This window comes from Malus domestica, chromosome 08 (genome assembly GCF_042453785.1).
Source record: "Malus domestica chromosome 08, GDT2T_hap1".
Lineage (NCBI taxonomy): Eukaryota > Viridiplantae > Streptophyta > Magnoliopsida > Rosales > Rosaceae > Malus > Malus domestica.
The window spans coordinates 23,791,693-23,935,871 of NC_091668.1; the positions used below are offsets into that span (position 1 = coordinate 23,791,693).

A 144,179-nucleotide genomic window follows, 5' to 3' on the forward strand; every position below is an offset into this window, starting at 1 on the left:
ACCTGAACCATCATGTCATCATGACCTTATGGCTGAACATAGCCATTCTACCTCAATCCGCGAGCCACTTGTCATCGTGCAGACGCCGAAATGTCTTTCGCCATTAATCTCGCCGTCACACGCAATCGTGTGCCCCCAAAACCTGAGACCCTCGGTCTTCTCAACTGCATTTCCTGAATGTTCATCATGATCAACGATTTCTTCGGTCGATTTTACCCTTTATTTTGAATTTCGAACGATTGCACTTCCTTCCACAACTCTATAAATACCGAAATTCTCTCATTTGCACTTTACGCTCTCAAAATTTTCTGAGATTTCTTGCTATTGCTCTCTAGCGCATTTCTTTTTTCCAGGTCTTCGTCTTCAAATCTCCCAACCCAGAAAAAAAACCTTTTCACATCGTACTTTCTAACCCTCATACAATGGCCTCCTTCATCTTTAAGCTTTCCAGGGAATGTGATCAGTGTCAGAAAATTCTTGATCGAAGCTCAATCAAAACCATACGGTTTGAAAGTGACATGAGCACTTGTCACCAAATCTTGGGTCCTCTTTTTAAAGCGGCAGTACCATCAACCATTACTGGACTTCTCCAGGAGCATTGCCTATCACCCTTGCTCCAAGGGTTTGAATGGTCGAGATGGGATGAGGCAATGCCTCAAGGCTCTTGGCCTTCGACCACTACAACCTGGGCAGCCTGGGTTGTACGAATGGAAAAGCTCTTCGGCGAGCAATGGAAAGCCCTCTGCATCTACGACGCCATTCTCCTATCGTCTATGGATGTCGTTCTCGACAATGAGCTCCTTCTAGCAGCCCTATACTTCTGGTGTTTGGCCACCAACACCATGGTCCTCCCTCTTGGTCCCATTGGCCCCACCATTCTTGATATCACCGCCATTTTGGGAACTTCAGCATCTGGAATCCCCATCGATGCTGCCCTCTCTGGGTACCCGTCGAACCTTGACCTGAAGACGCTTTTCGACAGACGGGCCTTTGAGACGTTGAGCAGTGAGGGTCAAACACCCTCGAAAGAAGACGTTCAAAAACTTCACAAGAACTTCTTCAACTACAACACCCTCTATCTCCATTTTGCCGGCCGAGGAGAAGAGGCTCTGCGAGAAGGGGAACATGAGGCTTTCCTCTTCTATTGGTACAACAAGTACATTTGTTGTACTAAATCTAACAAATGCTTGGTCGAGAACATGCCGGTGGCCGAAGCCCTGGCTAGTGGTCACGCCCTGTCACTTAGCTCAAACATTCTTGCCCATCTCTTCCGCTGTCTGGCCAAGACGACCCTTTACAAGATCGACCCATACCAGAATGGTCCCCTCTGGGTCTTTCAATTCTGGCTGCAAGTTTACTTCGCCTCCCTTCGGTCGGCAATCGTCGATTTCTCGCCAACGGAAGCACTTGGACCTCAGCTGGTCTCCCGACCAACACCCCCTCACCAAGCCGAAGAGGTATTTAGATACTTTTTCACCCTTGATGACCTTTCCAACGACGAGTTCTTGATATGTCGTCGTCGAGAATATCCTTCCTCAATCAAGCTACCTACATCAATGTGGGGTGCGGACGAAGATGCTGACCTTCGTCAGTCTTGGGGGTCATTCGTGCTCACTCGCGACCTTCCTCTCGGCTGTGATGGGAAACGAGCGGGCTGGGAAGTGTACCATCCTAACTTCCTTGCTCGACAGCTTGGCTACCTCCAAGGCTACCCGGTCCTCCTTCTCTCCTCACGAATCGTCCTAAGCCGTGGACGCGAACCTGGTTCCTCGGAGAAGGAATGCAATATCGCCAAGAGGGAGTTTCAAGAGCAATGCCAAAGTTTCCGCCTTTGACCGGCCACCCCAGAAACACTTAGCACCGATACTTTCGGTGAGTGGTGGGAAGCATACACCCATGGCTTTTTCAGCACACCGGTCGAAGACGTTCTGAACAAGGTCTTCGGCGCTCGACCTACAAAGGCATCTGTCCCGCACTCTCAAGGTAATGGTTTATTTCCATCTTTTTCCCTCATCTTTTGAACGCTACTGATTTGCTTTCACTTTCTCAGGTAGCCGGTTGCCGAAAAAAGACGAAGCGGTCGTTGTGGCTGCAGCTGAGAAAAAATCGACCCTCAAGAGGGCTAAGGCCACCGCACGGGCCTTACTAAGCAAACGGCCTCGCCAAGAACCCGAACCGACCATCGACCCCCTTCATCTGGCCAAACGGGTTAAGAAACTGGAGAAAAAGGGAGAGCGGCCTTGCCAAGAAGCCGAGACGACTATCGACCCTCCTCTTCGACCTGCCAAACGGGTCAAGACACTGGCGAAGAAGTGAGAACGGGAAATTCATGTCATCTCCAGCCAGACCACGGGGACGACTCCTAGTGTCTCCCTTTCTCCCCCCATTGGCCAAGCCTTGGTCGAGAAATAGCCAACTCCGGCCGTAGAAACAGTCTAGGCACGACCTGTTTCTGAGGTCGGTACACCAGTTGTAGTTCCCTCAGTCGAGGCTGCACCTATCCTGAAAAAGGCAGTCCCTGCGACCAAAATAACTCCAACTGTACATCCAAAACCCTCGGTCCTTGTTCTGGAAGAGAGCAAGGGGAGCGACGAGGTTCCACTGGCGAGTCGCCCTCATTCCCGCCGTCAACCTCCTCCTGTGTCTGAGGTGGCTGTTCCAGTCGGCCCTTCAACGGTTGACCGCGGTAAACAACCCGCTGACGAGCCAGAGGCGACGGTGGAAACGCATGTTCATCCTCAGGACCAAGACCTCAATATTCCTTCGCAGGAAGCCACTTCGGCCTTCGTAAGTACCTTATACCGCTTTTCCTTTATTGTTTTTGTCATAGAACTCTAAACCAGGGAAATACTGTCAGGTGCCTGTACACTATTTTCATCGAAAATTCCATGCGCTGAAGGGTGTTATCTATGTCTCTTGGCCTCCTCAGTGGCCATCGAACGTAGATAACCTCCATCGGCCGCGTGAGCTAAGAAGCAATCTACGATACTGGGCTCGGCCATTAAGTTCTCTAGGTTCGAGCAACAATCCTGAAGACATGGCCGAAGTCTTCTTTCGGTAGGTTTAAAAACAAAACCTTCTTGCTCTCTTTTTCGTGATTTCCTTGAGCTTAACCTGATTTTTTGCGTGCAGGCTTCATTGGAAGTCGAGTTCAGAGCTCTCTTGTCCAGCACTACTGGAAGGGCTGGTCATTTAGCCGCCGCGACTGAAGCTGCTGATTCAACTACTCTAACTCGGTTGCAAGAGGTCTTGTCGCTTTCGGCGTCGTAAGTACTTGAGCGCAACGGTCTTGATTTACTCGGTGCATGTTTAAACGACCTCAGAGCCGATGGTCAACTGAGCGGCGAGGCTATCGTTCAGGCGTCGTCTGCCTTGGAGCGGGTTTGGGAGACCTTTAGTATCTTCCAGAACGCTCTGAAGGCCGAACAAGACCTGCAAGCTGCCACGGCTGTCCAAGATACTCTCCGTCCAAATATCGATGCCTTAAAGGTAAAAGGAGAGGCCTTGGCCGACCTCGACCGTCAAATGGCCGAATTGGCGAAACGCAGGTTGGCTATTGCCTCCGAGCTTGCTAAGGACTTCGAGTCGGGCGGCAAAGCTTGCTTAACCGAGTATGCGGCGAACACAAAACGGGTCGAGCAGTTGAAGCTGGAGAAGAAGAACCGGCAGGCCGAGGTCATCATGGGTGAGGTGCGGTGGTTAGAGCTGAAGGCCCTGCTCGGCACTCTTCTACCTTCTTCACCTTGAATTTATTTTGTCTTTTATGTAAACTGGTCGACCAGCTCACTTTGTATACTTTATCGATTTTAATGAAATGGATTTTTACTCCCGCATTTCCCAAGTGACCGGATAGTACTTCTTCAGAAACTGCCCATTGATTGGTAATTTATGAACTAAACCGGTCCAATCTCTAAAATGATATGCTCCTTTTCCGTATACTCTATGTACAACAAACGGCCCTTCCCAATTTGGCGACCACTTGCCGAACCTAGGGTCCTTTAGTCCTACGGGCAACACCGTTTGCCAAACCAATTCACCCTCGCCGAATGTTTTCTGTCGTACTTTTTGATTATAGGCTCGCTCGGCAATCCGTTTTTGTGCCACCAACAAGTTATAAGCATCAAGTCGCGCTTCTTCCAAATCTTCTAACTCTTGTCTCATGGACTGATTATATTCGGCGCTAAACAAACTACTTTGTTCAATTAACTGCAACGAATTTATGCTTAACTCGACTGGTAACATTGCATCGTGTCCGTAGGTTAGTGCATACGGGGTTGTCGCAGTCGCCGATCGGGGCGATGTTCGATATGCCCATAATGCCTCATTCAACTTCAAATGCCACATGCCAGGCCTTTCTTTTATTATTTTTTCGAGAATGTCGATCAACACTTTATTACTTGCCTTGGCCTGCCCATTTGCTTGTGGATAATACGGTGTAGACTGTTCGAGCTGAATTTTCAAATTTATCGTATACTTTTTAAACCTCTCGGCTGTAAAGATTGTGCCATTGTCAATTATGATCGTTTCTGGTACGCCAAATCTGGTCATAATGTGTTCCTCCACAAAGTTGCAAACTTCTTTAGATGTTAGCTAGGCATACGATTTCGCTTCGACCCACCTAGTAAAGTAATCGGTTGCTACTATTATCCATGCGTGCTTGGCAGCCCCGGAGGATGGCGTGATTTTGCCGATTACGTCCATGGCCCATCCTCTAAATGGCCATGGTTTAATGACCGAATGCAACGATTCGGCCGGGACCCTTTGTATAGGCCCGTGAATTTGGCACTGTATGCATCCTTGTGCAAACTCGATACAATCCTTTAGTATTCTTGGCCAAAAATAGCCGTGTCGTCGAAGTAGCCATCGCATTTTCCATCCGGATTGATGAGCTCCGCAAACCTCTTCATGGACTTCTGTGATCGCCTGAGCACCCTTTCGTGGGCCGAGGCATAGCAGTAGCAGTCCATCCTCGCCTTTTCGGTATAACTCATTTTGATACATGACATAGTTCGTGGCGTGAACTCGTATCTTGCGACTATGTTTGCCATTGGGATTGTCGAGGTACTGCATAATGGGCTTTCTCCAATCATCTGGTATTGCCTCGGTGGCACAAACCTCTATAAAGTCTTGTCGATCCAGCAACGAAGGTAAGGACATGACTTTGGTGCGTATCATGTTGTCGCGTCGGAGGATTTGCTGGTTAACCAAGGCCGGGTATAGCTGTCGTAACACCGGTATTTCTTGGCCTAGCTTGCCCCCCATGAGTTGTGCACCGAAGGCGATTTAAGCCAACTTGTCCGCATCGGTATTATGGATCCGAGAAATATGCTCGAATGTAATATCGTCGAAGGATTCGGCCAAATAGCTGGCAACCATGTGGTAGGGTGCCAGGGTACAACTCATGCAGCGGAAAGACCCATTAAGTTGGTTAATCACAAGTTCAGAGTCGCTGATGACGAGGGCACGGGTGGCCCGCAAGTCATGAAGGAGGCCAAGGCCGATGATAAGGGCTTCGTATTCGGCCTGATTATTGGTGCAGTCGAAATCCAACTTGAGCGAAAAATACCAACGATCGTGGTTAAGAGATTGAATGACAATGCCAACGCTGACCGAGATGAAGTACTTGAACCGTTAAAATACATCGTCCAGTAGTTGTCGCGTGTTTCAACCATGCCGATTTCGACATCGGCGTCCCTAAAACCGTAGGGGGAAGGGTGTTGAGCAAGGAAGTCGGCCAATGCTTGGCCTTTGATAGCTTTCTGGGGCATGTACTGCAAGCTAAACTCGGACAATGCCATCATCCACTTCCCAATTCTGCCTTTTACGATTGGCCGGGTAAGCATGTACCAGATAACGTCGGTCTGGGTAATGACTTGTGTGACCGACGGAAGCATGTAATGCCGAAGCTTGGAGGCAGCGAAGAACACGGCGAGACAGAGCTTTTCAACGGCGGAATAATTGATTTCTGGTTGATTAAGATTTCGACTGAGGTAAAAAATAGCATGCTCTCGCCCGGCATCGTTATCTTGGGCGAGGAGGCAGCCGATGAACTCTTCAGCCGCCGAGATATATAGTTTGAGAGGTTTACTGCGCCGGGGTGGAACCAGGACATGTGGTGTCGTGAGGGAGACTTTGATTTATGTAAACGCTGCCTGATGCTCGTCGGTCCACTCAAACGTATCTGAGTCCTTAAGTTTCAAAAGCGTCGAGAACGCTTTCATTTTACCTGCCGAGTTAGCTATAAATCGGCGGAGAAAATTTATCTTGCTGAGTAAGGACTGCAGTTGTTTCTTCGTCGTCGGGGGTGGAGCACTGATGATTGCACGTGCTTTATTTTCGTCCACTTCAATTCCACGGTGATGCACTAGGAAACCGAGAAAATTAACGGCCGACACACCGAATGCACATTTGGCAGGATTCATTTTGAGACTGTGTTGACGCATACGAAGGAAAGCCTGTCGGAGATCATCCAAATGAGTCCGCTGTTGTTTGGACTTAATTACAACATCGTCAATATAGACTTCGACGATGGTTCCAATTAAATCATGAAATATGGTGTTCATTGCCCGTTGGTATGTGGCGCCGGCGTTTTTGAGGCCGAATGGCATGACAACCCATTCGTAAGTGCCGAGTGCCCCCGGGCAGCGAAAAGCAGTTTTGTGCACATCAGCTTCGACAATGAAAATTTGGTTGTACCCGGCGTGTCCATCCATAAAGGATAAGATCGCATGATTCGCCGCGGCATCGATTAACATATCTGAAATCGGCATTGTATACTCTTCTTTGGGAGTTGCCAGATTCAGATTTCTGAAATCGATGCAAATGCGCAATGCACCATTTTTCTTTAAAACCGGAACGATATTGGCCAACCATTCAACATATTGAGCTGTCCGAATGAACCCGGCTTTCAAAAGCTGAACTAGTTCATCCTTGATACCGAGTTGCACTTCGGTCGAGAAGCGTCGAAGTGGTTAACGGAAAGGTTTACATCCAGGTTTAATACGCAACTCATGCTCGACGAGAGTACGATCTAAACCAGGCATTTCATGATAGCTCCAAGCAAAATAATCTTTAAACTCCTCAAGCAGGGCACGAAGTTCGGCCTTCAGAGGTTGGGGAAGTAAAGCACTAATAAATAAAGGCCGTGGGTCATCGGCCGTCCCAACATTAACTTCTTCCAAGGGATCTTTGACTTGGGGCCGATTATCTTCAAGCTCGGCCGGGGCGGCTTGAATTTTGTCAAGAGACAAGACAGGACCATTATTTCCTTCGGCAAGGAACTCGACGAGGTTAACGCCCGAATTTGGTTGTTTAGATATAGTATACCAATAGGCCAGCAGTCGTTCCATAGTAGATGAAACCGCAACCCTACGTTTTTCCAGATCGATGTCAAACATCGGGTTCGGGGATGAAATTAGCTAAACCGAGTCTCGTCGAATCCTGATAGACAGTTTCAGCGCCAACCTTGATAGCTTTTTGAACAGAAATCTGAGTCGGCCGTCCTTCGTCATTGAAACCCTGTAGGGTGATATAGCCGACGTGGTCATCGTAATACCGTGCTTGGATCATGTTAGTTTCGAAGGGCTGACTATCGGCCAGGTGAACGATAACTGATTTGCCGTCCCAGAAAACTAACACTTGATATAATGATGAAGGAATACAGCTGGTTTGATGAATCCAGTCTCGATCGAGTAGTGCATTATACTCGGTCTTGGAGTCGACGATAAAAAAGACGGTCATGTGGTTACGGTCGGCAATATTTACCGCTAAAGGAAACACCCCTTTGGTTTGGGATTTGTCGCCGACGAAACTGCTCATTGTGATCCCGGAGGGAATGTGTTCGCCATTAGAGCGACGTAACGCCTTCATGATGTTTACAGGCATGATATTAACCGTCGCTCCGCAGTCGACAAAAACTTTAGAGACTGGATACCCTTCGATATGGGCCGTGACATACAATGGCTTTAAATGGTGAAGTTTGGCCGATGATGAGCGAGGAAACAATTCGGCCAAAGCTGCTTTGATGTTGTCATCTTTTGTTGTCGAGTCGTCATCAGCAACAGTTACAAAATCAACGTGACCGTCCTCCTCGGCAATTACGTCACCAGCAAGGAAATTTGGTTGGGATGTGCTCGACTGAAAATCAGCGGGTAAAACATGGACTACACTGATTTCCATGTTATCCAGGACCGACGGGCCCATCGGGTTACCATCATCCTCTTCCGCCTCTTCTCGTTCCTGGCCACCGACTGCAGCATCTACTTGCAGTGGAGTAGTACTAAGAGATTCTTTTGCCCCTTCTTCAACGGTTTGTTCTTTCAATGTCTCTTCGGAAGATTGTTTGTTCTGTGCAAATACCTCTGGTGCGTTTGAAATCAGAATTACGTCTGGGATCGATGCCAGGATACGAGCTTGCTCTTGGTATATTATACGGGCATCCTTGGTGTCGGGGTAGGCATCCAACCGTGCGACTCGTGTTATTTCATCGGCCGTAAGGCCGAAGAGAGAAACGGCCGAAAAAACTTCGAAATGGTATCGTAAATATTGAAGGTCCTCCATGGAGAAAGGAAGGTCGGCTGCATCGATGTCAGTATATGGGTCGACTTCAAAACCAAGGACACGAGCTTCCCGTATGTGCTGGAACCTAGCCTTCAATCCTGGGTCCGAAGTCCGCTGAATGATTCGCTCGGCATCTGGGCAGGTTAAGACAAGATTTATTGTGTCTTGACAAGCTTTCGGCAAACCATACAAATCATTGGCCGAATGCTTCTTATGAAACTCTCGCATATATTCCAAGGCCTCCCCGAGGAATGGTGGATGTAAATTCCGTCGAATTTTGATCAAAGGCTCTCGTGTGTCTGGCGGGGTCAGTTTGCTTTCAGCTTCTTGCCTGAAATGCTCGAGACGTGCCTTCATCTCCCCAGGTCGAAGAAGAAGTTTGATCCGTTTATCAGCCTCTTCGAACGTGGTTTCGATATCTTGATTGACCAGCCGTTTCCATTGAACCAACTCTGTCATAATCGTTGGAGGTGGTCGTTCATCGTCGGTGGCAATTGTGTCTTTCAGCAGCCATTTAGGGGTCGAAGTTTCTTGGGCTGCCCGTCGGCGGGCCATGCAGTTTATTCTTTGGTGCCGATGTTTCTGGGATTTGGACAGTGCGGTGTAGAAGCCTTTCGAGGAGTGATATGTATACCAACGTTGATCTCTAGGTTCGGGAGGTTTGAAAGTTTTTTGGCTTCGCGATGATTCCGAGCTGCTAGAGTTACGTATATAGTAGTCATCGTCATAAAATGAAGCATCAAAATCAAGGCGCCGCCTGACTGAAGGTGTCTCTTCCATCCTCACTTTAGGACCGAGCCTATAAAAAACCCCTTGATGTTGGCCTACGTTGGCTACCTTTTGTTGGGTTGCGGCCGTAGGTTGTTCTGTTATAAGCAGAGAGGGCTTCTCCTCTAGCTCACTGTCGACCTTTGCTCTACATTTACTGCATAAAACCGCCGTCCCACTATCTTCATCAGTGCTGTAATCCATCATAGGTTTGACAATAGCGGGTCTCGTTAAAGCTGTAGGTGGTTCGTTTGAACGAAAATCGGCCATGAAACGTGGCCGATAGTTCTGATTCTGAAAGCATTGCGTCGCAACAGCTTCGGCCTTCCCTTTCCCTTTGTCCTTAGGTAGGCACGCATCGACCATACTTACTGTTGCCGTGGGGAATGGGTCAGTATCAACGCTCATCTTCTTCTCTGGAAATCTCAGTTTGCCATTATCAATCCAGCTTTGGACGTTGTCTCGAAACACGACACAATTGTTTGTCGTATGTTTGCTTGAATTATGGTATTTACAATATATCTTTCCTTTAAGCTCTTCGGCCTTGGGAATGTTGTGCCCAGGCAGAAGTTTGATGATCCTCGCTGATAACAGTTGATAAAAAATTGCATCGGCTTTGGTAATATCAAAAGTATAAACTTTTGACGGTTTCAGTGTTCCTTCAATGGTCGAGCGGGTTTTGACTTCCTTAGAGTCAACTTAAGTCAGTGCCTTGCAAACGTATGGCTTATCTATCACTATCTCAGCAGCATCCACCCTCGGTTGATGCATAATTGACAGCGGGATTCTTGTAAATCGTCCCTCGAGATGGCGCTTTCGAAATCTTTTCCTCGCGGAGCAAATAATCATACTGCTCGACATGTTAAGCTAATTCATACATATCCCGAAAGTTTTCCCCCAAGAATTTCTTTTTGTATTCGACGTGAAGACCGTTCAAAGCAAGTCTGAAGAATTCGACTTCGGGGAGAGGTACTCGGCACCAATTCCTGGCTGATTTAAATCTGGTAAGATAATCCATTGGTGACTCGTCGGATGCTTGAGTTATCCTTGCTAGCGAGGATACTGACATTTCCATCCCCGGCCGATAAAACTGCTCATGAAATTTCTCGACCAACTCCTCCCAGCTCTGATGGAATTCGGTGGGAGGTTGATATACCAAGCGAACGCTGAACCGGTCAGCGAGAAATTGAAAAGTCGCAACTTGTGAAAGTCACTATTGACATCTCCGCATTGCGCGATGAAACGAGCTACATGTTCTAACGAGGATAAGGATGATTCTCCGGCAAAAAGGCTAAAATTTGGGATTTTGAAACCTCTAGGTTATTCGAACTGTTCCACATAAGCTGGATACGGGTGTATAAATTTAGGGAACTTCGGCCCTTTCTTCATGGCCGAATCGATCATCCGTTGGACCTCGGTCATATCGACGGGTGTTGCTTCCACTCTCTGGTCGGATCCGTCTGACCTACTATTCGATCCTCCTCCTCTCTCCAAGTTAATTGGTTTGAGCCGAGCAGGGATTGGCTCGGCCGGTGCACTTGGTAATAGATTACTCCTCGGTGGCAGATGCTGGGCAAGATCGAAAGTTCTACCGTCGCTGACCTTACTAACCAGTATTTCAAGTAATCTGGTTTGTGCGTCACTGGTATTGCGTATCACGTCATGAGGTTTATCGATTCCTCGACTAAACGTCTGTTCAACCGTCCGAGATTGCTCGTCAAGCCGTTTTCGAAGAAACGACCTTGTTGGTGGATCAGATCCTTCGCCACCATCTTCGTCACAATCCTCTGTTATCCCTTCATTGAGGACGCAAGTGTTCTTGTCGGGGATTTCGAGGCTGCGAAACTGACCGTCGAGATTTACTTCCCTTTCTCGGTGAGTTGCGCTTGTGGACTCAGGTGTTACGGCGCTGATGGGATTCTGCGCCTGTGGCACACTGTGTCCTATGTTCTGAGTTGGTAAATCGATCGTTGATTTTCCCATAGCTGTTTTCTTTTTTACTGATCGTGCTTCAATTGGCATGAACTTCGTAGTTTAGCATTCGGTCCCACCGGGCGTGCCAAAATGTTGGCCCTAAAAACTACCAAGCCTACGTGGCGGGCAGGCCGAGTAATCTATAAGCTAACTGCGTCATTCGATGAATGCGGGGCGTGCCAACTTGTCGGCTGAGCTCGGCCGAGGAGTAAATTTGTTGATGTTGCGTTGGGTGCGCGGCTGACTTCTGCGTCTTGCGATTGCAGCCGAGAAAGGAACACGTCTCGGCCTCTTAGGCTCTCGAACTTGAAGACAAGGTTGCTATTCTTACGAAGTTCACGAGTCACCGTCGTCGAATTCGGTCGCCGTGATGTTATTCGTCAGAATAAACTCTCGCTGAATCGATACCAAAGTGTAAGGGCACAAATACTCAAAGCGAATATAAGTCTTATTAGTGAACGTGGTTCGGCCGTCTGAATGCCGAACTCTAAATCCCACTTGGGAGTATCCAATCATAAAATAACTCGACGTGCAATGCGCCGAGCTCAATAAACCGTAACACCTCACTTCGCCGAGAAGGCTAATGAGATGACCTCAATCAATAAGGATTTGAAAATCCTTCTCGACCGAGACTTGGATAGATAACCAACCGTCTTCGCCGCAGTGCTGTTGATGCCAACGGAAGATACTGCGAGACCGGCTGATTCTACGATGACAAAGCTATCTATGCCGACTTAAGATATCACCGGTTGCTTTCACAGTACTGTTGATGCCAACGGAAGATGTGTCAGCGAAAAGAGAAAATAAAAATCTCAAAGTTGTTGAGAGAATTTGCGCAGGGCAGTTGTATGTTGAATTGGAGGTCCCTGAATGATGCACAACCTCCTCTATTTATAGCACTGGATATCTTTAAAGTCGAGTCGAAACCCTGCCCTGACTAGGTCTTCTTCTCCTGATCAAACACTAACTCGACCAGTCCTATTTTCACTAGGATTGTGAACCTAGTCATTTCCGGGTTATTAATCTTGCCGAGACTCCTTATTGCGCTAGGACTCGACTTGCGAATGTAGCATGACCTAGCCGGCCTAGGTTTAGAAGCCCACGTACTAAACGATCCAAGGCTCCCTTGTCGCCAGGCCTTCCGGGCCGAGAATGATTTTATACTCGACCCAAACTGATATTTTGGGCCCAAACAGTACCCAAAGTCGTACTGGAGAACGAGCTGGGTGCAGAGCTTGGTTTTGGAGACTTCTATGGGTTTGGTTACTTCGAAGAAGAAAGTTGGTGCGGCGTCGTTTTGAGGGGTGGGCTGGGAGAGACCCAAGTTTCATTAAGATTTGAATGAATTTGCAAAAAAAATAAAATAGTGGTTAATCTTTTCAAATGCGGGACTGAGCTCCGATCTGGGTATTTGGCTTGGCGTCGCTGAGCTTCTCAGGAGTTGCACACTTGCACGGTCGACTGGAATTTTTTGGTGCGTGAAGACGGGAAGAAGATGACCATCATCTTTTTTATTCTTTTCCTTTTTTTTTTAATTCTTAATTATAAAAAATAAAAATTGTTATTTTATTATTTAAATATTTTTTAAGGAAGAAAGAGTTCAGTTTCCGGTTGCTTTACTTGTGACGATCAGGACGGGTCAAATTCTTTCCTTTGTCTACACTAGAGGTATCCATTTTTTTTTTATTTGAAATCTGATTGTTATAGTTTTAAGGATGAGCACCAAGTGCATGACTAAAGACCCCAACTAACTTTGAAGTACAGTCTGTTTGTGTGGTATTTTGTACAAGCAAAACGTAATGATCTTTATAATGAAGAGAAGGATAAGGTGACTGCGAAGGAAGTCAATGAACACTGTGGGAGTTGAACACCAACAAATTGTGTTGGGGTAGGGGAGGTTTGACAAAAAATATTTGGATTTTTCTTTTTGTCTAATAAAAGATTTGTTGGCGTTTTAACTCTGTTTCGAGGTTACTTAAAATGTTCTTTTTTGGTTTTCGACTATGGGAAAGAATTGAAGCAAATATTTCTGTATGGTTTGATTCTAATGATTTTAATTTTCTTTCTATAACTTTGGTGTGTTCAAAGTAGTTATAAAGGTTATTTAAGATTGCGTTTTTAACTTGCATGCCTTTTATTTACTTATTATGAGATTTTGGAGCATGTTGAAAAGAATGTTTAATTGAGAAAGTAGATGGAAAGTAGTCTAATACCTGCAATTGAGAATTATGAAAAATGTATGAGTGAAATTGTTGGGGATTATGGGCACAATGACGGAATGACCCAACGTTCCTGGAAAGCTTTATACGTGGGCTGTGAGAATGAGTTATTATATGTGTGATGTGTATATTGGCCAGGTATGCTACAATTCTTTCCAATCTGATAATTCCTTTGTTTGGAATAAAAGAAATGCTTTTGAATATTTCTATTTTTCTTTGAATGATGACAGTTCAGCTGTTCTTAGAACAAAAGAAAATGCTTTTGAACTGTTGTGTTGGTACTGTGTTGTTTATCAAAAAATAATGCTCTGGAACTTTGGTTTTCTTGGAGTGTGTTTATTTCAAAGCATTTTTAAGGCATTTTCCGTTGTTGGATTACATAGTAGTGGATTTGAATGATTCTGAATTACTCTTATTGTTTTTGGCATGTACTAAGAATTTAAATGACTACAGACTTACTGAAAAACCCTTCCGGACATTTTATGCTCACCTGTTTTTTCAAAAAAATATATTTTCAAGCGGGTTGACTAGCTGAGTTTTGAGTTGTAGCTCTGTAGTGGACTAGTAGAAAGAAGTTCAGACGTGCATATCTTTTGGGTGAGCAGTCAGAGTGTTTTGTATGGTTGGTCTTAGTCGGTTGAAGATCATTTTGATGCGTTATAAATTAAGAAGTTCTTTGACGTAGTAGACATAGAGTTAATATCTCTACTTACCTGGGGAATGAGAACCATATAAAATTTGATCACTTGTTTTTTGAATTGTATAAATTCCATTCATGAGTATTATTCTCCAAATGGCCTGAACATGAAGCTTGAAGTTTCTTTTGTGAACTCGTTATATTTTTGGCCCTGATTTATCTTATGAGAACCATTATGAAACTTGGTTATATTCAAATTTGTGGTTGTTTATCTACTATTCCGTTAGCATTTTTCATTTCAGATTTTGATACTTTAGGATGAAATCGATTTCATTTCTAGAGTCTTTGAAAGTGATTTGGGGCTGCTGAAGTTTTTACAAAAAAAAAAAAATAGCAGCATGCCTGTCTTAGACTTCAATTTTACTGTACTTTCCGAACTTGCCAATTGACATTTTAACACAAGTTAGTTTTATATGTCTACTTTGAATCCGGAAAATTTCACACTTTTTGATCAAACGAGCTATTTTTGGTGAATTTTACCGTACATGTCGTTTCTGCATTTTGTATTACAGCAAGAAGTCCTTTATTTTATTTGTTAAAGTTACACTTGTAGTTTTGGTTACTATATTTGTTGAGTTTAAATTTTACACTGTCAAACTCTTTAGCTAATATTTGACTTACACTCTTAAACAACCGCCTTGTTCTATTTGTTCCTCTTAACCTCACACCTTGAGTTTTGGGGCGTGACAGCTTGACAACCCACTAGTGACTCTTGTCCTCTAGAAAACAATTGTTACATCAGAAACTGGTCAATTTAACATACTGAAGCTAACGTCAATCTTTTAAGAGCTCGATTAGTCATTAATAATTCATTTTTTGAAGCCAATGCCAATCTTTTTTAGAGTCCAGTTAGTCATTACCCATGAGTTGGAGCTCGCATAACTTTTTGAAAACCCAACTTAATGAGCCCATGACGTGGTTAAAGAATAACATGCTATAATATATAGCATAATAAACTTTTAGACTCAGTGCCAATACCAATATTGTCCTCATGGAACCATCAATTATTAGGATGAGATTTTATTACAAGGTGATATCAGGGTGTGGAATATATATAAAGTGTATATTATTTTGTTATATTTCTGATGTGAAACATTTCTCTAAGGGTAGCTTCGAGGCCAAAAAAGATTAAATTTCGATATGAAGGAGGTATACCTGTGAAAACTTACATACGAGACATTGTTGCTTTAGTTAATGTCGATACCCGCGTTAGAACTTAAGGCTTCGTTTAGCAGCTCGGACTGTACTGATTATTTCTGTCGGATAGGATAAGTAGCCATCGGATAGTACTGACTAAATTAGTCGGGCGTTTGGTGCAGTATCGGACTAATAACCGTATTATTTATACTGTGTTTGGTACCGAGCCGGATAGGACAAGGAAAAAAAAAATGACAAATCTTTGTTTGTTTAATGAACTTTTCTCATATTTATACGTATTGAAAACCACACAAATTTTCAAATAACAATGATAAATAGTAAATTCCATACATCAAATTCAAAATATTTTCCAATAACATAAAAGAAGGTTCACAAAAAACAACTACAAGTCATTACGTTATATAGATTAATCCAACCACATATCCAAGTTCATAAAATATACAAATGCAAGTTGGTTTCACTAAGAAACAGTTTGTCCAGATAGCCAAAATATATGCATGCTGCTGCTTTGCAAACTCTTCCCTCTGCTTTGCTTTCTCCTTAAACACCAACAAACACAGGGAGCATCAACAAAACAAATATTTCCTGCAATCATAAAGGCCAGATGCATTAATGTCGCAAACATAAGTCCAAACAACCAATAAGAGAAATTTAACAAACAAAACCTAGACAACCCCACTTAAAATCTAATAAATGCAATGAATAAAATAACTAAAAAAACTTAAAAGGAACAAGATTTGAAAGCCTAACAAGACAAACAACAAAACGAAGACAAAGCTTCTATTACAAACCACTGAAGTAAGTGCCATGGAAGGATCAACACACCACTGAAGTGAAACTAGCCAGCGTTTCATTTACTTAGTCCCACCACTTAAAGCTTCAGTTACAAACAGAAAAATGAACCAAGACAATATGTTATTCTCAGTTAACATATAAAACTTATGAGAAAATACTACCACACAAAACACAACAATTTTGTACAAGCATCAAATACACGATATTCCATATAACATACGAAGTCCCCAACATATGCAGTCTAACGACTCTAACATGTAAACAGATACCATATAACACACTTTAATCACTTCCTTTCGGCCCACATTATCTCTTCTTCTATTTAACTGCCCTTGACAATCTTGTAGCTTGCCCATCAAGTACAGAGTAACCTTCAGTTCTTGCCCATCAAGTACAGAGTAACCTTTAGAGTTAATCATCTGCACAAATTTTATATAATATCCCATTTGCCCATTACTAATCTTGTTCATCTGAGCATTTCAGTTCAAATTTTTTTACCATTAACGTTTGACCACTCCTTTAATTACTCAATTATTTTAACATCATCATATCAACAATAAACACATAACAGCTAAATCAAAGCAAACTTTCACCATGCATCAGTCACTCAACAAAAAATTGAAAGACAAAATCTTGAAAATTCAACGAAATCCCACTAACCAAATCTCAAATCAAAGAAAACCCACATAAGAATTTGCAGAACAATGATATGGAAGCAGCTCATTTTTTAGCACAATTCTCGTGCCAAAATTCAACCCCAACAAACCCTAATTCAACCCCATCAACAAACCCTAAAATTCGAAAATTCTAATTAAAACACAAAATTACATAATCAATTGCATAATTACAGAGAAAACAATAACTAGATTCAAACAATTGAAAGAAAATTGCAAGAAAAAGAGAAGGAGGGGGAAGAACAGAGGGAGGGGCGGAACCTGGGAAGAAGAAGAAGAATGATAATACAAACCTGGGAGCGGTGCGTCTGGACAGGAAGGAGAGACCGAGAGATTTTCTTGTACCGTCTGGAGAGGAAGGAGAGAGCGAGAGTGCGTTCTCAGGAGAAGGAGAGAGCGAGAGTGCGTTCCGACTAAATTGTCCCGTGCTTTTAGAGGGGATAAGGAAACGGGTGTTTATCGTATAAAGGAGGTGAGCCCGGATTATTTAATCCGGTGGTTATTTAATACAAACGGACGCCAAACACCATACTCCGTATTATTAGTCCTATCCGATGTGTTATCCGACGTACCAAACATGGCCTAAGGGTTTTAAGAAGGATCCAACACGTTCGTTTGACTCATCTTTCTATACGTGTTTTAAACCTGTTGGTGATTCATCATTATATATGTTTGGATGATCTCATATTTCTAGATTCAACATACAAGTCTTGGAATTTTAATCCATTAGAGATTGTTAAACTGATGATATGTTAAATCATAATCCAATGGGTCAAAAGTAAAATCGCGTGAGTTGGAAACCAAATAACTTGGTTGAAATATACAATGTTTGAGAGAGAGAACAGAGGGAGGGCCGGCTAGAGAAAGAGAGAAGGAGAGATGGGCTTGAGGAATTGATCCTTGTGTAATTCATGCTGCTTAGTGCTTTTATTTATACTAGTTATGATGAGTTTTACTTGCCCAAGAAAATACTTTTTAACCAAAATGGTTTTTAGGATTTGCATAATTCCTTACTTTGGTCTCTGAGATCTGAAATCAATACAAGTGATCATTGAGATTGTTCACCACCAATCATTTTGATCCTTCCGAGAATAGTTATGTTAAATAAAGATTAAAATGATGAAACTACCCTCAATCTAATAAACAATAGGCCAAAATGATTTGACAAAAAATGAGGGTATTTTTATCATTTTATCTTATTTAATGAAGATTTTTCATGGAATGACCAAAATGATTGATGGTGGACAAACTCAAGGATCAATTCTATCGATTTCAAATCTCAGGGACCAAAATGAGGAGTTATGCAAATCTCAGGGACCATTTTAGATAAAAGCCACAAGAAAATGATCTTCTAAATCCTATAAGATTCCTATTTCTAGTTTACACAATCACATTAATTAAAAAAAAAAAATTCTATTTACAACAAAAATCTTAACATAAGTTTTACAAAGTTGTGGAAATGCTCTCCATTTTTCTCATAGTGAATTAAACATGAGGAAATATCTAATTGTGGACTTCGGACAAGTCAATTACCTACTCTAGCATAATATACTTTGCCATTGCAAACTGGAACGTTTCAAAATAATTAATGACGAAATATCCAAAAGAGAATGCCACTAGACCAACAAACAGGAGAAGACTTAGATGTCACGTTTTAATACCTAATAGTATTAGGGAGAATACTTTTGGCACAACATTTTAATACCACTTGAAGTCAAGTAATACATATAATTAATCTCCGATAAGATAAATCATTTCATACATAAAAAATATATCATGTTAAATTCACATGTAACACAAAAATACGCAAAACCATTGTTTTATATCACTTCTTCATAAATCTCTCTCCTCATGTGACTAATATGTATGTGGTGAGTAAGAGAAGTGATACAAAACCGATTCGGAATGGCAGTCGACACTCTACACATACAACAAATAGGCAAAATCATTTAGAACAGTTCTGTAAATAGTTTTAACTTTGGAAAATACAGATATTATCTGTAATTCTTCTATATTTACTCCAAAAAATTAAGAGGAGGTTTTTCATATATTTTTATTAGTAAAGCGATGTTCGCGCTCCAACTCGCACATAAACGTAAGAACACACTATAAAGCGTCAAAAGCTCTCTCCTCACACAGTAAGATCCATGCATAGTTTGCACACACACGGACACCATGAAATAGTAAAACCGCGTCCAACTGTCATTTTATATCTTTCTCTGCCCTCCCACCTCCATGTTACTCAACCCTTCCCATTCTTTCTTCATTCGCAATGGCCCGAATCAAATTCATCGGCATCCTGAAAGACAAAGCCTCAATCCTCAAAGCGACTCTATGCATCAACGGCCGAGTCTCCGTACACCTCGCCGTCCTCCGAGCCACCACCCATGACCCGTCAAGGCCGCCTTCGGAGACACGAATCGCCTCCGTGCTCGCCCTAGGGCTTTCCTCCCGCCTCACTGCATGCGCATGCATCGAGGCCCTCATGGACCGACTCCACGTCACTCGGAGCGCCTTTGTTGCCCTAAAATGCCTCCTCACAATTCATAACATTATATCAAAAGGGTCTTTTATTCTCAAAGACCAGCTTGCTTATTACCCTTGTTTTGGGGGATACAATTTTTTGAATCTCTCCATGTTTTGTGACAATTCCGATTTGTGCATGCTGGAATATTCATCTTGGGTCAGATGGTACGCCGGTGTGATCGAGCAGAATCTCATGGTGTCTAGAGCAATTGGGTATTATCTCAATTCGACAAAAACAGATGGTAATAAAAGAGACAAGGAAGAGAGGGCACTTGCTCTTTTGGACTCGGATTTGGCAATGGAGATTGAAGTGCTTGTGGAATTTGTGGTACGAATTTGCGACGCGCCCGATTCATTAGAACTTCAGAAGAACAATTTAGTATACGAAGTGGTGAGAGCCGCGGGCGAAGATTACAGGTCGATTCAGCGTGAAATTGTTGTCCGAGTCAAGGAAGTTGGAGATAGAATCGACTCAGTCGAGGGTTTGAGTTCGGATGAGTTGACTCGGTTGATTGACGCGTTGGAGAGGCTGGAGAGTTGCAAGGGGAAGTTGATGCTATTGTTTGTGAACAGGAAGAGGAATGATGGGTTGTGGGAGTTGGTGAAGGAGACGAAGGCTAGGCTTGTGGAGATGAAGGAGAAGCGAGAGGAGAAGAGGGTGGTGGTTTTTATGGGTAGGAACGAGTCAGCCGAGTCGACTCAATGTTGGAACCCATTTCTTGAACCAGGACAGTTGTTGCTGTTACCATCTGGTGGTGCGTGGGTGGGTTTGGGACCGACACCAATAGCCGTTTGAACAGCAGATTATCGTGTCTTGTCGAGTTTTTGTACAGTGGTTTGCATCTAATTGTATGTGTGAATTATATTAGCATTATACATAAACGATTACCAACTGTTAATACATTATGGTATATACATGTGAAGCAATGACTCATAATCACGCATTGCCCTTGTAGGAGAGTACGAGCACTACTCCGTATATATGTTTCTAGATTAAATTAACAAAATAATTATCTTTTTGTAATCAACAAAAACGAAAAAAGTGACTTTTGATCTTCAAACAATGTTCTTTGGCGTGAATAGCTAAAATGGGTACTTTGACAACCCAATATTTGGTGTGACAATTCATCCAACAACGTGGCTGTAACAGTGTGAATGTATTTTGACATGCCAAAAAGAATGGTTCAAAGAATTTTTTATTTTTGGGACAACAACGGCAACGGTGTGGCATTGTTGTTGTTGGACAAAAAATTGAATGGGATTTGTTTTTCTTTGGAGAGAAATGGACAAAAGAGAAAATGAAATTCTAGCTAGGTTTGCATTATTAACCCAAAAATTGAAGTTTGATTTTTCTCATGGTGGCTTTTGATGGGGTTTTCTATGACGTGTTTGACGAAATGACAATAAGATAAATCTGATGTTGTTTGTGTTCTTATCTTAATTTCTTTCTGTGGGTTGGTAACTACGTTAGGAACAATAAAATGCTGACTTTGGTTATATTGTTGCGTTTTCAAGGCACTGTAAGCTGTATATGTACCCAAAACAAAGAAAAGAAATAATTGGAGTAATTAATCTTCATCACTTCATCCTGCCTAGTCAACTATAGTAGGCCTTTCATAATTGTTCTCCTAAAAGAAGTGGACGGAAATAATTGATAAGAAACGCCATTAAGAGAGAGTATTGAAGGAGTGTTGTGAAATAGACAGATTATGAGAGTGGAGTATACTTCAACTTGAGAATGGGTGAATCACAACATCCCTTTTGTGGGTTTCACAAAATAATGCATACACAACACTTAAAAAAACCCCTGTAGAGCATTAAATATGCTTCAGAGAAAAAGTCTCACTTGACTTCCCTTATGTTCAATTATCTTAGAAGCGAGTTCAATACCAAATTATAACTAATACAATGCTAAATATATATGGCTTCACTCCAATTAAAAGATTGTATAGAAACACAAGGGTCGTTATTTCACCACACTATTATTTCTCCATACTGCTATTTCACCCACATGCAAGTATCCATATATTTACAACGAGTTCTCTTTACCTATTTTTTGGGAAAACGTTTAAGAACTACTCTGTGGTTAAGCTTTTGACTTCAAAGGGATGGCCTAAAAACCAAAAGGCTTTTTAGCCAAAATGGTTCATGAGATTTGCATAACACATCACTTTGGTCTCTGAGATTGAAAATCAATAGAAATGGTCCCTGAGATTGTTCACCATCCATTGTTTTGGTCATTCCGTTAAAATCTTCGTTAAGTGTCTCGGCGCTCTAGGCCGAAAGTTTGGGCAATTTTCAAAGTTTCGTAACTCAATCGTTTCTTAACCAAATTCAACCCATAATTTATCAAAATGAAGATAGGAAAGTGTAAAACAAGATTATACCTATTTGGATGCCCAATGGTTGCTGGAGATGGCCGGAAAAAAGCCTGAAAGGTGACTGGTCCGCGAGAAAGGTACCATTCTCTTTTTCTCACTGAGAAGTATGATTTTTGTTTTTGAATCACTCGATTTCGTTGAGTATTGAAGATGTTATGAACGTTTAAAGTTTACCCAGCTTCCAGCAAGTTTTCTAGTTTTCCCGCTGACCAGTCACCTTTCAGGCTATTTTCCGGCCATCTCCAGCAACCATTGGGGATCCATATAAGTATAATCTTGTTCTATACTTTCCTATCTTCATTTTGATATATTAAGGGTCGAATTTGGTTAAAAAACGATTGAGTTACGAAACTTTGAAAATTGCCCAAACTTTCAGCCTAGAGCGCCGAGACACTTAACGAAGTTTTTAACGGAATGACCAAAATAATGGATGGTGGACAATCTCAAGGACCATTTCTATTGATTTTCAATCTCAGGGACCAAAGTGATGTGTTATGCAAATCTCAAGGACCATTTTGGCTAAAAAGCCAAACCAAAATGCTACATCAAAGAAAGTTGGTTTAAAGTAGCTCGAAATATTTATGCTCAAATAATTCTGTTTCCTTTTTTTTTTCATGTATATTCATGAAACTAGAGTAGCCTCACAAACTGCAGGTAGCATTTCATGTATATTGTTGCTCCTCTGTCTGATCATCTGGATTAGGAGTTGACCACTTATTTACACGCTGGCTGGCCTTCTGAGCCTGCAAAATTTGTCAACCAATATTATGCTCGTTTCACCTTGGACTTCTTTTATTTTTTATTTTTTTGCTGAAAAGAAACAAGTGTACACGTAGCTTTTATTTTTGGTGAAATTAAAGAAATAAGCGGACTTTTTATGATCGAATTATTACCTCCTTTTCCCAATCACGTCGCGATGTCACGATGCCCAAAATCACTGTTTGGACAGCAGTTCCGCCAAGGATCATCCCACCCCATATGCCCTATTTTTATATGAAATTTTAACAACCATATGTAATGAGATCATTAGTAAACTGATGCTTGAAGAGTTTATTAGAAGTACACATAATTATGAAGTCAAAACACACAATAACTAGGTTGTCCATTGAGATAGATGAAAGAGCAAAACGTACCGTAACACCCAAGTCAGCGACCCATCCCATTACAAATCCTAGAGGGAGCCCAATAATGTAGTAGCAGAAAAGATTTATGTATGCCACCCATGCCTGCCATCCTGAGCCTACAGCTACTCCTGTAATACAAGTAACGACCATCTTCTTTACAAATGAACAAAACACTAACATTTTAGGCATAAAAAAAGTGCCATTGTTACTTTTAGAGAAGTGCTATCGTATGAAGGCAGTTGTTGGACACCTACATGCATCTATGACCAGAATTAGCGCAGGCATGCACAACTAAAAATAACAAAATGATTACTTTTACCTTCGCGACACTAATATTAAATCTGGAAGTGTTGTTTAAGCTCTTGATATAACTCAAATGATGATGTGTAAAGTTAGAATTTGGATAGTTCAATGATTTGATTCCCACTTATGTAATCCAAAGACAAAACACGACCATCGTAATCACTCCAGAGGAATTGAACATCTAAGAGATGTAGCTAACAATTCATGAAGGGGAAAAATTTAACCTGACAAGACGGGTTGAACACCGTTAAGTAGAATTGTGATACCCAGGATGTAAGACATTTGATTAACTCGTTGGATGACATCACTGCTTGTTGTGAATATGTATCCAAAATTATCACGGAATGCAATAATAAGTATGCAGAAGAATAGGGCAATCAAGCTGGATTCTGCCACAGATACTTTTGCTGCAAATTTTGCTGCCTGACCATTTCCAGCACCCAGCTCATTCGATACTCTTACTCTGTGAAACCCATGACAAATTCTTTTTAAAGTTTTTACTTCAATCATAATGCAGACTCACAAAAGTAGTAACAGATAAGATAAAAAAATCATTTACCCAGTTCCAGCGAAGAAGGCTAAATGAATCATGAGCTCCCAAGCATTCATAGTCATGCTGCAAAAAGGAAAAAGGTCAAAACTCACAGTTGATATGGTCATTTGCATTTTTATCTTTTCACTAAATTACCAATTGCAACCCAAATTCGAATATATGCTAAGCAATGTTGATAAAGGTCTAGTACCAAACTGATAAGGCGTCCACAGAAAGAGTCGCGTTCTGTAAGTGTCCAGTCATCAATATCAAGATTCTGTAGTACCAAAATTCCAAGCTGCATAAGTCATTAACAACAACACTTGAGATCAAGGATGATTAATTTTAAAACACGTGATATTAAACGGTCCAATCAAACCCTTATTATATTTCTTTTTGACAAAATGATATTCTGATATACTCTACCTTAGATAAGACCTTATATTTGCACTTAAAGATCAATCGCGTAGAAACCAAAAATCATCTAATCATCGAATCATAATAACACCAACAAAAAGGACGTTTAAGGTAAAATGATCACTGTAATAAAATGCTTACAAGAAAATATTGACTTGATCCTTTTTAGACGTAAAATAACTCTCTCACAAGAAACTTTAAAATTCTAGTAACCGCCGGCATACTGTGCATTTGTTGAGCAGGCCGGTATGTTGCTTAAGTTGACATAAATATTTTTCTATAATTAAAACTTCTCACTTAATGTCGTATGGAAAAAACAATTAGTAAACTAGGGACATGGTTAACATTTAAAAAAAAAAGATATACCAACACTTCAAATTTTTATGATAGAAAAAAAAAACACATGAAGAAGAAAGGAGAGATCTATACCAAAGCATGACCCCAGAAGCAGTAGATAGTTTGACAAATTCCCAAAGGCCAGAAAAGGCTTCCATAGAGAAACCAGTCCAACTGAGTGGACACCAACCACATGTTACATATCCAAGTAGCACGAAAAAGGAAACCCACCAAGAGATATCCAAAGCAATAGCAGCACCCACAACCCCAAAGTCTAAAACATACACAAAAAGCCAACTTATCAAGGCATGAAACACCAAAACCACCAAGGCAACCCACAAAGTCACAAAGTTCTTCAGCTGGCTCTGCAAGAACCTCTGCAATGGGAAAAGAAACGCATAGCTGAAGTGCATGGGTAAAAGCCACAAAGACACCACTCCCGACATCTCTGCAACGTCATCGGACTGTCCTAATAGTTTCAGAATCGGAGAGGCGAAAATGTATATAGGCAAGAGCAGAATGCAACATAGGAACAACACAATCCATGACCTTTGGAGGTATATCCCCAACATATGGTGCCTCTTGGCCCCAAAAGCCTGCCCACATAGTGTCTCTAGTGCGCTTGCCATGCCTAACTGGTTGATTGTGACAAAAAAACAAAAGAAAAATACAAATATGTCAAGACGTAAACATATAAAAGTGCCCAAAGCTATTTCAATTGGCTACGGGTCTGTCCCCATATGTTTCCATGTCTTCCTTCATATATACTATGTCATTGGTTGATACGTGTTTAGTCACTTAACTCCAAAAGTAATGTTAGGGCGATCAAATTTTCCAATCAAATTTGCAAATCAAATGATGCATCAACAAAAGAAAATAAGCATGTTAAACACTTAAGTAATAATCCAATTATTATCATCCACATCATTTGATTTACAAAATTTAGTTTAAAAATTGATCTCATTTCCCTAACTCTATAACAATGTTAACTTTGAATAATTAAAAATTGATTATACTAAAGAATTGGAAAAACCAAAGTAAACCTAGCAGCCACACCGTGAAACCCAAGTCCCCCATCCCTGCCCACCCCACAGGCGGTTCGGCGAGTCTGCGACAGCCTGCCCTCCCCTCCCCACCCCACCCCTCCCCGGTTCAAGATCTGGTGTGGATTAAAAGTTCTGCAACGAATAAAATGCAAGTCCACATTAATCGTTAAAATCAATCCCCCTTCACCGAAATCACATTTTAAACAAACAGCACTCTCGGTGAAATCAAACTCAAAAACAACAAAAACTTGATCATAGACCCATTAACCCATAACTTCGAAAATCGAAAAATTGAAAGAAAAAAAAAAGATTGTTAGAGGAAAAAATTGTATACTGTAGACATGGGGGCGGGGAAGAGAGAGATAAAAGGTTGCAGCCGGCAGGGTGCGGTGGTCAGTGTGGGTGGAGGATTGGGTCATGGGATAGGATAGCTGCTAGGTTAGAGGTTAACAATGTACCGTTATAGTTGAGTGATTGGACACGTGTCGATTAACGACAAAAGAGACAGAGAGAGACACCAGACCTCTGTACAATTTGAAAGTCGGAATAGCACGTCACACAAAAAAAATTATTATACAATCAGACTAAAATTTATCGTATTTTGATCATTACCAGGAGACCAAAAGTGAAGCCGACAATGACATTGTTGGCAATGGAAATGGAAGCGAGTTCAACCACACCAAGGTGTCCGGCAAAGGCTTGTGTTATGACGATCATGGAGAAGGCAGACAAACGGCCGATGATGGCCGGACCGACCACGCGCCATAGTTTCTTGGATTCTATCCAAACTCTTGACCAAAGGTGTGTATTTTGTTGATCATCATCAGTGGTAGTAGTGTTTTTGCTTGATGATTCTGCTAATAGAGATTGGTGAAGATGAACTTCTTCTCTGTCAACGATTCCCATCATACAAATAACTTCCTGCTCAGTGGGTTGTTTAGTTGGAAGAGTAAAACTAAAAAAGAGTCGTGACTTGAATAACAGATAATAGCTAGCTAGTTGACAATTAGAAGTCGTTGCAGAAACGTTGTTTAAAAAGGTAGATACTAGCAATCCACCCAGGTTCCCACCCCCCAATTATTTTTAGGGAACTTTAACGAAAAGCACCCGGTACTGTTCACTTTAACGAAAAACTACATTTTTACACTAAAAAGTCAATCCTGGTACTATTCACTTTACCCTTTATTTTGTCCTTATCATTAAAACTCAAAGTTTTTAAGCCCTTTTCATTAGTTTTCCTTTATTTTTATGGAACGTCGTGTCTGACGTCCAGAAACCCAAAAACAGAAAAAACAAATAAAGGCAAGTGATTAAGTACAATAAGCATTGGACATCTTTGCCCGAAGTAGGCCTTCTGTAATACTTTGACATCTTTGCCCGGTCTATGTTATATTCTGTTCTCAAAAAATAAACATTGGGCATCATGTAATATTCAATCTCCTTTGATATGATTTTAAGGATAAATGTTGAGAATATTGCCTCCGTTAGAGAGAAAGAGGAAATAGTAAGTTGGTTCTTTAATGCAAGGGAAGGCTATGTTGGAATTACATCTAATAATCATTAGGGTAAATTACACAGTAACCCCTCAGGTTTTGAGATCTATTACAACTCCATACAACAACTTTAAAACATTTCACTTTCATACCTCAAGTACTATTTTATTTCAATATAATATATCCGTTATATTTTTCATCAATTAATCTATTAAATGCTGACGTGGCTGCTACATTTGTGCCACATGGTTGTCAAATGTTTGCCACTTGGCAAAAAAAATAATTTTTTTTTCTTTTCTTCCTCCCTCTTCTTTTTCTTCTTCTTTGTCGCTGGGGTTGGGGGGGGGTAGGGACGTTTTTTTTTCTTTTCTTCCTCCCTCTTCTTCTTCTTCTTCTTCTTCTTCCTCTTCTTTTCTTCTTCCTTTTCTTCTTCTTCTTTGTCGCTGGGGTTGGGGGGGGGGGGTTAGGGACAAATTTTTTTTTCTTTTCTTCCTCCCTCTTCTTCTTCTTCTTCTTCTTCTTCTTCCTCTTCTTCTTCTTCTTCTTCTTCTTCTTCTTCCTCTTCTTCTTCTTCTTTGTCGCTAGGGTTGGGGGGGGGGGTTGGGACAATTTTTTTTTTCTTTTCTTCCTGCCTCTTCTTCTTCTTCTTCTTCTTCTTTGTCGCTGGGGTTGGGGGGGGGGGGTTAGGGACAAATATATATATATTTTTTCTTCCTCCCTCTTCTTCTTCTTCTTCCTCTTCTTCTTCTTTTCTTTTGTGTCGCTGGGGTTGGGGAGGGAGGGGGGTTAGGGACAAATTTTTTTTTTCTTTTCTTCCTCCCTCTTCTTCTTCTTCTTCCTCTTCCTCTTCTTCTTCTTTTCTTTTGTGTCGCTGGGGTTGGGGAGGAGGGGGGTTAGGGACAATTTTTTTTTTCTTTTCTTCCTCCCTTTTCTTCTTCCTCTTCTTCTTCCTCTTCTTCTTCCTCTTCTTCTTCTTCTTCCTCTTCTTCTTCTTTTCTTTTGTGTCGCTGGGGTTGGGGAGGAGGGGGGTTAGGGACAATTTTTTTTTTCTTTTCTTCCTCCCTCTTCTTCTTCTTCTGGGTTGCTGGGTAGGGGGGGATATAAGTCAACAATCTGTGATAATTGATATATGCTAATAAATAATAAATGCAATAGGAAATAACATAATATAAACTAGAATACGATTTATAAAAAAAACAGACAACTTGAAGATCGAGGCTTGCGTACCGCAATGTCCTTGAAACAGAAATTTCGCCCTACTCAGTGCTTGTAGTTCTACGGACGTCTGTTTCAACAGGATTCAACGATCTAAGTCAGAAATTCCAGCACCGGAAAATTGACTTCTGGCGAATATTAATGTGGTTCTCTCAGAAAGGATGTTTATGATTGCAGGAGAAGATTTATGATTTTTCTGTATATTAAATGCTATGTAGATGGATGTATATATAATGTGATTATACCTGTTTGCAACAGGTATGAGGAAGGGATGCATCTGTTGGGAGACATCTGCTGAAAATGGTGTTTTTGTTTCTGCGTTTTCACACTTTAGACTTCATCTGAAAAGATGAGTTTGTTGGTAAAAATAATTAATTAATTAATTTAAATTCGAAATTAAAAAATAATTAATTAATTCTGAAAATAAATAAATAATTTAATTATTAGATATATTAATTATATATTAAATATAATTAATTATATATTAATTACCAAGGCCCATCTTTTGACAATTAAATATATATTAATTATATATTAAATATAATTAATTATATATTAATTACCAATTAGCTAGTACACCCCAAAGCCCAACCCCAAGGGTGAACCCAATTTTAGTCTCCAGGCCTATTACTCCAATCACTTTCTATAAAGGACAAAGCCTTATAAAGTGATAAAATCTTTTTGGAATGGCCAATGTGGGACAAAGAAATTTCTACTCAATCTACTCAAATTTCCAACAGGGGGAGGGACAAATTTTTTTTTTTTCTTCCTCCCTCTTCTTCTTCTTCTTCTTCTTCTTCTAGGTCGCTGGGGAGGGGGTGGACAATTTTTTTTCCTTTTTCTTTCTTCCTCCCTATTCTTCTTCTTCTTGCAGATCTGGTTTTTTTTTTTTTTGTTGAGAAAATTCAGGTTTTTAAAAAAAAATTAAAAAAATATTTTATTTACCACGTGGCAGACATTTGGCAATCACGTGGCACAAATGTGACAGCCACGTCAGCATTTAACGGATTAATGGATGGAAAATCTAACGGATGTATTATGTTGAAATAAAATAGTACTTGAGGTATGAAAGTGAAATGTTTTAAAGTTGTTGTATGAGGTTGAAATGGACCCCAAACCTGAGGTATGAAACTGTAATTTACCCTAATCATTATTATATTTTAATAATTTTAAAATGTGAAGAAAAATGTTTTTATATCCGTTTACATCAAATAATTTATATTTAAATTCAGTAGGTGTCATTCTTTTTGAAGTGGAACTAAGGTTTGTATATGAATCTTTGCCAGCCGAAAAAAAATAAGAGAAATTTAACGAAAAACTTTCGGTACTGTTTACTTTAATGAAAAATCATATTTTTACGCTAAAAATAAACGACTGATGGATATGCCCTTAACCAAATGACCGCTGCTTATAGATGTAAAATTACATCTCTTTAACAAGCGGTATTTGGATTTTATATAAACCTATGAACTCTACTTGTGTAATATAGAGAATTAGTGAGTCAAATCTTATTCTTGAGAAATAAAATTTCTTCATTTTGTTTCTCTCATTATTTGTTGTTCAATTCCGAGTCATGTCTTGAGAGTACGAAATATATTGGGTTTTCTTTCGAATTATAGATTGTTGAAACCTAGGAGACGGTCTCCTACCGAACTACAAACACAAGAGTAAGGAAGAAATTATGTCTTGATGACATTACATTTATGCAAGTCTCAATTTTCAAGTTTGTCAGTATTTCTAACTTTTTCTCTAATTGTTTAATATTTTTCTATTTGATCATTTCGTCACACAGTGGGCAATCTGATCATATTTTCTAAGAGTACCTATGTATAATATGAAAAGAAAAAAAATACTTGAATTTTCAATTCTATTATTAGGTACCAATGCATCATTCTCAGCCGGAGAAGAAAAAGTCAACTTTGAATTTTTAAATACTGATGATTGCAGTGTACGTAGAGAAAAGCCTATAAAAACAAGACCTAGCAGGTAAAAACTACCATTGTTTAAGATGTAGCAGTTCAAGGCATCATTGTTTAAGATCTAGCAGGGAAAAACCATCATTGCTTTAGGTCACGTACGAATTTTACAGAAATTGTAAATCCGATTATCCAAATATAACACAAAGTGGATTTATTCCATTTTATTTATGTTCCTCTAATTTATTGTCTCGGTTAGGAGTCGTCCAGTTGTTCACACGCTGCATAGCCTTCTGTGCCTGCATATAATTGATCAAAACCATTGTTGGACTTGGATTACAACAGTGTAACTTTGACTTGTATACTTAAAGAAGAAGGATAAATAACTGGAAATTCTTATGTTTATTAAATCATACCTCCATTTCCCAATCATGTCTTATTGTCACGATGGCCAAAATCGCTGTTTGCACAGCAGTTCCACCAAAGATCATCCCACCCCATATACCCTGTTTTCCATTTAAAATTTAATCAATTAGTTGATCCTTTGAGATTTTATTGTAAGTAGTAACACATGAATTGGAATTCAAACCGAGGCTATTCAGAAGGCATATCCTAGCCAGAGACTAAGAAAACCAAATGTGTAATTTTGTCTGTCTAAACAGTAGTAACACATTTTTTACATTTTGCCGTATATTAAAATGATGAATGATGGGGGTAACAATGCACATTCTATAGGAAAAATCAAATCACTTTGTCTAATGACTTCTTTTCAATGTTGCAAAAAAATTTCGAATTCGAATATTTTCCCCTGCTTGATGATGTAAAAAGAAATCATTCGAGGAGAGAACATTCTGTGTAACTTGGAGAATGAAACATACCGAAACACCGAAGTGGAGAGCCGATCCCATTACAAATGCAAGTGGGAGCCCAAAAATGTAGTAGGAGAAAAGACTTATATATGCCACCCATGCTTGCCATCCTGACCCCACCACCACTCCTGTGAATATACAAAGACCTTTACAATTGATTTGAAAGAAAAACAGAAGCACTACTGTATATAGAGAGTATAGAATAGACCATGTAGTACCAGTACTAAGATTAATTATTCTACCACCAATTTACTGTTAAAAACTTGATGAAGGATCAAAGTTAACCTGCCAAGACGGATTGAACACTGTTAAGTAGAACTGTTACGGCCAAGAGATACGACATTTGATCAACTGCTTCGATGACATCAGGACTCGATGTGAATACGTGGGCGAACTTGTGATGGAACATGATAACAAGTACACATAAGCATAGACCGATTGAAGCAGATTGTGCCATTGAAACCTGTTGTGCAAATTTAGCTGCCTTCCCATTTCCGGATCCGAGCTCATTTGCCACCCTAACTCTGTGAGTTTCATGACAAGAATTTCAGAAGACTCTTGAAGAATTACATGCTACAAATGCATTACAGTGCGTAAGTAAATAATGTCACAACCAACAATTACATGACTGAAAGAGATGATAAATATGGTAAGTACGCCGTGCCAACCAAGAAAGCCAAATGAATCATGAGGTCCCATACATTTATAGTCGTGCTGCAAGGTGTAATCAAACCAATAATCAGAATGGCAAACGACCAATTTGAGTCTGCTTTGTTAACGATTTAATTTTTAATTTTTGAATTTTACATTTTGTGTTAGCGACAAAGGAAAAGTATATGGAAGAAATGAGGATGAAGAAAAGTGGATGGGACCTCATGAAAATATGTGAAGATATATTTTTGATTTTTGATTTTAGGTTTTCATTATGTCTTTCCTTGTATATCTTCACATTTTTCCCAGTAGTTAGGTTTCACTTTTGAAAAGGTTTCATAATGCCTCACACACGCATCTTCTTGTTGACAACATTTGAAAAATTAGAGAATTGAAGAGAAAATCAGAAGAAAGATGAACACAGAGAGTTTGGAGAAGAAATATGAGATTTGTGTTAACTAAAATAGAAAGATTACACAATTATGTTTTTATAAGAGAAAACCTAACTACTCTAACCAAATACTAACAAAATTACTATATTGTTGACTTGTAAAATCATTTAACTAATCATCTAACTAATGATGTGGAACCTTAATGCACTTACCATATTGACAAGGCATCCACAGCAAGAGTTGCTTCCTCTAAGAACCCAGTCATCAGTATTAGGATTCTATAGCTCCAGAATTCCAAGCTTCAAAGAAAAATAAGAACAAACAAAAATTGGCTAAAAAGTGTCTGACTGTTAAGTATGGTCAAATGTATATGTGCAAGAAAAAAAAGAAGAGCAAATTAAGGAAGAAATTTAGTACCACAGCAGGACCCCAGAAGCAGCAGAATATTTGGCAAATTCCCAAATCCCAGAAAATGCTTGTATTGAGAAACCAACCCAACTCAATGGACAACCACCAGACACAACATACCAAAACAGCCCCAAACCGCAAGCCCAGCATGAGATATCAAGAGCAATGGCAGCACCCACAACCCCAAAATCCAACACACTCACCAAAATCCAAGTTGTCACTGAATGAAGCACCAAAACTGCCAACGAAACCCACAAGGTCACAAAGTTTTTGAGCTGGCACTGCAAGAACCTCTGCAATGGGAACTGAAATGCATAGCTGAAGTGCAAGGGTATGAGCCACAAAGCCAGCGCCCCAGACTGCTCCGCCACCTCATCAGACTGTCCGATTAGTTTCAGAATCGGAGACGCGTATAGGTACACAGGCAACAGAAGAATGCAGCACGAAAACAGCACAATCCAAGACCTTTGCATGTATATGCCCAGCATGTGGTACCTTTTGGCACCAAAAGTCTGCCCACATAGAGTGGCTAGCGCGCTTGCCATCCCCAACTAATAGATTGCCAAAACAAAAAATATATAGTGTTTACAATTACGATTTTGTTCATGGGTTAGATCCTCATGAGTGAGGAGCTAATCCTTCATTTATGCAATTCACAAGATGACACGTCAACAAAAGGATAGTGATTTTACACTCTTATTTTCTCGTTCTGCACTAATCTCCTTATTTTTAGTCCCTTCTCCTGTGATTTATTGTATTCAAGGGATAGAAGGGGGGAAAAAAAACCGGGAGAAGTGCACGGGAAGAGAAGGGGAGTGTGGAAATCACATATCTACACAATACTGACTCATTACACATGCAATAACTTTTGTTGTTTTCTTTTGCTTATGTGTCATGTGGAGGAAAAATTTCTTATAAGAAGCCAAATATTTTCCCTTTTGTTATCAATTTCGGCAAATTACCAAGTATTATGATTAAGGTTCCAAGAAACATTATTGAAATCAGACTAAAACAAATAGAAGAATGTAATTAACCCATATCATAATATATTTTATACATATATACATATAAATGTCAAGAGTAAAAAAAGCCAACCGTATATATTTACAATGTCTATCTGTGAAATAACCAACAAAATATATAAGAGAGTAAGTGTTTGATATGTATACCAAGAGACCATAACCAAAGCCAACAATGATATTGTTGGCCATGGAAATGGAAGCAAGTTCAACATCGCCAAGGTGGCCAGCAAAGGCTTGGGTGATGACAGTCATGGAGTAGCCAGCCAAGCGGTTAATGATATCAGGACCTACAATGTGCCATAGTTTCTTGGACTCTATCCACACTCTTGATAAAAAGTCGGTCGCTATTTTCTTCATCTCAGAAGTACTTGATGATTCTATCGCCAATAGGGAATATTTTTGGCGATCCATTACTTTTTCCTCGACACTTCCCTTCATCAAAACAGTTTCTTGTTAACTAATGGACTAGATGACAGGGTAGGTTGGTCTCTGATTAAGACTACGGTTAAATGAAGACAGCTTCAATTCTTGACTAAGTGTGGATGTTCGCATTGAGGATTGTGAGTTTGGAGAAATGTTTTACGTTGATGCCCACACCTGTTATAATATAGATGGATGACATGGTTGATATTTGATAAATTATTTTTGTAATATATGCCTCAGTGCCTTTTTTCCCTTATCAAGCACAAATTTCAGATTAGAGAGGATTAATTCAGTAAAGAACTATAAGATCGGTTATTTTTTTCATCCATTTATAGAGACTCTATTCAAAAGTAAAGGAGATCATAACCTAAAAAGAGTTTAAGAGAATTACTGTTGAATGAACATCTAATTAATGAGTTAAACGGTACAATAAGTTAATTATGTTTCGGATTCTTAAAGTCGAATGAATGGACGAGTAAGGATAAAAAATTTATATCCTGTTCGGACAAAGATTTCTCTGGAGAGGGCTTCTCGGCTCTCAGCACAGCTCCCCAAGGGAATGGCAATTTGGATGTGTAGTCGGGCTCTTGCCTACTGATGTGCTGCAAAAAGAAGACAAAGTTAGTTTTGAAAGGTGCCTTTGTCGGGCCTTAGGTGTAGGCCTTGAGACTTGCAATCAAAACTAACCAAGTGCTAGGCGTGCCACTGCTATCTTAGTATAACAGATGTAGAACAAGATTGTGTTTAGTCGATTACTTGCGCCCCAAGTTACTCGGACTTCTTGTTATCAAAGGATTGTCGTGGATGGGTTAAGTTCATATTAAGTTCTTTTTCTTGCCTTGTGACCAAGGACTTTCAGTTCATAGTCTTGTATATTCGAATGAAGGGAGTCCAGATCCCTTAAGTCATTTGTTTGGTTCTTGATTGGTTTTAAATGAAAGCATATCCATTAAGCTGACCAGATCCAGATGCAAATAAAACTCTTAAAGTAGGAAAACAGATGGATATGACTTGAATACATATTGGAGAATACATTAAGCAGTAGATCTATTATCTTAGAAGACACACAAAGAACTTTTAAGCAAGATTTCACCTTGTCGGGTAAGGTTGAACTTCCTGCAATCATTTCTTTTTGAGTTTACAGAGGTTTCTATGCTAAAAAGAGATGGATGGTAAACCAGTTTACATAAGGGAATCGATACTACGCCACTAGGGGTGATAGCATAGCTCCTAAACAAGATAAAAGACAGCTTTTGTGAGGGAGATATCCCTAAAGGGACTAAGATCTGGGCTGATTACAGCTTTTAGATGCAAATTTGGCTTGAAAGCAGAGTTTGTATGTTTGTTTGTTTGATTGGTTGAGTGTCTTTGTCTCTGGGGCCTCTTCCTCATTTTATAGGTAGATTAGCCCGACTGCAGTGACTTTTCTCTTGCCCGAAAGCACTTGAAGGGTAGTGAGTCATCAGCTTTTTACTTGTATTGCCACTGAAAAGTGCTTTTTGGCTGATTGTGAGTTAGTCCCCATCACTTGACATTTAAATCATAGGCACATGGCCTATGTATTAATGGAAAGACGCCATTTTGTCTCTGGGCTTGATACTGGGTTTCGGGCAAGTCTTCTCTTAATTGGCACCTTTGGGCTTTCTCATATTTTCAGCCCAATATTCAAATATTAACCCAAACAGTGCTCCCTTTAATCATTGTTGAGGCTACAATCCCAGGCGCCAATAATGATTAAATAGACGTCGCATGCCTTCTCTCGGAACTTGCACCATTTAAAGCAATTGTTTAACTAAGACCTTTGCACTAACCCACGAACTCCACCATTAAAACACCACTTATTATATAATCCTCTTCCGCAAAGCACATTTAACCATCTCGAGCCTTTGAATTCTCAGAAATTCTAGTACGCTCTTGCATTCTCAGCTCTTCAACTCTTGTCCCCTTAATTCCAACTTTTCCTCCTATCTTCCTTTCAAAGTCCTCAATGGCACCCAAAGCTGCTTGAATCTAATCTCCTTGTGAAACTGGCGAGGGAATTTCCACCATACCCCGTCTTTTCAATGCCCTTCATCGCCATCGGGCAAGCCTGCACACTGTGCTCTTCTTTAAGGAGGGAGAAGCGCACTCATTGGGGCCTGCATGGACTTCTCAAGTCCTAATTGCTATTGAAAACAACATGCCCAAGGAGGAATGGTTCACCCTAATGCCATTTCAGGCTAAGTTGGGCATTTCGTCTTCCAAGTGGTCGAACCATCGTCGTGGCTTCCTTATGATAAAAGATGAATGATGGACGCAATGGATTAATGAGCTCGAGATAACCTTCCAGAAAAAATGGATGAACAATGGAATTTATAAGCTGATAATGTTGTCCAAATCGACTGTGATTGCTAAACCCGAGCTGCTGACAACTGCATTCCTCTTCTGGAACTCGGGCTCCAACACTTTCAACTATAGGATGGGCCCCATGTCCCCGACCATCCTAGACATGGCTCAAGTCTTCGAGCTAAAGCCTTTGGGCAGAATTGTGGATGTTACTCACGATTAGGCTCATTCTTCTCGCCCGACTGCTGAAAGCTCAAGTAGCCCTCCTCATTTCTTCATTTAGAGTATAACTCTGCAATCTTCAAGAGTTAAGGAACTTCATTCATGGGTTTTATCCCGTTTGTTAAGAAGAAATTTGGCCCTTCTTCGTCCAATGCTAGCAAAGATAAGGAACACATGCATTTTCTCCTTTACTGGCTCAACAAACATGTCTTCCCCAATAAATCTAAAGAAAGAGTGAAAGTGGAATGGATTCCTCTAGTAGAAGCTCTTCACAACTTTGACTATGTAGCCACATGACCTTTTTTCCTTGCTCATCTCTATCATGTCTTGTACAAAATTACAAAGGGTTAACCATTAACCTTAATGGTCCAACTTGGATGATCTAGCTTTGGCTTCAATGGTACTTTCCTGAGCTTCGGACCCCCAACCTAGAATTCCAGGAATGAGTAGCCCCTGCCCGAATTTTAGCTGAAGCTTTTCCAACCAATCACTCTACCTTTGCTTGTCTTTATTTCTTTAGAGTCTGCAAGACTTAGGCAGATCTGGAATGAGGTGCTTCAATCCTAAGGAGATATCCTTTGTTCTTTGACCAAGCCTTCCAAGATGCTTTTGGAAAAAATGCTAGTCCATTCTGTAGAAAGAGATTCATCAGTTGTATTCAACCAAAAGACCTAGCCTGGGAGTAAGGAGTGACTGCTATGGGCGTGTGCAGGAGGTTTACCACCCCAACTTCTGTGCTAGATAGTTTGGCTTCAGACAAGCCCTTCCAATCCCCTTCTTTGACTCTGTTCAATATGGCACCTCTTACCGTCTTTGCTCTCCACCTGAAGTCAATTTTCAAGTTGCCTGACACAATCTTGAGGTTATGAGGAAGGTCGCTCGAAAGCCCATGGCTCTGAACTTCGAATGCACTTCAAGCTTCTTATCTTGGTGGGAAGCAAAATGTACTAAGAAATATGGAGGAGACCTGTACCGAGCTCATGACCCTTTTTTTAAGCAACTATCCATCAAGTCCTTTCCAAAACCAACTGAGCTTGAAGATTGGAAGGAAATGATTCGTCAAAATAATCAACTCCTTTTGATAAGTATTCCTTACTCCTTTAACTTGAAATTTTCATGAATACCCCTTCTAATCCTTTCCTTGGTTTCTTTGTATTTGTAGCCCAAGGCAATCTCGTAAAGGTGGTCATCTGGCAAGATGAAGATGCTGCAGACGCCTTCATCCTCCAAAAAGCTGTAGCTAAAGCAAAAAGGCAAAGTGCTGGAGAGGGTAGAGATGTTTCCAAGTTACTTGGAGATTCTGAGGGCGAGGCAGAACCTGTAGTTGAGTCTCGGGTTACATGTCGGACTCGGGCAATGGTGGTAGAGACCTCAGAGTGTGAGCCCAAAGCGCGGTTGGTACGAACAAAGAAAAGGACGAGGGCACAGACCTCCAAAGCCTCTAAGTCTTCTACTTTAGTAGCTGAGGTGGGTATGGGTAGGAAGAAACAAAAAGCCTCCAGTAAGTAAACCTTGCTTCATTCCTTTATTCTTATCCACAATTTCGTGATGAGAGTTGACAACTCCATTTTCTTTGACTTTAGTGCCCCAAGTGACCAAAAAGCCTACTATCGTTTCAATGGAGGACCTACTGCGGGCTGAGATGTATCAACATGCCAAGAATTTGCAAGATTCCACCCTTGATGCACTGGAGGTATAACTTACATTTTAAGTTTTACTCTTTTGAGTTCTTCACTTTCTTTTTTCTACTCTTTTTTTGACTCCTTGCCTGATTTCTGAAACAGGCCCTAAGGAAAGAAAGGATCTCTCCAACTGAGGCCTCTTCGCTTCTAGCCCGAATGGTATAAACTTCCCCTCCGCAGGCTGAGTCTTTAAAGGTATATCCCTTTTTCATTATTTTAACTTGTATTTCTACCAATCTCAGAGTTTTAACACTTGTTATTTATTTATTTAGTTTTAACACTTGTTATGTATTTCTACCATTTTCATTTGCTTCAAAGGCAACACATTGACTGTGACTCCTTCATCAATCAAAACCCTCTTGAAGAGTACACCCTTCAGATGAACAGTTACATAAATGGGCTTGAGATGGTTAGCTAGGGTCAAACTCAGGTGACTAAAGACCATTCTGTTAGTGTACATTTTCTTGGGCTCCTTCCTTGTAGGCTCGGGGCAAACTTGCTCTGCCTGACTCCTATTTTCCCGCTTCTTCAATACTAATATGTGCCATCATAGATTTTGTTGCTAAGTAGTCACCCTCCATTGTGGCAGGTTGATCAAGCTTAGCACAAAACATGGCAGATAAAACATATGTCATGTTTACGTGGAAGTTGCTAGGTCTAGATAATTCCTCATTCTTGCTCCCAATGTGGCCTATGAACTCATCTAAACAGGCCTGTGCTTTTATGGCAACATTAATTCTGGCAGCGCTTCCTCTTGGGTTATGGCAAAGTTCAACATTTTTTGTGGGACTTCACAAAGAGTATTAACCAACAATGGTGTGGGTAACCCCTTTTTAGGCGAGATAGTTCCAAAGCATATTGGTTCTGGGCTCCATCTTGGGGTTGGCATCATCACCATATCCTTTTGAGCTCTCCTTAAGATTATGTATTTCCCAGGATGGGGGTTCTGCGGCACATGGTATCCTTCCCCTTCGGTCTTGGTATTAGCTTTTTCCACCTTCTTTTTTGTTCTCTAATGGAGTTGATCTCTTCCCCCATCAGGTACCTTCTCAAACTTTACATTCTCAGAGTTTTCTGAGGCAGTTGAGATTTTCAATGAGTTCATGTGGGCTTTGTGTTACCTCTGGACTCTCTTGATCATGGAGGCTCCCATTTATTTGACGGGCCTTCCATCATTTCCAACCACATACCATTTCCGACCAAGTTGAGCATGATTCTTCTTTGTGATTGGATTCACTGTCCTCCCCTTTACTCTGACATTTTCACTGGCATAGCTTGGCTGGGGTGGCCTCACATCCACCCATCTTGGCACTTTAGCTTCTCTATCCTCCATCTCTTCAGAAGTTTCCTAATTTCTGAACACTTCTGACAAGTCATTTGGTTGAGAGTCCCTTCCCAACCTTTGGAAAACATTCCTAGAGGTCTCTTTCTCAACTACCCGCATGACATTTTTGCGGGCTTCTTGCTCTTCTTTCTCTCTTCTTCTGATCAGCTCCTAATCGATAATGGCTTCTGACCCTGGGACTTCCAACTTACACTCACATTAGCATTTACTACAAAATAGGACTCATTTGATTATGGTTGCTTTAGGCTTTTCGGGCAACTTGATAGCTCAATCAGTCGGCCTATCAACCTGCATTCGTTCTACTTTCACCTCCCAGGTAGCTTTTCTTTTCCCCTTCTCAGTCCATTTTAAGTTGATCATGTTTACTGGGGCTTCTGTGAAATGGTCAGTGTCAATCATCATATTGGCATGTGGTTTCTCCAGCAATAACTTTCCTTTCATTATAAGGTCTTGTATCCAATCCCTGAACTGGACATAGTTGTTTATGGAGTGATTGAAAGTGTTTGCAATACTTCTTCTCTCCTAGTTCTTCGGGCTTGGGCAGCTTTTTGGTGTCGTCGGGCATAATCACTCTTGCCCGAACCAACTCTTTATAGATCTCCGCAGCCTTGGTTAAGTCAAAGGAATAACTTTGGTATTTGGGGGGCTTCATAGGGATAAATCCACCATCATTCATGACCACTTTCTGGTCCTTGATTGGTTGGACTAACCCCTTTACTATTAAAGTCTTAAAAGGGGTAGTCATCTCCGCTGCGCACATGTCCATTCTCTTTTTCCTTCATGGCCATTATTCTTTTCTGGCTCTCTTTCAAACTCCACTTGATGGATTGTAGCTTTGCTTTTGTAGAAAAGAGGCACCTTAGATGAATGCTTTACTTATTTTTCCTATAGTAATAGCTTCTCATACTTGGTGGTAGCAATCACCAACTTCTGTAGTTCATTTAACTGTGCATCATAGAACTTCTTTCTCAAAGGCAATATCAACGTCTTTTGAGCGATAGATATGAGCTGTACATGATTTATAGGGAAATGGCACCTCATCCTTGTCCTCCTGAACCTCATCATGAAGTCTTCAGTGGACTCATGCTCATACTGCTTGACTTCAACTAGATCGTTGATAGTCATCTCAAGCTCGACCTTATAAAACTACTTATGGAAGACCATCTCCATTTGCCCCTAGTTGGCAATAGAATTAGGGGGTAACATAGAGTACCATTGAGATGCTAAGCCCACCAAGGAGTTTCCAAACAATCTCAATTTGTAGTTGGGATTGTCTTCAAATGCCACACAGTGATTAAAGAACTTGAAAATGTGATATCCGGAAGAAACATTGCCGTCTTCTCCACTGAATGTTGGGAACGTGGGCATCTTGAAGTTGACTGGAAATGGGTTCTGCTCGTCAATGTACTCAAGATAGGGTTTTTGATAGGTGATCCTAAACAGCGGGCAAGCTTGTGGCTAAGCATTTCGGGCCACCATCTTTCTCAACTCGCTAATTTATCCTTGAGCTGTATTATCAAGAAGAGTATAAGGAGATTCTCATTTCAGGCTATGATAATTGCCCGAGAAAGTCTCTTTTATTGGTTCGGGCTTCCTCCACTTGGCATCCCTTCCTTTATTGGCCAATGGTGATGGCCTATAATGAAGAGGTTGTCTGCCTTGGTAGGCTCCCCTTTTCCACTAGATTCCTCGATCAACTAGGGTATCCCATACTTCGCTCTTTCTTGCCCGCTCTGCCCTTTACTATTAAGTGAAAATAGTTAGGGTTCGGGCAACTCTGCTTCTAGGATTTCCTCTAACACTGGCTGATGAATTCCAGATGCCTTATTGTTTTTATCTTTACCATTCTTTTCCTCGAGCAAAGGAAATAATGGAATAACTGGTTCTTTCTCAGGGTTTGCCCCCTCACATAATCATTATTTGAAGCAGAGTACTCTAGATCTAGTCTTCTTTGCAAACTCCCTGTTAAAGAACAGAGTCTGCTTACTTCTCTCATGGTTTCCAGGGAAATCTTCTCTATACTTCTTAACACTTGAACCATGGTGGCTTGCAAGTCTTCATTGGTTACCATTCCTACCGACATCTCAGATGAGGTCGAGCTTCTTAGAACAGCTGGTCCTTGTTATGAGGGAACATTCTTTGGGCGATCTGTCATGTTTGATCTTGGTAGACACTGGGTAGCTTGTACTCTGTGTTCCACTTAAAGGTTTTCTCATTCCTTCTTCTTCTTGGCATACAAGACTAATGTGATCCCATCAGGCGTGCCAAAACTATGTTTGGGTGAAGATTTCTCCGGAGAGGGCTCATCGGCTCTCAGCACAGCTCCCCAAGGGATTGGCACTTTGGATGTGTAGTCGGGCTCTTGCCTACTGATGTGCTGCAAGAAGATGACATAGTTAGTTTTGAAATGTGCTTTTGTTAGGCTTTAGGTGTAGGCCTTAAGGCTCGCAATCAAAACTAACCAAGTGCTAGGCGTGCCATTGCTATCTCAGTATAATAGATGTAGAACAAGTTTGTGTTTAGTCGATTACTTACGCCCAAGTTACTCGGACTTCTTGTTATCAAGAGATTGTCGTGGATAGGTTAAGTCCACATTAAGTTCTTTTTCTTTCCTTGTGACCAAGGACTTTGAGTTCATAGTCTTGTATATTCGAATGAGGGGAGTCCAGATCCCTTAAGTCATTTGTTTGGTTCTTGATTGGTTTTAAATGAAAGCATATCCATTAAGATGACCAAATCCAGATGCAAATAAAACTCTTAAAGTAGGAAAATAGATGGATATGACTTGAATACAGTCTGGAGAATACATTAAGCAGTAGATATATTATCTTAGAAGACATATAAAGAACTTTTAAGCAAGATTTCACCTTGTTGGGTAAGGTTGAACTTCGTGCAGTCACTTCTCTTTGAGTTTACAGAGATTTCTATGCTAAAAAGGGATGGATGGTAAACCAGTTTACACAAGGGAATCAATACTACGCCACTAGGGGTGATATCATACTTCTAAACAAGACAAAAGATAGCTTTTATGAGGGAGATATCCTGAACATGACTGAGATCTGGGCTGATTACAGCTTTTAGATGCAAATCTGGTTGAGAGCAGAGTTTGTATGTTTGTTTGTTTGATTAGTTGAGTGTCCTTGTCTCTTGGGCCTCTTCCTCTTTTTATAGGCAGATTAGCCCGATTGTAGTAACTTTGCTCTTGCTCGATAGCACTTGGAGGGTATTGAGTCATCAACTTTTTACTTGTATTGCCACTGAAACGTGTTTTTTGGCTGATTGTGAGTTAGTCCTCATCACTTGACATTTAAATCATAGGCACATGGCCTATGCATTAATGGAAAGACGCCACTTTGTCTCTGGGCTTGATACTGGGCTTCGGGTAAGTATTTTCTTAATCGGCACCTCTGGGCTTTCTCATACTTTTAGCCCAATGTTCAAATATTAACCTAAACATATCCTTTCTTCCTTAGTTGCAAGCTACCACGTACGTCAGTAAAAACGTTGTTGACAGTTTTACCTCGACAAATAAAATTGTCATAAAGGTTACTGATGAACAAATTATGTTTCTTGCTAGTGCACGAATCGATATGATAGTATAGCAAGCAAATACGAGTGTCGTACTCACAGGGATTTGCAAAGTCACCTAACTAAATCCAATTTTGTAGTACCCACTAGAATTAAAATAACGAAAACAACTAAACTACGAAATTCAAATAATTAACCAAAGAGAAGTTGATCAAGTAATCTTAAGTGCAGTAAATTAAAGAGAATTTATGTAAATAATTTCTGAAAACAATGGTTGAAACACTAGGTATCTGACTTCACCATATTAATCTAATTCTATGTCATTAGATAACTTAGTAAGAGCAATTCAATTCAGGTTCTAGGGTTCGTTCTCTCTTTATTATGATTATCCATTAGGCGTCCGAGTGTAACCAAGTATTCTTAATCATCAACTTAACCATGGCGTCTAGTCTAAGTCAATAATAAAAAATCCATTAAGTACAAGAAGAACAAAGAAAACCAAAAAGTGTCTTAGCATGGTGTCTACATCAACAACAATTCATTCATCCAAGAGACCTATCTCAAGGCTAAGCATATGGCGTCTACTATAACCTTGTCTCATACATCTAAAAATTCATATCAAAGGTAGCTAATCAATAACATGAACATAAAGAATGATATAAGCACAATGAAAGAAACTAGAAACCGTGAATTGATAAAAGAATGAAGTTAACTAAGACATAGAATTATCATGAAGGCTACATCGGATCCCTAACAAAGAATTAGTTCATCACGACCATCAAATTATAATAAGACATAATTACCACAATCATGATCACCAAGTCAGAAAATATGTAAAAGAAAACAATGGAAAACCCCATTGGCGTTGGCGTCTTCCTTAGGTCAATCCTCTGTGATGAAGTGCGACTCCCTTTTTTCCTCCCTGCTCTTTTTCATGTTCCTCCTCTTAAATAAACATCTAAGGAATATATAGGTAGATTTTATTAGGCTTGCTTTGCCGAAATTGTTGAATCCCAACCCAAACAGGAATCCCAACATCATCAGACTTTGGTTTCCTGATCCATACTGGATTCCACTTCCGCGTAGAATTTCTGAATTGACCTTCTCGTACTAAAATAGGTATAACTTCTTCTAGAAGCATCTAAATCATGATCTGTAAAATTATGTCGAAACTAAACATCCAGAGCTTTACATGCATATATGACACCCTGATGAATTTTTGACGTCCCAATGAAAATGAAAGTTCTGCGCAGCACATTCCAGCTATAGTTATAATTTTCACACGGCAGCCATTAAGTTGTGGATTGAACAATTTAACATTTGATGATTGTTGGAATGCGTCTTGACTTCAATTCTTCTCAGTTTTGATCCATTTTAGTCTTGAAATCACCAAAAGACTCCAAAGTCTTCTCTACGGCCCATTATCTACAAAATATGCACTAAACACATCAAACAACCAATTTCACAAGAAAACATAGCGTAAAACTTAGGAAATATGGGCAATATAAATGTATAAATATTGTGTTATCAGTTACACAAACTGAGGGATCAATAATGTAACACTTGTAACTTAGAGGATCGTTTAAATCAACTTTTATAAAGTAGATGCCATTTAGTACTACGGTATAGTGACGTTCTTTTTCATTTGTAAGTGAGAGGTTTTAGGTTCTATTCTCGCCAAATGCTAAATTGAACCACATTATTGCTAGCTCATTGTAAGATTAAGCTCGCCTCCCCCTTAGTGTAAATACTATTGTTTGTTCAAAAAAAAAAAAAAAGAGAGAGGAGAAACTATTACGAACCGCAAACTAAAGGGGTGCGGAGTATGTAAAGGACCATGTAGACATCGAAATTTTGGTAAATAAATGTTGATCGATAAATCAAAATTTCAACGTTCACATGTCACATAAATTTTACATGTAGCGTGTGACTTAACGAAAAATCGAAAAGAGTCAGAAAAGTCATCAAACAGGACATGTGTCAACATCTGGCAGAAACGATTTATTTCATCTGCATATTATATTCAAAATTAGGCCTTGGAAAAATCTATAAATAGGAAGCCAATGCATTCATTTGGGAGGGGGGAATTCAGAACCAATTCATATTACACCAAAACCTTGAAACTTTGAAGCTCTGAAACTCCGAAGCTCTTAAGCATCCATGTTCCCGAAGAATCAAGAAAGCCCTCTTCGTTATTTGTTCATCATTCTTCCAAGATCAAGCCCCGACGGCCCATTGGATCAACAATCATCCACCTTCAAGATCAAGCCCCGACGACCCTTTGAAGAACTTCCACCAATTCAAGATCAAGCCCTAAAGGCCCTTGAAGAACTTCCACCAATTCAAGATCAAGCCCCGACGACCCTTGAAGAAAGTGTTCACCGTTCATCACCGTTATTCAAGATCAAGCCCAAAAGCCCTTGAAGATCCGTCAATCATTGTTCTTCAAGAACAAGCCCAAAAGCCCTTGAAGATCCGTTCATCACCGTTATTCAAGATCAAGCTTCAACGACCTTTGAAGAAACGCTCATCCTCAAGATCAAGCCCTAACGGCTCATTGAAGATCCGCTCAAATCCACATTCAAGATCAAGCCCACGGCCCTTGAAGAACGTTCATCCTTAGATTAAGCTAAACGACCCTTTGGATCAATCGCACATCCATAAATCAACACCTTACGGAGATCGAATCAGAGGATCAAATTTGAGAGAGATTGTAACCCAAAATCATCAAATACAAATATTATTTTGTACATGTGTTCTTGTCTCGTTTGTTTCAGGAAAATTCCGTGTTTACAAATTTGGCACGCCTGGTGGGATCATCTCTACCTCTCATCTCTTTGTCCATTCAAGGAATCTAAACACACCTCAAAGTCAATGACATCAAGCAAGGGACAAGCTGTTCTCGCAACCACTAAGGGAAGGATCCTGAGCACTTCTGCTGCGAACAGACAATCCATTGGCACCACAACCGCTCCTCAACATGCCACTTCAAAGTTAGTGCTACTAAAGGAGCAAGGGGAGCATCAAAAGTGCTAGTCCGTCATCAACCTGACCTCGCTGGGGGCACCGAAGCATGCTGCAGAAGCACACAAGATGACATCCGAAAGCAGCCAACGACGTTCTTTGTCAGCATCCTGGATGTCTAAAGGAAAGTCACATTTATTGGTTGCACAAGTCATGACCATTGGCGTTACCTCCATCGAAGAACAACTGGCTCAAATGAATGAAGTGATCGCAAGGCTAACACGGATTGTGGAAGAAAAAGACTTGCAAATCACTGCACTCGCCAGCCGACTGGAGCCACAGGACGGCGGGAACCCTGACCCAGAGGATGATCCACTAAAGAGAGGAGCTGGCGAAGAAGAGGAGCCTCAGGTGGATAAAATCGATGTGAAGCAGGAGCCAGACCAAGCAGCGGCACTCATGGGATCTCTTTCTATCCAGCAGCTGTAGGAGATGATCACTAACACCATCAAGGCACAGTACGAAGGGAGCTCACATACCTCTTGTTCTACTCGAAACCCTACTCCAAGAAGAGTGATGCCCTGAAGATACCAAGGGGTTATCAACCACCAAAGTTCATGCAGTTTGATGGAAAAGGAAACCCAAAGCAGCACGTTGCACATTTCGTCGAAACTTGCAACAACGCGGGGACGGAGGGAGACTACCTCGCCAAGCAATTTGTGCGATCGCTGAAAGGAAACGTCTTTGAGTGGTATACGGACTTAGAGCCTGAGTCCATCAACAACTGGGAGGAAATAGAAAGAGAATTCCTTAATCGCTTTTATAGCACCCGCCGTACTGTAAGCATGCTGGAGCTGACAAGTACGAAGCAATGGAAAGATGAGCCAGTCGTGGACTACATCAATTGATGGCGCACTCTAAGCCTCAACTGTAAGGATAGGCTCTCGGAGATCTCCTCAATTGAGATGTACGTCCAAGGCATGCAATGGGGGTTGCACTATATCGTTCAAGGCATCAAACCACGGACCTTCGAGGAGTTAGCCACCCGCGCCCATGACATGGAGTTGAGTATCACCCATCATGGAAAGAAAGAACCGATTGCCGACTACAAGAATGACAAAGTTCTTGGGAAAAAGGTAGAGAAGGCTGCATGGAAACCCACCAAGAAACCAATGACGGTCAACATAGCTCCCGTAAAAATCTCTACACGAGGCAAGACGATTCAAGTCGAAGCTTTTCGTGATCAAGAGGTGCGTAGACGCACTTTGAAGGAGCTTAAGGAGAAGACTTATCCATTCCATGACTCTTATGTGGTTGCCATGTTGAAAGACTTGCTTGACAAAAAGGTGACTGACCTACCTGAGTGCAGACGGCCGGAAGAGATAAATCGTACTGACAGTCCAAGGTACTGTAAATTCCACTGTTTCATCAGTCATCCAACGGAAAAGTGCTTCGTATTGAAAGAGCTCATCCTGAAGTTAGCACAACAAGGGAAAATTGAGCTTGACCTCGAAGACACGGTTGCGGCACACACTACTACTATCGTGTTTGGATCACTCGATCCTGTGCCTCTCCGAAGCATGCGTGACCATTCCCGTCAATGTTCAAGTCACACGGCACCTCCTACACAACCATCACCGGGGGCAAGCAACCAAGATGCATCTACCGGTAATAAAGAAGGGTGGACATCGGCGACCTACAAAAAAACGAGGAAGCCAAGACCATAAGCCATAAGGCCAAAAGAGGAGCCTAAACCCGCCCTTCGAACTTCAGTCTTCGACTGGCTGAATCATTCAAAACCTAGAATTTCGGCACTTGATCGCATCAGTGGTCGAGACTGAACTTCCGTCTTCAAAAAGCTTAAGACGCCAACACCGCAAAGATCTGTCTTTGAAAGGTTATCAAAACCCAAGAAACAAAGCGGCACAGCTAGATCTCCTCCACAACTGTCAACTTCGGACAGACTTGAAGAAACTAAGAAGCATTCTAGAAACAGGAAGACAACGCCTAAGGAAGAAAAGCTTGACAGTCTAGCAGGAAAAGACGATGTTCAAAGCTTGATTCCTTCAAGGATGAAGCGCCAAGCAACTTTGGAGGTTGACAGAAAAGGACCACTGAAGGTAAGGAGGCGTACCATCATCTACATCGGCCAATCTTCACGCCAACAAACCCAAGAGGATCGCACTGAAGAAGAGGCCTAAGAAGACAAAGAAGACGAAATCCCGGAAGAAGACGTCACTTCTGGCTCTGTTAACTCAAAATCTTCACCTCAATCGCTGGGGGCATGCTCTAAAACCATGCCAGTCAAGCGAAGTGAAGTTGAAGGATGGACTCATGTCACTCCGAAGAAACTGCACAAGAAGCATATGTCTTCTCCACAAGTGCACCAATCGGAAAGGGGGCAAAGCAGCTTTCGCCAACCTCCAAAGCGATGTGAAAGTGTTGAAGATGAGGAAATTTCGACACAAAGATCGACCATGTGCGATCTCTTCTTCCTCAGAAAATTATTCAGCTACTCGATCGAGGCTCCTTGCTATAAAGATTGCGAGGAACGCCTTTCCAGGCAGCAACCATCTATTCCACAAGTTCACCAATGGGAAAGGGGGCAAATCAGCTCCTGTCAACCCCCAGAACAATGTGAAAGTGTTGAAGATAATGAAACTTTGACACGAAGATCATCCATCCCCATCATGATGTGTGACATCTTCCCAGAAGACTTCTTCAACTACTCAGTCAAGGCTCCTTGCTATAAAGATTGCAAGGAACGACTCTCCCTGATCGCTTGACGAACCAACAACACTCCTTGCCTGCATGAGTTAAAACTGCAAACGACACAAAAAGAAAATACCAAAATTATGTATGTATTCGAACTACGTTTTGACTTGATCTCTTTCTTTGGAAGGGTACATAGGCAGCTTGATCATTCAACTTCGAGTTCAGTCATATCAAAATAAAAAAATAAGTGTTTTATTAAATAGAGTCAATTTTATTACAAAAAAATGAATACATATGTTATTATGTATTTACAGAAAAAAAGAAAAAAAAAGAAAAGGAATATACAAGTATTATATATATATATGTGTGTATATATATGCGTATACATAACTCAAAAGCCGGGCCCTCGTCAGCGACCCATCCTCATTAGCGTCTCGGCCTAGCAACAAAAGGGCTCAAGCCACAACGGGCCCAAACTCCAGCTTATCTTTTTCCCCATTTCTTCTCGGCCTACAGTGCGGCCCAGCAGCTCACACTCTCCCATTTCCTCACGAGCCACGCCTCGAAGTCAAGTCCTCAGAAGCTGTACCAGGCTCGGCTTCTTCTTCCTCTTCCTCTTCGAGTACCATGGCGCCAAGCTTCTAATCATAGAGCAGTTCCCAGAGACTGCTGCCTCAATTGTCTCCTTCAAAGTCGACTCCGACGTCGTCTTGCTCGATGGTCGTGATTTTCTCGAAACCGACGCCAAAATCGACGACAACGAAAAGCTCCATGTCAAGGTCTGGAAGTCCAATGCATCAAGGCGGTCGCTCTCCGTAATGACGCCTCGGCTGTCGAACCTCACCGGCCTTGAAATTTACAGCCTGAGCTCCTCCCGAAACCCGACGCCGAGAGGCTCCAATTTCAACCCCTCTAATTTTTACTCCATGATAAGAGTCCAAGGGTTCAACGCTCGGCACTCCAATTTCGAACCCACCGACTTGTATTCGGTTCAGTCCTTCCGCGGTCCGACTCCCCAACCTCATCCCCAACCAAACACAGCACCCTCTTCAAAGATGCAACAGAGAAGAATGCCAAATTTGGCACTATCCTGGTCTTTCTGGTTATTCGAATGCCATTTCAAGGTGAGGTGGATGTAGTTTGTCGCCATCTGCACGAGCGCACCTCCGCTGCAACTCCTTCACTTCCAGCTCGACACCTGAGCTCTGCTGCTCTCTTGGTTTAACACACAAAATGCCAAGTCTTGTTGAATCAATGGTCAGCAGCAAGAAACACGGAGGACCCATCTTCCTCTACGGCTGCGTCAAGCTCCAAGCTCTCCACTTCTCTTCCTTAGCTGCCCAAGTGATGAGAAATCATTCGCATGTGATGTTGAAGTTGAAGTGGAAGTAACACATATGTGACAGATTGCACAGAGAGTATACGGATCAGCCTCATAGAGTGAAGATGCTTGGTTGGTGGCCATGAACTTTGTATTTTTTTACGAAGGCCATTTTAATGGGAGCGGTCTCAGTGGTTTGGGTCGAAACTCTCTGCTTGAAAACTCGCAGACGGAGGAGACGTGAAGTCAAGTCAACGACGCTCATCCGCCCTTCGGTTGTACAATAAATCAAAGTTTTTCCAAGTCTTCTCTATCAGGGTGTTTGAGATCATATTATCTCAACTTCTCCGTACCTCCTCCCGTTGATTGGCCGAGCCCTCTTCATGCTCTCCTCGTCAAAGCTCACTTATGCAGCTTCTGACCACCATCTCTGTTCGCTATGGGTTTCCGGTGCAGGGGGAGTTGGGTGTCTTGAGCAATTCTCATCGATTTCATCCTTGCCGTCTCTGCTGCAATGGATGCGCTTGAAATGTAGGAGATGGATGCATACTGCGGTGATGGCTGCCATTGGGGTGAAGGAGCAGAGAACGTAGGGAGGCTTCAGTGGTGGAAGAGCAAATGGAGACCAAGCTCCTACAGCAGCTTGTGCGCTGCCCTTCAACGCCTCCACCTCTACAGCACCGAGACTCCTCCTCTGGTCAACGAACAACAGCTCCAGCTCTACCATGCCATCGCCAAAACTCATCTCTCCGACGACGCTGGAGAACACCATCTAAGCATACCTGCTACTGCTCCACCGTAGCTCCTATCCAGTTTCTACGCTATCGCTTTTCCCGTCGTAAAGCTCAGTGCCTGGTGTCCCTCGAGCTCGTCACTATGATCACCATGATAGCAAAGAACTTCAACGACCGCCGTCAAATGACTAGCCGGTCGTGAAGCTCAAAGCATCATCACTCTCCTCCTCCATGCTCCTCCTTCTTCCTCCTCCAAGATCCTCTCCCGCACCCTATATATATATGTATATGTATGTATGTGTGCATGAAAAAAAAAATTATAATATAAAAAAAAAGGAAAAAAGGAGACATGGTGCACCTGGCACCGATAGCGAAAAAAATAAAAAAATATATAAAATAAAAAAATGATGGTGTCAGCCACTACCCTAAAAAAAAAAAAATATATATATATATATATATATAATGGATGGTACATCTGGCACCATGTGCAATAAAAGAAAAAAATATATATATATAGAATGAAAAAAAAAAGCCTCATTTATTGATTTCTCTGAAAATGTATATAAATGTACATTTTACATCAGTCAAAAAAAAAAAAAAAAAAAGAGCAAACATGAGGGAGCCTTCACGAAGGTTGCTCGTGTGAAGCCTCACCACTCGGCGAAGCTCCAGGAAAAAGAGGCGCCAGAGGTTGATTATTCAGAGCCTCAGTACTAGGCAGAACCCTAGGAGGATGAGGCACCGAAGGTAGATCATTTGGAGCTTCATTACGCGGTACAACCCCAGAAGACGAAGGCAAATGCTGTTGGAATAAACCCACAAACCTCTGATGATCAAGTAAAATCTGACCGTCAGATTCCTGCATCTGGTCAATTTTCCTCTTCATGTTTGTAACATAGTTATGTGCGAGCCTGTGCAACTGTTTATTCTCATGCTTGAGCCCTCTAATCTGTTGTTTGAGACTCATCACTTCAGCCGCCAATGATTCAACTTGACGAGTTCGAACAAATAGACGTTGGGCCATATTAGACACAGAACCTGCACACTGCACACTAAGAGCCAGAGAATCCTTAACAGCCAACTCATCAGACCGTTTGGAAAATAGTCTGTTATCTTTGGGAGTGACTTCCTGGCTACCACCACAGCGGTCATATCATTCTTCATCACCGAATCCCCAACGGTAAGAGAACTAGTAGGGGATATGAAGGATGGGCGCCATATGTTGTCTTGAGAAGGCGAGACTGCCTCTTCACCAAGGTTCAAGTCAAAACGACAGTCGGAGGGTCCAGACATTTTCAAATGTGTTGAAGAAATAAGAGGTCGGACAAATCAAGATCTTAGAAGTGCAAGAATGGAGTTTCTACAAGCGAAAATTCAAGTGTGCTTTGAAACGAATTGCGTGCCTCTATAAAAATCAGCACTCGAAGGGATTTCAGAGATCGAAGAGGTGAGCCCAGAATTCGAAGAGGCCAATTCAAAAAATCGAAGAGGTGCTAGCTTTCTCAAAAGCTGGGCTTGCTCATAAACCATGGGCCAATCTTCCTTTCCAGACTTGTCCGCACTTGTCACATGCAACCTCTGCACTCGACGGAGCTCAGAAATCGAAGAGGCCAATTTAAAAATTGAAGAGGCAAGCTCAGAAATCGGATAGGCATTTTGCTTTTCCAGACGCGTCAGCACCCGTCACATGCAAACTCAGCTTTGTGGAAATCACGGTTAATTTGTCGAAGCGCCGATCCCAGATATCGAAGAGGCGCCAATCTTTTTCAGCCTCGTCAACACCTATCACGTGCACACTTAGCTTGGTGGAAATTACGGACAATTTGTTGAAGATTTCTGATGAAGAAGAAAGCACGTGAAGCCATACTGATAAATCACTCAATGGTTGCCGACACGAGTGAAAGAATAGTACCTCTACAGGTATTAAATAACTTCCTATAACTGTCCACCTTCACCCTCCATAGCAAGGTAGACATACAAAACCTTTCTTCATCTCCGAGAATGCCTTCCTAACAAAGCCTTTCGAGTCACTCAGTGTTCCTTATTCCTTGGGGTACTTCTGCAAACAAATGACACCAAAGCAAAAGTATCTCATATCACCAGGGTAGAAAGCAAGAGTATCTCATATCATGCTTTCTCCCTGTCCTTTCTTTTATCCTTGTTCTTACCTGCAAAGACAAGGATAAAGAAAACAATATGCCGGAACCTCCACTCAAACTTGGGTAAGGAATTGACTACCTGAAACCTTTGCTTGGTTGCTTATCTGGCATTGCTCTCGAGTACTCGTCTTCAGCTGTTGATGTACTTCCGAAGAAGATGTCACATTTGCCTGGAGAACAGATAAGGCAAGTGAAAATGATACCTTGCAGCATGTGGAGACAACGTGTAGAAGAAACAAGCAGAGAAGAATGTAGCCTGCACAGTCAACTCAGCAGAAGGAGTCTAAGTTGAGGAACTCAAGAAGCTGCCACATCTGCCTGGAGAACAAATAAGGAAATGACATGCACAATCAACTCAGTAGAAGGAGTCCGAGTTGAAAAATTAGAGAGAAGAAGGGGTCTGAGTTGAATCCAAGAGCTCGAGAAGCTTCAACAACATATTGATGGCACCATTGCGAAAGAGCAAAGCCTCGCTGTCAAATCGCCACCATTTCTTCGAAAGCAAGAGTATTTCATATCATGCTTTCTCCCTGTCCTTTTCTTTGTCCTTGTTCTTACCTGCGGGACAAGGAGAAAGAAAGCAATCAACCAGCACTTGGTATCAATCTTTCGATTTGGAACCGACTGCTTAGAACCCTTCCCTGATTGCTTACCTAGCACTTCTCTCGAAGTACCCATTATCTCAACATCTTATGCTTCCAGAGAAGATACCACATCTGCCAGAAGAACAGATAAGGCAAGGGAAAATGATACATTGAAACATGTGGAGACAAGCACAACAAAGCACGTGTCGATTCATCTGCTACTTCTTCAAAATCAAAAGTATCTCATATCATCAGGGTTGCAATCACTCTGGGTGGAGGACTCCGTTTGACCCTCAAATTTTTGGGTCGACTCGCTAGGTGTTGTGGGCTGCACGTGCCGATTCACCACCCTTGAATCAAATCCTTAAAGATCAAGTCATCAACTGGAAGAAGAGCCCATCAATCTTGAAGATCATACCGTTGACCAAACTGCTCAGGTGTGAATTAGAAAGATTGAACAAAGCAAAAAGTCGTCACCTTCACCTCGTGCCTGCTTGCCATGTGTTCGAGTCAACCTTCAAGAATCAAGCCTCAGCGGCCCTTGAAAAAACTTCTAGCCAAATTCAAGATCAAGCCTCAACGGCCCTTGAGGAAATCACAAGTCCGATTCAAGATCAAGCGACCACCACCCTTGAATCAAATCCAGTTCAAGAATAAGCTGAGGAAAGTCAACAATTGGAGGAATCCAGAAAATCCTCCAACCCAGTTCAAGATCAAAGCTGTGGAAAGTCAACAAGCGCAAAAAAAAAAAAAAAAAAACAAATACGTGCCAATTCATCCACAATCAAAGCCCAAGATCATCTACCACATGAAGCTCCTTGTGGTCCAATTTAAACATTCAAGATCAAGCCCCAACGGCCCTTGAACAAACTTTCAGCCTAATTCAAGATCAAGCCTCAACGACCCTTGAAGAAATCTCCAGCCCAATTCAAAATCAAGCCTCGATGACCCTTAGATCGACATCTACAAACACATGTATACGACGCGCCTTGAAGTGGGGGCATTTGTAGACATCGAAATTTTGGTAAATAAATGTTGACCGATAAATCAAAATTTCAACGTTCACGTGTCACATAAATTTTACATGTAGCGTGTGACTCAACGAAAAATCGAAAAGAGTCGGAAAAGTCATCAAACATGACACGTGTCAACACCTGGCAGAAACGATTTATTTCATCTGCATATTATATTCAAAATTAGGCCTTGAAAAATTCTATAAATAGGAAGCCAATGCATTCATTTGGGGGGGGGGGAATTCATAACCAATTCATAAACAATTCCTAACCAATTCATATTACACCAAAACCTTGAAGCTCTGAAGCTCTGAAGCTCTGAAACTCCGAAGCTCTCAAGCATCCAGGTTCCCGAAGAATCAAGAAAGCCCTCTTCGTTCTTCGTTCATCGTTCTTCCAAGATCAAGCCCCGACGGCCCCTTGGATCAACAATCATCCATCTTCAAGATCAAGCCCCGACGACCCTTTGAAGAACTTCCACCAATTCAAGATCAAGCCCCAAAGGTCCCTTTGAAGAAACTTCCAACCATTCATCCGAGATCAAGCCCCAACAGCCCTTTGGATCAACAACATCAACAAATCCACACATCCAACTGGTTCTTCAAGATCAAGCCCAAAAGCCCTTGAAGATCTGTTCATCACCGTTATTCAAGATCAAGCCTCAACGGCCTTTGAGGAAATGCTCATCCTCAAGATCAAGCCCCAACGGCTCCTTGAAGATTTGCTCAAATCTACCTTCAAGATCAAGGCCACGACCCTTGAAAAACGTTCATCCTTAGATCAAGCCCAACGACCCTTTGGATCAATCGCACATCCACAAATCAACACCTTATGAAGATCAAATCAGAGGATCAAATTTAAGAGAGATTGTAACCCAAAATCATCAAATACAAATATTATTTTGTACACGTGTTCTTGTCTCGTTTGTTTCAGGAAAATTCCGTGTTTACAGACCAATATACTAATAACGGACTAAATGAATTGCAGTACCTATATAATCAATTACAACCATTAAATCGTGATTTTTCATTAATAATCTTCGAAAAGTTTTGTCCCTTTACTTGATCTCAAAATGTTTGTTTTTTGCAATTTTTGGCGTATGAGATATTGAAGTATATACAAACATGTTTGACGGTTGGATCGTTGAAACTAGTTTCGTAGAATGCGTATCCCATCAAAACAATGGATTCACTAACACTTAAGAATTTATTCATACTTTCATTAAGTATAACATAAGATTTTGTGGTATCCACTAGTGTAAATATTTTAAATTGAGATCGAGTTCATTCATTGTATTCATATAGGGTCAAGGAGTGTAGTTGTAAAAAATCATCAAAATTGAAGTTAAAATAACCGTTAAATCGTGATATTTCGTTGATAATCGTCGAAAAGTTTTGTCCCATTACTTGATCTCTGAATGTTTGTTTTTTGCGATTTTTGGCGTATGCGATCTCGAAGTATAAACAAACATGTTTGACGGTTAGATTATTGAAACTAGTTTCGTAAAATGCATATCCCATCAAAACAACTGATTCACTAACACTTGAGAGTTTATTAATACTTTCATTAAGTATAACATAAGATTTTGTGGTATCCACTAGTGTAAATATTTTAAATTGAAGAATGAGTTTATCCATTGTATTCCTATAGGGTCAAGGAGTGTAGTTGTAAAAAATCATCAAAATCGGAGTGAAAATAACCATTAAATCGTGATTTTTCGTTGACAACCGCCGAAAAGTTTTATCCCGTTACTTGATCTCTGAATGTTTGTTTTTTCTGAATTTTGGCGTATGCGATCTTGAAGCACATACAAACATGTTTGACGGTTGGATTGTTGAAACTAGTTTCGTAGAATGTGTATCCCATCAAAACAATAGATTCACTAACACTTAAGAATTTATTCATACTTTCATTAAGTATAACACTAGTGTAAATATTTTAAATTGAAGATCGAGTCCATTCATTGTATTCATATAGGGTCAAGGAGTGTAGTTGTAAAAAATCATCAAAATCGGAGTTAAAATAACCGTTAAATCGTGATTTTTCGTTGACAACCATTGAAAAGTTTTGTCCCGTTACTTGATCTCTGAATGTTTGTTTTTTGCGATTTTTAGCATATGCGATCTTGAAGTATATACAAACAAGTTTGACAGTTGGATCGTTGAAATTAGTTTTGTAGAATGCGTATCTCATCAAAACGATAGATTTACTGACACTGAAGTTTATTTATAATTTCATTACGTATAACACACTAGTGTAAATATTTTAAATTGAAGATCGAGTTCATCCATTGTATTCATATAGGATCAAGGAGTGTAGTTGTATAAAATCATCAAAATCGAAGTCAAAATAACCGTTCAATCGTGATTTTTCATTGATAACTGTCGAAAAGTTTTGTCTCGTTACTTGATCTCTGAATGTTTGTTTTTTGCGATTTTTTGCAAATGTGATCTTGAAGCATATACAAACAAGATTGACGGTTGGATCGTTGAAATTAGTTTCATAGAATTCGTATCCCATCAAGTTCAATGGTGTGTGTATATATATATTTATTTATTTATTAAGTAAATTTAAATTTATTTATTTTGTACGTATAACACTTAAGAAATTGAATGGTTTGTATATTGAAGCCGATCCAATGGTCACCAATTTTTAATATTTAATTTAATATATATAATTATTATAGTTTTTAGGGGTATAAAATTGTTAAATTAATATATAATTATTATAGTATTTTTTTAGGGTTATAAATTATAAAATTAATATTTTGCTTATCGTGTATCATGTTACCCATGTGTATATCCGAACCAACCCGTTATCTTAACAGGTGCTTATCGAGTTATCCGATCACGACCCGATTCGTTATTGTATCGACCTGAACACCTGTTAATTTCGTGTCGTGTCGTGTCAGGAATTGCCAGGCCTACCTCTAATACCATCTTAAGAAACCAAAGTAGGGCTAAAGTTTGAATAGAGAAATGGCTAGAGTTTGAATGAATAATAGAGAGTTGAATGATGATTTTCTGATTGTTCTCATCGTCAAGTATAATACACACACACACACACACACAAGGCTAAGAATCTGTGATTCACTTTTGGTGGGATTTGATCTTATACTAAATGAGGAAAGTATATATTAGAATAATAATACAATAAATGTATTTGTCTATGCGGAATATACACCAACACACACACATATCATTCGGAAATGAATTTGAGGGCATGTGTATAGTAGAGTACACCAATATCACTTGTGACCAAATCTAAACATCTTTTTTGGTCAAGGAAAGTTATTTAATTACATACGAACAGTAACGTTTACATGTCATGCTAAAATATTAGAGAATCAGATTAGCTCAAAATCATCCCACCTACGATATCCGCCATTACTCAAAGATACATATATACATTATTACATTATTGTCATCTGTTATTTACTTAACTTCTAAGATAAAATATATTTTCGAAGGAAAAAAAATGACTTTTGAAAGCGGTTCAGAGAGAGGAAGGGTTGGTTACTAGCCGAGAGAGAGAGAGAGAGAGAGAGAGAGAGAGAGAGAGAGGAGTTGAGGGTTTTTTTCTAACAGGTTCGCAAATATAAAATGGCTGATCTGATGGTTTCCTCCCTGGCCTCTTCTTGAGATGTTAATATACATGCACCTATAAGATGGTGCTCAGGAGAGTTGGCAAAACATCGCGTCTAAGCTTGAGTTGATCCTCACTATTCAGGAATTTAGGGAGCCACTTGGCAGAAACTTTAGGAATGCGCTTGAGATTGTCTTTGTGATCGACATAGTAAAGACCGAATTTCTGGGTAAAGCCGTAGGACCATTCAAAGTTATCGAATGGTGTCCAGATGAAATATCCTTTCACGTTCACGCCCTTGTCTATTGCCTTCTTTAGCCAAAACAAGTGCCTGAGAATACTTTGAATCCTATGTGGATCCTTTAGTGCTCCGTCAAGCCCGTTGCTCTCCTCCTCCACCTCACTGATTCCGTTTTCAGAAATGTAGATTTTAGGGCTTTGATAATTTTGTTTTATGAACACCAAAAGTTTCTCCAAACCTTGTGGATAAGTATAGATGACTGAACCTATGTGAGCATGAGGACCAATTTCATCTCCATCCGCATTTTCAACCAATGACGAAGCCGAAGCATCGTTGTGGTAGCACATTGGTTCATTTGAACTGATTGTTGGGTTGCTTTTACCATACCTTGAAGTATAGTAATTGATCCCAATAAAATCAAAAGATCCCTTGACCAATTTATTCTCTTCTTTGGTGAACTTGGGCAGTCTTTTCTTCACCAAAGTTCTCATACTTTTCGGATAAACGCCATACACTAATGGTTCCATGTACCATCCAAGTTTAAAGTCCAATATTCGTCTCGCTGCTGCTTTGTCTTCTGGTGATTCTGAATGAGGCTCGACATAGTCCCCTACAAGACTAATTCCAATTTGTCCGCCTTGTTCTTGTTGAAACTTTTCTCGATAGAGTTTAACAGCTGTGGCATGGGCGAGAAGAATGTTGTGGCTCACAATATAAGGCTCAGTAGCTGAATTTCCACTTGTACATGGAACAATTGATGGCACCGAACACCTTCCTGGTGGAGCAATCCCACGATCATACCCCATTTCGGCAATTATATGCGGTTCATTGATTGTAATCCAGTTTTTGACCCTATCTCCAAAGTGTTTGAAACAAATTTCACAATAATCTGTGAAATCTTTCACGAAAGAACGATTTAAAAGGCCTCCATACTTGTCCTCTAAGGCTTGCGGTGAGTCAAAGTGGAATATGGTCACATAGGGTGTGATGCCATTCTTGATAACTTCATCAATCAGGTTATTGTAGTAATCGATACCTGCTTGGTTTATTCCTCCACTCAAGGTTCCATTAGGAAGAATCCTAGTCCATGAGATGGAGAGCCTGTAGAAATCGACTCCGAGGTCTTTTATAGCCTTCACATCTTCCTTGTAACGATTATATGAATCGATGGCGATCAACAAGTTAGAGTGGTCAGAAATCATTTCTGGATTTTGCTCAATGAAGTTGTCCCAAACACTGGGTCCTCTTCCTGCTTCATATGCTGAGCCCTCTATTTGTCCGGCAGAAGTAGAGACCCCGAACACAAAATCTGTAGGGAAGTCAGATCTCTTGACTTCCAACTCTTCAGGGTGCAATGCATTGTGCAAATAATCCTCCATATGAGCATTATTCACAGGAAACTGTGACAAAAATGAAACCAAAGAAATGGCATACATCCCTTGGAAAATCCATAACAACGATGGTGATGATGATGCCATGAACAAAAATGGTGGATTAGTAAATCCTTTGATTAGTGAATATTTGTCTGGTTAATTGAAAGTTAATTAAACAAGGGAAAGCTTCAAGCTTCATGAACCCTAAAAAGGATTGTTCCTATTTAACAAGAATGATTAAGTAACTGACGAATATGGTCGGTGGTAACTAGGCAAACCACCATTTTTTTCTGCAAGTTAGAGCATGTTTTTTTATGGATCACCACCATAGTAGGAGTTCCAAATACAGGCGGTAACTAATAAATCAATATAGGATGGCTATATAAGCAGTTCCAAATTAATCAACTCATTAATTGAGTGGTGTTCAAGACTAAGGGGGCATCATTTGCGGTAAAAAAAAAAAAAAAAAAATTATTTTTTCATCCTTCACATAACTCAGGGTTCTTTCCCATTTTAGTATCTTCATAATCTGTGCTTCAAACTACACTTCCGTTTAAAACTTTTTCTTCCTAAATTGCATTGTGAGTAGACTCAACATTTCTCAATAATGTTGATATTTGAGAAGCAGTGTCATATATTCACTTAGTTATATTCAATGTTCTAAAAGATGTTAGGCGCTATTCAGGCGGCGAGCTGAGGCCTAGTGCCTGCCTAGGCGGACAATCCGGATTTAAGTAAATATAATACAAATGAATTGAATGTTACATATAATATGTAATGTAATGCTTAAATAATACATATGCAATGTTTGAGTTTAAATACATAATAATATAAATGGTCTTAAAAGACAAAAAGAATAAAAAAAATAATACAAAAAATAGATAAAAAAAAAGAATAAAAAGTGCCGATTGATTTAAGAGAGAAAAGAAATAAAAGATTGTAAAAGTTAGTAAAAAGAGTTAGTGGAAAAGAATATAAATTAGTGAATTGGGTTATTGGAAACACTAATGGCAAGAAACGTGCAACCAAAATAGAGATTGTGGGACCATGAAGAAATAATACGAGTGTATTTTTGCTAACTACCGTGAAGTGCACCACCTTTTTTTAACCGTTAGATGAGTTTGAATTTTTAGATTTGCGTCTATTCACTATACGAATTTTGAAATTCAAACTCATCTAATGGTGATAAACAAGGTGGTGAGCAAAAATGCTCCCAAATAATGCCGTCATTTAAATTGAAAAAGAAGATGTGGTCCCCACATGTCCATCTTCTTCCTCCCAACTCTGCAACTCTTTTATTCCAAATTCTTAATATTTTCTAGATTTCGGTGACTTAACATATAGCCACCTAAACCTACCTAAGCTTGTCTAGCCTCCGCCCAGCCTCGTCTAGACCTGCAAATTGCCGCCTAGCCTTGCCTAATCCTGCTCAAGTGGCTGCCTAATATGTTTACTGATTTTACGATCGATTAGGAGTTACCACAGCAGTCGGTCATCGTCTAGCACCTAGGCACAGCCTAGGCTGATTTTTAGAACATTGGTTATATTACAATTAAAACAATAACTTTTTTTTTTGCAATTGACATGCACATGCATATCCTTAGGTGAAATGATAAAAACATTATGAGCCTGTTTTGGCCTGGAATAAAGGTTTGGGTCAAAAATGGATAACAGAACGTTGATTCGACTGAGTCTCTATAGAAGTAGGACTATTACATTATGTTTGGATGAAGGAAATAAACTTGGAATTTGGATTAAAATCGGAATTTATAAATTGACATGTACCAATTCCCTTGTTTGGATTCATAAATATAGAAATTTAGAATTTCCGCGTGGAAAAAAATTTGGAACTTGGGACCACCAATTCCCAAGTTTAAATTCTATGTAAATAGGTATCATTTTCCAATTTCTATGATTGAGAGTTTAAAAATAACAAATTCTGTATTCAATTCTATTGGTCTTTTAAATTAACCAAACAAGAAAATTCACAAATTCTAGGAAATAAAATCTCGACATTTCAATTTCTGTCATTTTAAAATTCCTTAGTAAACTTTAATTTCTTTATTCAAACATAGTGTTATAGGATCCAACTTAACCGTGGATCACTCGTGTCCTAAGCGAATTAAAATTACCAAGGATCATGATGGGTTTGGATATGATTCAAACTATTCTAGGGATCAAAATTTATGTTTGACCAGATAAGGATGATTCAAGTGCACAAAGGGACTAGGTTTAGAATTCTGGTACAAGTCAAAGAGGCTGAGACTGCATAGAGAATGAGTTTCGCCTAAGGAAGTGAATATTGGGATAAAGAGGAAATATTCAGGTAAATGCCAAGTAGGCATAGTCCTATCAGGACTCTAGCTTGGCAGACTTGTTTATCACGAAGTCCACCTTATAAATAGAAGAGGTTCTACAACATGGAAATGCCTTCAAATCAACAAACAACTCAAAATGCTTTACGCGAAAACTCTTGCTCTAGTCGAAATCCTTCTCACAACCCTGAGAAAAATACTATCCTAATTTTCTCGTGAACATATCTTCAATTTGGATAAGTAAACAACACTGGATAGTAAAATTAGGCGATTTTAAAGAATCTTCAGTTTGGACAAGTAAACAATACTAGTTGGTTGGTTATCTATCCAAGTCTCGACAAGCAAAGAGTTTTCAATTCTTTCGCCTAAAGGGGTCACTTCATTAGCTTTTCAATGAAGTGAGGTGTTACTAGGTCACTTCGTGTTTGACACGTTAAAACCCGAGACACTTATCGAACTTCGTAGCGAAAAGCAACCTTGTCTTCAAGTTAGTAGAACCCCAAGCTAATAGGTGTTCCTGATAGGAGCATATTTATGCGACTTAGTTGGCTTGTTCTTGTGCATTTATGTCGTGTTTCCTTAGTTATTTTAATGTTTAAAGTCATTTTCATGTGTTTTCAGATTTTATGGACAAAGTAGGCAAGAAGATGCATTTTGGAGCATTTTGGAGCAAAATGGAGCTTGGAATGCATGTCACATATTTGGGCCAAAGTGGATGGACGAATTTGAGAACTAAAGAGGCCAAGAATGTGAAGAATTATGGTCCAAAAGATGAAGAACTCAGCCCAAAAATTTGTCACCCCAACTTGCCTTCATTGCCATGCAAAACAACATAGAATTCCCTTTGGATTCCCATGCCATGCTTGATCACTCTTGTCCCCTACATAATTTCTGATTTCATGCTTCAATTCATTTAATTATTACACTTAATTGCTTGATACCTCTTGTTCCCTTCACCCACAAAAATTTATACAACTTTCACAACCATAACATGCACCAATTGATGCTCCATCATTCACATTTGGAATCCCATGCCTTGTGTACCACATGTTGCTGCACCTTTGACCCATTTATTGACACATTTTCACCTCCCTTTCCATCTCTATGCAATGTACACAATCATTCATGCTCCCTAGCTACAAGACCACTCCATTTTACCCTTCACACTTTGCATCATCACTTCATTTTCACCCTTGGACCATTGCACACCACATACACTCTTTGCCTTGCATTCTCCCTAGCCTAACCTGATTCTCTAAGGTTTTTGGGGCCTATATATACATGTTTACACCCCTTGGCAAAGGGTTCACACTCTCATATTCACCATTCATCACAGAAATTCGTCCATACTCACCCTAGGTAGCAAAACACCCCAAAAACACCATTCTAGTGCCTAGAAAACATAACAGCCACTCCACCTTCTTCCACCCTCTTTGCCTAGCTCTCCACCACCCTCAAACACTCCTCCACACTTACCCTAAACCTTTCCATACCATTCCCCATCCATTCTACATCATAAAACTACCCAAAAATCCGTCCACAAAGCAATCTGCCGCAAACAAGCAAAGGAGAATTCTTGGATGCACTTGCTACCCAAGTTGGAGCATTTTAGGTGTTTTCTTTCCTTTAATTTTAATGTCTAATTTTATGTATCTTTGCTTTGTGAGTATGAGGAACTAAATCCCTCTTAGTTAGGGGGTGATTCGAAACCATGTTCATACTTGCAATATGATTTGATTACATCCAGTTGTGATTCATAAGTTGTGAATTCAATTTACTTATCCGATCGTATAAAAAATGATTTGTGTATGTTGGTTGAGAGTGCACACTTAATTTTCATGCATGAATTTAACGCTAGAATATAAAGGAGTTTCACCTAATCGTTATGAACTTATATTCACAAGTAGTGAAGGTTGCTAGTCACAATCACGTTAAGTAAATTCTTGGCATAAGTTTCATGCAAATCATAGTAACGAGTGCCTCGTCAATGCTTATGTTTTTCATAGAACTTAATGATTCTTGCTTGTATCTCTATTATGCAATTCATGTAGGGAACTTGTAGGGAATGTTTTGGGTTGTCGTATGCAATCATCCAACCCAATAACTTGTGGAAACACTGAGGGTTAATTAGTGCAATTCACGGTTAATTTGGGGCGTTGAGTATTCATAGCTTATCGAAAAGCAACTGGAAATCGTTTTGTATGCAAGTGTGACATGTGTGGAGAAGAACCTCCTAGCTAGCCTTTCATCCGTAAGTTTCATTCAAATTCATTTTACAATCTGTTTTGATTCACTTAAATTTGTCTAAGAATTTGTTTACTTTGTTCTTGTCTTAATTTAATTATTTTCGTCCAAAATCAACCCCATCTTATTTCTTTGAGTAATATTAATTAGAACTTGTCTTAGATTATGTTTTTAAGTGTTTTAGTTCATTAGAAAACCAAAATTCGTCCAACTTTGTGTTAGAGTCCCAAAACTGCCCAGATTGTGTGTTTAAGGTAGTTTTGAGTGTTTAGGGGCTGTTTTGAGTCTTTTGGTTGTTAGTGTTTTAAAGTATAGTTTTGCATTCTTTGAGTCTAGTTAGTGTTTTAAACTTTGTTTTTACGTTTTCAAGTCAGTTTCCAAGTGATTTAGCAATCCCTCCTAATCCTCGGCCTAGAACGATCCCTACTTACATACTTTACTACAATTGATAAAAAGAGGGTTTAATTTGTGTGCTTATATATTTCGCATCAGTTCCTTCCTTGGTCATAGTTGCTCAGGTGCAAATTTCAATTGTGCATTCAACACATCACCACATCTATTTTACTTGCTTGACTGAGCTCAATTACGAATTTGCACGCCCGCATTCAGCAAAAAAAGGTAACTAACTAAATAATTACTCAACATACACACCATGGCTTATTAATTTTAGGGTAACAAAGCCACATCTTTCACCTATGGATGTTGTGCGTTATGCGAACGTGCAAAGTACGTAGCGAATAATGTACCAACATAGTATAAATTTCATAATCGAAACCGTTTTATTCTTTAATATTTATTTGAAGATCGTCCCTAAAAAAAAAAAAAAAAAAACACACACACACACACATTCGGAACGGAAATCGTTTGGTCACCAAAATAGATCAAATAAATTGACATTTATCATGAAAACGATGTAATTGTTCAATGGCTAATCCCATCTAGTGGACTATTTGTTGGATATATAGGTTATGGCTATGTCGGGAAAGATAGGATGAAGGTTCCTTCAAGGCATGTAGGAATTAAGGTATCTTTCAGACTTAATTCGTGCCCACAATTTGTGTGCAAATTAAGAGGTGCTGCGAAATGACGCTGTGAATACAATAGAGCTCGTAATAGCGTTTAGTGTGTGTCAATGTTTTACACTATCCTTTTTTACAAGCCCCAAGGCCCCAAATACACCAAGGATAACAAGAAGGCTCAATTATTACCAAGAGCAGAATTTCGGTGCTTTGGTTTTGAATATAGAAGGATTTGGAGAGCTTTTCTTTCAACGTTTGTAGGAAGTTTTAATCCTAAGTCTCTAAAACTCCAAAATTCATCCTCTATTTATAAAGGAATTCATGTACTTTTCTGATATGGTTTAGCAACCATTCAAATCCAAGTATCACTCTAATTGTACCTCTTTAATGAGGTACCACTTCATGAGTAACATGTCTTTTCTTTTTTATTTCAATTCAAACGTTTAGAAATATTTATGAAATTCTTTTAAACTTAAATATGAAGTGGCAAAGCTTAAAACCCAAAGAACAAAACTTCATTTGAATACCAGAGTGTGCGATAAACAAGACTACAAAATAATAAAAATATTATTAAATAAATAAGAATGCTGAAACGCCTACAAAACCTCATAAGGCTACATCCTGACTAACTTGTTCACTACTGAATAACAAAACTCTCTAATTATAACCCTAATCCCTAATAAGGAAACGAGAACCTAATTCTAATGAGCTGCACCTAGAACCCAAACAATAAAAATAAACAACTAATTTTCCAACAACTTCACCTCCGAAGAGGTGGAATTTTGAATTCTGCAGAACTAGGCCGACTGGTCACCTCTTTACATAAAGAATTCTTTCGTGCTTTTGCTGTCCAGGCAGACTGGTAGCCATATTAGGCCTACAGTTGGCTAATGTCAGGTTATTGAGATATTGGGCAACGACCCTTGTAATTATCGTTTTGATGTTTCTTATTCTTGATACAAGCAAGATGTATACATTAAACATAAACAAATTCAATGGAACCAAAGTATAGCTTAACTTTATACAATGGATACATTGAATAGCTTAATTCTAGGATCTATGCAATCGATCCAAAGTGCATATGTACCTGTATACTTCTTCCAGTAAAAATAACGAAGTCTTATTCACGGGTTCGAAAGAACACCGTCTCCTCCCTCGAAAAAAACCCTCGCTACACTCCTGAATTAGTGCTACAAGGGCTTGAACGAAACTACTTATCTCACCCATTAAATCATATCTCCACCACCACAAAATCTTCCATCACCGATACACATATCTTCAGCCACTGTAGCCCGAAACCGGTCACATAAAAGTCGATGCTTTGACCTCGTGGGGTTTCCAGGATGGTGGGACAAATGTCTCAGCATTGGTAGCCGCTGCAAGCAATGGTAGTAAGGTTTTAAATATGTCTGCATCTGCTTTTAATGCTGCATGGATAATTGATTTCGGTGCAACGGATAATATGACATTTGATTCTATACAGGTCTCACCCCTTAAACCATCCTCACAGTAGTTTGTTTCCACCACCAATGGTACTCATGTCCCGGTTATTGAGGAAGGATCCTTGTCAATCACTGATACTTGGAATTTGGATCCTGCTATAGTTATTCCCTCTTTGGATTATAACCTTCTATCAGTTGAACAAATAATCACAGCCTTATTTTGTTTTGACCTAAACTTTATGTGTTTAAGGGCATCCAAACAAGGCAAATGATTGGTTGTGGTGTTAAGCAAGGGAAACTCTATTACTTGAATTTGGTGCTCAATAGTTTGCTCAAATAAAGCACTGTATCGTGCTTTTTGAGATAATGGTAGCCAGATAAACCTGACCGTTCGCGAGTTTCTGATTTTTGAGATATTGGATTCATTGTAGGATCTAACAAGGGATCCATTGAATACTTAAAAAAAGAAGGAACCATGATGGAGGTTCTTCGATTCAGATCTGAAATCTTAAGCTATTAAGAGCGTCTCGTGCTAAGAAATGGCCAACCCATTGACAAACTGTACTCCTGAAAAACCTTCGTAAAATCTTATTCGTAACCTCAATCAGACAACCTGTAAATTTTAAATGCATAGAAGATAACTTGCGAACGCATATAACTTGTGACTTATAATTTAATATCCTTATAAATCTTATATAAAAAGGATTCTTCCAAACAAATACAAAAAATGAAAAGTTTCAAAATGATAGAGGTTTTTTTTCTCTACTAATTATTATTTTGTCTTCTTATCAGTAGCGTAGCCAGGATTTTCAAATAATGGGATCATAATATCAACCAAGAAGTTTCATTGGGCGATTTCACCGAACACCTAATAGACACTTGTCAATTCCTACCAACATATGCTGAAAATTTATGCCAACATATGTCGACAACTAATATTATTTGTATACGCTTGTCGATGGTGGATGTAGGATACTGTGGACTAATGTTGAAGAATGCCAAGGCTTTTCAACTGAAGTATTTCATACAAAAAGAGAGAAAAGAAAGACAAATATGATAGAAGGAAATAGAAGAAGTAGGAGGGGGAGATTGTAATTTAGTTTATCTTAGCTATATATAGGGGGTCAAATACAATATACAGACAAATATACATGGGATTTTTAGAGTTATTAGGGTCACTAACTGCAACTCCACCCCTAAAAAAATGCACTGGCACCTAGTCCATTTAATCCACTTAGTGAACAGTAATTGGCCAAATGCATCTTCACCTCCAAAAAATGCGCTGGCACAAAGTCTAAAAAATGTTCAGGCACAAATGATCTTTACCCCTACAAAATAAGCTGGCACCTAGCCTATTTAAAATAGTATTAATTTTTTTTATAAAATAATAAATAAAAAAAATTAGTTTTAATTTCTTATAGGATTTTTAACCAATCTTGTCACGCCACGTGTCATTATCCGAAAGTACTAATTTGTGGATAGATTTCCGATAAGATTTATAATCAATCCCAACACGCTACGTGTCAATATCTGTTTACAATAATTTAGCCAAGATTTTGATCAGATTTTCAACCAATCTTGTCATGCCACATGTCATTATCCGAACGTACTATTTTGTGGATAGATTTTCGATTAGATTTTCAACCAATCCCGACGCACCACGTGTCACTATCTGTTTACAATAATTTAGCCAAGATTTCAATAAGATTTTCAACCAATCACATAGTACCACGTGGCATTATCCAGAACCTCAGCCGTCCTTTTTTTTTGTCTATATAAACCCTACATCCCTACATCCATCTTCATTCACACACCAAATTGAATCCTTTTTAGCTTAGAATCATTCTTCATCGTTTTTAAATCTTAAGTTCTTACAATGTCGTTGTCAAGGAGATTGTATGAGCAACAAAAAAGAATTGTTGGCACAACAGGAAGAATTGTTTAATCTCGAGGAAGGTGGAGATGAGGCTTTCACAATGGAAGAGGATGAGGATGCTGAACATAGAAGGCAGAGGGCTTCACATTCCCGTCATGTCATGGAAGCTATGGGTCAGATACTAATTAGGGCTTATTTTGGGGTTTAAGTTTCTAATATTATTCTTCTCACCAAGGAGGGAAATATATATTGTACACGATTGATTTACAAGGAAAGAAATACCAAATAATATCTATCCTAATTACAAGGACCCAAATAGGTAACTGAGCTAATTACAAAGGTCAACTCTCCAACACTCCCCCTCAAGTTAGTGCATAAATGTTGTTCATGTCCAACTTGACAAGAGAGTTGTAGAATGTTTGACTGTCAACAGCTTTAGTTAAGATGTTTTCTAATTGATCCTCTAACTTTACAAATGAGAATTGAATAATATTCCTATCCAACTTCTCCTTAATGAAGTGTCTATCAACTTCCACATGTTTCGTGCGATCATGTTGGATTGGGTTGTGTGAGATATCAATTGCTGCTTTATTATCACAAAACAAATTTGAAGCCGACATTGAAGGCCATCCAAGTTCTTCGAGTAACCTCCGGAGCCATAATAATTCACATACTCCTTTTGCCATACCTCTGTATTCCGCCTTTGCACTTGATAAAACAACCATTTTCTGTTTCTTACTCCGCCAAGTCACTAAATTTCCCCCCACAAATGTAAAGTAACCCGATGTGGACTGTCGATAAGTAATATTCCCTGCCCAAACTGAATCGGTATAGCCTTCTATCCGGCAATGACCATTCTTAGAAAACATGATGCCTTTACCCGAGGTGAACTTTAGGTATCGTAGAATGCGTTCAACCGCACCCATATGCGTACCACTCGGGGAATGCATAAATTGATTAACAACACTTACTGCATATGCAATATCAGGCCTGGTATGAGATAAATAAATTAACCTCCCAACTAACCTTTGATAACGATCTCAGTTAGTGGGAACTTGATCAGGGTGCATGGTAAGATTGTGATTTTGGACAATAGGGTGTTAACCGATTTACAATCAAGCATTCCGGTTTCGGCTAACAAGTCAAGAACGTATTTTCTTTGAGATAGAAATATACCCTGTTTAGATCGAGCTACTTCTATACCCAAGAAATATTTCAATCCACCAAGATCTTTCATCGTGAACTCAGTTGCTAAGTAATCTTTCAGGCTTGAGATTTCCTCTTTATCATCACCCATAACAATCATATCATCCACATAAATAATAAGTGCCGTCAACAATCCATAAAATGCCTTATTCAACTTACACACCATTCTGGGTCGTGAAACCGATGCATAACCAGGTGGAATATCCATACACACTTCTTCTTTAAGATTACCATGTAAGAAAGCATTTTTCACATCAAATTCCATGTTTTATTTTTCTGAAGTGTATCCATTTCTTCCTCTATTGCCTTGGTCCACGATCATCAGATAGTGCCTCCTTCAATGAACTTGGTGTGCTATCATTGGATATTTGTTGTACAAAAGCTTTGCCAGGTTCTGATAATTTATGTGATGACACATAGTTGGCAATGGGATATTTAGTGCCTTTCGTTGTTTCTGGTGAATATTGATTTGGTGGCTTTCCCCGGTTGTGCCTGAAAGGTAACTGATAATTCGGAACATCAAATACATCAATAGGGATAATAGATCTTACCTCAGGAATATTCTCTGGAGTATGGTCATTTGGCGGTACTATATTTTGAGATAAGGGGGAGTAGTATCAGTAGAAGTCTCAAGATCGACAAGTGGCAGCACTGTTGCCGTAGGTGAGGACGGCACTGCTGTGCCTGCAGATGGTTATGTGGGCAGCGATGCTACTTTTGTTGGTTGGGTTGGCACCGCAGCCACTGTGGGCTCGGCTACTGGCTTAGCTAATAGTGGCAGCAGAAGATCAGTGGTAATAGCAATGGTCCAAACCTGCTCGTCATGCAGTGTCTCCCCTTGAAAATGAGGGTTGGAAGAAGCCGGAGAGTAATACATCTCAGACTCAGAAAAAGTAACATCCATGGTGGTATATATCTAACATGAAGGAGGGTGGTAGCAACGATACCCTTTCAGATGTAGTCCATACCCCATGAAAACGCAACGGAGATCACATAGGTCAAGTTTTGTCCGTTGATTTTTATGTAGATGAACAAAGGCAACACATCCAAAAACTCACGGTGGGAGCACCAAAATGGACGGTAAAGGCATAAATGTAGCAACAACTTGCAAAGGTGTAAGAAAATTCAATACTTTGGATGGCATGCGGTTGATAAGGTAAGTGGCAGTCTGAAGAGCAACATCCCAAGAGGAGCGGGGAACATCCGCCCCAATCAATAGCGATCAAGCCGTTTCTAATAGATGGTGATTTTTGCGCTTAGCCACCCCATTCTATTGAAGAGTCTGAGGACAAGTAGTCTCGTGGAGTATTCCGTGATTAGTTAAATAATGTGTAAAATCATTATTAACATATTCACCATCATTATCAGAACGCAAAATCTGGATTTTAGTAGAAAACTGTGTCTAAACCATGGTGTGGAATGTCTTAAATGCCAGAAACACATCACTTTTATGCTTAAGAAGGTATAACCATGTCATCCGTGTGCAATCATCTATGAACGTTACAAACCACCTAATACCAAATGAAGTAGTAATCGAAAATGGTCCCCAAACATCCGAATGAACAAGATCAAAAGGAATAGCACTTTTATTAGAATTCAACGGATAAGAAACACGGTGACTCTTGGAAAGTATGCAAGTGTCACATTTAAAGTCTGAAATCGAACAACCAACAAATAAATCTGAAAACATATGCTGTAAATAATTGAAAGACAGATGACCCAAACGACGATGCCATAACCATATCTGACGCCGTTTATGATCAACGACTCCTTAGGCGAGATTGACCCGTCCTGTACTAACACCGTCCACAAAATAGAGATCCCATCTCTTAGTACCACAACCAATTATCTCATTCGTGAGAATATCATGAATAAGACAAAACTTCGGATACAATAGTATACAACAGTTCAATTGCTCAGTAGCTTGGCCAAGAGACAGGAATTTATGCTTAGTGAAGGTATAAATAGTGTATGCGGCAAAGAGAGGGTAGGTGTGAGGTGTACAGTGCCAGCGCCTGTTACTAGTGAGGTGACACCATTAGCATTAGTAATATTTCGTCGAAGTGGAACAATATCACAAGCAAATCAGTGGGGTCATAGGTCATATGGTCTGTGGCACCGGAGTCAATGATCCAACCGGACTGAGTATCACAATTATTCATATTAAAAGCATAACCACAATTACCTGAAGACTCTGGAGGCATGTCAGAAGAACTCAAAACAGCAGAAATCCTAGGATCTCTACTCTGATACCATGCTAATTATGGCTTATTTTGGGGTTTAATTTTCTGATATTATTCTTCTCACCGAGGAGGGAAATATATATTGTACAAGATTGATTTACAAGGAAAGAAATACCAAATAATATCTATCTTAATTACATCCTGATTACAAGGACCCAAATAGGTAACTAAGCTAATTACAAAGGTTAACTCTCCAACATCAGATATCCAAACCCAGATGTGCTGCAAAATTGGATAGAAATAGGGAAATACGAGGTAAAGATCTCTTGGAAGATATTTTACCCCTCAATTTATTCCTTGATCATATTTTTAGACGTCGTTTTAGAATGCAATGAAGTTTGTTCGACAAAATCATGAGTGTTATTTCCAACCATGATCCATACTTTTTGAAGAAAAAATATATGATAATTTTCATGTTCTAGGTCTTCTTCCTGAGCAAAAAATTATTACTGCCTTGCGGATGCTTGCATATGGAGTATCTGTAGATCAAGTGGATGAGATAACGAGGATGGGAAAATCAAGTGTTCTAGAGTCCCTAATGCGGTTTTGCTCCATAATCGAAACCTTCTACACCAATGAGTATCTCCAGAAACCCATGCCAAGGGACATGCAAAGGCTTCTGAAGAAGGGTGAGATGTGAGGCTTCCCTTGCATGATTAGAAGCATCGACTGCATGCACTAGACTTGGAAAAACTGACAAAGTGCGTGGCAAGGAGCTTATAGCGATAGAAAATGAGCCAAAAATATCATTTTGGAAGCAGTGGCTTCATTTGATACATGGATTTGGCATGATTTTTTTTGTGTTCCAGGAGCTCAAAATGACCTCAATGTGCTTGCCTAATCTCCAGTGTTCCACGAAGTGTTGCAAGTAAAAGCACTGATTGTCACATATTGGGTCAATGGACATAAATACGAAGGAGCATACTACCTAGCAGATGACATTTACCAAAGGTGGACAACGTTTGTCAAAACAGTGCCACATCCACAAAGTGAAAAAGAAAAACACTTCGCAAAATGTCAAGAGGGTGCAAGAATGATGTGGAACATTGTTTTGGTATCCTGCAAGCTCGTTGGGCGATTGTCAGGGTTGCTGTCAGAATGTTTGATGTTGAGGCTCTTCGATCCATCATGATGACGTGTATTATTCTCCACAACATGATTATGAAAGATGAGTATGATTATGATGCCGTTGATGAATACGAGCTGGACACAATGAAAAACTTAAGAACACGTATCTATTATGCTCATGACTGCACCGAAGATCCTGTGCAACGCAAGCCATTGGAACGGGATGAACATTACAATCAATTGATCGTTGAGCGGTACACTTCAATGCAAGAGCCATATTGGCACTTAAGCCGCCAAACTGACTTGATTAAGCACCAATGGGGACTGCAACAAGGTGAAGATAATTAAAATGAGCTTGTGGTGAAAAAATAAAGTTCTTAGTTTATTTAGTGTGGTTTTTTTTTTTAGTTTATTTAGTGAGTTTTTGTAATTTTATTTGGTGTGTTTTTTTAAGTTTATTTGGTGAGTTTATGTAATCTTATTTGGTGTAATAAATAAGAAATTATATAAAGTACTAAAAATAAATAAGAAATTACATAAAGTACTAAAAATAAATAAGAAATTACCTAAAGTACTACAAATAAATAAGAAATTAAATAAAGTAGTACAAAAAAAAAAAAAAATTATACAAAGTCTGAGGAGCTAGGATATGTGGTGCTAGGATATGTGTAGCTAGAACCCCCTCGACTTGATTCCTCGTCTCTTGCACGCCTCCTTCACTATGGCGAGCAAGTTCATCCATATATTTTGTGTAGTCATTTTTGGAAGAACTCCCTTTTTTCTTTGCCACCTTTTGCCTTGAGGCCTTACGGATCGACGAGTCGGCTGGTTCTCCGACACTTCTTCAAGCGCCTCTTCCTGCTCTTCAAATGTGTCTTCTTCCTATTCGGCCGTCACTACAAAAAAAAAGGGTCATTCGCGAGGGTCAAATGTCTTCGGAAAAAGGTATTTTGCCGTCGCAAATACTTATTTAAGACGGGAAAAAGCCCTCGCTGGGCGTTGCAAATTGATCCGTTGGAAATACTTTTTTTGCTTCATTTACAACGCTTGTGGCTTGTTGTTACTAGTTATCTTTTCGTCATAATTGATTTTTCAAAATGCAAAATTATTTTATTTTTGACATGTCTGTGTGGTTGCAAATACTTGTATGGTCGTCGAATATACTTTCCAAACGACATCTTTTTTTTGCGATGATTTTCTTACGACCAAAACATTATGTCAAAAAATAATTTTCCAACAATAAAATGTTGTTTACAAAAGTACACAATTGTCGCAATTACGATTACCGACAATTAAGAATTGTCGAAAATACGCACAAAAACATATTTGTGAGGGTCAAGAGTCGTTGGAATTATACATTTCCGTTGATCTTACTTCGTTTGCAAAAATAAAAGGATACAAATACAATTTTTTTTAATTTAATAATATTTTCAATGCCAATTTTTATTGAAAAAATTGTTTTATATTAATAATCATATATTCAACTACATATACAAAAAAAATCAATGTAAAAATTTTACAAGTACTTGTTACAATCCTATGATATGTCTTAAATGCTAGTTTTTCATGTCCACTTTAACCAACTGTCAAGGAGTTTGAATGTAGTGCTACGACCATTGATTCACAATTATTATCTTTATTCTGCAAAAAAAAAAAATAAATAAAAAAAAATAAAAGATAACTTATATCAAGCACAATATAATTGTCAGTTGGTAAGAAACCCAAACAATGAAAATCAAAAAGTAAACATAAACCCAAACAATATAATTGTCAATTATCATGGTGTGAGCATAGTAACCACCAATCTATACCATAAATAATGCAAATGAGTAGTTGAAGTGAAAAGCAAAACTATATGCACAGTTTAACAATTCTGATGTTTCACAGTTTCGGGATTATAAGGACAACTATATCATATAAACTGAACCATAATCACAAGTTCATAGAGAAGTTAAAGTATATACCAAATCACAAGTTCACAGAGAAGTTAAATTGAACCACACACATGCTGAGATCCAAAACCAGCCACAAAGCTAGCACAATACATACTTTAAATATTCTAATACTATAACCCACACACTGCATTACATATTCCAACATTCACACAATCCAATTCAAACCCAATTCATAAATCCACCAAAAATCAAACCAAGAAATTGAATCGAGAAATCTGTTTATTACCTTCTGTGAGCTTTGGCAGGGAAGAGCTTGACCATCTCATTAGTGGACATGTCGAGAAGAGCATCCAAATCGATGCCTTTGTATTCACTAGCATTGTACTATGAGCTTCCACAACTGAATACCGTTCTATGGCACGGTATAATTCCCTCATCCAAATGGCACATGCAGAACAATGTTTACATGGATATGTTAAACAAGGAAAATCAGCATAGTCAAATTGGAATTATTACATTACTGCAGAAAAGAGAGACAGAGAGACAGAGATAGAGAGGGCGAGAGACAGAGAGACCTTCGTACAAACTGTTCTTTATTACATTGGAGCTTTTCCCTTAACATCTCAATCAGAACAAGACATGCTCATGTGCATACCTAAGAAGCAAAGTGGATCATCCCACTGATTTTTATCACAATGGACATATTCCAAATATATGGATTACCAAGATTTATTCAAGCTTAAGTTATTTAATGAAATTGAGGGAAATATCTTCAATTTACTAACCATATGATGGCCCTTGAACTAGTTAAGTAGAGATTTGGTCTTTTGCGGTGCACAAAGAGCGCCGTAAACGGTTATTCACTGCATGAGCCCTTAAGCAATAAAAGCCCTATCGTAAAAGATGTTTTGTCTAATATGACGTTTTCAAGTAGCCATGAGTATTTTTATTCAATAGTACAAACTAAACTAAGTACTACTCAACTACTATAATAGATTCACAAAGTACTAGGCTAACCAACAAAGTCAATAATTTAAGTACTAGGCTAAGCCCCAATGTTATTCTACTACTGCAACATACTCACAGATTATATGGGTTTTCAAAACATATTATTTGGATTACAGTATCACTGTAAGTCTATAACATCTCCATCTCCTTTGCAAAAGTAGAACCTTGCTGAGTACCCTATGTGACCTGGAGGTCCGGGACATGCATACAAAGAAACCCAAGTCACTCTGCAATCCCAACCAAATCACAGAGAGAGAGAGAGAGAGAGAGAGAGAGAGAGAGCAAAATTAACTAATCCCCAACACCATAATTAAAACTCCTTATAGTTCTGAAATAGAACCAAGTCTGAAACTGAAAATTAAAAGTTTGCACTATGATTCTAGAATTATCTATTCCTTATGATGACTTGTAAACCGAAAATCAAAAGTCATGATTTTGTATTCAATGATAGATTGAAAACAAGCACTAAGTGGTTACTAATTGACAAAGGGTCTTACTGTCAACACCTGAAATAACAAAACCCTAATTTTGCACTCAAATTGCCAAAAATTAAACAAATTTTGCACTCAAATTGACAAAGTGGTTACTAATTGCCAAAAATTAAACAAATCCAAATTCAAATCCCTAAATCTAGAAAACCCCAATTTATTTCAATCATAAATCCCTAACTACATACCTTATTTGGAACATATATGGTGGTCAGGAGTTGAGACCATCAAGTGCAGGTGGTGGGAGAGTCGAGAGTTGACAGGAGATGATGGTGGTACCGTGGTTGGAGACGAGAGAGATATCGTGGCCACTAGGATTGGGAGATACCAATTTCTAAGCCATAAAGTGTGAAAGGCTAGCAAATACGAACTGCCCTGCAACCCAATCATCATCTACCATTATTCATAAGAGAGAATAAGCATAGGAGTAGTTTTTGAACAAGAAAAACATTACTGCAACAAATTATAGGTTGCGGAGTGTGGATGTGCAGGTGGATGGCTGTTAGAGGCAAGTACCTGCAAATTCAAAACTAAATTTATAAAGCAAAAAGATAAAAATATGAAAACATTCAACCTTAGAACATTGGGCAAAAAACGGTGGTCTTATGAGTCCAGGAGATGAGGATTAGGTGTGGATTTGAGTTTTGTTGGAATAGATCTCTTGGGTTCTTGAAATTTTTGTGGTGGGCAGCAAATGACATGGAGAGGAGGCCATGGATTGCGACAGAGTGATGGAGAGAGAGAAGCTGTGAGAGATTTTGAGAAATGAAGGATGTACGCTAGGGTTTTGTTTCTGAAAGATGAAAAGCAAAGAAGTTTGTGAGAGAGAAATGAAAAGGATGAGATAACACTAAATGGGGTTCTCTTTGGAAATACAGTTTAGTTTTTGGGTGCCATGCCAAAATTTTGGCAGCCCGCCAAAAACACTTTTATGATTTAATTGCTAGATTAAATTCAACGGTAAGGATTTAATCTCACATATGTAAGATTAAATCTTATGGCTATTATTGCAGTTAAGATTTTAATTGTTTTTTAATTAATGTAGAAGTACAAAAAAATATCTTTCAATTTTTATATAAAATGCAAATAATGGGTAGATACTAGATAGGTTTCTGCCTAGTATACACAATTATACACACCTACATGAATTGAATCCACCCCCTTGATTAAGGAGATGTTCGCATTACTTAGGGCTGCATGTTGATTTCAATCCCTGCATCATGATGTGAACTCTCTTGAACTTAAGATTGAATGTGTATTGCATGCTTGGTTGTTGACTACAATAAATAATGTTGCATTTGGGCTATCGAAGGACTTGTTTTTAATGTCAAAAGTTTAAACACTAAAACTTTTTTATTGAATTGGATGAAATAAGATACAACTAGGTAGCCATATTAGCTTTTTCAAACAATGAAACCAAACCAAAACTGTTTAAACCAAACCGAACCGAACCAAATGGTTTGGTTTCATTTCAATTTTAGCCTCAAAACCACACCGAACTAAACCGCAAAAACTTGCAGTTTTGATTTTGGTTTCACTCAAAACCGCACCAAACCGAACCGCGCCCACCCCTACGTTAAACTATGAGTTTTTGTTTATAACCGTCGAAAGGTTTCATCCTGTAACCTAATATCTGAATGTACGTTTTTTGCAATTTGTAACGTATGCGATTTTGAAGCATATACAAACAAGTTTGATGGTTGGATCGTTGAAACTAGTTTTGTAGAATGTGTATCCCTTCAAAATGATAGATTCAACAAACACTTGGAGTTTATTTTATACTTCCATTAAGTAGAACATAATAATTTGTGGTATCCACTAGTGCAAATATTTTAAATTGAAGATCAAATTCATTCATCGTACTCTTATAGGGTTGAGGAGTGCATTTGTAAAAAATCATCAAAATTGAAGTTAAACTAACCGTTAAATCGTGAGTTTTTGTTTATAATCATCGAAAGGTTTCGTCCCAGTACCTAATATCTGAATGTCCGTTTTTTGCAATTTTTTACGTATGCGATCTTGGAGCATATACAAACAAGTTTAATGGTTGGATCATTGAAACTAGTTTTGTAGAATGTGTATTCCTTCAAAATGATAGATTCAACAATCACTTAGAGTTTATTTTATACTTCCGATAAGTAGAACATAATATTTTGTGGTATCCGAATGTCTGTTTTTTGAATTTTCGTTTGTAAATGAAATTTCAAGGCATGGCCATTCCAGTAAGCAACAAGCCTAATTAATACTTAATCTGCTAAATTTAATACTTAAATCTAATAAGAAGTGGATTATATCGACTAATCTAGGAACATATATGACATTTTGTCTTTTGTTTTTGCAGAACCCGTGAGCTTGAATCATATTCAATTTTACTCTGATTTATCAGGTTTATACGTATGAATAATTTATTTACCAATCAACGACATTCTGACATTCTGATGTTCAAGAACGAAGAAAATTCGAAGACTAACCAACGAAAAACCAAATCCCCTTTTGATTCAAAAACCAACCCTGAACTCTAGAGGCTAGGAGCTAGAATGAAAGGGAGGCTGAGAGAGAGAGAATTAGAAGCTTAGATGAATAAAGTTGAGCAGTGACTAGAAGAAAGAAAAGATAGAGATTATGTGGAAATATTATGATGAAGTTAAGTCCATAGTAAATGTATGGACTCAATGAAATAACCAATTAGAATTTAACATTTAATAAAGTTATGCGGTTTCGGTTTCAGTGCTGTTTTCAAAAGCTAAAACCGAAACCAAACCATTTCCTACTTTGCGGTTCGGTTTCAAGATCGAAACCGTTTCAAAAACCACAAAACCAAATCGTTCGGTATGGTTTGATTTGGTTCGTGTTTCGGTTTCGATTTTCTATTCCGAGTGCCCACCCCTAGTTTAACGGTTATTTTGACTTTGATTCTGATGATATTTTACAAATATACTGCTCAACCCTAGAGTACGATGAATGAATTCGATCTTCATTTTAAAATATTTGAACTAGTGAATACCACAAATTAGTATATTCTACTTAATGGAAGTATAAAATAAACTCAAAACTAGTTTCAACAATCCAACTGTCAAACTTGTTTGTATATGCTCCAAGATCGCATACGTGAAAAAAAAGCGAAAAAACAGACATTTAGATATTAGGTAACGAGACGAAACCTTTCGACGGTTATAAACGAAAACTCACAATTTAGTTGTGGAAGTGATGTGGTTATACTTTGTTCAATGTCCAGGACAAATGTTATGAGTTAACAAGGGCATGCAAATTATTTCTTTATCATAGAATACTATGTTAAGTTATACACCTTTTTGCATAATTGTTTTATTTTAATTTTATGGTCCAATCTTCTCCATATGTATTCTTTCTAAGTTATATGATCTATTTATTGTAGAATTTAAATTAAGCATCAAACTTATTTCAATAATATTCCAACGACACATGTGACCATTGGTAAATAATTGATTCCAACAAAACCATATGCCTTAAAAATTTATTCTGACAAAGAAAAAAGTTTGTCGGAAAAATATGATTACTTCCGACAACAACTAAGCACCCTAGAAAATATAAAAGCATTACCAAGAGGTATTTTTTTTCCCTCAAAAATATAAAAACATTACCGAGAGGTCTTTTTTTCCCTCGAAAATACTAAATCAATTTCATCAACATGAGTAAACCTTCGGAAATAACCATTCTATTTCCGATAAGAACTTTACTCGTCATTAATACAACTGGCGCCAATTCTTCCCACCAAACAAAAGTGCATTTCCGACGAAACTTGAGACTTTTTCCAAGGACATTATGTGTGTTGGTAATAAAAATTTGTTTCATGCCATGTTACCAATGACCCATATTTTATGGCCGCAAAGTGTGCTTTTTATGACAGTTTATTTCGGCCCTAGGAAAATCTTCGTCAATAATGACTACTTTTTTTGTAGTGCATGTCTGCTTCTGGCGAACTGTGTAGAGGGATGCCGTGCATGACAACTTCTAGACCGGTTGGCACAAGTTTGTATCTTGGACAATCTTTGACAACATCCCAACATTCCCATTTAGTGAAGGATTTGTTCTTGTTCTTCGCATTGTAGAATGCTTGTGCTTGTAGTGTCTAAAAACATGTGGGATAAGACAATATTGTCAAATGCAGGTTTAACACAAATAAATAAATTAAAATATTGATATGGGTGGAATACATATAAATAAATAAAAATATATCACTTGATCTGCTAAACTTCTCCCACTACTTAGATTAGTAGAAACATGAGAGAGGGTGTTTTTCCAACAAGTAAAGGATATGTTGAGTTTTTTCCAACGACCTTGAAGACCTTGACTACTTCTTGTGCGATCTCCAAGCCTATCGTACTTCCCTAATTCTACTCCACATTTCTCACAACTCCATCTCATTACTCGTAAGCGGGTCATGAGTAATTTGAACCCAGCATTGACACAATGTAACATCTTCGATGACCGTCCACGTAGCCATTTTTTCCACACAAAAGTATACGAAAGCTTTGGTTGAAAGTGTTGAAAATATTGAAATGTGGTGTAAGGTGGAAGATGATGGTTAGGTAATTATAGAAAAATATCATATTTTTTTTTAATTTTTTCTGTATTTTTAAACAATTTTTATTAACTTTTATAATAATTTTTTTTAATTTAATTAATTTGGACCGTTGGATTTGAAAAAGATTCAAATCCAACAGCCAACGGTCATAATCCTGATTGTTCGGTTTTTTTTTTTTGGACAAAAACGTAAACTGTTGATCTTGGGATCAGACGGCCTAGAACGTGCCACGTCAACTAGCCGTTGGGTTCCAATTTCAAATTTTTTTTACCGTTGGAAATCCAACGGTCTAGAAAACTAGCCATTGGAAATCCAACTGCCCATAACAAGCCACGTGGCCACTCACGGGTAGAAATTGGTGCCCTGCAACGATGGGGTCCCACCGCCTTTTTTTTTGTTGGGGACGTGCGCCCACTTGCACGTGTTTCACACGCGCTTGACGCAAAAAAAATAATAATAATTAATGGGCTGTGATGTCATGCTGACGCAAGCCTGACGTCATATAGGCCGTCCCTTGGGTCAACACATTCTAGGCTAGCCTGGAGACTGGCTTGGGCTAGGCTGGAGCAAAAAAATGGGAGGCTAGCCTATTTTGTGTGCTTTGAGCTAGCCTACCCCAATGGGGTGGAGTTGCTCTAACAACCAATGACCCCATACTAACTCGACTACTGCTTCTTATTACACGCCAGTCCAATTTTAGGAAGAGTATCTTTTAAGCAATAAAAAAAATAGTAGGTGATTTTTTTTTTTTAAATTGTTCTTTTATTCTTCTTATAATTTGTTGAAAAGTTATAACACAGTTTGATGCCATGTGGATGATGAGGGATATGAATCCTTTTGCAAAGCCATCATTTGATTCATGCACCGGAATTAATGCACAACAAGTGGATTACTGGATATCTTATGATTATTCCGATACAAATATAATGTCCAAAACCTCATTGCTGTAATACAATAGTGGGTTAAGTATATGTCTTTTTCATGTGATGGCTTAATGACAACTACATATACTCAGAATTCGAGATTTCAGGTTGAGAAGAAGGTTACTTTAGATAGGCACCTTGAGTAATGAGCATAATATCTCGTGTACATAATTCTTAAGAAAAAGAGCTATACATCAAATTAAACAAAGATAACGATAATAATGTGTTAATAAACTATAAAATAAAATAAAAAGAATTGTTAAACTAAGTACGTGACATGTGAAGAAAGTTGAAGCTCTTTTATAAATTTTATTGGCAATATGGGAAGTAACTCAACTAGGGATGTACTGACAAAAGATAAAGCTATAGTGATTCCAATATAAACTTTAATAAAAGTAAATTACATGTAAATATCAGTTAAATCGGATTTTAGCTTACTCATTATTCTACTGATTCTTTTCTATTAGACAATTTCTCCTCTCCCTCCCTCCCTCCCTCCCTCCTTAAGGAAAATCACACAATCTTTAAGCGTTCTACGACTTCTCTCCACTCTCTCTCTCTCTTGCCGCATACTCTTTATACCATTTACAAAATCGGCCACAATATTACGGACATAATTGGAAAATGGTAGCATGTATATGGGGAAGGAAGAATTTGAAATACTTTGCTGGCCTCCTTTAGATATGCGAAGTTTCTGATGCGATATCAAAAATGACAACCTTTGTTGAAAGAATTATTTTTAAATGGAAGGCCGGAAAGGTTGCTACTTGCTACCTTGTTGCTATATATTCAACAGTTGGACTATTTGTTTGCAATTTGCTTAGAACTCGTTTGAAAATGCTTTTAAAATGACTAAAATTACTTTTACTGAAAATGTTTTTGGGTTTTAAAAGCAATTAAAGTGTTTCCTGTAGGTCTTGTAGGAAGCAGAGAATTTATGTTTTTTGCAGAAAACACTTTATGTGCTTTTTCGAGGATTCACTTGCATTTTACTAATGATTGGTTTTAAAAACATTTTCACCAAAAACGCTTTCAGTTATTTAAAAGTACTTCCAAATGATATCTTAATTTGTGATCTAAAAAAGCACAAATATATTTTTATAAAAGAGCAGTACAGCAGTAGAATGCATAGAACAAAGTGATTATCGGCTCTGATGAGCTTGCAAAGTGGATAATTTTTTGCAAATTTCATCGCGCGATTGTTTTGTTTATTACAAAAGTTAGTTGAGCTTTTAGAATTTAGATAGAGACCCACCCAATACTGCATACGCTTGGAAAAACATCCTATAGTGTTGTAGAAGCCTTCGTATTCAAAGGCCACTACTCTATATTTTATTTTTACATAATTAAGGACAACTAATTGTATAAACTTTAAAGAATAATTTCAATTATTATGTCACTTGCAAAAATGAAATTTTTTTTTGGGTAGACTTGGAAACTTGCAAGAGCTTCCTTCCTAGTTACTCCCATCACTAGTACAAATATAGCATGCATGTCCATCCGTTCTATCCATCTCTTTGTCTAGCATTTGCTGAGGGAGATAGAGTGATACGGATCTTGTTCAAACTCCCCATAACAAGGATATGGGTTACCCTTACTACTCTCCACCACCACCTTCACCTCCTCTACCATGCCCTCCACCACCACCACCTCCTCCTCCGCCAGTACACCCTTCGAAGCCATACCCACCAAAAGCTTCACCACCAAAGCCGTACCCACCAAAAGCATCGCCAGCAAAGCCGAGCCAACCTCCAGGACACCCTCCGAAGCCATACCCACCAAAAGCTTCACCACCAAAGCCGTACCCACCAAAAGCATCGCCAGCAAAGCCGAGCCAACCTCCAGGACACCCTCCGAAGCCATACCCACCAAAAGCATATCCGCCAAAAGCATCACCACCAAAGACTAGTAGTCAACCTCCCGTAGTGCAAACCCCAAAGCCATACCCTCCCAAATCATCACCACCAAAAGGCAGTCACCCACCAAAACCCGCATACCCACCAAAACCACCAAAGGGCACGACACCACCTGCATTCCCTCCTGGTTATTACGCTACACCGACTTATTACGGAAACCCTCCTCCTCCTAATGCGGTACCACCCTCATTCGAAATCGTTGCACCGCCTCCGGGGAAAAACCACACCACCGTTATCGCGGTGTGCGTTTCCCTGGGTGGTGCATTCTTCCTTGCATTCCTCTTGGTCGGTCTCTTTTGTTTTGCTAAGAAGAAAAAGAAGAAAGTGATGATTCCCGCACCTGTTCCTTGTGTTGAGGAAGAAGAACATGTCCAAGTAGCAGTAGTTGGAGGAGGACGATATGGTGCTGAGCCAACTCCAGTCGCAGTTCCCGTAGAGCAACATGGATATGGTGGTGGTGGTGCAGCTGACATCAGACCTTCTTATCCTCCTCCTGGTCATCATCCAAGTTACTAATAAAGCCACGTCATTTTCGGTTGCATTCGTCTACGTTGGTGTGACTGCATTATTCTGTAGGGTTTGCAGTAAACTTTGGTCAACTTCAAGATTTTAATTTCTGTATTATTTTTTTGGAGGAAAATACTAGGGAGATCAAATTTTTTAAACCAAATAATGTGTCACAAATAAAAAAACAAGCACATTAATCGATACTTAATTAATCATCAAATCATCTACAACCACATCATTTGGTTTAAAAAATTTGGTCATCATTATCCTTTTTGGGATTTTATTTATTCGTGTTGTGTGCCTGTACATGGAGCATCAAAGAAAGAAAAGTTAATGTTTGAGGTCCGGAAATTGTTTTGCAAGAAATCGAAGAAATGTACTGGTATTGCTGAGAGAATTCGAAGAAGGAGTTCGCTGCTCCTTGAATTCTATTACATACTCATCCACACGAAGTGTGTGTTTTATAATAGGATTTTTACCACTTGAATAAAAGGGTTAAAAACATCAAAAAATACCTACAAGAGAATAATGTTACCATAATATAAATGACTCTAGCAAGATCGTTCACTGTAAAATTTGATGTAAATTATTTGTATTTAAAACCAATTCTTAGTTAATTATTTTAAACAAGTTTTAAAAAATACTTGAAAAATTGAAATTGAAAGACAGAACAAGAAACTAAAATAATTGAAATTAGATTTTTACAAAACGTGGCGGCAAAGAAGAAAAACACACTTTTTAAGAAAAATTAATTGAAAAAGGCACTAGGGTTTAGCCGTCGTCATTAACAATCTTATGTAGTTCTACCAATTACTTATGAAATTATCATATACATGCTTTGAATGTTAGATTTTTCTAATGCATATTTTCCTTGTGATATTCAAGCAAGACCATATATCTATCATGCAACCCTTATGTGATATTCAGAGCAAATATGAACATGCACAACTCATTAAACTTTGTGAAAATATTTTGAAAACCCACACAACCCTTAAGAGCATGATATTCGCTTTAAGTGACATTACAATTATCAATCACGAGAAGCTCTAATCAATTTTCTAAGGTGATATTCCAATAGAGTTGCATCCAATTACTTATCTAAATATCTTAATAGTGGCTAATAATCAAGACATATAGATGGTTTAAACACATTAATTAATAATTCAAAGCAAGTATGCATAAATTCATAAGCAAATTGATATAAACTAAATATTCATGCTAATTTGTGACCTCGCCCTAGAAAAAGAATCAATTAAACATATTATTAATTAAAAAGCAATACATCATTAAGAAGAAAAAGATGGAAATACCTTGCATTAAAGTCTGCAAATCTATCTATGCCGAGTTCTTTGTCAATGCGGCGTACAACCCATAAAACCCCAAGGCACAGTTAAGCCTATTTATTCTACTACAATTAAATCCTTCCTAAAATGATCTTAGAATAGAACTCGGAAACTAACTAATACATTACGAATCAAACATGGAGAATTTGCCCAGCTAGAAATCCTTCACGTTTCTGGCCAATCACAGCACCAAATCCAGCCCCAAAGATCGGTTTTTTATTTTTTATTTTTTATTTTTAATTATTTTTATTTTTATTTTTAAGATTAGGACGTCCTCTACAAGTTCAAGAAGGGCCTAACTCCTTGCGCTCTGGGCCTTAATTAATTCACCATAATCCAACAATTTGGCATAAAAATATGGAACTTTGACACGAATAACTTGAAAGACTCACGAACCTGCTCAAATTAGAATTACTCCAAAATTCATTCATTTGGTCACTTTTTGCTCAAAGTAGACTCACATGTCCTACAATTGAAATATAACCCAAAGTATCAAAATAAATTAATATTAAGAATAGAGTAAAAATATAAATTAATATCGACTCATTAATTTACAAAGGACAAAATGTGACCATTGTGACTCCATATGAGCCCCACGAGTCATCAGTGAAAACTACTTCAAGTGAGCTGCATATGGTTCACTTAATATACTTAACAAAAATGACAGGTGAAAAAATGCACACGATTGAGATGTTTTCATCTTAACCGTGCATTGCATCTGAGAACACAAGCTAAAATAAAAACTAATCAAATGAAAAATTTCCATAAAACTTGAACTCTAAGAAAGTGATCTCTGCAAAAAGCTTATTCATCAACGCTCCCTTCTAAGGTTTGTAAAGATGTCTGTCACTTGTTCTTCGGATTTGACCCTAAGCATACTCCTGAGAATATAGAATTTGTTTTTTGGCAAAAGTTTTGTAAAGATGTTTGTCAATTGTTCTTTAGATTTGTAGAAAACAAGATTGATTATGTTATTCTACGAAGCATTCCTAATGTAATGGTACATTCAGTGAATATGCTTTGATCTTAGATGAAGGATAGGGTTCTTTGTCATTGGTATAGCCAATTGGTTGTCGCAGTACAGGGGAGTTGCATCAGTTTGCAGTTCTCTAAAGTCCTCAAGCACAAACCTTAGCCAAACTGCTTGAGTTGTAGTCTTAGAGGCACTAACATACTCAACCTTAGTAGTTGACAATGCAACACTATGTTGCTTCACAGATGCCTAAGCAAAAATGCCACTACCAAATGTGAAGACATAGCTGGATGTACTTTTCATGTCAGTCGCATAACCTCTCTAATCATTATCATAATAACCCACAACCATTGTTGATTTCCCTTTAACATATTCAATCCCAAAGTCAATAGTTCATTGGATGTACCTGAGTACTCTCTTTGCAATTTCAAGGTGCTTCTTGGTTGGATTGTGCATGAATCTTGATAATAGGCTTGCTGCAGGCATTACGTCAAGCCTTGTTGCAGTGAGATATAACAAACTCTCAACAATTTCCCATACATTGCTTCATTTGCAAGCTAACTTCTATCATTCTTCTTAAGCTTCTCATTCATTGCTAAAGGAATGCTCACTGGCTTGCAGTCTTTCAAACCAAACTTTTCAAGAGGAGCCAATGCATATTTCTTTTGGTTTATGAAGAGTCCATGCTCAATTTGAACAATTCACATCCCTAGAAAGTGGTATAGATGTCCAATGTCTATCATCTCATACTTTCTCATCATGTCATCCTTAAATTCATGATTAGCCTCATACTGCTTCTAGTGTGAACAATATCATCAACATAAATTGAGACAATTAGTGATTCTCCTCCTTCTTTAGTTTGATTTACAAAATAGCTTCACTAACTTCTTTGAGAACCATATTCAAGCAAGTAATAGTAGTTCTCTTGATACTAAGCTCTACAAGCTTGTTTAAACCATATAAAGTTTTTCTAAGTTTATACACTTTGTCTTTAGAACCTGAGACAATGAATCCCTCATGTTGATCCACATAAAACTTCTTCATTCAACATTATATTCAAGAAATCTGATTTAACATCAAGTTGAAACATTTTTTAGCTTTGCTAAGTTGCAAGTGCAATGAGTGTCCTTATAATGTCCAATCTAGCAACAGGAACAAAAGTCTTATTGTAATCCACTTATGGCTTTTGAGAGTAACCCTTGGCAACCAACCTTACTTTATGCTTTTGACACTACCGGCCAAGGATTGGCTCTGACAACAAATTATCACATCCTGACCCGGGGTCCACCACATCTTGGGCATGATTCTGTCGTAACACGATATTGTCCGCTTTGTGCCCCGACCATGCCTTCACGATTTTGTTTCTGGGAACTCATGCGAGCAAAACTTCCTAGTGGGTCACCTATCCTGGGAATGCTCTGGCCCCCTTCTCGCTTAACTTTGGATTTCCTACGGAAACCAAAGCCAGTTAACTCCCAAAAGGCCTCGTGCTAGGAAGAGGTGGACATATATATATAAGGCTTAGATGATCCACTCCCCTGGGCGATGTGGGATGTTACACAAGGTAAGGACGTTACAATCCGAGTATGTATCAGTAAATGGGCTTTTGTTTTCAAGCATATTATATATTCTTATAGTTTCCATAAATGCTTTGGTTAAAATATTACACACACATGCCATGCTTTATTTTATTTGTGCAAGTGTTATTATATTGCTGAGAATTTTGAAACTATCATGGCATGTTCATACATATTTTATTTGCTTACCATGTATGCCTACACTAGTGTTGTACTCGTCCCGTGATAGGGCCAGTCTTCTTGTGTGTGTTCACATCGCATTGATACACTTACCTTGGATCCATTGTAGGTGCCTGTCTTGTCCTAGGTTGCAATAGGCAACTAGGACTCACATGTGATGCGCATAGCGCTAGTCTTCACATGATTATAGTAGTAAAGCGTAAATCTTAATTACACCCAGTCCTGTTTCATGTCAAAATATCTCTGCTTGAACTTCTGAGTCAGCATATGTCGACGAACATCTGATATTACATGTTATTGTTGAGATGTTGTGAGTTATTGTACTTTTTTGAAATACTGTCGTATAGAGTAATTGTTTTCATACTTATAAGTAGTATGACTCTTGGAAACTATACTTATTTTATAGCGAAGGGTTAGTATATTATGAAAACAAAGGTTTTCTCATACTTCACACTTGTACTTTCTGTTTCACCCCTCCCCCCCCCCCCAAAAAAAAAAGACTTAGTTAGTTGGACCTTCTATGGCAAGCGAGGGATCGCTGGTGATTCCACTCGAGTAAATGGAGGAGTTCGTTTCATGTATTTTGTAATAATATCCATCCTACCCATGATTGGCATTTTCTTGTAGCTCCGCACACTCTCAATATTAGTTTAAATTTATTCTAAGCTTCAGTTCTAATTTATTCACATTTTTACACCATTTACACTTTATAGGTATATCACCTTCTAGGTGTCGACCAGCACACCTTGACTCTTGTTGGTGTGTGTCATCTAGTTTCAATGTTGTCTTGAATACCCATTTGACACCAATAATAGGCTTATGTTGGTCTATTAACCAACTCCTATGTTTCATTTTTCTCAATCATTTCAATTTCTGAATCCGTGGCTTTCTTCTAAGCTTCATTAGTGGCAACATTTTTATATTTTCCAGGTTCAATGAAATTGAGATTACATCATGCATATTATATCACTTAGTGATCTTAGTTTCACTAAAGTGGAACTTGCAAAGCTGGTTTCTCTAAATTCAGTCACTGAATCCTAAAAAATAGTCTTTTCAGGAATGCTCCCTTTCAACTGTGTTGATCCTGCGTTTATACTGCCTTCAACATTTTCAAATTCATTGGCATTCTCACTTTAATATAGGTTTATTGGAAATGACATTGACTTCTCACTTTCAGTATCCCAACTCCTGATTGTTTTTCATCAAATAGGACACTTTTGGAAAGTATAATCTTCTTAGTGTCAGGAACAAACACTTTATATCCATTCTCATCCTTTCCATATCTCATAAAGATTTTCTTCATTGAGCATTCATCCAGTTTGTGTCTCAGTTTACCAGGAATGTGACTATAGCTAACACATCCAAAAACCTTGATAGGCTTGACTCTGGTTTTCTTCCACTGAAAGCCTCAAATGGAGTTTTGTCCTTCATTGCCTTTGCAAAACATCTATTAAGCAAATAGACTGTTGTAATGGCAGCTTCACCCCACAGGTAGTAAAGCAACTTCTTTTCGTGCAACATACTATTTGTCATTTCCACTGTTGTCCTATTTTTCCTCTCATTAACATTATTTTGTTTTGGAGAATAGGCAACAGTCAATTGTCTTTCAAGACCAATGTCTTTACAAAAACTGAGAAAATCATTTAAAGCGTACTATCCTACCTCTATCACTCCTTAGTTTCTGAAGTGCATATCTAGACTACATTTCAATCATTGCTTTGAATCGTTTGAGCTCCCCAAATACCTCGGACTTGCATGTTAGGAAATAAACCCAATGCATTCTGGTGTAGACAACTATAAGGGTTAGGAAATACGTATTGCCACCCATTGTAGTCACTTGCATTAGCCCACAAGTATTAGAGTCTATGGATTTTAATGGTTGTAAGCTCTCCAAACTTGTTCTCTATTGAAAGCCTCTCTATGTTGTTTCCTTGCAGTACATCCTGCATAAACTCCACCACAACCCTTCAATTTTGGTAGCCCATACATCATTTCTTTTTCATCCAACAACTGCAAGCTTTGAAAGTTCAAATGTCTCATTATTTTTGCCAATCCCACACTTTTTCTTCCATCACAGCCTTTCTAGCTACTGCCTATAAATCATCCATGAGTAAAAACACCTGTTTCTAGCAGTGCTTTAAAAATCAGCCCAAGCGCTAGGTGGTGAAGGACCGAGGCGATTTAGTTTTAACTTTCCTAAATTCTCAATACAAGTATATTTTTATTTTTTCAGTGTAAGTAGACATTTATTTATATATTATATAATAAATTTAATTAAATCCGTCTAGTCCGCCTAGGCCCCAGGCTGTCGCCTGACTAGCACCTAGCATTTTTTAGATCCTTGGTTTCTAGTCATTTGCACAGTGGCCACATGATACTCAAGCTACCTATCTTCAAAGATTGCCACCATATCATTACCAAACAGCAAGAAATATCCATGTTGGATCATTTGGACAACATTGAGCAAGTTTTCATCAGGACCAGGAATCGACTTACTTCTTTAATGTACCTAGTACCATTTTTAGTCTAAATTATCAAAGACCATTTCCCTGTGGCTTGAGCAATTTATTCATTACTCATCTTGATTCTGGTATTCATCCAATCAACATTGACAAGTAAGGACTCATGTGAAGTCATGTGGTTACTACAACCATTGTCAATAAACCAGACATGTTCATTTTTTGCCATAGTAGCTGAGTTGCAAGCAAAAAGCAATGAATTTTATTGAACTTGTTGAACCACATTGCTACTGCAATCCTTGGCAATATGCCTAAATTTGTCACACTTACGGTACTTTGATTTTCCTTTGAACCAACATTCACTATAGTGTAGGTTTCCGTAAGTTTTAACTTCTTTTGTATTCTCCTTATTGCATCCAAACTTAGCTACTGTATTTGGTTTGTCACCATACTTCACAACTCCTTTTCTCTCCTTATTCTTCCAAGGTTTCTTCCTTTTTGAATTTCCCGCATATGAGCTATTCTTAGGCTGAATACTCAGGTTGCTAAATGCTCTTTCACTAACATCACCATCCTCAGCATGCTTAATAGGCCTTTTTTTCAAACCCTTTCAGTGTAGCACCAACCATAGTATGTCTATTTCACTAAGATTCTTCGTTTCCTCAATCACAAGGACAATATTATTATAAATATAGGTAGGCTAATAAGCAATTTCTTAACAATTCTGTTACCGGACAGTTCCTCATCATACATCTTTATTTGATTTATCAAGCCAAACAGTCTAGTCAAATAAGCAGATAATGATTCATCACTTTTCATTCTAACATATTCAAAGTCTCATCTAATACTTTGAAGTTTCATTGCTCGGACCTGAGAATTTCTTCTATATACTCTTGCTTTAGTGTATTCCAAGTTGCCTTGGCAGTTTCTTGATTTGTAATCCTTGGGAAAAATTCATCTGAGACTGCACTCAGAATCAATCCTAGAGCTTGAACATCACGAGCAATCATGTCCTCAACAACGATATGCTCTTCCTCAGTGAGTTCTTCATCTGAATCTAAAGGAAGATTATAACCTTCCCCTACAAATTTCTAGAGATTATGAGACTTAAATACGGTCTTCATTTTGATACACCAGAAATCATAGTTAACTTTGGTGAAGATCAGAGCTCGAAGCTCAACTTCAGATCTAGCCATTTCAATTTATAACGCCTGAGTTCTTCGCTGAGAATCCCAGAAGCAATCCTTCACGGTTCACGCCCCTTGATTCATCTCAAACCAAAATGTGGGGCCAATAAGTGCATGTCCTATATATTGTTTTATTAAATGTAAATGTTATACATACTCTCAATTTTTTTTTTGAGCAAACAATATTATTTACATTTAGGGAGAGAGAGTGGGTTTAGCCTCATAATGAGCTTACAATAATGTGATTCAAATTCGTCTCTGATTCAAATCTCAATTAACTTCGCACTATGTATCATTACACCTACACCTACTAGGATGCCATGGGAAACATGTTAACTCGTCAAGCACTTTCTCTTTCATGTGCATGTGGTGGATTGGTATTGTAGATAGACTATTCTCTCTTCAACTCACGCTATTCTGAATTCAATCTTTAATATAATTTATTGTATGTAACAAAATCAAACACTTCTTTGTGTTTTATATTACCTTTTTCGCATAGCACTAGTGTATATCACATTTAGGGTGTGTTTTGTAATGCCCGAAGTATTTCTATAACACTGCAGTTTTACAGCATTCAGCAAACTTGGAAATAGTTTAAGCGCTTCTTGATAAAAAATTGAGAGGTGGATGTTTCCATTGGAAACACTTTCAATTTGAGTTTTTGATAAATTTGTTATTTTCTTTTAATAAAAACACTTGAGTTTAACAAAATAGTTTTGAAAAACTATTATTAGCACTCTAAAATTTTCATTTTTCATTCTTCATAACTGTATTTTTCTTTTTTAAATGTAAAAATTTAAAGTACAAAATAAAAAATTTTGAAGTTCGAAAAACAATTTCTTGCTTCTAATGTAAATATTTCCAAGTTGGCCTAGAGCTAGCATAAATAAGATTGTGAGTAACCTCGTAGAATAAGACAATAAACAAAATTAAATTAATTTTGGAGGTATTGTGCTTTATAACCTTATTTCTTCGCTCAAACTGATTATTATCAAGACAAAAGATTGACAGTCATAATTGACCTAGAATTTTCGTGGACAAAAGGTTGGAGGTCCCTTTCTTTTCGAAAAACAATTGCGTCAAACATTTATATACAAGTGGTTAAATACATAGAAAATAAGTTTTTCATGGACATGGACATGATTGGTTAGCCCAACATGGGCTCTTTATAACCTAGATGTTAAAAATGTCTTTTACATGAATTTATTTGCGAATCAGCCAAGACGTATAGATGGCTCAACTCCATGGTTATCTCGACACTTCCCTTATCCCACTCAATACCAGTTTCAAGGCCATTTGTGGTCTCACGCAGGTCTCTCAAGTATGGTTTCAACGCTTCAGTTCCTTTGTTTGCATCATGGTTTTGTTTAGGCTTATTTACGGCAATGCTTATGAAAACTCAAATTTATTCTCTCCTTGGCCTATGAAACTTGAATTGTGTCATTTAACTCCATGAAACTCCAATATAGTCTCACTTAGTACTACGGTTTAGTGATATTCCTCTTCATTTGTAAGTGAGAGGTCTTAGTTCAATTCTCGCCAAAGATGAATTTGTACCATATTATTGTTAGCCCATATCAAAGTATTAAATATCGATGATATCGGAAATATCGGTAGTCCAAAAATACGAAAATTTTGATGGAAATATCGGGATATTATCGATATCGATAAAAATTGAATAAAAACCACGGAAATTGTAAGAAAAACTTGGAAATTTTTATTGAAACTTTGCAGGATGTTTATTTAGTCAATTATCTATTAGTTTATCACAAAAAATTGGAAGAAAATACATTGCATGATAGATATAACTGATTTAAGTTGATTATATAGTGAGCTGGCAAACATTGTGAGTGTAGAAAATATATAGTAATTAATGAAAGAAGTTTAAACACATCATAATCATTTATATATAATGAATTAGTACAATATTTTACACTTTATACATTGCATGATAAGATACATTAGTGACTTAGCAAGGTCTAAACTATCGATGATATCGGAAATATCGATAGTCCAAAAAAATATCGATAGTTCAAAAACACGGAAATTTCGATGGAAATATCGGGATATTATGGATATTTTAGACCATGGCCCATATTAGTGTAGATAATATCGTTTGTTAAAAAAAAAATTGTTGAAACTTTAAAAACAAAAATTAATAAAAAAAACATTAAACATTTGATAAATCTATTTAAAAATTAAAACTAAAACTGTTTTAATAGAAAGAAAAAAAAAGTTTAAAAGACCCATTTGCTTCTTCTCTACTCTCTCAGCTACCTTATCATTTTCACACACAGATGGTGTGCACTACTGTTAAGTCCACAAACCCAACTTAAAAACTCACTGGCATTCCTAGAGCATGTCGTCGTCTACTCACCACAACCAAGTGTCCAAATCTTGATCGAGGAGAAAACTTCATAATTCCCAAATAATACTCTTTAAACTGCTGGAATTTCATAACATCAGCAACACCAAGCACCCACCTCCGGCAGAGAGCTCAATGGCTGGTGGCGACCTTTCCAACCTTAGATCAAACGGTCACCCACCCAGATATCGCTTCAACGCGCCACATTTGAGAGTGAAAGAAAGAAGAGGAAGCTGTTGGAAATTTAGTTATTATTTTATTACTGTTTATGGTTTTCTTGTGGGCCAAGGATATTAGAGTTTCTTGCCTGTCAAGGATTAGGATTTTGCTTTAGTTTTCACTATATAGTAGTGGTTGTATTAATTTATTTCATTAAGTCATTTACAATGTAGTCTTTTGGGATTATGTAGCCGTTTCTACATCCTCGTCTGTTTAATAATATTCTATTCTTGTTAGTCTTGTTCGTCACGTACTCTGATATTCAACTGAAGCCTCCTCTTCCGGTCTTCATTGCTCAATTAAAGTATGTTGTTAATTTACTTAAACATGACAAGAGGACGGACTGCAAACCTTCCACCACTCCAATTCACTAATACAAACACTACTACAAAATAGAGCTTTCATGACACTTACTAAAATTTTTAATGACATTTTTTTTTATTAAAAACATTATTAAAATAAATGGATGACGCAACTTAAAAAAACCAACGGGAAGGATTTATAAAAAAGAAGAGCATTTTGTTTTGTTATGGTTTTAATTTCAATTTGGGAATGTAGGGTTTCTGGATTTTTCTAGAAGAAGAACAGGTCGCTTGGATTTAGGAAGACTCATTGTCATTCTATCTCTCCCTCTCTTTCTCTCTCGCTCTCTCTATCTCTCTGGGACACCCACAATCTTCATCGACCAGATTGATTGTTTCCCCCAAATTTCACTCAGAACCTAATTGTGTAAGGTAAGTTTGTTGGAATGGTTATGGGTTTTCTAGAAAATAATTTCTATATTAATCGCTTTTGTGAAGTTGTATTGATTGGTCTGAGCTATGTGGCTGGATAGATTTTAGTCCTTGTCATTTGCTAAAGTAGTTTTTGTACAAATTGTAGTTGAGCCATGATTATTGTTTTAATTTTTTTAACTTTGTGATCCCCTTAATACCAATTCTGAATTAGATTAACTATTACTTTCATCCTTTTTTTTTTAATATTTAGATTGAAGCTAGGTATATGTATTTTATGTACATATATATATGTGCGTGTGCGTGCGTGTGTGTGTGTGTGTGTGTGTGTGTGTATAAAATGCTGTTTATATATATATGTGCGTGTGTGTGTGTGTGTGTGTGTATAAAATGCTGTTTATATAGAATAAAGAGACCGCCCGTCCCCATGCATATATATACAAGTAATTAATATGATTGGTCGAGATTGGTTGAGCTTGTCCAATGTTCTAATTAATTAATTCACTTGAAAAATGACGATCCGAGGGTTCGATAAAACTCCTCATAAGCTCTACTTCTGTTTATAGCACACCACGTGTTTGATAAAACTCCTCATAAGCTCTACTTCTGTTTTTTATCTTTAGCCTGCAACAGTTTATATCTTGTGGCCTCATGCAATCTCGTTATATGTTTTATTCTAATATCAATCAATATAACTGTTTTAGAATGGATAAATCTTGGATGTCTATGGATAGAAGATCACAAATGCATTCTGAAGGGGTTGAAAACTTTTTGAATTGTGCGATGCTTCACGCTACTAATATTAACTACAGACGTTGTTCGTGCCTAAAATGTGATAACATCAAATCAAGGACGGTTAAAGAGATAAGAGAGGATCTATTTTTCAATGGTATAGATCAAAGTTATTGTACATGGTATTGGCATGGAGAAGCTGTTCCAGATAGTAAGAGTCAGAAAATGAGTAATCGGGAATAAATAGTTGAAGATAACATTATCGGGATGGTGGAAGCAGCTTATGATCATTTTGCTTCAAATCCTGAACAATTTGATAAGTTGTTAGAGGATGCAGAGAAACCTGTATACCCTGGTTCAAACTTCACAAAGTTATCAACCTTGGTCAGATTGTACAATATAAAAGCAAAGAATGGGTGTAGTGATAAACTATTTGCAGATTTACTAGAATTTTTAGGAGTATGAAATGCCCCCTCCGTGTATGAAGCAAGAAAACATTGTTTTCTCTCGGAATTGAGTACGAAAAAAATACATGCATGCCCCAATGATTGCATCCTATATAGGAAAGATCATTTAGATGCAACTGCATGTCCTACATGTGGTTTTTCTAGATGGAAGGTTAACAAAAGTTCTGGGGAGCCTAATAAGGGGGTACCTGCAAAGGTACTATGGTATTTTTCCCCTATTCCAAGATTTCAGAGAATGTTTTATAATAGCAAGATAACAAAGAATTTGATATGGCATGCCCAAGATAGAGAAGTTGATGGTAAGTTGTGTCATTCGGGTGACTGTCCCTCATGGAAGCTTGTTGACCACATGTGGCCAGAATTTGGTGTTGACCCAAGAAATCTCTGCCTAGCAATTTCAACATATGAGATTAATCCCCATAGCGCTTTAAGTAGTAGATATACTTGTTGGCTAGTGATTATGGTCACTTACAACCTTCCACCATGGTTATGCATGAAGCAAAAATTTATGATGTTAACATTGTTGATATCTGGCCCTAAGCAACCAGGTAATGATACCGACGTTTATATGGCATGCCTATAGGCTTCTCATTATTCTTGATAATATTTTGGTGGTGTTCTGGAGTACTGAATGGTTTTGCTTCTATTTTTATTTTTTACCCTACCTAGTGTGATTTAGCGTTGGAAGTACATAGTGGTATCGTACTATCTTTCAACAAGATCTTTTTTTATAAGGAATCTGGTTAATAGCCAGCAATAAGTGTAATAAATATTGTTATTAATCCACTAGATTTTTAGGCACGTGGTGTAATATTCTGTATATTAAAAGATATGCCTTTCCATAGGATAATCATATGAAAAAGGTCTTTTTTGGCATTGCATTAACAAAATGATACCATTAGGGGAAATGAAAGAGTATTTGCTACTTTGTGCTGATAGGTTCTGTACTAGATGGGACCAGACTATGTATGGATATGTTGCCGACAATTACTTGCGTTTTGTATCTAGGAGCATGAAAACTGAAATGTTATGCCAAACGATATGTGGAAATGATTATTTGAATTGCTATGGTCATGATACCTGACATCCTTTTAAAGTTCTTTGTTTATATGTTTTTATTTTTGCATTTCTGCTGTGCGTGTGTGTGTGTTGTGGAGACTGCTTTAAATTAATCTGACTAACTTACATTTTATCCTTTTTATTTTTATATGTAGTGCCCTTTGCAAGAAGGAATTGTAGAATGTGGATATTATGTGATGAAATACATGAAGGAAATCATTGATGATCCGAACTGCTCAATTATTACCAAGATTAGTACTACTATTACAAAGAGCACTTAAGCAGGTGTATTCGCTTGACGTTTTATTAGCTCTATACCGAGTGAAAAAAAAAAACCACACATTAGCGAAAAATACGAGCAGAGAGCCCTTGTTCTTTATGGGCTAGTTGACGCTAATTGACCACTTCCTTATTAGTTAATGATTGAAATTAGTTTTTGTCTTAACATGTTCTCTTTGGTTGTGATTTGTTGCAGTTCAAAGAAAAAGCTACATACACTCAACAGGAAATTGATGCATTAAGAATAGAGTGGGCTGAGTATGTTAATGACTCCAATAGATGAAACACTAGATTAGCTAGTTTGTGAAATTTTAAATTAAGTGAACTTATAGTATTATTTTAGTAGGAAACTCTACACATTATATTGTCTTTTGTAATACTTTGGTAGTGGATGAATTACAAATTTATGAAGCAATATTGTTTAATTTAATATCTTGCTTCTTGGATGAATTATGTTAAGTCTTTTTATATATGTCATCATACATATTTCAAGACATGTATTGAATTGTTTATGACACACTTTGTGTGTCGTTGCTAATATTCAATGACATTGGAGTGCTATAGTACATGACGCTATACAGATGTCATGTTTACTATACCATGATGCTTATTCCTCTGTTTATGACATATATTCCATGTCTCCAATTGAAATAGATGACACGCTTTTTTAATTCAATGATGCTTGTTATGTGTCTCTAAAAGTTGTACATGACACTGTGCGTATGTCATGATTAGTATACCATGACGCTTATTCCTATGTTTATGACACTTATTCCGTGTCTTAAATGGTAATAGATGACACAAGTTTTTAATTTAATGACACTTGTTGGGCGTCCTTAAAAGTAATACATGACACTCTTTCAACGTCATAAAAAATATCTTTAATGACACCCACAAAGATGACGCTAAACCCTTGCGTCATTAAACTTTTAACATGACCCATAAAATGTGTCATGTATGTAAAAATTTGTAGTAGTGAAAAAACTGTTTGCATGACCACATTTTAGGCGAGGAAATCATCGTGACCAAAAAAAAATAAAATCTTTAGGCGACGAAGAGCTTCCTCATTCAAACACATGTTGTGCAATGAACTCTGTCCTTAGCTGCGCAATAGCTAAAAAAAAAAGAGCGGTAAAATGAAGATTTGGTGCCAACTTCTCTCTCAACAAACTTTCTCTTGCACAAGGAAATTCTACGTTGCCTGTTTTTTGGCACGACAAATACTCGCTTTCATCACACAATGTCTCTGACATTGTCGAGAGACAATTATGGCAAATATTAAATGCAAATTTTAGACGATGAATACTTGGTCGTGCAAAAGGTTAACGAGATTCTTTAAAATCCAAAATCCACTCCATTCTCCTCATTCATCTCTTCATCTTTTTTCCCAAACCCCTCGTTTTTTTTTTTCTCCCGCAAACTCCAAAACTTTCTATCCTCCATACTCCAAAACTCTCTCTCCCCCCATCCTAATTTTTGTTTCCTTTTTTCCTATGTGATGTGAAAATTAACTTGACACACAAATTAAACCCTATGGATGACAATTGTAGTATATGAGCAAATAGGGATCGTTCTAACCGGGGATTAACTAGGGCTGCTAATCAATGTAAAACTGACTCAAGAACATAAAAATATAATGTAGAACACTAAACTAGACTCAATTAATGCAAAACTAGGGTTTAAAACACCTAAACAAACTAAAAACTCAAAACAGCAACTAAAAGGCTCAAAACTGCCTTAAAACCACTTTCTGGGCAGTTTTGAGTACCTAACACTAGTTTGGACGAATTTGGACTATGACTTGACTCAAAACACTTAAAAACACAACTAAATGGATTTCTAACTAATCTAACACTTTAAAATAAATGGGGGAATGATTTTGACGAAATTAAAACTTTAAAACTCAAACTTTAAAAACAAATGTAAAGCAAAACAGATTGTGATTAAATAGAATGGTGAGAAGCTAGTTAGAGGGTTCCTTATCCACACATGAACATATGCATACAACTCGATCTCCAATTACTCTTTCAACAAACCATGAATGACAATGCCCCAAATTAACTAGATTGCACCAATTAATTCTCAGATTTCCCTAGATTCATTGAATTGAATGGAATACGCATTACAACCAAATTATTCTTATCAAGGACCCTAACTATGGAATACGCATGATAGAGACACATATCAAAGATCATTAAGTTTAATGGAAATCATAAGCATTGACGAGGCATTCATAACTATGGGATACGCATGTTACTCTTGCCTAGGATTTACTTAACACAATCGTGACTAGCGACTTTCACTACTTATGAATACAAGTTAATAACGATTAGGTGAAATTCCCTTATATCCTAGCATCAAGTTTAGGCATGCAAATTAAGTGTCGACCCTCAACCCACATACATAAACAAGTTATCAATCAAATAGATAAGTAAATCACATTCACAATTTCTGAAATCATAATTGGAAGAAATCAAATCATATAAAACATATGTCCATGGCTTCAAATTCACCTCTAACTATAAAGAAATTAGTTCCACATGTCTAACATAATTGAAAGGCAAGTTAAATTAAACATGAAAACAGAAACAAAGAAAGAAAGAACTCCAAACACTCCACTAATGGCAGATTGCATGTGCAAGGCTTCTCCTTCCTTTGGACTGCACGGCACTCCTTCTTTCTCCTCCTTTAGTGGCTGCACAAGGTGGATGAATGGTTATGGAAGGATGTAGGAATGGTTTGGGGAAGGGGATGGTGCGGCAATGGTGTAGAAATCAGAAATATGGGGGTTTTAGGGTGAAAGGCTGCGGCAAGGATGTAACTAGGGTTTTTGGCGTGAATGAATTAGATGGGGAGTGGTAGGTTCGGCCAAAAGCTTTAAAGGAGTATATATAGGCACTTAAAAACCCTAGCAATCAGATTAGGGTTTCTAGAAACCCAAATCCAACAGAAAATAGGTTAAAACAATCAGATTTTGTATGGGAAAAGGCCTAGGGTTCGGCTGGTTTAGTGGGCTAGGGTTAAGGCTTCTAGAATGCCTTGCAAGGCAAGGAAATCAAGTATTCTAGAACCCTAGGTGCGGCAAAGATTAGGGAGATCAGATTAGGCAATGGGCTAGGATTTAGGTGCGGCATTAAGTGAGGATCCAAGATGAATTGGGCTAGGAAGGTGCGGCCTTGTCCAAGAGGTAAGGATGGGTCATCTAGAAGCCCAAAGCCAAGAATAGAAACTCTCACAAATGGAAACCTCCGAGAATAGAAACTTCCAGCTTTAGAAACTTTGGTTTCTAATTCTGAATTCTTTGTTCTTCACTTTCATTTCTTCATTTCTTAAGCTCCCTTGACCTTCAAACTCGTCCATTCCTTGTGCTCCAAGCATGTACTTTTCAATCCAAGCTCACTTTTGCTCTAAAATGCTCCATTTTGCCATCTTTTATGTATTATGCCCCTTTGAACCTGAAAACACATGAAAGTAGCTCAAAAGACTACTCTAACGAAGAAAACATAATGAAAATGCATAAGAACTAGCTAACTAAGGCGCATAAATATGCTCCTATCACTATGCTTTCATCGTCAATGATCTTCGATTTCCAAGGTAAGTCTCTAGACTCCAACAAAAGAACAAATTTGTTTTGGTAATTAATTTCATTTTTTTAATCTTTTCTCATTAGTTGTGGGTTTGCGAATATATAAAAATTATAATGTTGTAGATGTCCGATTCCACTGTTGCCCTAATTGAACATGCATTCAACAATGGACCGATTGTGAAATATGAGGGAGAAGGATCTCAGAGAGGAAATACCCAATTTTGTACGAATTTTATGGTTGGGTTTTGTTGGAAAAATAATTTATTGCATTATTATAACCAAAGTTCATTAATTTACTTAATTTACTTAGCTTGTGTTGACCATAAAAATTACTTAGCCTGCGTGGCGTGCATGCCAAATAGTTAATGAGCTATCTACATCGTTCGGTTGAATATAGGTGTGCCAACTCATCGACCAAGCTCATCGATGAGTAGAATGAATGTGGTAGTGATGTCGAAACTACTATTGACTTCTGTTATTCGTGCCATCACGGATGAGGAAGGAACTCATCTGGGTCTCTAGATTCTAGAGTTTGAAGACAATGCGATTAATCATTGTGAAGTTCAGAATCGTTTGCACCTAATTCAACCGCTACAATTATATTTGTGAAATTATAAGTGCGCCAAATCGAAATCAGACTATAAGGACACAAATACTTGAAATCGAACTCAGAAATGAACATGAGAATTTCTAATAAAAAAAAGCTCAGTTTTTAGTGTGCCGAACACTAGGTAACTTGGTTAGTGGTAACTGTGGAGCCAAAAATAATCCTAAAAATTTCGCAGAAGACACGTGGATTTTTTTTATTAGAAAGACGAGAGTACCCTCGTTAGATGGACGAGGCACACTTGGATTCCCACATGCATGCTACAGACACTAACGGCTCAAGATTCCATCCATCCATGGAAGTGTCAAAGGTAACTCCTAAAATCCTTTATTGATTTCATTCATTAAGGTAACTCCTAAAATCCTTTATTCGATTAGAATAATTGCCATAGTAACTTCAAGATATTGTTTCACATAATATCTTGAATTTCTCCACCCAATTTCACTATATATGGTTTCCCACCTTCTTATAAATACCTCACTTATCCCACTATAATACTAAGTCATTTGCTACCCACAAACTCATAAAAATACATTCTTTTCAGGATACCAACTTGGGCATCGGATACACTTCGGCCCAAGTCCCCCATTCATCATGGATGCGTGAGGCTTTTGGCCTTAATCAAAGGTGTTATTACTTTGCAAGTGCATTTTCATCAAAGAGAGACGACGAAAATTTGCATCCACAGTAACACCTCAATTCGACTAAGGGCTAGTAAGATGACATCTTTGTACAAGAACTCAAAGATTCCTTGTTGACAGAGACTTGGATAAATAGATGTTGGGGGACTTTTAGGTCGAGGTAGACTTAGGCTTTGAGAACATCCTCTTGTCTCCCTTGGTACAAATTTGTAACAAGTCCCAAGATATTTGGAAAGAGTTAGCTTATCTTAGGAAATACCTCGATAACATCAATGGCTCAAAGATAGCATGAATGATCAAGATAATGACTTGCTCAACTAAAGCGTGCTGTGGAAGTTAGAAGATTATCAGTTTACATGGAAGATAAAGGGTTTGCATGGTTGCAAGGCATTCTTAGCTGCATGATTTAGGCTTTCCTAGGGTGATAGTAAGGCTTCTAATGGATGACATGTTTGATGGAAGGCTGTGGGAGTTACTAAGATAAGCTAACTCTATCGAGATATCCCAGAACTTGTTACAAATCCGTACCAAGGGAAACAAGAGGACGTTCTCAAAACCCAAGTCCACCTCGACCTAAAAGTCCCCCAACATAAGTTGGCGACTCTGCTAGGGAAACTAACATCGATGAGGTAGTTGGGGAAAGCTTGGCTACTGAGGAAAGAAGCAATGCAAGTATCGAGCATGACCCTGGAAGTGGGGGACATCCTCATGCTTCCTTAGGGATGGGTGAAAATAATGGCAGAGAGTTAAACAACAATGATGACATCAAGGCAACATAGGATGTTGATCTTGATGAAGTTGATAAATTTTTGAATGATGACGTTCAGGTGGAAGAGGATGATACAAAGGTGTGCCTTCCTGTTTTTCTTTGATGTTTGCCCTTGCCTAGCATGTTGTTCCATTGGAATTCTGCTTTGGGTAGCTCCTGTGGGTTGTGCTACTTTGTGTCTCTGCTTGTTGATTTGTTTTCTTACTTGTGTATATTTTCTTATTTTTCATAGGTGAATGCCAGTGTTGCAGGGGCTACAATAGTTGTTGAAGCCCCCAATTGCATTTTCCCCGAGCTTATAGAAGATGATGCAATGGGTAGTGATGTCCAACCAACAAAAGTCATACCTCATCTAGAGGTTCTTTTCCCTGATGAGCAGGCTTTAGTGGAAGAGTGGGAATCGTGGCATGCGGCCCTCAAGAAACTCAAGCATAGTATTGTCAATGAAGTTATGGCTTAGTTTGATTGAGGAGCTGATTCCTTCAATTGATACTTTCTCTTTCCAATTCAACTTTAGGGGAGTAGAGGTTCGATCTGGACTAGTTGAGGCATTGGTCAAATTCTTTGATTGTACCGGTGACGTAGATGTGAGCATGATAGGTTTATCTCTCTTCATGAGTGGCATGATCTTTAAAGAGCTTGGGATACTGCTTTATGGCTTGGAGCACACGTCCCTATTGGAACTCACTGAGCACAGGTTGCCATGTTAACGAGATATAATAAACGATGTAGCTACCTTAGGCGTGCCCATGGGTTATCTAGTCAAGAGACTAGGAATGCTACGTGATATTATATTTGGACTTCAGCTTAAAAATGAGAAAGGTCTCCTAGATCAATTAGTTAAAGTCAACAGCTGGAGCGTGCTCTCGAACTGCAACATAAGGAGCTAGAGGCTGAGAAGCTTAAGTTGAAGAAGTTGGACTATGAGAGCTCCAAGGAAATAATAGCTTGATTTCAACTCATAGCGGATCAGTTGCATGCTGACACCTCTAGCAATTCTTCTGAAAGGTGGTGTTCTGAGCTTAACTCTTCACCTTCCTATTGCTACGCACATTGCATGACTGTTTGTAATTTTCTAACTCTCGGTTTTTTTTTTTCTTGGCAAAGCATGATCCTTAAGATGTTGAAGTAGTAGGCCATGAAGAGAGTTCTTTTCCTCACTCCACCTTTATTTTCAATTTTAATTTCCTCTTAGACAGCTAGCTTCATTGCTTTTCAAACAATGGCCATAGGACGTTTTGCTTTGTATTTTGCTTATTTGCTTTTGACTTCTTCCTTTGGCTTTGGATGCTGATGTTGATTTTATCATAATGATTGTGATGTCTTTAATCTTGCAATGACATTGGTTTTCTCCTACTTCGAGTGCATGAGAATTTGTTGGATGAAATTTTGTTTAGGCTTTGAGACATAGGCTTGAGCTTTTGCTTGCCTTCCTGAGGGAAATAGCTAATCCTACCACTTGGCACTTTGCCAATGAGTTTCCCTGAGGAAAGAGGGAAAAGATGTTGTGGCTTTTGTATGGAAACAGAAGAAGTCAGGAAAGCTTGGCTTGCTTAGCATTGATTTTGCATTGATAGACTTCGACATGTTATGTAAGTATATCTTTGAAAAAGCTTTAGTTGCTTGACTCAATGGTTTTGCATGGTGTGTTGGCTTGGCATGTTTGCATGAGCATTGAACCATTGAGCAGCTGGCTTAGCATTGATAGGCTTTGGCATGTTGCCTAAGCATAGCTTTGAAAAAGATTTATTTGCTTGACTCATTGGTTTTGCATGGTGTGTTGGCTTGACATGTTGTATGAGCATTGAACCATTGAGTAGCTTGCATGGCATTGATAAACTTGGCGCGGGGTTTTATTATATCCTTGGCATGATTATTGCTATAGTTTGTTTAGAAGAAATCCTTCTAGTTACCCTTGCTAATGTAAAAAACCAAATGTACCAAAGATTTTGTCAAAATGCTTTTTTATTTCATTAAAATTTGGGATACATCAGTCGTTGCATGGCTTTACAAGGCCTCATAGTGTATGCAAAATGACCATTGCATAAAAAGAGCTTGTTCTTCTAAAATAAGCATGGGCATTTTACCAGTAATACGACTTTAGCCACTTTGCATTGACAGCTTCCGTTAGTATACCTTTCTTGATCGAAGTCAAGTAGTAGTAACCACTTCGATAGGCTTCCTTGATCATAAATCATCCTTCCCAGTGTGGGGCGAACTTCGAAGATCCAGTGATTTGCCTCCTTATGTGCTCGGCTGTCCTGAGGATGAGATATTCTTCCTTGAAGTTGCGTGACCTGACTGTGTGGTTGTAGGCTTTGGCAACTTGTTGGTGGTATAGGGCTACTTTTCTAGCTGCTTTTGCCCTTTTTTCCTCGAGTAACTCAAGGTCTTTTCACCTCCAGTCCGTACTGCAGCATCCCATTCCACGTTGTTGAATGCTTAAACTCTTATTGTGGGCATCATCATTTCCACAAAGGAAATAGCTTCAGACCCATACACCAAGAAGTAGGGAGCAAAACCTATACCGTTCCTTGGAGATATGCGATAGGCTCATAAGATGTCTAAAAGATGACTTATCTAGCCCGTAGCGTAATTGTGTACCATCTTGATTAGGATTCTTAGTAGTGTCTTGTTTTGTTGCTTCAACTTAACCGTTTCCCTTGGGATAATACGGAATGGAGTGAAGATGCTTGATCCCGTAACCATTAAGTGTGGCAGTTATTTGTTTGTTCACAAAAGGTGTGTCACTATCGCTCATTATTTTGTAAGGTATCCCAAATCAGCAAACAATGCATTCCTTGATAAAATTGGATATTGATGCTCCTGTTGCTTTCTTGAGAGGTACTGCTTCTACCCATTTTGTGAAGTACTCAGTGGCTACTAGGACCCATATGCGACCTTCAGAAGTTGGATTGGTTGTTCCTATCAAATCAAGCCCCCAAGTATGGAATGGTTATGGAATGCGCATGTCTTGCAGTAACATTAGAGGCTTGTGGATTAAGTTTCCATGAACTTGGCATGCATGGCATCGCTTGACAATGTTATACGTGCCATCCATCATGGTTGGCCAATAATATCCTAGGCTCAATAGCTGCTTGTGTGGTTTCTTCCTTCCCATTGATGAAGAAAGTTAAGTATGCAGATCTCCAGTGATCAATGATGGAAACTGCAAACACCTCTCATGGGGATAACATTCCGTTACATTTGTGACATTCGACTTGGATGCATGTGGCTTGTTTTTTCATCTCGGGCCAGTAATACCCTTTTTCTTTATAGTCGGCAGAAGATACTCACAACTTGGTCGACTCTGCACATGGTCTCATGGATCTTGTGCAATTTCCCTTGTGCTTCTTTTGGTTCGAAGCATCGAGTTAACACTCATTTAAGCAGACGCTTGTAGAGCGTCCTAGTAACATTGATGTACTCCTTAAGGTATTTGATGCTAAGCTCTCCGCTTGGCATGGAAAGTTCATTTTTGATGGTTTCCTTCCATTTGTCATCTTTTGACAGTTTCCCTCTAGTCTTCATCTTCTAACACTTTCACCAGGAAGGTTGCATCAATGGTTGCTAATCAAACCAATATTGGGTTATTCTTTGACAAAGGTAAGCTTGGAGCCAAGTGTGGCTAGGGTATCCCTATATCTGTTGGTTATGCTAGAAATATGTTCCAATACCACTTGCTTGAAGCTTGTCATGAGTTTCTCGGCCATAATGAAGTATGGTGCCAAAGTTATTTCCTTCATTGCGAAGCTTCCTTGTTCATAGCTCAGGACTAAATTTAAGTCCCTTACAACTCATATCTTCCTTGCGCTCATTACCTTGGCTGTGGAAAGGCCCATGACGAAAGCTTCACACCCAACTACGTGTTTTATGCATAGAATGCTAAGCTTGAAGGATAGGGCAGTAGCTTGGCCTTCTGGATTGATAAGTACAACGCGAACTCCTCATTCCGTGACTATGGAAGAACCATCGAAATGCATGACCCATGACTCTTCTTCCACAGCAGTGGCAACTATCTCTGGTAGCGTACCAAAGACTTCCTTGGAAATAGTGGCATCTTCTTCTTTGTAAAACAATGCTAGTATGTCTATCATAGCTTGGTCCACATTCCTTCCCTTTCCTAAGTAGTGGGGTAAAGGCTCCTATTGCTACTGCTAATTCTAGGATGAAAAATTGAATGTAGGACAGCTTCGCCATTAAGCTTTTCAACTCTTTTGCATTTGTCTGTGGCATTAGGTAGTGGAAACTCGTTATTTGGGCATGTTAATTAAGATCTTGATAGTCGATGCATATCCGGATTTGGATAGTGTTCTTCTTTACTGGATGACGTTGGCTAGCCAAAGAGGTTGCTTGATAGGCTTGATAAATCCATCAGCCATGAGCTTTTCTACCTTAACTTTGATTTTAACCTCTATTTTCGGATGGAAATTCCTCCTTTGCTGTATGACAGGCTTGATCCCAAGTTATGTATTTAGCATGTGGCACACTAAATTCATATTAATGCCTGACATCTCTTCATAGCTTTAGGCAAAGACGTCTTAGAACTCCTTCAACAAGATGACTAGTTCTTTCTTTTCCTCAACAGTTAAGTAAACATTAATAGAAATTATTTTTTACATAGAGGGATCATCACTTAGGTTTACCTCTTCAATCTTTTTTGTCACTGCAATGGATCCATCTTACATGCATTTTGGCGCAGATATGATTTTCTGCAGGGATTCGTCCTTAACAACAAGTGCAAACATGTCTTCAGTTTCCTTGGGAACTTCACTTGCTTGGCATGCAACGCTTTTATACTCAGGGTTTTCCAACACAATGTGGTAAGGCCCCCCATCCCGTTATAAGCGGTAAATGACACGACCTTCGAGAAGCAAGACCCTGGAGCATTGAGTTAGAGTATAGGCCAGGACATTTGCCTCTGGTTGTATGCGTTTTCCTTTTCCCACAATGGCTAGGAATTCTTGGTCATTGAGATCTCGAACTTCTTCCTAAGGGGATAAAGGTATCTTTAAGGCTTGTGATATCCTACTTGCGGTACTTGAGAAATCATTGTAGAACTCGACATTGAAATAATGACCCTCTTCTAGGTTGAATGGCATCTGGTTTCCTGGGATGCAAATAGGCCTTAGACCAATCATTCCCTTAATGCACTTATGGAATGTGAAGGCCACGAGTTTGTGCTTGTTTATCCATGGCCTTCCGAGCAGAGCATGGGAAGCCATATTGATGTCAATCACATAAAACTTAGTAAATAACCTAATGGAGCAATCTTCAAGTCGATCTCAATGTATCCAATAGTTTCCTCACTAATGTTTCTAAACGATTGATAAAGATTTTAGTTCTTATCATCTTTGACGTTAGGACGCCTGCTACAGTGAGCACTGCCAATGGCAGAATGTTGATAGATGAACCAATGTCAACCAAAGCTTGCCTGATGAAAATGTCATTGATTTGTCCTTCCAGGTACAGTAACATTCAGTGGTTAGGGAAAACAACCTCCATGTCTTCGTCAATGAAGACGATGGCGTTATTGTCCTCAAGGAAAGCCTCTACGGTTAGGCAGCATAACATTGAGGGTCATAGTTCTCAGAGACATGTTTGAGAGCTTTAGTAACAACATTCCTTGCTTCCGGGCCATATTTAAGCTGGTCGAAGAGGGATTTGAACCTCGTGTTTTCCTGGAAGACCTGCGCTGCAGTGGGCTCTTACTTTGAGGAAAGATAATGCTCAACTGCATCGACTTCGACGTCAGGAAAGATATATAGAGTTACAAACGTCATTTTCTGGTTGAACAATTGCTCTTCTAATGTTTTCTTGTTGTATTCTTGTGGCATATCGATGGTGAAGGCTTCGTCACTTAGGCTTGGGGAAAAATCTATGAGATTTGCATCAATATCTCCCCATCCCTCAACTTGAACCCATGAAGTATCATAGCTATGTGGCTTGGAGTGTTTTCACCAATAAGCCTTCTCCATGTTCCTAGAAGATTCCCAGATAACTTCTAGTGGCCTGGGGTCGTTGATCTACGGGTGATAGCCATCATCATCTCAAGAGCATGTGATAACTGCTGCTATCTTTTTCCCTCGGCGTTTGGGCAGAAGGTCAGTGTCTATGGCTTGCGTCTTGCATGGAAGCTGTAGTATCCTTTCGTAGATTTTTGCATGGAGAATTTTCCACAAATTTGGCATATAATAGAGGGATGTCCCACATACTGATGGTAGTGTCAGTACCTAGGATCCCTTTTATCTTCCTTGGAAGGGGTTTTGTAAAGCTAGGGTAGCTTGATGACCCCATCTGCGAGCTAGTGAATGATAGGTTTCCGTATCACTTTCTCTTTCCTTGATTTTTCGTGGGTTATAGTCGGATCTGTAATCCACGGCTAGGGTATGATGAGTTTCCTTCTTGTTAGTTTTCCAGGATCTCCCCATGGAAAGCTTGATTAACAAGCTAGTGTTCCTCACTGCTTCAAAAACCCTCGAGAACTAGTTGATACCAATGTTCTCCAAGTACACCCTGTAGTCAGCTACAATGTTGCTGATGCAGATCTCCACAAAAGCTTTTTCATCCTTCTCGTCATAGGAGTAAAGGGTGAGGTCTAAAAAATGTTTGACCAAAGTCACCAGATCTTCCCCATGTTTTTGTTGTGTGTTGTTGAGCTGAAGCATTGTGACCATTTTTTCATACTGGAAGTACTTTTTACAGAACTTGCATGCCAACTCTTTCTAGGTCTAGATGGAACCTGGTGCGAGGGTGGTGTACCAAGTATAAACATGATCTGTTACGCTTTTCGAGAACTTCTTGAGACAAAGGTTGCAATCGTTAGCATGAGGATCCAAAGTGTTAATGAAATGGCTTATATGTTCCTTAGGGCTACATTTCATCTCACCAAAGAAAATAAGGTTGGGAGTCTCGTATCCCTTAGGATATGGCATATAGAGCATCTTGGTTGGGTATACTGGCTCAATAACATATTTCCAATCCTCTGAACTCATGTGCATCTCCTTTTTTAGCATGGCTATGACTCCTTCTTAGGACCCTTACCAGCAGCAGCAGCTGACTCCTCATGAGAAGCCTTTTCCTTGGGCGTGCAGTCATTGTCACTAGCTTTCTCGCTTAGCTTCGGGATTGAGTTTTTCAACTCCTTTATAGATGCAGCAATTTCTTTTTGGGCTTCACCTAAGGAATAAATGGTTGCGATGATGTCTGGCATGTCATATTCATCCAAGTTTTCTTGGCTCTTATAGCGTTGGCTTCGTATTGAGACTCGTTAGGCTAGGAAGCAGCCTCGCCTGCATCTAAGGTGTCGCCATTCTTGGTAGTGTTCTTTCTTGATCTTAGAGCCATTGAATCAAGATTGCAACCTGTCTCTAGTAGAGTCGCTAATTTATGTCAGGGGACTTTTAGGTCAAAGTGGACTTGGGTTTTGAGAACGTCCTCTTGTCACCCTTGATATAGATTCATAACAAGTCTCGGGATATCTTGAGAGAGTTAGCTTGTTTTAGGAAATACCCTAGTAACATAAACGACTCGAAGATAGCATGATTGATCAAGATAATGACTTGTTCAAGTGAAACGTGGTGTGGAAGCTAGAAGATTATTAGTTTAGTCGAGAGAGAAAGGGTTTGCATGGTTGAATGGCATTCTTAGCTGCATGATCCCGGCTTTCCTAGGGTGATAACAAGGCTTCAAATGGTTGTGATGTTTGATGGAAAGCTGTGGAAATTGCTAAGGTTGTTTGAATGGTGGTGCTTGAGGCTTGAAGTATGCTTTTGGGCTAATTGGAACTCTCTAGGCTTATTTCCTAGGTGGTTCTTTCTTCCTACGTTTCTTCTCTATCTCTATGTGTTACTCTAATCTCATATGTGGTCTTCCATCCCTTATCTGTAATGGCTTCCCCTTCTTTATATAAGTGAAGGGTTATTCTCTAGGCTTCAATTGTGACTGGGTCTTTCCTTCTTTTCTCCTTAGCTATCCTATTATTCCCCTTTTGGTGTAAGGTAGATGCACTGTTGAAACCTACATTTTGTGTAATACCTTGAAAAATTTTAGATAGATGAATTAGATATTCATGTTTAAGAATATATGGAGGAAATCGAGAAATAAATCGATTTATGGTTATGAAATTCAAGTGGGAGAAATGTGAAATCCCATTCCTGGATTTTATTATTAAATTAAGTATTTTGTAGTCATATTCGTAGTTACGACACACTTACGCTTAAGGAGTATATTTGTTTGATAAGTGAAAAAGACAAAAATGCCCCTAATTGGCTAAACATAATTATACGAGGATGTATTTTATCCTTATATGCTTCATTGTATTTCTTGACATATTGGGATAGAGCTAGATCCCACAAGTGCGTAACGAAAAACTGTTCGTGAAACAAAGTAATAATGAAGGAGATATAAACGGGCAAAGGTAAGGGCAAAATGGTCATTTGACCATTAATCTGGAAGGCTCCAAATTTGTTGGAGCAGTGATTTGGGTGCCACGTGTGTTGCTAGGATGGAAATATGAAAGGAAAATGGTGGGAAAGGAAGGAACTGAGAGAAAGGGAGAACCGACCCGATTCGATTCCTTCCCTTTGACCTAAGACCCAACCCAACCGTATTCATGATTTATGATGCCTTTCACGGTGGTTTTTTGGCGAATTGTAGCCACTCACCACCTGGAATCGACCTAGTATCCCTTCTTCTACTATTTTCATCCAAAACCCGAGTCAATTTGGCCTCGACTTCATTAAGAATCGCATCGGTGGGTGCAATTGTCCTTCGCCGGCGATCCATCATTTCTGAAGTGTTCCCCTTCGACCACCACCACCAAAAGGCTCCATTTTAGCCCAAGAACAAACCTTAAACCAGCTTAGGGGTGGCAGAGTAATAGGTTAGAAGAATAGAAGCTCACCCAATTTGAGGGTTCTAACGAATCGATGGTAATTTCATATGTTTCCAGGCCGAATTGAACTTTAGCCCATGTATGAAAAATGTAATTGTAAACCTAGATGGATGAATGTTAAAATGTAATATGCAAGATTATATATGATTCAATCCTGGTTTTTCACAACAAAAATCAAAACACAACAAACTAAGAAAATAAACGAAGACAGAGTATTTGTACGAAATCTTGCATGAGGAAAAAACCCTCCACACAGGAGAGAAAAACATCAAGGCACACAACCAATTTCATTAAAAAACTTAAGGACTTATACAAGACTCAATTGATACTTTCTTACACCACAAAATAAGCTTGATCAAATACTTTTGTCTTGTAGAACACACCCTCTTCACCTTCTCTTAGATGAATACTGATTCGTGCAGGTTGATGATCTTCCTCACATGCAAAGCTTACACAAAGTTCCATGATGAATGAATGATGTGTTATGCTCTCAGACTATTACCTAGATAAATCTAGGAACCTAACAACCTTTTGTCTCTCCCCCTTGACCTTGTAAAACAATCTCACGATTTTGATTAGAGTGCAAAAGGTGTTGTTTAAAACTTCCAACACAACCCTTTATATACGAGGTTAACTCTTTTACCTAATACACAAAGAGATTGGCCTTATTTAAACCTCTTCCTTATTTAAGACTCTATGCAGATTTGTATAGACTTCTAGAATCCCACACCAAATCAATCTATAATAGGGAAAACAAATCCTATATGAATTCAAATGATTCTTACTAGAAAAGAACTTTGCCCTATCACATTAGTCAATCACACTCATTTAATGCAAGCTCCAACCTTTGCACGTTACAATTAATCCTAAGACTAGTAATAACCAACTTACAGACTCTTTACATTTGCTAGGAAATAGCCAACTTAATTACGCTTTCAATCTGCCCCCTTGGCATTTCCTAGACAAAATTCCTAATGAAAAAAATAACAACTGTTCCAGAGGACTTCATTTATCTGCATAAGCACAAACTACCGGTTAAGCACAAAAGATATATTTGTAGAAGATAGTAGAAAATTGACATAACACATTCTCCCCCTGAATCTAACAAACATAAAACATATTACTACTCCCCCTTTTTGTCAAGGGAAATCCAAAGAAAGAAAGGACAAAAATGGATGAGAAATAACAATAACCAATCAACAAAGATCAAATGCATCGGATCAGTAATCACATAGCTAAGGTATGCCATGCCAATAAATGGTAGTTCAAATTGCTAGTAAGAAGATAAAGAGAGAGATATGCATGAGATAAATAGAAATAAAAGAGAATGCCAATCCCAAAGTGCAATACTAGTTCCTCTTAGGCACATCATACATGATAGTCCGTTTAGTTTAACTAAAACCACAGGAGATAAGATGAAAATTAAAAACTAGAAAACCAATGGAAGAGTATGGGAATTTTAAACAGCTTGTGTGAGGTAGTGTAAGTGTCTCAAGAGTGTGGGAAAAAGCCCATACAAACCAACTGCTTTGTCCAAACTCTGGGCATTGAAAATTTCTATTAAAGCAGGGGAACAAGAGTACCAAACTAATAATTTATACAGATGCTATCAGTTGTCACAACGTTTAGACGTTTGCATATCCTCATTGTGTGCCTTGCATCGTTTATTTGAGACAAATTATTGCTAGCAGTTGTCACAATGGTGAGACGTTTACATCGTTGTGTGCCTTGCAACAATGAACTTTCTACCGCATGTCTTAGAGAAGAGACCAATTGAATATTATTGTAATTGCAGTACATGCACTATTTTTTTCTTTCTTTTGAACAAAGTGCTTATAGTCAACTAGAGTGGGAAAAAAAAACCTAGCGTAAGTGCCCCACTAATTAGAAAGGTATGATTGATCATGAATTTGTATCCCCCACAAACACTTGAGATAGTGAGAAATTTAGACACGAAAAGAACAAACAAAATAGGAAACAGCAATATCAGGTTCTCGATAGTCCAAATACCACCTTATATCTAAAGGAGTAGTGAAAACTTAATAGAAATCCAATCTGAGATAAAAAAAAATCATAGCAGCACATAGGGTTTGAAAAAAAAAAAATAAAGACACATATGCAAACAAAAGACATGCATTACTGGCATTTTGAAAAGTACACAATCAGGCAATGGAGCACACACCAATGGACTGTCTGAGATGTTCATATCGATTATTATCCAGTGGTTTTGTGAAGATATCAACAAGTTGTTTATCAGTGGGAATATATTCCAATGCAAGAAGATCACCTTCTACAAGATCACAAATAAAATGATGCCTTATATCAATGTGTTTAGTGCGAGAGTGCTCAACATGATTCTTTGAGATATTAATTGCACTTTGGTTATCGCAAAAAATGATCAACTTGGCTTGCACTATACCATAGTCACACAACATATGCTTCATCCATAACAGTTGTGTGCAGCTTCCAGCATCTATGTATTCAGCCTCGGTGGTGCAGAGTGAGACACACTTTCGTTTCTTACTATGCCATGTGACTAAGTTGTTTCCTGGATAAAACAACCTCCTGAAATGCTCTTTCTATCATCTATATTACCAGCCCAATCTGCATCTGAAAATCCTGCAATTTTCACATTTGAGTCAAATGAGTAATGAATTCCAAAGTGTAAAGTGCCACTTACATATCGTATTATTCTTTTAACAACAGTCAAATGTGATTGTTTAAGACATGATTGAAATCTTGCACAAGGAAAAAAACCCTCCACACAGGAGAGAAAAACCTCAAGGCACACAGCCAATTTCAAGGACTTATACAAGAGTCAATTGATACTTTCTTACACCATAAAAGAAGCTTGATCAAATACTCTTGTCTTGTAGAACACGCCCTCTTCACCCTCTCTTGGATGAACACTGATTCATGCAGGTTGATGATCTTTTTCACAGGCAAAGCTTACCCAAAGTTCCATGACGAATGAATGATGTGTTATTCTCTTAGACTATCACCTAGATAAATCTAAGAACCTAACAGCCTTTTGTCTCACCCCCTTGACCTTATAAAACAATCCCAAGATTTTGATTAGAGTGCAAAAGGTGTTGTGTAAAATGAAAGGATTTTTACCACCTGCAAAAGTAAGGATAAAAATACTTGCAAGAGTACAAGGTTATCATAGTACATCAGCTCAAGTAAGGTCGTTTTCAACACGGATTGAATGAATAATTTATGTAAATACCAAATCTTAATTAATTATTTGAAAACAAAGTTTGAAAGAGGTTGATTTTATGACCAAGAATATTAAAAAAGAATTTTAAATTCAAACAACTAAAGAAATTAGCAAAGTAAGAAAACAAAAGAAAATGTTTTGAAAACCAAATTGTAAAAGCCTAGGGTTCCGCCGTCCCCTTAACAATTCTATGTAGATTTACTAATTACTGATGAATTAGCCATGCAACTTTGAAGGTTAGGTCTTCCTTATACATATTCTATTGTGGCATTCAAACTAGAATGTATATCAAACATGCAATCCGTTTATGGCATTCAAATCAAATATAAACATGCATGACACATTACGCTTTGTGAAAACTCTTCGAAAAACCATGCAACCCCTAATATGTAACGTTTGCCCTAGGTGAAATTACAACTATCAATCACAAGAAGCAATACTTAATTCCCCAGTGGCATTCCGACCGAATTGCATCCAATTATTTATCTAAACATCCTAATGGTCGCAAATCATTAATACACAAAGACAATTTAAAGCACAGTAATTAATAATTCAAAGTATGCATGCATAATATCATAAGCAATTAAATAAAAACTACATATTCATGTAAGGCTCAAGGCATCACCCTAGCAAATGGAAATTAGTTACGAACAACCATAAAACAAAAGAATTTTACTAAAATAGAAAAAGGATAGAAAACACCTTGGAATACAAAACGTCAAAGCCTAGCTAATTTCTCCAAATTGATGCCCTCCCTCACCCTAATGGCTAATGCGCCTTATTTATACTACTACAAAATAAAATCCTTACTAGAAAAAGTCTTCTAAAAACTAGGAAACATAATAGAATAAGATAACTAGGAAATAAAAGGTTTCCTATTTAAACTAAAATTCAAACTTCTCATAAAATCAGACTTTTGACCAACCAAATCAACTCTGATTTGGTGCCAAAATGTCTCTTTTTAAAGCTTAAGTCGTCCCCAATATATCTTCAAAAAGATTGTTCCTCAAAATATGCCATCTTGACCTCCAAAATACCCAAAATGTCCAGAAACGTCAATCTGGGAAAGCTGCGCGCTGGGCCTTCTTTTCATCACCACAGTCAAATGGCTTGGTAGAAAAATCTAAAACTTTGATTCAATCATCTTGAAAGAGTCACGAACATCCTCCAATTGAAAAAGTCACTTTTTTCTCCAGAGGAAATTAAATGTCCTACATTGAAAATATATAACAAAGTATCAAAATTCTACCAAAATAACCAATAAACTATAACTAAAGCTATGGTAAAATATATAGTATATTATCGACTCATCAAATACCCCCAAACTTAAATTTTTGATTGTCCTCAAGCAAAACAAATAGAAAAACTAACAAACTAGAAACTTAAACAAAACTAATTAAGACATAACAATTTCATCTTAATCCATAGAAAACGTTAAAAATTAGAACATCTTTTCAAAAGTTCCAACTAATCCCACTATAGAGTCTAAGCCATTTAGAATCAATTAGAAAAGAATTCATGAACTTCCTTTGGTGTAAAATGAACCAACATAGTTAAAGAGACTTGACTAAAAATCGTAACCACTCGTCCTTTTATTTCACACATACTAACTTCAAACATAACTATTTTTTTTTCTTTTTTCGAATGTTTCTTTTTTTTTTTCATATTTTTTTTAGTAACAGTAGTGGTCGTGCAATGCCAATTCCCTTAACCTTTTGATCCAACTCATGTAGTGAGCTTTGGGTCAATGACTCCCAAACCATAAGGCTTTACGGCACTAGGTGTAGAACACCCCTAAGGACTTATTAACTCGAGCTGAAAAGGCTACGAAACCAACTAACCACCCTGCCCCATGCCAAGACTCTACCGTTTGACGTGAGAATCACTACTGATCAGGCAGGACTAGCCCGGTTACGAAGCAAAGTCTCAGGTGGAACAATTATTACTTTATAACTTTACTTTAAACAAAAATTAAAGTACACTTAGAAGAAAAGTAACTGTTTCCAATGTCATTCCCCACAAACCATGTTGATGTGAATGTGCAAATTTTCAAAGTATAACTTATGAATTAGTGTCTAAGCAACCATAAAGAGAAAAGACTCTACTATAGGATTAACCTTCACCATGTCCATTTGTTCTAATATTTAAAATAATCTATGGATATTAATTTAAAATTTGAAAATTTTTATTTGACTCAAAAATGAAAAATCTAAAATTTTACTTTCCCACCCCAAACTTATTTCACACTTTATCCTAAAAGTGTGGAAAGTATATACAAAATAAAAGACAAAAAAAATTAAAATTAAATACTAAAACGAAACCTGAACTAAACATAACAAATAATCAAAAGACACAAAAGAAAAACATCAAAAACACAAAGAAGGGGAACAAAATAAATAACTAAGTAAAGAAAAGAAAATAGTGCAGTTTTAAAAATTTGGACTTGGCATTGGACATGGGGCCAGATGCAAAGAAACATGAAGCATGACTGGCAGCCCTGGGAACTAAAAGAAACTGGGCCCTGAAACTACCCATGCACCTGGTGTGAAAAACAGCCCACACCTGGCACACATGGAAGGCACATGTGCGACTGAAACCCTAAAGCTTCCCTATCTAACTTAAAACACAACCATTTATGTTGCATTTCTGAGACCTAACTCTCAACCATCTCGAGACTAGAGCCGTGAGAACTGTCTTCATTTCTCACATAATTGAAACCCTAGTTGCAACTTCATCTCTCTTTGTCAAAAATTAGAGACCGAAACCTCTGTGGCTGCAGAATGTGAGAGATGCCTATCTCTTTGAAACCTCACACATAACGAAATTCGCCATGCCTGCAAAAGGGGTTGTAGGCCCTTACTCTGATCGAACGGGCAAACTAGAGATTCCAAGGGTAAAACCCTCAAACTTCTTCATGTTAATCTCCATGGCTTTACCATAATACATGCATGCTCATGAATCTCTATTTTGCATTGTGCATGTCTCCTAATGATGAATGCCAAGGAAAATTCGTGCAAAAATCTAGATCTGAACTTAGCTTGAGTACTGGTATCTTCTGTGCTACTCGGTCCACCCCCAAACTTGTATTGTAGTGTGTGTGTATATATATATATATATTAATTGAAATGAGAGAGAATGAGTGGAGTGGGTCCAAGTAGTACACAGTCTTCTTTGCAAACCCACTGTAACGCTTCTCAAACTCCAGTTGGCTTTCCTTTTAAATTTCTGCTCCGTAATGTTGATGTTGAATGTAAAGCTATAATGAATGGATGGTTGAATGCATTCTAAGGTGAGTGGATGAATGCAGCTAAATGCATGATTCAGTCGATTCCTGTATTTGATTCAAATTCAACCTGCATAAAATCAAAAAATTAAAATTGCACTAGAATAAATTCCAAATAAAATACTTATTAACTAAAAAAAAATTGTGTTTTACAATTTTTTTATTTTTTTATTTTTGTGAAAAAAAAATATAAGGAAGAAAATAAAATAAATGCAAATAAGAAGAAAAGAGTTAGAAAAATTGGGTTGCCTCCCAATTAGCGTTTTAGTTAACGTCCATAGCTAGACAGATTTGAAAGAAACTGGTGATCACGTGATTTGTTCTTTTAGAGTCGACCACTCTTTGACAGCATCAAAGGCTAACAGTAGGTACGAAGTGACTAGATGGTTAACAACTGTCCATCTGAATTCATTGGTTGAGGCCTTGACATCCACCCTTGTGTGTGAAAGAATTTTTGGAATCAAATAAGGCCGGTTACAAAGAGGCTGATGTCTTCACATAACTGACTTAAACTGTGTATTTAACACCTACAATTTCTGCTTTTGTCGAAATTCTTGACGAAGAATTGGGTTGCCATTAAGCTTTTTCTTTGTTTCCTTATGGATCATAGTCTGCTTGTGTGACTTGCATCAAATACCGTCAAGTATGATCGGCTGTGTTGGCGCACTGTCTAGTACAACAACTAAAATTTTCCCATCAACAACCATTTGCCACTGTCCAGTACAACAACTAAAATTTTCCCATCCACAACCATTTGCCCTACATCCAAATCGTTTAGCTGGCTGAAAAGTTGACCATGTAACATGCTTAATGCTAAATTTGTATTAACCTCCCCCAACACATTAACACTAATGTCTTCCTGCAACCTTTATGGAAAAGGTGCTGGTGGCACACAAAATTGGGTAGCTATAGGTTCTGGTGGGATTTCAGGATCGGTAATTTCCTCTATTGTGCTACAGTCATCGCCTGGTGATTTTTCAATTCTAGCGTCCTCCTGCATATAGTCATAACTCGTTGCACATTGGGGTGTTTGAATTACAAACCATTCCTTTGAATCTTGTGGCACACTTGGCTGGTCAAAAGGTTGTTGAGTACTTGCCCATCTAAAACTATCTGGAGCATAGTAATCAAAAGTGGGATCATCCCAATGCCTTAGTGAGCCGTTCCTCATATTAATATGCTCCTTCACATAGTTTGAAAAATATTTCCTATCAGGGCATTGCAAAATTTCATGGGTATTTGAACAACAAAGGGCACAAACTGTAAGTATAAATCCATAGAAACCCTGTTTTGCAAAAGAAACCCATACAGGTGGTCCTCCTGATGGTGGTAGTTCCCAACCCATTGTTAAATAGCTCCCAAAATCAACAGATTGTAACAAGGTGTTTTCTTGTGAGAATCCAAACCAATCCCTTGCAAGTAATGACTCTCTCATGGGTCCGCCAGCTTCATGTATGAAGAAAGCCATCCTATCGCTGTTCACAAAGTCAAAACCCAAATTTGGGCAATATGCAAGAAAAACGAAAATTAATAAAATATTAAAATTAAAATTTATATACACAAATAATCAACAAAGAATATGATAAACACAAATTATTTAAAGCAATTCCCGGCAATGGCGCCAATTTCTTGATAGGATTTTTACCATATGCAAAAGTATGTCGTTTTCCGCAGGGATTGAATGAATAATTTATGTAAATACTAAATCTTAATTAATTATTTGAAAACAAAGTTTGGAAGAGGTTGATTTTATGACCTATAATATTAAAAACGAATTTTAAATTCAAACAATTAAAGATATTAGCAAAGTAAAGAAAACAAAAGAAAAGGTTTTGAGAACCAAATTGTAAAAGCCTAGGGTTCCGCCGTCCCTTTAACAATTCTATGTAGATTACTAATTACATATACATATAATTGTATCTGTAGATGCTTAGAAGTTTTCAAAAATCAAAACTTTGGTTATGGAATGCATAACTATGCTTGGTGTTTTGTTAATTATGAAGTCATCGTTTATGATTATGTTAATAAGCTGTGAATCTGATTGCAATTGGTTTCTGTAGATTTGGTGAACAACTTGGGTACAATTGCAAGGTCTGGAACCAAAGAATTCATAGAGGCATTGCAAGCCGGAGCCGATGTGAGCATGATTGGTCAGTTTGGTGTCGGTTTCTACTAGGCCTATCTCGTTGCTGAGAAGGTCATTGTGACTACAAAGCAGAACGACGACGAGCAGTACATCTGGGAGTCGCAGGCTGGTGGTTCCTTCACTGTCACAAGTGATGTCAATGGTGAACCGCTCGGCAGGGGCACCAAAATCACCCTTGCAAAAGTAGGATAAAAATACTTAAAAATACTTGCAAGTTTACAATGTTATTGTAGTATAGCAGCTCAAGCAAGGTCGTTTTCCGCAGAAATTGAATGAATAATTTATGTAAATACCAAATCTTAATTAATTATTTGAAAACAAAGTTTGGAAGATGTTGATTTTATGACCTAGAATATTAAAACGAATTTTAAACTCAAACAATTAAAGAAATTAGCAAAGTAAAGAAAACAAAAGAAAACATTTAGAAAACCAAATTGTAAAAGCCTAGGGTTCCGCCATCCCCTTAACAATTCTATGTAGATTTACTAATTACTTATGAATTACCCATGCAACTTTGAAGGTTAGGTTTTCCTTATGCATATTCTACTTGTGGCATTTAAACTAGGACGTATATCAAACATGCAATCCATCTATGGCATTCAAATCAAATATAAACAAGCATGACTCACTACGCTTTGTGAAAACCCTTTGAAAAATCATGCAACCCCTAAGGCGTAGCTTTCGCCCTAGGTGAAATTACAAATATCAATCACAAGAAGCAATACTCAATTCCCCGGTGGCATTCCGACCAAATTGCATCCAATTACTTATCTAAACATCCTAACGGTCGTAAATCATTAAGACACAAAGACAGTTTAAAGCACAATGATTAATAATTCAAAGTATGCATGCATAATATCATAAGCAATTAAATAAAAACTACATATTCATGCTAAGGCTCAAGGCATCACCCTAGCAAACGGAAATTAGTTATGAACAACCATAATACAAAAGAATTTTATTGAAATAGAAAAAGGATAGAACACACCTTGAAATACAAAATGTCAAAGCCTAGCTAATTTCTCCAAATTGATGTCCTCCCTGACCCTAATGGCTAATGCACCTTATTTATAATACTACAAAATAAAATCCTTACTAGAAAAAGTTTACTAAAAACTAGGAAACATAATAGAATGAGATAACTAGGAAATAAAAGGTTTCCTATTTAAACTAAAATTCGGACTTCTTAGAAAATCAGACTTTTAACCAACCAAATCAACTCTGAAATGACTCTTTTTAAAGCTTAAGTCGTCCCTAACAAATCATCAGAAGAAATCTTCCTCAAAATATGCCATCTAGACCTCCAAAATACCCAAAACATCTAGAAACATCAATATGGGAAAGCTGCATGCTGGGCCTTCTTTTCATCGCCACGGTCGAACGGCTTGGTAGAAAATCTGACACTTTGATACAATCATTTTGAAAGACTCACGAACATCCTCCAATTGGAATCACTCCAAAATTCAAAATTCTACCAAAATAACCAATAAACTATAACTAAAAAAAGGGTAAAATATATAGTATATTATCGACTCATCATAAAACTCCCATCACAACACTTTATATACTAGGTTAACTCTTTTACCTAATAAACAAAGAGATTGGCCTTATTTAAACCTCTTCCTTATTTAAGACTATGCAGATTTGTATAGACTTCTAGAATCCCACACGAAATCAATCTTTAATACGAAAAACAAATTCTATATGAAAACAAATGATTCTTACCATAAAAGAGCTTTGTCGTGCAACATTAGTCAGTCATGCTCCTCATTTAACGCAAACACCAACCTTTGGATGTTACAATTAATCCTAAGACTAGGAATAACCACCTTAGTGACTTTTTGTATTTTCTAGGGAATAGCCAATGTGAATCCTAAAATAATCCCAAAAATTCTAGAGGCGACACGTCGACTTTTATTCAAGAAAGACAAGATTGCCCTCAATAAATGGGCAGACATCTCAGATGCTCCCACTCGCAGCTCACACCCCTGTAGGTCTCAGTAGCTGAACACAACTGCCCACAGCTCACCTACCCTTGGCAAGGAATTGAAGATAAGGATTAATTACCCAAAACCTATCTTTAATATATTCCTAATTGAAGATTGACTCCAATCAAGTAAGTAATCCTAATTTAAATCAATTAGGGATAATTATCCTATTATCTCAAGATATTATCTCCTATTAAATATCTTGGGAATATTTAGAGAATATCTCTCCATTAAACACTATATGGTTGGCCCTAGCCCAATAAATACCCCACATTGTACCAAATTTTGAGAGCTTTTGCAACGCTAAAAAAGCCTTAAACACTTTACTCTCTTAGAGAAACTAACTTAGGCATACCCCCCCTCACCTCGTAGGTGTGTGAGACTTAGGTCTTTGATTAAAGGTGTTGATTGTTTTGCAGGTGCATTTTCGTCAAAACTGAAGAAGGCGGAAATTTGCATCGACAAATTGGTGCTTTCATTGAGAGCTGATTCAAAATACTCGAAGAAGCCTCTCGCATTAGTTTCTTGAATTTTCTGTTATGTTGAATTTCTCACATGTCGTATCAATTATTTTTTCCTAGAAAAGTTTCTTGATCAATCCCTGGATAAAGGATACAATGGTAGGAAATTCAGAAACTACATAAAATAGAACCCTGTACACAGAAGGATTTGGACCGGAGAGTGGAGACGAGGACATAGCCCAACGACGGAGGTCCTCAAGGCTCAATGTGACGGTAGAAGGAGCCCCACCGTTAAGGAGTCGCGCCATCACCATCACCACCGTGGCCCAGCAGCCACGACACCACTCCCACCATCGCTGCCTCTGTAGTGCCACACCCTACCAAACCCTAGACATGGGGCCCAGGTCCAATTCCAAGTCCATAGGTAAGAGGCTCAGAACTTGGCAGCTGCCATGGCACGCCCTGGAGGGAAGCCCAGCCCAACGCAGTAGTTGTTGTCAGCCAAGCAGCTTAACGAGCCCAAGCCAATCAGCCAGTAGGTCATGATGTGGCAGCTCAATGGCCAAGAGGGCCAATGGCCTTGTAGGACCAAGGCGCGCAGGCGCCGATCCAACGCTCCCCGCGACCCACTTCGACCACCCGGCCCGCGTCCCAATCCATTCCAAGGCCACCTCTAGTGATCCAGATTCTGACCATAAGTCCCACGATCGATTCAGGGTTACTTACACCCCACTTTTCTGCAGGAATGCTCGATTTGGGCTCGAATTTTGTACCTACAATCCATTATACTTCCACCACACATGGAGACACCAATTATCCATACTCTTCCAATCCAGATGGCAAGCACCACCTGTCCCAGTAGGTCGTTAATTTGATGAACACCCTCGCGCAGCAGACCACTTTGGTAAACCAACTCCTCAAGCGCATCGAAATGCAGCGCGCCTCAAACGAGGTGTTTCGAAGTAGGATAAGGGCGAAAGAACTTGATTAATTCCAGCAGCGTCCCGCCAAAGAGCCGCTAAGCCTGCCACGAACCGTGCGTTTGGGTAGTGTGCACTCTCATTTGGGCCATCGGGGAAACGTCTTATCATGCCTAAATGCATAGAGAATCGTTAATTCCTGACTCGGCTCATGAGTCAATGTGCATTCGAGGTTGGGTCCACACTCCGATGAGCATTCAGGAAATTCCAGGCAAAGTGTCCACACAAGGCTATGCCAACAAAGAGATCATTCTACGAGGTAACAGAGTAGGCAACCACCTGATACCCAGAGAAGAGCACGTGAGCAATTCAGCTCAAGTTCCACTAGTAGCCCCCGCTAAGCGTGACGGCAAGCAGCACAACATGAACCATGTACACATTAACAATAGTACAGACGAACAGGACATGTCAAAGAGAAACATAGACCAGGACGTCAATACCGGGGCTAGCTAGAGGCTTCACTGCCTCACCAGGAGGATGTACAAAGGCTAATAGTAGAACAGTTGTGCAGCTTCCAAAGCAATGACACTACCGACGATGCCTGCCAACGATATTTCACCTTATTTAAGGGAGATGAAGATCCGGACAGACACTTAATGCACTATCGAAGTGCCATGACACTCTAGGCCAATGATGATGCTCTCATCTGCAAGATATTTGCCACAACGCTTGAAAACAATGTGCAAGACTGGTTCCACACCCTACTGTTACGTTCGATCCAGAACTTCAGTGAACTTTGTTTAGTTTTCACTAAAATATTCGTCATACGGCTGGATCAAGAAGAAGTCTAGCCACCTCTTCAACATGTAAAAGGACCCGAATGAGTGACTCCGCACTTACGTCAAGAGATTCAAGGCGGAGAAGGCCAAAATTGTCGGATGCGATAACAGCATCGCACGCTCAGCTCTTTGAAATGAGCTCCCAGCAGATCACCCACTTTTCAGAGAATTGATTATAGGTGAGAACTTCTCCATGGTGAAATCTTATGCTTTGGCTGAAAAGCACTCATTTTGAGACGAAAAAAAGCGCTCTCAGAACCCACTTGAGCAACCTCACAAAGACACAAAACCAACTAAGAAGAAGGTAGGCGATAAACATCTTAATGACAAAAACAAGTTAGGAAGTAGATGTAGGGACCGATTCCCGATGAAATGAGGCATGACACCCAAGATGTGCACCAAGTTCTCAAGAAGTCGAAGAATAAGTCTTTTGGCCCAGCAGTAGCAGCTGAAGGGTAAAAAGACGACTCTACCTCTACCCAATAGCAGTCACAGCAGGCAGGTCAGGAAGATGGCGTTAAGGTTGACAATGCCCTGGCAGATGAATCAGGATAGAAGCCAGAAGAAAGCGCCGAGCACATCTTCCTTGACCGTAAGCAGCGGCTAGACCAAGCCGAATGCACATTTAAAGAAGATTTAAGCGATCTTGGATATAAAGTCGCCCACCACTTTGATGGAGATCCAAGGTCTGTACCTGACATCACCTCCCCTACTATCTAAGTTGAAGGCAGTGGATGATCTATGCATCTATATGACAGTATTTGAAGCAGTAATAAGCTATACCCTCATACGAGAAGAGCTGATGGCCTGACCACCTGTATTCCATAGTTCAAAAGCTTTCGTAGATGCGAAAGCCAGATACCTAAAAATCAAAACTTTGATTTTGACATTAGTTGTTGCAACCCAAAAACTCAAGCTGTACCTTTAGATGTACACATTCATCGTCATGACGAGACATTCTATACAACCCAGCCGTACGACATTAAAGGTGAGAAAACTGGCGAAGATTCCGACGAACGCAGCAAATCAGCCCAGAAACCCCCAGAGGCAGCCGAGTACACCGTAGCCGTCCTTGCCCCATTTGTAGGAGATTTCTAGCGCTTACACATCAACATATCATCCAACTACCAGAGATCGAAAGCAAGCCTAGTTCTCACTACCCCGGACGGTTCAATGCTCGAGCAAGTGATCACTCTAAGCTTCAAGGTGTCAAGTAATGAAGCAAAGTGTGAAGTCCTACTAGTAGGTCTTCGATTGGCAAAAGGCTTAGCGTTTAAAAAGCTTGCGATCTATTCTGATTCCCAACTAACCACCAACCAAGCCTCAGGGGAGTACGCAGCAAAGCATATAAGGATAGCCAGATACCTCGAGAAGGTACGAGGGCAACTAATAACGTTCCAAGCGTATACACCCACTCAGGTTCCAAGAGCAGAAAATGCCCATATAGACGCACTAGTAAGCCTAGGCTCTGCACTAAACCATCAACTCAGGCGTTTCATCCTAGTCAAGTACTTGGAAAAGCCATGCATAGAGGAGGAACCAGCAGTCGAGGTGGCGTAGATCAGCACAACCCTGAGTTGGCAAGATCCCATCATTGACTACATAGTCAATGGAACGCTCCTCACAGACAAACTGGAGTCTAGGAAGCTTCATATAAAGGCAACAACTACTACATGTAAAACAACATCCTTGTTTGTAGATCCTTCCCAGGACCACATCTTCGCTTCCTATCACCTCCTGAAGACCTGAAGATTCTTAGCTCAATCCATGAAGGCGTCTGTGGAAACCACTCTAGAGGCCGCTCCCTGGCACAAAGAAGCTCTTAACGCTAGTTATTATTGGCCAACCATGCATTAAGACGCCAAAAAGTATGTATAAAGGTGCGACAACTACCAACACTTCAAGCCCGTACCCGTACTACCTACCAATAAACTCTACCCGCAAACGAGCCCTTGGCCATTCATATAGTGGGCAATTGACTTGGTAAGATCAATGCCGCCTACTATTGGGGGTAGAGGCATGATGATCCTAGCGACTGACTACTTCGTAAATTGGGTCAAAGCCGAACCCATGACTACAACCATCTAGACCGATATATAACACTTCATATGGAAGAACATCATCTATCGGTTCGATGTCCCATACTCCATCGTCACAGACAATGGTCCACAGTTCGTGGACAAAGACTTGGCGAAGTTCTTCGAAGAATATGGCATCAACCAGCACATGTCCACGCCACGTAGACATGACGTATGCTATCCAGTATGAGAGGGTAAACTAATTCCCTGACACCCATTTAGGGTATGCTTTCCAGCGCGAGAGGGTAAACTAATTCCCCGACACCCATCTAGGGTTTACTCTCCAGCGCGAGAGGGTAAACTACTCTGGAATATCTAGACGTGGATGGGTTGTACGATTGCTCAGTTCCCTCTCAATGCAGCGACTACCTAGGCCTGGGATAGACTTAGCCAATTGAAGGATTCAATTGTGCGGGATCCTGGGTCTCTAACCGGAAGAGACGCTAAGTGCAGGACCCTTATCCATGAAAGAATTCGCGTGACAAGATGGTCCGTCCTCGATCTACAAATCTTCATGAAGTGGCTTGATTTGAAAGTGTTGTAATACTAGTTAAGGAACCTGTGGAATCAAAGCTGCGACTCGAAAGGATATGGCATCTGAGGCACGATTTCGCCTACACCTCATGCCTAAAATGTCTCCGAGATGCCAGGGATGGCGCCTGAAGTGATTACTCAGGTCGTCTGCTCTATAAGTAAGACGCCCAACCAACGACCCAATGGCTAAAAGCCCAAGGCAACCTGTAAGCCGAGACTTACACCTGTTATGACTACGCGGACTCGCCTGTTTACATACAAACAGCGTTTCCGGCCGACGGCCTACGATTTAAGTTTTGCTGGAACAAAACCAAGGTATAACTAGAGTGGATACGTGAAGCTCCTCTGCTTCTTACAGGAAGCATGAGTCCAACTGATGACTCTATAAGTTAAACACTTTGCAATACGCCCCGGGAAGGCCAAGGCTCAAGAAGTCACTCCAAAGCCAAAGTACAACTATTGTGGAGATGCGGACCTCCTCTGCTTCTTACGGGAAGCATGAGTCCAGCCTATGACTCTATAAGTTAAAAACTTCGCAACACGCCCAGGGAGAGCCAAGGCTCAATAAGCCACACAAAAGTAGAAATACAACCATGGAGGCTACGCGAACTCCTCTGCATCCCACAAGAAACATGAGTCTGGCTGCCAGCCTTATAGGTTAAACATTTCGAAGCTGAGATTTATAACTATAGTAGCTACGTGAACTCATTTGCTCCCTGCAGGAGCATGAGTTCGGCCGCCGACTCTATAAGTTTGAAATCTCGCATATTTCCTCTTGCAAGTAAAGCTGTATGAGCATCAAAGCTAAAATTGAAGCCTAAAGTGACCACGCGAGTCAACTGCCCCATCGAAGTAACCAACTCAACTGCCCGTCTACAGCAAAGTTTTGCAAGTTACCTCTACAAGCAAGTCTCTTGAAGCCCCGAAGCTGAAACTAAAACCTAAATGACGACGTGGGATGAATTGCTTCGTTGAAACAGCTCACCCAGCAGCCACGCGTCCTATGGAAAAAGACATGGCAAAATAGAATGATGAAGCAAAAACATGGAAAGTTGTTTATTAAATTTCTAGCAAATTGATAAACCATCTTGAAGGCCAACAAAGTTCAAGTAAAGTAGAACAAAAAGGAAAAACAAAAAACTTCTAAGTCTAAGCAAAAAGACTACTCCTTAGCAGCTTGCGCAACCAATGGTTTATCGACTGCCACGCCTTCAGCAATCGTGCCATTCCCAGCAGCTAAAGTTTCCATCAGCTCATCCTCAGCCACCCCTGCCTGGCCTACCTGACCTTCAGCTGCTCCACCAAAGGCAGCCTTAAATGAGAAATCAAGCAGATCAACTGGAGAAATGGAAAAAGTCTCGATGTCCTTCTCGAAAAACTCATAATCCGACGGTCTACCCTGAAGATGGTCTACATAGCCAAGCTTGTAGAAATCGGCCTGATAAGTGCAACTTCATGACTAACTTTCTCATTCTTCAGCTACGCATTCTCATCAACAAGCCTAGTGTGAGCACCCTGCAACTCATCCATTTCATTTCTAAAGTTCTCGCTAGTAGACAGCTCACCTTGCAGATCCATCTTGTTGAACTCAAGCTTACTGGCAACCTTCTTAAGACGAGACACTTCAGCATGCATGAAGATAAGCTCCTCGTCCTTGGCAAAGTAAGCAGATTGTAGCTTCAAATTGACATGCTTAAGGTTTTCGACCACCAGAGAAAAACGACAGATTTACTTCTCTACAACTTCCAGCATCGCTTGAGTCACACTAAGCCTAACATTCAAACGAGGGATCTTCAACTACAAAGAAGTGGGGCTAAAGACTTCAGACCCCTTCAAAACGGCAAGTTCAGATTCAAGCTCCTCGATCTTTTCAACAGCCAAGCGAAGCTAAGCCACCAACACCACTTTGGCCTCTTTAACACATTTGACAGCATCATGATCAACACGCATAGACCCAGCTGCCAAGATCCAAGTCTTATGCATTATAGCATTTAGGGAGGACCTCCTCAAGTAGGCAAGACGCTTCTCAAAAAAGTCTGAACGGACTACAACTTTCCCAACACTGTCAACAAACTTAACTCATGCATCGACGTCCTCAAGTAGGTTAGCTTTCATCAGCACACAAAACTTTGGAGAACTCTCCAACCTTAGACTCGATTGATCTCTCACAACTACTCGTGTGAGCAGATTTCCCCTTCTTAGGAAACAAGTCAGTCACAGCAGAATGAGGAGCAAGCCCAGACGCCACCTTAGCAGCATAATCCACCTTCCCTTTTTTTATAACAGCGAACCTCTCAGAAGCAGAGCCAGACTTAGCTCTCGACAAACGCCATGATACAAACCCGGACACAGAAGGCACCACCGAACTCTTCCGCTAGGCAAGTCTCTTAGCAATAGATATGATCACCTTCAAACCCGCAGGTTTCACAGGCTCAGGTTTAACGGTCATCTTTGCCCCCTTGAGGGAAGTTAGATCAATGATAAGCTTTTCGACATCAGACGAACAGCAAAAGAAGTCATTGGCTTCTTCTAGGCCGAAGGCCCATAGGCAGGTAAGGAAAATCTTTTCTTTCCACCTTCATTGACAGCAGGCTCTAAAACAACGATCGGACGTGTCAACGCCTCATATCTGATTTACTTCTTCCTTCGGAGGCAGCTCGTCTTTTTTCGACGAAGATGACTAAGCAACCAGCGCCACTTATTGTACTCAGCAGGAATGACCAAGGCGAAGTACACTTTCTTCATATTTGCCGAAGTCCTAGGAGTTTAGCCAAACTCCAAATCTACGCAAAGCAAGAAGGACGATCAATAAATTAAAGTCATGGAGCAGCTCAACAAAAACTCAAGCAAGACAAGAATGAAGTAGTTCACTTACCACTGATAAAGGTAGTTGAGACACGCAACTCAAGAGAAAAGTCAGACTCCTATTCTCCACTCACCTTCAAGGTGTCTTTCGCCCACTCATGATCACCTTTGCTAATAGCATCGAGCAGCCTATGGCGATACCTCAGCTGCCCCACACCTTCCTTGTGGCCAATCTCAAAGAAATACCAGAACTCATTTATGATCAAGCCAAGATCAAATAAGCTGCTCAAGTTCGAGAACCCCACCATCGCACGAACTGCATTTAGGGAGCATTGAGTAGCCGCACACTTCATGGAGCAGATCATCTCCTGGAAAAGACACGGCATGGGAAAAGTGAATCCCAACACAAAATAGTACGGGCGAAATTTGATAGCTCTATTCTTAGCAGAGGCACCCTTACTGCATTGTTCATGGCCGCTATTATCTTTCACCCACTTGAAGCGAACCCCTGACGGAATCGCATGCTTGTAGGCCTCAAGAAAATCCTAAAACAGTTTGTCAGAATTGAACTTGACATGTGCAGCTTTGAAGTAACCCACCTTGCTGGAAGAACCACCTTGACGGTACAAAGGTTGAGGATACTCGTCACTTTTACAGTTAGAGGAGGACATCTCAAGGTCTCTGCAAAATGTACAAAGAAAAATATTTAGAGGGCAGCTCGCGAGAAGAGAATAAAAAAAAAAATAAATAAATAAATAAATAAATGACCGCAAGCCCAGCACCCCCGCGCTAGGCCTCACGGCCCATACTCTCTCCCACGCCTGGCACCCCACAGCCCACGCCTCCTTCCTCTCCTCTCCTTCTCTTCCCACTAGTATAGGCTCCAACCCCATAGCCATGAAGACCCAGCCCAGGCCGGTCTCCCTTCGCCCTAGCGCACCTTGCCACCTGGCCCCTGGCCCGCGCTAGCCAACCTCTGTACCGCACCACTATGCTACCCATTCATGCACAGCAGCCTACAACTTTTATGCCATGTCTCACTCACACCACCTTAGCCCCCGCCAAGCCAATTTTTCAAGTCCCAAGACTTCCAAAAATTCAAGAAAAAGAAAGTCAAAATTTTCTTACCTTAGTGCGGCACGGAGAACAAAGAGAACAACAAGAAACGACTCTTTAAAAGGAAAGAAAAGAAAAACGCTAGGGGAGAAGGGATAAAAATTTCCTCTAGCTTCTCTTTTTTGTTGGGATAATAATTGTTCTTCAAATTTATTTAATCCCCTGCTTAAGGCAGAGTTAAATTGGTATTGGGGATAATTATTTTCCTTTTCCTAGAAGAAGTCTATCTCCAAATCAAGAAAGAAGATCAAGTTCAAATTAGGAAACAATTCTACAAGCCTAAGCAGCTTGAGATTCCTACATCTACAATCATTTTCTTGCGTGCAGCGCAGTAGGTGTGGGGCCATCCCAAAAATTCTAGAGGCGACACGTGGACTTTTATTCAAGAAAGACAAGATTGCCCTCAATAAATGGGTAGGCTTCTCAGTGCTCCCAAGTGCAGCTCACACCCTTGGAGGTCTCAGCAGCTGAACACAGCTGCCCACAACTCACCTGCCCTAGGCAAAGAATCAAAGATAAGGATTAATTACATAAATCCTATTTTTAATATATTCCTAATTGAAGATTGACTCCAATCAAGTAAGTAATCCTAATTTAAATCAATTAGGGATAATTACCCTATTATCTCAAGATATTATCTCCTATAAATACCCCACATTCTACCAAATTTTGAGAGCTTTTGCAACCCTAAAAAGGTCCTAAACACTTTACTCTCTCAGAGAAACTAACTTAGGCATCAGAGATCCGTTGACCTAACCCCCTACCTCGTGGACGCGTGAGGCTTAGGTCTTTGATCAAAGATGTTGATTGTTTTGCAGGTGCATCTTCGTCAAGACTGAAGACAGCGGAAATTTGCATCGACAACCAACTTAATTACACTTTCAAAATTTTTTTTACCTTATTGAGCTATACATGTCTGTAAAATTTGGTAATTTTTGGAGTTGGTAGGAATTCGTGGTTTCTGTTCACTGAAAATTGCTGCATACGGCTGTGCATGGCCAGTGGCCCGGTGGTGCCTTTTTAATTTAATTTTGATATTCTGAAATTTTATTTGATATTCATTTGATGTGATTCAATTGTTTGCATTTAATATCGTAAAGTATCACCATTTGAATATTTTAGAAAAACAGTTTAATTGACGGTGAACTACGAATGGCTTAATCCCGTTTGAGGGTACGTAGGCAATCTAACAAGAAGGTTAGATGCAGCCATAAAATGACCGAATTAAATTTATTATGTTGTGGTTTATTTTTATCTGACAAAGGGAGAGGGGTCGACGGCACAGGAGAGAGGGAAAAGAGATGTGTGTTTGTAGAATTGTAGGGGAATGTGTGTTGTTATCCCTCCTACATTGTGCCTTTATTTATAGTAGTAAAGGGAGAGAACATATTCCTTCTTCTCCAAGTAATACAAGTTGTAAGAAGAAAGGATAACTTGAATAAAATCTGATCTAGGATTTACACAATTATACTTAAACTAGGAATGTTCACAACACTCCCCCTTGAGTGTGTAAATACTCAAGGTAGATTCAACATCATGCAGAAGTTGAGGAAGTTGACTGGTCGGCACTAATTCCAAGGAACAACGCTTATTCTCAATAAGGTAGGAACTTGCATAAATAGTAAGTCTCACTAAAAAACCCTAAGGCTATGGCAAAAACCCGAGTAGGGACAAAATCCATAGTCTAAGGAAAAATGTATGAGAAATGCAAAGTCAAAAGAAACGTCTACAGGATGTCATCAGGGATATGACCAGCCAAGGTGGGCGCTTCGTTAAAACCTAGGTAGGTAGCAAAAACCCATTGGAAAAATGCTCCTAATCGTAGGGAAAAAGAGTACATTAAGATCAAGCAAGTATCTACAGGATACTCCCCCTGAGTTTGACATAATTCCAAAGAGAAATAGCAAAGTTACAACTCATAAAGTTTACGCATACCAATTCCATGAACAAGCTTCTGAAACGTCGCCTTCGACAGTGATTTGGTGAAGAGGTCGACCAATGTCTTGTGAACGGATTTGCGTGACTTCAATCTTCTGATGCTCTTGTTGTTGATGTGTAAAGAAAAACTTCGACACAATGTGCTTGGTGTTGTCTCATTTGATGTAACCCTTCTTGAGTTGTTCGATGCAAGCTGCGTTGTCCTAAAAAATAGTCGTTTGGGCATTAACGGCGGGATGAAGATCGCAGGAGCTTTGAATATGGCCCATTACTACTCTCAACCAAAAGCATTCCCGAGTTGGTTCATGTAAGGCGAGAATTTCAGCATGGTTAGACGAAGTGGCAACTAAGGTCTAAGGTCTGTTTAGTTGACCTCCAAGAGATTGTGGTGCCTCCAAAGGTAAAGATATAACCCGTTTAAGAACGCGCCTTGTGCGGATCGGATAAGTATGCAGCGTCGGCATAACCAACAAGGCGAGATCAACCTGATGAGCATAGGGTGCGGCATCACTCGAGGATTTGTAGGGATAGAACAAGCCCAAATCCGTAGTACCCTTAAGGTAACGGAAGATGTTTTTCATGCTAGTCCAGTGTCTGCGTGTTGGTGCATTGCTGTATCTTGCCAAAAGATTAACAGTGAAGGAGATGTCGGGTCTAGTGCATTGAGCTAAGTACAATAAAGTGCCTATCACACTTAGATAAGGAACTTCAGGCTTCAAAATCTCTTCATCATCCTCCTTCGGACGGAATGGATCTCGTTTTGCATCTAGCGTACGAACGACCATAGGAGTACTCGAAGACTTCGCTTTATCCTCATTAAAACGGCACAACACCTTCTGGGTGTAGTTCGATTGATGTACTAGGATTCCATCCGAACAATGCTCTATCTCGAGATCAAGACAGTATCGAGTCATACCTATATCTTTCATCTCAAAATTCGACTTCAGGTGCAAAGCAGTTTTTGCGAGCTCTTCAGAAGTTCCGATGAGATTCATATCATCGACATATACTGCAATAATCATAAATCCAGAATGTGACTTCTTAATGAACACACAAGGGCATAATTCGTTATTCACATATCCCTGACTAGTCAAATACTCACTCAGACAGTTATACCACATTCTTCCGGATTGTTTCAAACCGTAGAGTGAACGCCTCAGCCGAATTGAGAGCGTGTTCCGGGTTTTGGAAATATTTGAACCAGTCAATGTAAGTCCTTTGGGAACTTTCATATAAATTTTCGTATCAAGATCCCCATAAAGATACGCGGTTACTACATCCATCAGCTGCATATCTAGTTTTTCGAAAACTACCAAACTGATAAGGTAGCGAAAAGTAATCACATCCATAACGGGTGAGTAAGTTTCATCATCGTCAATCCCGAGGCGTTGTGAGAAACCTTGTGCTACAAGACAAGCTTTGTAACGCATAATCTCGTTCTTCTCATTACGCTTTCGAACGAAAACCCATTTGTAGCCAACGGGCTTCACATGTGGAGGAGTAGGAACTACAGGTCCAAACACCTTACGTTTCCCAAGTGAATCGAGTTCGACTTGGATTGCTTATTTCCAGTTTGACCAATCAGCTCTACGTCGACATTCATCAACGGAACGCGGTTCAATGTCATCACTCAACATGATCTCAGTAGCTACTGCAAATGCTAATGCATCGTTGACAGTTATCTCATTTTTACACCACACATCATCTAAGCTAGCATAATAGATTGAAATCTCATGATTCTCAGGAGGAGGATTCGTCTCTTCAAGGACGCTTTCGTAATCTAGAATTTCCTCATGAGTTGGGTAGAATGAGTAAGCGATATTCAGATTCACGGTAGGCTCTTCAGGACCTTGTGCCGTGGTTTTCCTCTTCCGGGGGTGTGAATCCTTTGAACCAAGGAGTCTGCCATGCTTTTGTGTAGGGGCAGATGATTAGCTAGCCGCTAATGTAGGTGGATCACCAGAATTGGCGTCCCGGGCTTCCAGAAGGGCAGTCTGTCATACATTTGGTACATCCATCTTTGCAGGCGTATTCGTAGCTGGAATATATGATCTTGTCACACGCGCTACATCGGTAAAAGCATATGGCATGCTCTGAGCTATACTCTGGAGATCTAATATGCGCTGCACTTCAGCTTCGGACTGAGCGGTGCGGGGATCTAAATGAGACAAAGTGGGAGTCATCCACGATAATTCGAGTCATTCATTAGGAATGTTGACGTTCTTATCTCCCCCTAACGATGAGAAAATTGTCTCATAGAAATGACAATCCGCGAAATGAGTTATAAACAGATCGCCTATCAAAGGTTCTAAGTAACAAATAATCGAAGGAGTATCATATCCGACATAGATTCCCATCCTTCGCTGAGGCCCCATTTTTGTACGTAAGGGCGGCGAGATCGGCACATATACTGCACAACCAAAGATGTGCAGATGCAATATGTCGGGTTCGCATCTGGTGACCAACTGAAGGACACTAAATGGTTATGTCGCAACAGGCCTCAGGCGAACTAACTTTGCTGCGTGCAATATTGCATGGCCCCAAGCAGCGATCGGGAGCATGGTATGTATGACCAACGATCGAGCAATCATTTGTAAACGCTTAATGAAAGCCTCTGCAAGGCCATTCTGGGTATGAACATGAGGTACATGATGTTCAACTTCAACCCCAACCGACATGCAATAATCATCAAAAGTTTTAGATGTGAATTCTCCAACATTATCCAATCGAATAGATTTGATCGGATAATCAGGGTGGTGAGCCCTGAGCTTGATAACCTGAGCCAACAGTTTGGAGAATGCAGCATTCCTTATGGACAACAAGCACACGTGTGACCAACATGTGGAAGCATCAAACCATAAAATATCTAAATGGTCCACATGGAGGTTGAATCGGTCCACAAATGTCCCCCTGAATCCGTTGTAGAAAAAAATGGGAGGATTCGAACGAATCTTGTCATAAGAAAGCTTAGTAATAAGTTTTCCCATAGAACATGTTTGACATGCGATTTCATGGATCGAACCTAAGCTTCGGGTTAGTGGATGCCTGTGTGAAGATTTGAGGATACGGCGCATCGCTATTCGTCCAAAATGTCCGAAACGATCATGCCAAAGTGTAATTTCATGCGCGGTCCCTGTGGTAGGGTCGGCCACATTGTGGCATTCTATGGGGCGTATAGTCGTAGTATACAGACCACTCGGGATATGCTCCATCTTCTCTAGAATACGCTGCTGGCCATATTCATAGGAAGTTATGCACAGAAATTCAACTTCGTTTTCTACGTAGGTTTCATCGTGGTAATTGTTATCTTTAATGTCTTTGAAACTGAGTAACGTTCTTCCAGAACGTGGAGAATAGAGTGCCTCAACAATGGTCAAGATTGTACCATTGGACAACATTATACGTACCTTACCGTATCCTTCTATCAAGTTGGATGGGCCTGAGAGGGTTGTCAGATGTGCATTCTTAGGTATGAAGTTAGTGAAATAGATGCGTTTACGCAAAACAGTGTGCGTGGTTGCATTATCTGCCAGACAACTAACTTTCCCACTAGTCATACCTAGAATGAAAAATTAATTTGAATCGGTCACATGCATAAGAGTTTATAAAAACAGATATCAATTCAAAATAATTTCATTTATTCAAGGATCAAAACGTAATATCCAAAACAAATCGCCAACGAATAATCCAAAACATAAAGGAAAATTATTCAAAATCAACCAAAAAAAACAAGGGGGGGTTCGGCCACTAGGTGGAATTCGGCCCCAATGGTCTTATTTTAACTAAGAAATAAGTCTATGTCTAAGATTCTAATCTTCCATAGGAGTAGTATCCTCCTGAAAGTCAGAAACCTCCATTTTTGTAGTCTCCGGTTCGTCCACTTGCATGAAGTTTGATTCAAACTTCTTACGACGAGAATGATATTCATCTACAACCTTTTTGGGAGCTCGGCAAACACGGGACCAATGGTCATTTGAACCACAATGATAGCACATATCGTCATACATGGTTTTGGGTGCTTTGCCCTTATTCTTGAAGTTCGGGGCCTTGGAAGCGAGGTTTGGGCACTTATGGGCTTTGTTTCCTTCTTTGGATGGGTTTTGGCTCTGTTGACCTTGGTGGGATGGCTTCTGACTGCCCCTACCGCACCTATTTTGGCGTTTTGGGTGCTGATTAGTGCTATAATGTGCTTCAGGCACAGCAATAGCCCAGTAGGTCGAGCTTGATGATTCTTCATCAACAGCTGGTTCTGCTTTTCAGCAAGAAGTAAAACAGAGATCAAATCCAAGAACTTGGTGAACTTCTGAGCTCTATATTGTTGCTGCAGGACAATATTAGAAGCAGAGAAGGTCGAGTAGGTATTCTCTAGGAGATCCTCTTCAGTCAAAGTTTCATTGCAAAACTTGAGAAGTGATCGGATTCGACAAACTTCAGAATTATATTCATTCACATACTTAAAGTCTTGGAAGCGCAAGTGCTGCCAATCGTGTCTTGCTTCAGGCAAGAATATGTCCTTTTGGTGATCGAAACAATCAGCCAAAGCAACCCATAATGCACGTGAATCCTCCTCATCAAGGTACTCAATTTGCAGAGCGTCATGGATATGTCTGCGGATGAAGATCATAGCAGTGGCTTTTTCAGCTTTGCCAATAGGTTTATCTGTTGCTTCTTCAATAGCAGGACGCAAGTTTTTTGTAGTGAGGTGGAGCTTCACATCTTGAACCCACTTGAGGTAGTTCCTTCCAGAGACCTCCAAAGCGGTGAAGTCGAGTTTGTTCAAATTCAACATATTCCTATCACAAAATAGAGGGACAAGATGTGGTTAGTGTAATGGGGAAAAATCAATCCATTCACATAGGAGTAGAACATACAGGTTTTAATAGACATGTATTGGTTTAATTTTACATGAAAAACTTCGGGTTTTCATGGGTGATATGTTTAAGTGAAAACTTTAGGTTTTCAAACAAGGCATGTTTATAAGAAACTTTAGGTTTCAAAGTAATTATGAACTTCAGGTTCATATATTCCTGCAGGCAAACGCAAATATATATGCAACAAGTATATGCAAAAGTATTGTATAATTATAATGGAATTAATTATTTGGAATTCGGGCCAAATTAACGTGTAGGTGGAAAAATATAAAACTCATTGGGCCTAAAATAATTAGGCGAATAAAATTTGGTACCCTAAAAAAAAATAAGTCCATGGGGTCGCTTAATAAAATGGGTGTCGCGTGACCGAGGCCCAAAATTTGGCTAGGGTCTCGGGTGTAGGCTGCAGGCCTACAGGGAGATAGCTGGGCTGTTGCAGGCAGACCCAAAAACAAATTTTCTTTTTTTTTTTTTTTCGCGGGCCACTTCAGGCTGGCTCAAAAGAAAGTGTTTTTTTTTTCTTTTTTTTTTCTTGAGTGCACAGGCCGAGGAACAGGAGCCCACTAGGGCTCGAGTTGCATGGAACCAGGACACCCTAATGGCGCTGGGTGTCGGAATTGAACCTGGGGGATGCCGGCGTCGCTTCAGGCGACTGTCCTTGGGGCTCTAGGGTTCGGCAAAACTCGTGGGTTCAACGAGTGACCCAAATGAGAACAGAGATGGACGAATTCTTCGGCCATAGGACACCGTGGACGATCTGCAGGTCATTTGAGGAGGCTACGCACGACTGCAGGCCATGCAGCACGGTGATGGATTGGTGGCGACACCTGCTAGGTGTCGAGGTTAAGGGTTTGGGCGGGGAGCAGAAGCTCCAGCCATGGTCTTTGGTTCGAAGGATTGATGCAAGCTGCAGGCCTGGTGAGGAAAACGAGTTGGGCCATCACAGGCTACGGGCCTAGTGGCATAGGTTCGAATTAACCCTAGAATTCCCGATATGTTTTTTTTTTTAATTCAAATATAATTATATGCATATATATTTCAATGAATCACATATTTACTTTGATGCAGATGCAAATAATAGTTTCAATGCATGCACATATGTAAGATTCGATTCATGGCAAATATCAAATTCACATAATTATAGCAATTTTGGTTATGAGGCATACACAATTTATGTAGAATCTAAAATACGTTAAACGTAAAGTTGGGTTATGCATCATGGTGAATGTTCATGCTATCAAGGCTTTGCAAAATATCGAGTTAAAAGCCATTGTTTTGAAAGAACTTGATTGCGTGATGATATGGATGAACTGGTTTGATGCAGAAAAAAAAATTCTCCAACGTCAGATTCCTAAGTGCAGTGGTAGAAGCGTGCTGATAACGTGTTGTGGTCTATTTTTATCTGAGAAAGAGAGAGGGGCTGGCAGCACAAGAGAGAGGGAAGAGAGATGTGTGTTTGTAGAATTGTAGGGGAATGTGTGTTGTTATCCCTCCTACATTGTGCCTTTATTTATAGTAGTAAAGGGAGAGAAGATATTCCTTCTTCTCCAAGTAATACAAGTTGTAATAGGAAAGGATAACTAGAATAAAATCTAATCTAGGATTTACACAAGCATACTTAAACTAGGAATGTTCACAACATATTATGGTTTATAGAGTATTAATTAACCATGACATTGTTTTTGGCCTACCACTGGATTTTGCTTCCAAATAATTTTTCAATAATTTTGGGTCGTTACAGTTTGTTTCTTCTCGAAACGCAGCTTTCCCAGGGCGGCCTTCCACAGGCGGTAATTTTGGTGGTGCGCTTCATGGCTTTTGCGTGTTGGTTGTCTGTGAAAGTTGGGAAGGGAAAGTCAACAATAAATGCCTGACTTACTAGGCTTAACATTCATTTAATGCAAGAATCTAATTTAGTCCTAACTAATGTAATTGGCTTGCTAGGGAAATGGATAAACTAGGCTAGTTCTCTCTCAATGATGTATGCTTGAAATGCAAAAGGTATGCGCTTGGATCTTTAGGCCCCAAGCAACCCAAACTATTCCATGACCCTGATTCCACGTAGGTCTGATAAACTTCCGTAACCATCCACACCACAATTCACTTGACAAGCCCCTAATACGTTAGGCTTAGCATAGATAATGAGTAAGGAAACATGGCGTGATAAATAGGTGGACTTGGCAATTTCTTACACGACACGAAAATAACGAGTTTCGAGTCCACATGATAACTAATCAGGTCATTATTGGGTCACACAATAATAACGGGTCCTTAACAAGTTTACACGAGAGTGACACGTAGGTAACCTGTTTCGACACGATAAGAAAAAAAGTTATTTTAATGATTTTAAACTACTAAAAAAACTTACTATAAAATACAATAGATATAATGAATATGTATATATTGTTTTTTAATTATTATTCTATTATTCTTCTATATAAATTTTAAAATTTAAGTTTTATTTATTTATTTATTTATTTTTATAGTATATTATAGGCAATGATTGAGATTAAAAATCATAAAACACATTAAAAATAAAAATATCAAGTAATTTAAAAATACCAAACACATTAAAAAATTATAATAATTAATTTACATGTGCGAAAAATATGAAAAAATATGCAAATGCTCGTACTCGCATCCTCTACACTTTGAGGAAGGGTATATGATCGTTTGAATTTTTAAAACCATACAAACTCTCATGAATAGTATTTTGAAGGGAGTTCAAAATAAACAAAATTCATAATCATTAATGTATAAGTCTGAAAGATGTGAAAGTATAATAAATGTTCATAATTGCATCATCAACGCTTAGACGATGGTTACATGGTCGTTTAGATTTTTTAAACCCTCAAAATCTCATGAATAGTTTTTTTTATTTGAGTGCAAAATTAATAAAAATTATTGTAGAAGCGTGAAAAATGTAATCACTCGTAATGAAAAGCTTTACAACTTTCATGAAGGGGTCAACTCTGAAATTTAGTATGTATATACTAATTTAGTATTATGCTTTACATTTTTTTTGTCAAATTATGTTTTTCATTTTCATTTTTATTGATTAAAATATATTTTCTTAACGGGTAACGGGTTGGGTCATATTACCTGATAATATTAACGGGTTGATTTCGGGTCGGGTCATATTACCCGTTTACTTAAACGGGTATTACACGACACGACCCATTAAGCTATCGGGTATGACACGAAAATGACATGAACATGAGAAACACAACACGAATGCTAGGTCTATGAATAGGCATGAGCATGGCGTGAATGTCCGGCTTAATCACCGTGGCACGTCATGTTGGTAAATATGTTCATCGTCGATCCTGTGCCTTGACATGTGTTTGGGCTTGAATGTAGGCTTTGCATGACAATTGGGCCTTGAGACTTGATTAGATTGGTGTGTGACATTTTGGGCCTCAACAATAACCAACCAAACTTGAAACAGTGTTGTTACTCTAAATAAAAGGTGCTTCCAGATAGCCTGACTTTATGACTTAAGTGCTGTTAATCCAAATTGGAGATGTGTTGACGAAGTTGGAAATATTATTAATTCAAGCTAAAGATGTGTTGACGAAGTTGGAAATATCATAACAATTTTGTGTGTTCAGTTTAAAGTCCTTTCTGTGTTATCTCCTATTTATAGGTGGATTATCGATGATAACCGTGCCAAACACTTGCTATTTTTCTAGGACCTGGATTCTCTGCCCTCCCCATTCCATATCCTTCCCATCCCCTACTATTTATGTGGTCACAGTTAAGCCACGTCAAAATTTTATATTGATTTTTTATAGAAATAATAAGATAAAAAAAACAATGGAAATATAAAATGTTGGCGTGGCTTAACCATGACCACAGAAATAGAAGAAGATGGAAAGGGTATGGAATGGGGGAGGGCTGTGCCAAACACTTGCTATTTTCTCTTGGACGATTGGCTATTGGTTTAAACTTGTCAACTCATCATCTGACCATTGAATTATGCTTTTTTTTTTAACCATAACCTCACCAAGCATCAACATTACCACCGGCTAATTGTAATACATATCCACCCGGTCTGGCTGTATCCACGAAACCACTATGATCCCATTATCATCTTATTTTGTTTCCTTTTTATTCATTCAGTAGCCTTGCTGTAATAAAAGTCTAACACGAAAATTCATAAATAAAGCCTACCTTGTGTAGTCTTTGTTAACGTAGACAGAGGAAGATCGAAGGAGAAGATCAGAGTTCAATAGAGAGAGAGAGAGAACAAGATTTTAGAGAAAGAAGCTGTAATATTAATCTTTCTTAATCACAAAGTAATTGCAACGATGTACTTATATGAAAGACTAACTGTCTAACTAACTATCTGACTAAGATTTACAACCTTTGGACAGATGGCATAATCCTAGCCACTGTCTATATCCTTACATGCCCCCTCAAACTCATGAGTGGATGATCCGAGCATGAGGTTGAAAAAATGAGATAGAAAAATAAGTGCACTAAGGCCCTTAGTTAAAATATCTGCAAATTGTTCTCGAGATGAGACAAACTGAACACATAGTTTCTTCTGAGCAACCCTTTCATGCATAAAGTGTACATCGATCTCAATATACTTTGTGGGTTGGTGTTGGACCGGATTAAAGAACAATGCTATGGCAGAAAGATTGTCGCAAAAGAGAACATGAGGAACAACATGCTTGACATGCATAAATTCCAGCAATTGCTGAATCTAATCAAGCTCAACTGATGTAGTAGACATAGCTCTGTATTCTGCTTTCGTTAAAGAACGAGACACAGTGTTTTGTTTCTTATAGGACCAAGAAATAGGGTTATTACCCAAAAAGACAACCAAGCCAGTAGTTGAACACCGATCATTAAGATTACCAGCCCAATCTGTATCACTAAATGCTTTCAGTATTAAATCCTCGCGAGTATAAGAAATGCCAACAGATAATGTCCCCTTTAGATACCTCAAAATCCTCTTTACAGCTGTAAAATGTGACATCATTGGAGATTGCATAAACTGACAGACTTGATGAACTGAGAAGGCAATGTCCGGGTGAGTGAAAGTGAGGTATTGAAGGGTGCCAACAATACTCCGGTATGCGGTTGGATTATTATAGGAAGTGCCATCATCTTTAACCAACTGATTGTAGGGTAAACAAGGGATGTCACAAGGCTTACAATCTACCATCTCAACTTTCTGCAGCAAATCCAGTATATATTTGGATTGAGGCAAGAATAATCTCGTAGCGGTCTTGAAAACCTGAATTCCCAAAAAATAATAGAGCTCCCCCAAGTCCTTGATGTCAAATTCAGAGGTTAAAAAGTTGATCACTTGTTGAATAATTGAATGAGAACTGCCAGTAAGAATAATATCATCGACATAGAGGAGGAGTACCATAATGTCACTGCCAACAATCTTAACAAATAAAGAAGAATCAGCATATGTGGATTGGAACCCAAGAGTGGGTAGAAAACTTGTAAATCTTTCATTCCAGGCTCTAGGAGCTTATTTCAAT

General features: G+C 39.0%; 6 protein-coding genes and 1 long non-coding RNA gene across 7 annotated transcripts; 3 read left to right on the forward strand and 4 right to left on the reverse strand.

Moving 5' to 3' along the window:
- Nucleotides 1-15,697: 15,697 nt before the first annotated feature.
- Nucleotides 15,698-17,293, reverse strand: LOC103413698 (uncharacterized). The gene is made up of 2 exons (XR_003775547.2): nt 17,138-17,293; nt 15,698-15,960 (listed from the first exon to the last, which is right to left on the reverse strand). It is a non-coding gene; the product is annotated as an uncharacterized lncRNA (long non-coding RNA).
- Nucleotides 17,294-18,833: 1,540 nt separating this feature from the next.
- Nucleotides 18,834-20,273, forward strand: LOC114826592 (putative clathrin assembly protein At4g40080). Its single transcript, XM_029107178.2, has one exon. The coding sequence runs from the start codon at nt 19,117-19,119 to the stop codon at nt 20,164-20,166; it is 1,050 nt and encodes a 349-aa protein (XP_028963011.1). The 5' UTR covers nt 18,834-19,116; the 3' UTR covers nt 20,167-20,273.
- Nucleotides 20,274-22,182: 1,909 nt separating this feature from the next.
- On the reverse strand, nt 22,183-26,588 carry LOC103418964 (protein DETOXIFICATION 27-like). Its single transcript, XM_070827267.1, has 8 exons — nt 26,122-26,588; nt 24,557-25,098; nt 23,922-24,008; nt 23,738-23,794; nt 23,403-23,641; nt 22,885-23,003; nt 22,645-22,734; nt 22,183-22,494 (listed from the first exon to the last, which is right to left on the reverse strand). The coding sequence occupies exons 1-8, from the start codon at nt 26,416-26,418 to the stop codon at nt 22,414-22,416; spliced, it is 1,512 nt and encodes a 503-aa protein (XP_070683368.1). The 5' UTR covers nt 26,419-26,588; the 3' UTR covers nt 22,183-22,413.
- Nucleotides 26,589-30,228: 3,640 nt separating this feature from the next.
- LOC103427236 (protein DETOXIFICATION 27-like) lies at nt 30,229-33,107 on the reverse strand. Its single transcript, XM_029106393.2, has 7 exons — nt 32,463-33,107; nt 32,258-32,344; nt 31,660-31,716; nt 31,288-31,526; nt 31,012-31,130; nt 30,550-30,639; nt 30,229-30,432 (listed from the first exon to the last, which is right to left on the reverse strand). Exons 1-7 carry the CDS (start codon nt 32,996-32,998, stop codon nt 30,358-30,360), a joined length of 1,203 nt encoding a protein of 400 aa, XP_028962226.2. The 5' UTR covers nt 32,999-33,107; the 3' UTR covers nt 30,229-30,357.
- Nucleotides 33,108-57,741: 24,634 nt separating this feature from the next.
- On the reverse strand, nt 57,742-59,994 carry LOC103427029 (beta-glucosidase 24). The gene has a single exon (XM_008365105.3). It carries the CDS (start codon nt 59,792-59,794, stop codon nt 58,151-58,153), a length of 1,644 nt encoding a protein of 547 aa, XP_008363327.1. The 5' UTR covers nt 59,795-59,994; the 3' UTR covers nt 57,742-58,150.
- A 13,054-nt stretch (nt 59,995-73,048) lies between these two features.
- LOC139198111 (uncharacterized) lies at nt 73,049-73,450 on the forward strand. The gene has a single exon (XM_070826375.1). The coding sequence runs from the start codon at nt 73,049-73,051 to the stop codon at nt 73,448-73,450; it is 402 nt and encodes a 133-aa protein (XP_070682476.1).
- A 10,113-nt stretch (nt 73,451-83,563) lies between these two features.
- LOC103427245 (protein TRACHEARY ELEMENT DIFFERENTIATION-RELATED 7A-like) lies at nt 83,564-84,412 on the forward strand. Its single transcript, XM_008365315.3, has one exon. It carries the CDS (start codon nt 83,564-83,566, stop codon nt 84,410-84,412), a length of 849 nt encoding a protein of 282 aa, XP_008363537.1.
- Nucleotides 84,413-144,179: the final 59,767 nt, after the last annotated feature.

Coding starts and splice junctions, on each gene's coding strand:
- LOC114826592 (XM_029107178.2), top strand. CDS start 19,117: ATGGCCCGAATCAAATTCATCGGCATCCTGAAAGACAAAGCCTCAATC.
- LOC103418964 (XM_070827267.1), bottom strand. CDS start 26,418: ATGATGGGAATCGTTGACAGAGAAGAAGTTCATCTTCACCAATCTCTA. Junction 24,009..24,556: donor GCTTCTGGGGTCATGCTTTG/GTATAGATCTCT, acceptor TGACTTATGCAG/CTTGGAATTTTGGTACTACA. Junction 22,495..22,644: donor GACGTGATTGGGAAAAGGAG/GTAATAATTCGA, acceptor CAAATTTTGCAG/GCTCAGAAGGCCAGCCAGCG.
- LOC103427236 (XM_029106393.2), bottom strand. CDS start 32,998: ATGGCAAGCGCGCTAGCCACTCTATGTGGGCAGACTTTTGGTGCCAAA. Junction 31,527..31,659: donor GCTTTCTTGGTTGGCACGGC/GTACTTACCATA, acceptor TGAAACTCACAG/AGTTAGGGTGGCAAATGAGC. Junction 30,640..31,011: donor CTCTCCACTTCGGTGTTTCG/GTATGTTTCATT, acceptor AATGGAAAACAG/GGTATATGGGGTGGGATGAT.
- LOC103427029 (XM_008365105.3), bottom strand. CDS start 59,794: ATGGCATCATCATCACCATCGTTGTTATGGATTTTCCAAGGGATGTAT.
- LOC139198111 (XM_070826375.1), top strand. CDS start 73,049: ATGTCAAGAGGGTGCAAGAATGATGTGGAACATTGTTTTGGTATCCTG.
- LOC103427245 (XM_008365315.3), top strand. CDS start 83,564: ATGGGTTACCCTTACTACTCTCCACCACCACCTTCACCTCCTCTACCA.